Source organism: Falco peregrinus, chromosome 8 (genome assembly GCF_023634155.1).
Source record: "Falco peregrinus isolate bFalPer1 chromosome 8, bFalPer1.pri, whole genome shotgun sequence".
Taxonomy (NCBI): Eukaryota; Metazoa; Chordata; class Aves; order Falconiformes; family Falconidae; genus Falco; species Falco peregrinus.
In genome coordinates this window covers 5,085,588-5,189,566 of record NC_073728.1, presented here as the reverse complement: position 1 = coordinate 5,189,566, position 103,979 = coordinate 5,085,588, and the positions used below count along the sequence as shown (strand labels likewise).

General features: G+C 39.6%; 5 protein-coding genes across 20 annotated transcripts; 3 read left to right on the top strand and 2 right to left on the bottom strand.

Annotated features, from left to right (window-relative positions):
* The first annotated feature begins 27,730 nt into the window (after positions 1-27,730).
* ASDURF (ASNSD1 upstream open reading frame) lies at positions 27,731-31,156 on the top strand. Its single transcript, XM_055813155.1, has 4 exons — positions 27,731-27,906; positions 29,388-29,441; positions 29,976-30,051; positions 30,921-31,156. The coding sequence occupies exons 1-4, from the start codon at positions 27,832-27,834 to the stop codon at positions 30,989-30,991; spliced, it is 276 nt and encodes a 91-aa protein (XP_055669130.1). The 5' UTR covers positions 27,731-27,831; the 3' UTR covers positions 30,992-31,156.
* Positions 31,014-35,830, top strand: ASNSD1 (asparagine synthetase domain containing 1). Its single transcript, XM_027792235.2, has 3 exons — positions 31,014-32,495; positions 34,131-34,312; positions 35,427-35,830. Exons 1-3 carry the CDS (start codon positions 31,014-31,016, stop codon positions 35,686-35,688), a joined length of 1,926 nt encoding a protein of 641 aa, XP_027648036.2. The 3' UTR covers positions 35,689-35,830.
* Positions 35,831-39,998: 4,168 nt separating this feature from the next.
* On the bottom strand, positions 39,999-47,136 carry OSGEPL1 (O-sialoglycoprotein endopeptidase like 1). Of its 9 annotated transcripts, none has more exons than XM_055813148.1 (8): positions 46,970-47,136; positions 46,070-46,295; positions 45,025-45,412; positions 43,854-44,058; positions 43,622-43,770; positions 42,976-43,106; positions 42,757-42,828; positions 39,999-41,715 (listed from the first exon to the last, which is right to left on the bottom strand). In XM_055813148.1, exons 2-8 carry the CDS (start codon positions 46,279-46,281, stop codon positions 41,622-41,624), a joined length of 1,251 nt encoding a protein of 416 aa, XP_055669123.1. In that variant the 5' UTR covers positions 46,282-46,295; positions 46,970-47,136; the 3' UTR covers positions 39,999-41,621. The 9 variants fall into 9 exon arrangements, with proteins under 9 accessions (XP_055669123.1, XP_005241359.2, XP_027648037.2 ...); XM_005241302.4 differs by lacking the exon at positions 46,970-47,136 and adding an exon at positions 46,458-46,666 and having other exon boundaries at positions 46,070-46,306; XM_027792236.2 differs by lacking the exon at positions 46,970-47,136 and adding an exon at positions 46,458-46,666.
* Positions 47,137-47,188: 52 nt separating this feature from the next.
* ORMDL1 (ORMDL sphingolipid biosynthesis regulator 1) lies at positions 47,189-54,609 on the bottom strand. 5 transcript variants are annotated; one of them, XM_055813152.1, is made up of 5 exons: positions 54,475-54,596; positions 53,577-53,702; positions 52,756-52,936; positions 50,237-50,388; positions 47,189-48,752 (listed from the first exon to the last, which is right to left on the bottom strand). In XM_055813152.1, exons 3-5 carry the CDS (start codon positions 52,927-52,929, stop codon positions 48,617-48,619), a joined length of 462 nt encoding a protein of 153 aa, XP_055669127.1. In that variant the 5' UTR covers positions 52,930-52,936; positions 53,577-53,702; positions 54,475-54,596; the 3' UTR covers positions 47,189-48,616. The 5 variants fall into 5 exon arrangements, with proteins under 5 accessions (XP_055669127.1, XP_055669129.1, XP_055669128.1 ...); XM_055813154.1 differs by lacking the exon at positions 53,577-53,702 and having other exon boundaries at positions 54,475-54,609; XM_055813153.1 differs by lacking the exon at positions 54,475-54,596 and having other exon boundaries at positions 47,189-48,796; positions 53,577-54,432.
* Positions 54,548-102,065, top strand: PMS1 (PMS1 homolog 1, mismatch repair system component). 4 transcript variants are annotated; one of them, XM_055813144.1, is made up of 13 exons: positions 54,548-54,665; positions 57,442-57,595; positions 62,416-62,598; positions 64,687-64,789; positions 66,338-66,501; positions 76,295-76,411; positions 80,184-80,306; positions 82,265-82,408; positions 83,749-84,644; positions 89,959-90,414; positions 90,954-91,084; positions 98,833-98,993; positions 101,640-102,065. In XM_055813144.1, exons 2-13 carry the CDS (start codon positions 57,464-57,466, stop codon positions 101,829-101,831), a joined length of 2,802 nt encoding a protein of 933 aa, XP_055669119.1. In that variant the 5' UTR covers positions 54,548-54,665; positions 57,442-57,463; the 3' UTR covers positions 101,832-102,065. The 4 variants fall into 4 exon arrangements, with proteins under 4 accessions (XP_055669119.1, XP_055669118.1, XP_027648033.2 ...); XM_055813143.1 differs by lacking the exon at positions 54,548-54,665 and adding an exon at positions 54,735-54,863; XM_005241304.4 differs by lacking the exon at positions 54,548-54,665 and adding an exon at positions 55,754-55,963.
* The last annotated feature ends 1,914 nt before the right edge of the window (positions 102,066-103,979 follow it).

The window sequence follows — 103,979 nt, the reverse complement described above, 5'->3', positions numbered from 1 at the left end:
GTCCGCTTCAAATCGAGTATGCCACATCCTACCGCCAATGTTTTGTCTGTACCCTACGTGACCCACCTCTGGCAATGACCACCAGCAGGAACTGTATTTTTATAGAACATAAAAAGCCAATCAAAATGTACAATTGGTTAGCTTTTTCAGGATGCTATGAAAATAATTAAGAAGCACCTGCCCTGCTTCAGAAAACACAATGGTACCTGATGATGAGATAATTTTGCCATGGTGTAATATTGCAGAGTTCCCTCTTATATGTATAAAATTGCTCTGGTCCGGTTGCCCCCCCCTCCCCCCCAGTATATAGGCCATCCCAGAAGCAAATGCCTGACGTAACAGAACAATAACCTGTTCTGGTTCTGCCGCTCCTGTGATCTTGTTCAAAGTATTCGTAGTATTAATTAGATGGCTTTCTATGCATGAATCACAGTTTATCCTTTGCATAAAAGGAACTACACCTTGGGAAAAAAAAATACAGAAATAAAAATTCATATAAACATAGGAAGCCTAAAAGTACTATTTTGATGGGATGGGTTATCCTGGGTGAGTGAAGTGTTTCTTCTTGGGGTACGTCCCTCAGAAAACGCGCAAAATCTTTTCTCAGATTGGCATCAACAGTAGAGCACATTTTCTTGATGGCTTGTCTTCTAAAGCCTTACTGCTTAAACTGTATTATTCTTTACTAACAGATAAAGAGAATGATTTTTCCTAAAACTTAACATTTTTAATACTATTAGCCCACATTAAATAAATAACCTGCAGTATGTCAGAATCAACAGATGCTTAGTTGCTTTTAAGTCTATTAACTGTCGGCACTTGCACCTTTCCTAACAACTTTGGTGTATTCCACACGTGGACGCACTAATTAACCGGGGTTTCGGCTGCAGTAAGGCTGCGACTGGTGTCTAAATTCCTCGGGTCGGGCAGCACGGTCTCGAGGAGCACCGCAAGGTGCCTGTCATGGCTGGACAGGCCAACATGTTTGATACGAGTCTTTTCCACCCTGTCCCCGGTGGCACTCCTGGCCACTGTCCCAGTTTGGGTGCTGGGCTCGGTGGCTCTGGGGTCTGCCCTAGGCTGGCAGGTACCAGGCATGCCACAGCAGCAGCAGAACTGCATCCTAGAGGTTCACTCTCCGTACCGCAACGCTAGGAACGCTCCCCAGGAAAGCGCTGCTGGTTAGACCTGGTTTTGTCACTAGAGAACAATTTGGAAGAATTAGAGTTTAAATTATTATTCCTGATTGAATGCTCGCTGTACTTTGTACATTTTTTATATAGGATATATAGGTGAAATCCCTTATACAGGATTAGATGGGTGAATTCATCATCTTTGTTACTTTTTTTCCTACAAGGTAATGCACTTTTTTGTGATCTTTAAGGCATGAAAAAAGGCCAAGAAGGCATACCTACCATCCTTTGAAATTTAAAAAGCAATGGTTCCTAGCGCTCTCTGGGATTTCTCGTGCAGAAGTATGTACAGTCTGCCCACGACGGACGCAGGGAATGGAACGTGTCTGTGAAATACTGAATGTATTGGACGTCAGTGCAAGATTGATCTGCACGCAAAAGTCACCCTGGCCGTAGCACACGATGTATGATGCACACGACTTGCACACCACAAATAAACCATGCAGTTCATATGCTGTAGGTCACACATGTCCCAGGCGTACCAGAGTCACCGCACATGCGATACAGGGTCCCCACTACCTATAGAAACAGTAAGTACCATCCAGAATTCCTGTATCTGAAGGCAGTGACAGCACCTTTTCTAGTAATTTCCCTGCCCAATGTCCAGAGGGCCTAGGCACACAGCTAAAAGGCCATAGCTGGTTTATGAAGTGTTTGTCTACTTCCAAAAGCAGCGGAGTTGGCAGGTGGAGGAAATCCGTAGCTTTTCTCCTGAATTTGCCACCACTTTGCTCCATGAGCTTTCCCCAGATTCTTATTAAAGTCTGTGCTCAGGTTTCTTCCCCCGTCGAACAGGGAATATCAGAACATTCCTTACAAGACCAGTGTTAAACCTAATACAGCAGCTCGAGCACTCCAATTCTTACATCTAAGATGCTGCTGAAAAAGCCCCAAACATTCATGTTAATACTCCACTAAATCCAAATTTTATTAGATTGCCTTGTGAAGCCCTTGTGATTATTTTTAAAGATGCAGTTCTTGTTTCAGGTCGGCTGTCTCACCGGAGTCTTTTCACCACAATATTTACAGATTTCTGATGCATTTAGGGAGGTGTTTAATAGCCAGAAGCCGTGTGAGAGGAGTTACCAGTTTTACTTGGTGTAGACCCGGCTCAGCAGTCTTGCAGCAGGGATTTACATCATGGGACAGCACACCAGTGTGGATCCGAGCCCAGGTCTGACTAATTGTCACTGGCAGAATGGAAATGGAGGCAAAAAAGTTAGATTTTGGAGACGCCGGATGCTTTTTTTGTCTGAACACAGGTGCCAAAAGATGCCTGTAGATTCAGAAAACATGTTTAGGTTTACAAATAAGAGCTGCTGAGTTTGCAGAGGTAATAGTTTCACTAGGATTTCCATCTTCCTTTCCAGCAAGGGCAACCAGTATGTGCGGAAGCCCCGGGTTATGACCAAAACACTAAGACAACCTTGCTACGCATATAACCCTGGCTTGCCACCACTCTTTGGAATATATATGTTGGTGGGAAGCCCTATAGCCTCTTCTATCACAAGGCCAGCCCTAGCCTCCCACTTAGCAACTTGATGGTGCCTCTTCTTACCTACAATCTCTGCTTTTTCTGTGGGAAGGTTTAATCATTTCTTTTGTCACTACTTTTCCAGATTATGAGACAGCACAGTTTATCGTCGTTTCGCTTCTTTTTTCATGTAAAGAAAACCCTTTCAGAATTTATATTTTCTGCCGTTGTGACTGTCACGAAAGAATTTTATTCTTAACAGAAATCTCTGAATTCTTTATAGCCCATCACTGGAGATACACAGCAATTAACAAACCGTGTATTTATGTTACAGTCTTCCTAGCCAAAGTTTTTCAGCGCATAAATTCCTTATGCTTTAGTAAAAATATATGACTAATGTCATCTCTCTAGTTATTATTTCAGTGAAGAAATGTAACCACTGGATTAGTTTTTAGAATGTTTAAGTTTGAGTTTAAAATATAAAAATAATTTCATTCAAAAGGCAGAAACATTCTTCAAAATGTTTCTAACAAGACAGCTGTCTAGAAATGAAAGAGGTTATAGTGTATTTAACTTGTCTGGCAACAAGGGCAACAATTCAACAACAAGATGTAAACAACTGAAAAATTTTTAATTATTGGTAAGCACATAATTATGATGCCAAGAATATTCAAAGATACACTTCCAGGAAAGACATGTCTTGAAAAATAAGAGAGGATATATTTTGACTTTAAACAACTGCCCACATCAGTGGCAGCTTCTTTAAGCGCTGTACTTGTAATAGAGCTGCTGAATCTGGAGCAATAGCAATTTTACAAAATAATATCCCACAAATGTCATCATGGTTTAACCAAAGAGGCGTGAATAATAGCGAGAGACCTCATGTACGCTCAGATCTTACCCTCAGCTGAGAGGTTTCAGGAAGTTTAATTATCATGATGTTACCATTCTTCATTAAGACACCTCTTTTGGTGTGCGAAGTGGTTTTGGTTTTTTTTTAACTCTAACTTACACAAGGCCTAGCAAAACTGGAAAGAATATATACATATATATATATACACACACACATTGATGGACACATAATCTGTCTTTTGAAGGGTGAAGCACAGAAAACCTTTACTGAACTGACACTGCTATGACTTGGGCATGGAAAGCTGTGGCTCTGTTGCTCAGAACCCCACACATTCGACTGCCAGAACTACTGTCTCCGTACCAGCTGACACCCAAGAGTGCTGAGTTTGCAATGCACTTGCGCAGGGAAACGGGCAGAGATGGGGTGGAGAAATCCCAGGATTCCTGCTTCCTTTCCAAAGAGATGCTTTTTACTCCAAAACTGTTCATTTCACTTTACATGTAAGTAATCAGAATATCTATACCTATTAATCCTTATTAAGTAAATATCTACTTTCTCCCACTTTCTCTAAGATCCATAGTGTGATGCTCCCATTGGATCTGTTTCTCTCAGACTTCAAAGTCACAGCTCCTGCTTCTCAGGGCTAGGTGACAGAACTGCAGTCATTTCAGCCTAAAACAATCATCATTTTCATGACCGGAGCTAGACTCCTATGACAAACTTGTGGGAAAACCATGCAGCAGCTCTAACAGATTCAGAGGTTTATTTGCAGAAAAATTCTCTAGTTTATACAAAACCCCAGTTCAGGGGGCTGATCCAGCTCTGTGCTCACATGCCAAAACGAAGGTGTCTGTAATTGAAAAGTAATAGCTTAACTAATGAGTGGAACAACTGGCTTGAGATCCTACGTTATAGGTGACAACTTTGTTTCAATAAAAGTCTCCTTTTGTCCAATCTTTCTCAGTCATAAGAAAATACTGTACCCAAAACACAAATAAGGAAAGCATCTTGTACCAAATGAGAGAAAAGTCATTCAAAGAAAAGACCACATCTAGCAGGAACAAGTGGGTGTTTTTACACCCAAATGTCAACAGCAGCATTTCTGCAAACTCCCTATATCATACTGAACATTGATTTGTCTCAAGAGTGTGAATTATTGACCTGAAGTGGAACACTGTGTATAGAAAGAGCCTGAAATGAGTCTGGAGGGTAAGATAACAGCCTATTTGCAATTTGAGCTCATTTTGTTTGTTTTCTTCATTAGAACTTACTGCAGTTTGCCTCCTACAGGGTGTCATTGTTCTGTTACTACACAATATAACAATGCTTAATAAACAGTATTTTGTTTCCTGTCTGTATTTTATAATGCGATATGAAAACATTGGGGTTTGTTATTTTTCCCACAGCCATCTGATACTTAGGTATTTTGCCTTTATTTCTTAATTCAGTGCTCAGAACTTTTGATACACAAAGTAAAATCAAATGTGAAAAAAGTCAGACTGTATTTGTATTCCTTAAAAAAGAAATCCTATTATAAGTAGTAGGCATTCTTCTCTTGAACACCTCCTGTTGAAGGTTATGGTGAACCTCTTTCAAGACAGATTTGGACATCCCTGTTCACCTTTCTGCAATTTTTTATTCTGATCCCATGCCAAGAAAATTATTAAAAACACATTTTTAACTTCAGGCATATGTTTAGTTTCCACTGATTTCAATGAAATAATAATAATAATAAAAAAAATTCCTAGACTTCAGACAATGTTGAAAGACTTTTTGGAATAGAAGTGAGCCAGGGAATAAGAGCTTCTTTTGACCTGCCATTTCAGTTTGCACTGAACAATCTGTAGTATCAGTGGTCCCACAGCAGGAAAACAGAAATCCCTTAGAAGAGCTTCAGTTGCGCTATCAGTTTCTGTTTCTGGGTATCTCTCAGAACAGTCGTTATAAAAACATGTTTGTCTCTGGAGACCAGTATTCACTTGTGTTCAAATTAGCCATAACCTGAAAGTAATTTTTTGGAAGGCAAAGTATGAAGTACAAGAAGTACTTAGAATTACATGATGAAATGAGTATATGTCAGCGAATCACATCACATAATTAATTTGAACTGTTCTGCAGTTATACAAATAACATCCACCTCAACAGCCATCAATTTTGCAGGCATCAGTTTTACAGGGGAATGAACACGGGTGAAGCCCTTTGCCCGTATACAGGACCCTATGTGAACAGGGCTCTGCCCTGGGGCATGAGACTTACCCAAATAAATCTTGAGCAAAATCTGCATAGGTGATTCTGGCGTGCATTTATGGCTACGCGAAAAACCTTGTACTACCATCTGACCGTACTCGATGGTAGACAGTGATTAACTAAGCTTCCATATCTTATTAACAATTAATAAGCCAGTCTTTTCTCCTTTTGCAATATCATTAATATAATCCTTTGGTGTTAGTGCTGTATTGATTATTCATAATAAAACATGTAGTAATTAGGATCAATCTACAATTACTTAGCTTTCAATTCTCATAAATTCCAGCCTCGGCTTTTACCCACCAGACTCAACCTGATACTTTCTTGTCACTGATGGTATATGACTTCACTAACACTAGTAAACATCAACTAACTATTGTTTCAGTCTGGTAAAGCTGTTTCCATAGAAAGCTTTGTCCATCTTCAGGCTTTTTCCTTAAAAGGTCTTTAGCATTAATAAGCAACTGAAAAATTAAAAAGAAAACCTGAAAATGTGAGTTTGCTCTAAAACTTCTTTTAGAGTGGCTCTAACAAGAACACTCGTATTAATATTGTTATGTCAGTTTTCTGATTTATCTGAAGGGCAAATTAAAGCAACACCAAGGGAAGCACTCCACTGTCATTCCATTAAGGACACCTGCCAGGAAGACCCCCCACCTTCAATATCCAAAGTGGCATGTGGAATCTGTTGGCAGCAGTAAATTTATGTAGCTGTACTCCAAGACAAGATACAAAATCCTGAGGATGCTTTTCAAGAAGAGTCTTTGGCCACAACGGAGGTCTTAGCACTGTTTTAGCTTTGTGCATGCACTGCTCTATTAGAGCTGAAAATATGGCTTACACTATTTGCAGAGCTCTTTTTTTTTTCAGTATCTTAAGCACAAATCTACTCATTAGCTTAAATCAAGCTAACAAGAAAACACAAATATGACTGATAGCTTTCTGTTATCTTGCTATAATACTTCTCCACCCTATTATTATGGCTAGCACTCCCAAATGGATGGAATGACCTGTTATCCTAACCCAGACAGCTGGCTAAAGTACAATTTTTCATGGAACAATTATGCTTAATGACCCAAATTGTGATACATTTCAATACTTATGGAAATCAAGTCTCAATATAAGTGCCCACTGAAAATCTGAAAAACACGTGTGGTCAACATTTCAACAAACAGTTCTTCAGAAGCAAATGCAAAGTCTTATATCTGAGATGGAATAACTCTACTCAACAGTACGGGCTGGAGGACAACTGCATAAGAAGCAGCTTTGAAGAAATGGGTCAGCAAGGCCTGGTGGACAAGTTGAACATGAATCAGTTGAACATGAAGCAGCGTGTCTCTGCAGCAAAGGCGGCCAACTGCATCCTGAGCTGTTTTAGAAAGAACATAGTCAGTAGGCCCAGGGAATGGATCCGTTGCCGCTTTCGGCACCTGTGAGACTGTATCTGGAGCAATGTGACCAGTTTTTGATTCCTCTGGACAAGGAAGACACTGACATATTGGAGTGAGTTCAGCAAAGGGCCCCCAAGGTGGTCAGGGGGCTGAAGCACACCGCGTAAGAGGAGAGGCTGAGACAGCAGGGCCTGTTCATGCCAGGGGAGAAAAGGCTCAGAGCACATTTTTATACTTTCAGAGGATACAGAGAAGATGGAGCCAGACTGTTCTTGGAGGTGCACAGTAACAGGACAAGAAGCAACAGACACAAGTTGGAACACAAGGAATTCCAATAGTTACAAGAATATTATTTATTTATTTTGCCACAAAGGTGGTAAGATGCTGGAAGAGATTACCCAGAAAGGTGGGTGAATTCCCGTCCCAGGGGTGTCCAGTACACAACGGCATAAGCCACTGAGTAACATGCTCTGGGACCTACTCTGAGCAGGGCATTGGAGTAGACCCCCAGGGGTCACTTCCAACCTAAATGATTCTGTGATCATGGAAACCTTGTCACCTTCAGCACTCAATTTCTCAAACTGCAGGCTGCGAACCTCTCTTTTGGGGGAACTGCAAATAAATACCATTACAGATCCACCAAGGAGAGTCCGTGTATGTAAAGAAGAAATGATCAAAACCTGATCCTGTTTGTTTGAAAAGGCAACATTGATGAGAATTTGGGAAAAGTTCATTTATAACTAGATATTACAGAAGAGCTGTTCATGAAAAATAAGTCTGTATTCAGTGCTCATGAGTCAATTCAATTTAAATCCAGGTTAAATTAATATAATAAACACAATCAGATCTTTAAGATTTCACATTAGGAGATCAAGCATTAATAAATTAAGAGAACTGATATGGAAAGTTAGCAACATCATAGGGGTCCTGGTCGTATGAAGCCTGGCATGCAAGTCAACTGTGAGTTAGCAAAAATCCTTTTCTGCCATATCAGTGTCAGGAAAAAAGAGCAAATATTTTCAAACAACTTCAAACAACTATGAGAAGAAAAAAACCCCACCCATCTAACAAAGCCTGTATATTACTGATACTGCAAAGAACAACTGTATAGATATATATATATATAGCTATGTTCTTAAACTGTGCTGCATGGGTTCAGACACTGAAAAAGTAAAACAGCAGCAAGATCAATGGATTTCAAATTCTCTGTTAATACAGTATATTGATTTTTTTTCCCCTGACCTCAATTGGGGCTGAGGCAGAGCTGTTGCTTCACTGCAAAAGAGATTGACTTAAGTTGCTTTTCAAGGTAAATTTCAAGTAAGTAGTCTTTTAAATCTACGGGCTGCTCACTAATTATGCCCTCAGTCCTATAAAAACACATAATTGCCCATTACTGTATCCAGTAGAAATAGTCAAGTATTTATTATGCACGTGCTTCCAAGTGTTTTCAGGATGAGAATCTATGCCAAAGTCAATTAAGTATAGGGCTTCAGAGTGGTTGGGAAATTATGTAGGATAAGCGGGCAGAGGATGTTTCTTAAGTGAAGGTGCAATTCTGGATGTCAGACATGGTCAGAAGTATTGTTGTGATGTATTTAACCTTGCGAACAAACAGAAGAGTTGTTGTAACATATAATTATTAAAGAAAACATTGACACAATTAAACCTCTAACTAATGTCTATTTACACAATGTTCCCATCCATACTGAGGAGCACAGGTTTTTCATTTGTGAATTCCTTTCTTCTGTAGTCTTTGTGTTTTGACCACATTCTTACTGCCAGAAATCGATTTCATACCTCCCATTGCAAAACAAGTATTTTGTTTACACTGTTGTGCATAACAAGTTTCAAAATGGTGATTAATTTAGCTGAAAAACTGCAGAGTGACTACACACTACGTAGGGCCAAAATGAGTTGACTGAAGACAGGCACCTAGTTTGAGAGACATCCCCCTGAGTATCTGAAACACTCGAAGAGCAAATACAACAGGCTCTGTAAGAGAGCTGTGCCCTTCTGGTGTGTTAACTGAGCGGCAGACAGGATACCCTCTGTCATCTCAGATGGTAATGTGAGAGAACCGAGGCTCAGGGAGACTGAGTGCCACATTCAGTTTTCCCAAATGTTCCTTCAGTGTTTGTGTCCAGTGCTTTCCACTGGAAAAGCCTACAGCCAGCCGATCGAAACACTACCACTTAGTTGCAACTGGGCTGGCGTGAGTTTGGCCTTACATAACTTCCTCCAGGATGGTCGCTTGGAGCTATCAGAACCCTTTGGTGGGGGTTCCTTAACAGGGAACTTGTCCTCACTGATTTTTAGAAGGCAGTTGGAAAGGCAAAAATGAGGGCTCTGCAGCACATGAACTGCTGTTGTAGTGAACAGCAGGTTGCGGTAGTAACCAAAGGAGGTACTCGCTAGGAAGGTGAGAATCATTCCAAATTGTCTGGGGGAACATGCCTGTCTTCACTATTATTATTCCTTAGACAATTAAATACATGGAAACTGGCTGTGGGAATCACTGTTTGGAATAAAATGGTTCGGTTCCTTAACATTGTGTATAGGTGCCTAAATTTGGAGATTTACAGGAAGCCATCAAAAGAAGTATCTCATTAACTAATTCAAGACATGAGATTCAGTCTTGTGATTCAGCTTTGTTAGGTACAGTCATTTAATTAGTAAAACTACCTAATTATGCTCTGATATATAAAATTAACAAATGCAAGGTACGTTCAATTCAAGGTTCATTACTTTCTCTAAAATGCAAAGACAGGACCTAAGAGAAAAAGAAGACTGGGCATTTACTTAAGAAGGAAAGGATGAGGAGAGAAAGAAAATTTAGGACTGTACTTGCCAATCTGGACATGATCTGAGCCCCAGTGGGGCCTGCGGGAAGTAGAAAGCGAATGGGGGAAGAGAGCAAGGAAAAACAAAACAATGAGATACAGGAAGACAGGACTGAGAAAGGGACTAAATCCAGTGACTGACCAGCAGGCTGGGTGCCAGGCACTGCTGGATTCTGATCTTGGATTCACAGCTGACTCACCACGGGGCTGCGAACAAATGACTCCACCTTTATGTTTCAATTTCTCATAAGCAGGGTGATATTTATCTACTAGTCTCACAGAACCTTGTAAAGATAATTAATAAATGTTTGGAAAGTACTTTGAAGATGAAAGGGCAAATTCACAGTAAAGGCTAGGAGGGCATCAAACTGAGCTGCTCATTCCTTTTCAGCAAGAGCAGTCTATACTTAGAGAAAGCAAGCAAAAAAATTGCCAGCATAGATTTGTTACTGCTGTCTACTCTCTCCTCTACCTATTTTCACCTATGATTACACTCTGTATTTAGCTGATGTTTGATTCAATCATACCATCTGTGTATAACTCTTTATCAGCTAATGTTAATCATGTGCCCAACTGATTGTCAGATTAGATTCCAAGACTAAATGGTGTGTAGAGGGCTGTCTTTTATCATGTATCTGCAGAAACATCTGATAAACAATTTTTCAAATACATATAATAATAGCTGGTAAGTTATAAAAAAGTGTCAGATACATTTAGCATTGATCATCAGCTCTCTGAAGTTGAGGCCATTTTTAAGGTCTATTTTTGTGCCTTAGCAAAGCACGCTAAGTGCATTAGAATATATTATCAAAATAAATTTTAAAAAATCATCACATACGATGGAGTATGTTGATTATTTCATCTAGTGTCAAAAGCTTACTACATCTTATGCAGCTTTGTGTCTATTTGGTCACGATCGGACCAGAAGCAGACTGGTATTCTGGGCTGGTAACATTCTGGTTACTTACTCTCCCTAAGGATTTCTCTACTCAAGGCTGAGGTCTTTCAGGAAGCCAAACAGTCACAGCTGTTAGGCCATTAGTGTCTTACGGGTGTCATAAGTCAATTGTAATTCCTATCCAATTTAATATGCCTGTCCTTTCTACGAGTCTATTTAAAGCGTTGCGTGTCAGGCTTTATATATGCAACTATCTATGAAATCACAACAACTTGGCCTGATTTGGTAATGTTGAACAGCAGAAGAAAGCTCAATGGAGAAAGTTCACTAGCTATTGCTCAATAAAGTTTGTTCATAAATTAGTCAAACAAATTCTTTAATAACTATTTTTGAACTATATGTTCAGTTTGTAGCGAATTAAGATATGCTGTGTTCGGGTCAGGCACTGCTGCTGACAAATTATCATGATCTAACACAGAAATAGAAAAGATGGCTCTTTTCTGAAGTAGTACGTGCAATGCCAGACATGCCTTACTAACCAAGTGATGAGTCCACTTCTGCTTCTCCTGTACCTAATCAGTGAGGAAATCATTTTTTCAATCTAAGGAGAACAAGAAAACCTGCTGAAAGACCAGTATATTATTAAATGATGGGACAAAATCTGCTTTTATGGCCTAATACATTACTAGTTTTGGGCAACCCAGTGAAAAATACTTTATCATCTCTGCAAGGTAGGAAGCAGGAGCATGTGCTTTATTTGCCACACCAAAACTGGGTTGTCCAGCCCATTTTCAAATGGGAACACAACCAAGCACACATGTATGTTTGGGGAAAAAAGACAGCAAGTTGTGATTATTTAGCAAACGTAATAACAGCTAGTTGAAAAACACAGGCTGTAGCACACAATCGCTAGTTTTCAAGAATACCACGCATAACATCACTTGAGAAGCTGCGAAAAGCAACGTTCCATCTAAATACTCATATCTGAAAATGGAAGAAAAACACTGTATTTTTGTGGCTTGAGTGGCTTAACTGAAAATTGGATGGAACCACTGATAACTTACTGCTTGCTTTCTCCCTACTGATACCAAAATGCAATGACATAGCAGCTTGTTAATCAGTAATATTGGATTCATCCTGTCTCGGTCTTTGTCACGGATACGGGGTGCACCCATACTGCAGTCTCTAACAGCGGGCTGGTTACGGCAGCACTGAGATGAGCAGAAGCTGCGCAGTCTGTCTAGGAAAGGGGGTACGTGCTCAGACAGTTAGTCCATATCGAGCGTTATGCTGCATACCTACTGGTACTGGTACTGAACTAATACCGCACGTGCTGCTAAATCCAGGAAAAACCTAGCAATAGTGTGTCACGTTTTTCTTTATGCCTTATCAGCAGCTTGATAGCTGTAGAGTGATAATTCACTGGTCAGAGCTTATTTTTGGTTCTATCACAGGTCTTTTGTGAATTCCTAAACGTATTTTGTCTTGGTTTCCGGTGCTATAAAAAGAGATGTTCTAAAGTCTTTTAAAATTTGTGGATGAATAGTGTCCTGCAGAGTAAATTCAGAGTGCTGTCATATGCAGTCATGTCTAGTTTTATATCCTCCAATTTCCTCATCTATAGAATGAGGATTAATTTATGTGTTATAATTAACGGGTCACTAAGAGGTTAAATCCATGAATGTCGAGCAAGTATTCTGAAAACCTGAAAGCGGATGCAGCATTCAAAGAATATTATTATTAGTTTCATCACATGCATATTACATAAAGCTTAACTCTACAGAGAGGCCAGGGAGCAGGAGACAGGGAACAGTGATGTTATTGTGCCCGGAGTGATATTAGAACAATGACCGTTATAAGCTGATGATACTTTATCAACTGAACGGCACAATGGCCGAGGCTTAGCACCCAGTGCTCTATTAGTTGTGACATTATAAATCAGAGAGATCATAAAAATTAGGTCAGTTCTTTGGGCTAGTTGTGTTTGGCTATTTTTTGAGAATTGTTTGTATAGGAAAAAAATGTGTAATCCAGTTTACAGACCTAATGTATTAAAAAATGAGAAATTCAAAAGAGCTAAAACTCAGCTGAGCTCCTTCCCCAGTCGTACCAGTCAGTTTTCTTTGTGGCAGGATGCTGAGCACTTCTAAAAATCCCAAGTGTGCAGTTTGCAGGATTCACGTGTCATTTGTTCTTTGGGAGGAAAAGTCACACTGTTAACACCTAAAACATGTTTACATACTGTCCGCAGTGCTGGGTGCTCCTCAGGGAACAAAGCTGTTGGACAAAGCTTTTTTTGGGGGGGTCTACCGCTATATTTTTCCTCACCTACTTGTTTTATAAACATACATACATATATATATATATATATATAAAATCTACCTAACAGTACTGGGCTTGTCACACTGAAAACTACAGAGCTAATGCGTCTAACCTTACTATAGTTCTCCCAAGGGAAGAAGATTCTTATGTAGTCAGTGAAGAGGTGCTGAAGTTCAGACAGACATCACCTTCCCTGAAGGTCTTCAGAGCCCTCTCACCACTGCGTGCCCTCCCAATGCGTTTGCCATGTGCAACCTGCACAAGAATTGCGGGTTGAAGCACAGCCGTTGAAGCAGTGACTGCGCAGCAGTACAGCAGAAAATGTAGCTGCAGGAGCAAAGAATGCTTGTCTGTTGAGTGGAGGGGTCAAGAGGGGAAGCAGAATTAGTAAAAGTAAAATCTGAAATGCAAGATGTGATCCATTTATTTTATGTGTTAGAAAAAACATGGGAATTAAAGAATGACTGGAATAAAAGGATGAAAGTGGCTTGACTAGCCAGGTCAAAATCTTTATTCTGTTGCAAACAGTGTGATGAGAGCATGGAAGGTAGGAAAACAGGTTAATCGATCACATACAGTACTATTATCAGCATGAAAGAGGTAAGAAATTAACTTCAGTAGTTGAGGATGGAAAAGAAAATTAGACTTCCTGCAAATATAACGAATATGGTGCACGATGTCCTTGTCCTCTCCTCTCTCCAGTATAACTTCAGGGCAGTTAAACAGAAATGCTGTTGCAGCCCTGGGGATAACTGATCAGTACAACCTTTGTACCGGAGTCTCAGGCAGACCAGTAGACATGGCAAATGGGTTTTTGGTAGCATTCCACAGAGATGCAGGTCGTCTAACAGAAGCAGATGTGAGCAGGCTCACTGGAAAGAAGGGGAATGAGTTAAAGAAAGATGTCACAGGTAAACATCAGGCCAGACTGTGAGAGGTTTGATGGGCCTCAAGAGATGCTAGACACCTGCAAGCTTTTCTTGATCTCAAAGGTTTGAATAATAGGACAATTCAGGTTGGAAAGGACCTCAGAAGGTCTCTTGTCTAATCTCCTGCTCCAAGCAAGGTCAGCTATGAGATCAGGTTACTCAAAGCTTTATCCAATCTGGTCTTGAAAACCTCCAAGGTGGGAAACTGCAAAACCTCCCTGGACAACCTGTTCCACTCCTTCACTGTCCTCATCAGCATCTTCTTTTATCTCATCTAAGAAATTAATTAATGCTTCCAGTTGCCAAAGATCTCCTATATCTGTTCCTGCTTCATCCTCATTGATATTGGCACTCTGGAATTGCTTTTATTCTGCTAAGGAGGCATAACTAGCTGAAATTTTTGTGGATTTTTTTTTTTTTTAGAGTTCATCTATTATAAGCTGTGGCAATGTGATGAAAATAAAATACAAGGAGGATGCTGCTTTGCTATAAACTTAAAAAACCTCACCCTTGTTCAGGGGATTGTAAAGCATTAGCAAACAACACTGCCATGTTACGAACAACCTTACGGTGTATTTAAATTCTGTAGGCTAAAAGGCTGTAGCACAGTGATATTAGGAGCTCCCACCTGACTTGAGTACAAGCTGAAAACATTCTATCATAGAACAAGGTTTTCAGTCCCCAGGGATGTTTTATGAAAGAAATGAAGCAGCTGTGCAAGCATTCCTGCCAAAATAATCAACAAAACAGTAACTAACAGTAACTGGAGTAAGTGGCTGTATATTTTGCACCCTGAGAACTGCAGGGAGCCAAAGTGAGAGCAACAGCTGCGAAAGAAGTAGTTAGGGAAATAGAAAAGAACAGCAAGATACTTCATGATACAGATTTTTATTCATTCTGAAGTGTGCATATGTGCCTGCTGAGACAGGGGCCAGGATGCTCATCACCTCTGAGAACTAAAAATCAGCAACATCGTTTGTGTCCCAGACAAAGCAATGATGAATGTTCTTCCCACACCTATGCAGAGAGGTGTGGCACTCTTGTCTTTCATCAGATCTCTATTTGCAGGAAAACAGCTTGCTGGATAAAGCTACTGCATAGCAAGAGCCTTTCATAATGCACACACTAAACCTGGCTGGGTTACCCAGGAAATTTCCTCCAATTAATAATCCTTCCTATCTGAAGACGGCTTTTTTGGATAAATCTGTACAAACTGCAGCATGCCTAAGGGCAGGATATTGGCCCAATTACAGCACACTCCCTCCTTCCGACAAAATGCAAACTTTTCAGTCAGGATGTTGCAGCTGTTTGCAATAAGTTAGGCCAGGAAATGGAGATTGCTTCATACTACTGCAGAGCTGGTGATGATTTTTAAAAATTCGCAGAGGTAAAGTTGTATTTCACAATAAAACATAAACTAAAAACATGAAGCAAAGGCACCAACATCAAGCTGGAAGCCTGCTTAATAACTTTCAAATATGAAAGAGTAGAAGTACAGTCTTACATAAAATGACAGTAACATGGAACAAATAAAAAATCCTCGACCTGTTCACCTCAACTGCCAAGTTTACCAAAAATATTTAGCCTGCTATTGGATCATACAGAAGCTGCTCCAAAGGCAGTGAGAACCACTTGATCCAAGCACACACTACATGCTGTTTGATGAGAAACAAACTATGAAGAATTAAAAAATGAAATGCTGCTGAATCATTTTTCTATGCATGAGGTCAGTGCTACTTGAAAACAACGGCCATCTATTCTGCTAATCAGAAATTGACAGACATATAATAAATCCTTGCAAAAAGACCTATTTACTATCTACAGCTGTATTATAAAGTCTTACTTTTAAGCACAAACTAGATAGAAAATCATTAAAAATTAATCATATTCATGCCTAAGCAGAATTCCCTTTTGTTGTATCTCAGTAAAAACCCTAGCAAATGCTTGAATGGAAAAAAACCAAACAAACAATAAAAAATCTAATGCTAAAATGCAAATGCAAAGAACTTCAATGAATCCAGCTATTTTTAATTAATCATGCTAATTAGCATAGTAAAAGCCTCAAAAGTGAACATGATACCCAAAGGCTACCATTGCCAACTGCCTTTCTTCCCATACAAGAAGACAACTCAAACTACACTGGCATTTGTGAGATTGCTTTATTACTGAACAGCTAGCAGTAGTTAGGTCTAGCAGAAGATACTGTGCCATTCTGCTGTTGACTTCTTAAAAGAACATTTGATACTGGGGCATCAGATCTATCACATTCATCTAAGTGTCTGACATTCTGGCCTTGCTCTGACCAACAGTCAGTACTACAGAGCAGGTGTCAGTAGATGTGCAATTCACTGTTGCATTGGCACATGCTAGTGCAGAACGAGGCTGAAGGGCTTAACCGATTGCTTTCTGACACCTGCTTATATGCTGAAGCATGAGATTTGGTTCTTCTTGTCCTACCGTAGCCTATGAAAAAAGATATTAGTGATCATAAAACTAGTTATTAAAAAAAAATATCAGCATTTTAAACAAGGAGTTTCTGTGGCATTACAATTTACCCACCAACTGTGCACAACATCAGTATTTTCCATTCTAAATATATTACAACCCCACTAGCCATCAGTGCTTTTTCTGTTATAAAATTAAATTAAAAAGAGGTAACAATCCCTTCTATTTGATGTCTCCATTCCACCATTCTTCTAGTTCTAACTAATACAATTGTAAATATATTCTCCCACACATCAGGCACATAGTACCAGTGAAGTGTTAGATCAGAAAGATAATTTATGTCAACACTGTTAGCAATCATCTAGCAAGTATTTCCTCATTGTTGTGCTGTGTAGGGCCAGATACGTAGGCAGAATAGGTGGCGCAACTGTCATTAGAAGCTTTGCTGGGAAGAGGCTGAATACTACAAACCTTCTCCTCCTCCCCCACTCCCCCAAATCACTTCCCTATCTACATATTAGAACAGAAAATCTTTACCATCAATATCCTCTGATCATCCTCAGCATCAGGATATGAGACACACTCACAATTTAGCAATGCCTAGGGACTGAACTGTCCAGTAACTCGACTCAGACCTTCAGCTTTCTCCATCAGCAGTGTGCCTGAGGCAGCCCCATCAAACAAAAACACCTTCGTTTTTTAAAATCTAAAAGCAGCTTGAATAAGACTGAACATTTTATCAAGATAATATGTTGACGTATATATTGAATACATGTATCAAGATAAATACTAAGGCATTCTGCATGGCTTTGGAATGGAGTAGGGCCTGAAAGAAAATAGTAAACTGATCTTAGATGTATATTTAGGTTTGATTCATTACATCTGATTTGGAAACTGCCCCACTTTGCTGTTCCGTTTCTACTAGTGTCTTAATTCACCTGAGTTTAGGTATTAATGGCTTCTGTAAACGTGAAAAAATATATTGGTTGTCCAAAATGATTTTAAAATTCTTTTCAAAACAAGCTCTGGCATACTCAGAAGTCATTAAATCTAGGAGCAAATTTTTAATCAGTAGGCAAGGCAGATCAAAAGTGATCTAAGAACAGCACCTATTAAGGTGTAAGACTATTTAAAATTCTTCCCATACTCCTTAAGTGTTTTTTGGTTGGGTTGGGGTTTTTTTGGTTGGTTGGTTTTTTTGGTTGGTTGGTTGGGTTTTTTTAAAGCATTTAGTATCACCTAACTTCCTTCTTTTAACTTCTAATTATATTTCAAACAATGTTGGTCCACTAAAAAGACAGGCTCTTCTCATAAGAAATTTCTAAAGTCTTCACTCTGGGAACAGCTATTCTTGTCACTTAGGGCTTCATCCTGGAAGGAGTTTATGGTCTCGTATAAGCTGGACCTTGTCACCTACGCAGAGCACCAATTATTCCCGTATGTTCCACTCCCCATACAATATTTTCCAAATAGTTTACAGTAGTTTTGCTTTTTATACATAATGTATCAACAGAATCTGATCAAGTCCGAATTCAATTCCGAAACCAGTATGGTTTTCAACACAAGAGCTTGCTGAAAGCTTTTGTGCGCTTTTTGACAAATTCCTGGTGATTTATACATGGACCTAACCAAAAATTCAAAAAATCCAGAACTATTTAAGTAGGGAAGCTGTTTTGCAAAACCAATCAGCATCTGTATTGCATCAGCATCTCTGATTTGCTATTTAGAGTCTCTCAATCTCTTCTTAGCATATAATTCTCATACACTGTCCTCAGCTTCCAAACCTGTCTTCTAAGATGATTCAGCTCTTGCCAATTTTTCAATGTTATTCTTGGGTTTTTTTCACTAACAATTTCATAAGCTTTTCTGTCTACAATTCCAGTATTATATCTCTGCTTCACTCTTTCCTAAGAACAACATGAACTTGGAAATCTGTGGGTTTTCACAGTTTAACTACAAGTTCCTTATTTGACATCATAAATACATATGAAACATAGAATTCTACAATATAAAGAAATCCTACTAACAAGAATAGGAATATCTAGGATGATTATTATCTAATACAGTATGCTTATGTGCATATAAAAAAATAAAGGTAGAACACTAAATGAGAAAGCATACAGTCTGCTGGAGTCTGGTTTAGTGCATGATTGAAAACAAGTATGACAAGGTCTCCTGGCAACACTCTGTGTGAAGATACAGTAAATAAATAGGTGTAAGTTACATGCACTGAGTGCTAGAGCCTTCATTTCTTATCCAAAAATATTTAAATGGTTCTATGTGCTGTTAAGGAGCTGTAAGACTGTATTTAATGGACTTATTTAACAGAGGATTACAAGTCAATTAAATACTTGAGATAAAAAGTACAACAAAAGGAGAGTAATAATCATCTTCCTCTGATTTTTACAGAGATCATGACCTCTATCTAGTTAATACAATTTTTAATCAGATATCTTAATGCAATTTCTGCAGTAGCTTTGAACTAATAGAGTAAATCGGATAGTTCCAAGAGCTGGCTACGAGACCTCTTCAGCAGGTATTTGCCAAACCTGCCTGTTCTGCTTTAATTGTGCTGAATACTGTATAAATCCTTTAAAGTTGTGACCGACTTATCACTTAGACTCTGCTCATCAGTAAGCCAGGCACAGCCTGTGACACTGCTGTTCAGGGGGTTTGAAATTTTGAATTGCCTTTTGAGTTTGAACACTGTTCACAAGAGGATTTTGACCACAATTCCAAACTACAAAACGTGAAGCCCTAACACTGCCCCAAGGGGAAGCAGCACAGCCTTGTGCATTCCACACAGCAATAAACCAGCGACGAAATTGTCATCCCAACATCGACATCAACAGCGAGAATGAGGCAGATCAATTTACCACAGCCCCCTATTTAACCTATGTTACACACGACGTTTTGAGGGTTAACAGCCATTTTGGGGGTTAATTAATTACCACTTATTACTTTCTGCATACTATAAATGCTCATTATTACTGCAATATAACTTCTGTATATTGTTACTGAAAGAAAAAATGGCTTGCTTTTCCTTTTTACCATGCAGTTGTGCTAGAAAACTGTAGTACTCCTAGTCTAATGAGTTAAAAGAAGCAAAGAAATGTTTATTCCTTAAAAATCCCTCCCAAATGCTCAGCTGTCCGCCTGCAACAACTAAGAAACAAGTTCCCAAGAGATTTTGTTAAGCACTGTGCTTTCTTTCTCTACTCGGAGAGAGTACACACCCAGCTCCTCTGTGATCAGCAAACAGGAGACAAATTCATCTCATCTTGTTAAAGAAGGCAGTATAATTTCATAAAACAAAAGAACTTCTGCCACATAGATCACCGTTTTTAATGTAATCAGCATTTGAAGCAATCTGGGTTTTCCTGTGTATACTTCTTTGCATGTTCTCTCCTGGGCTTCATTTATCAAACAGGGATGGAGACAGCCTACATTGCCAGACGGACCTTTGATCTGACGCCCTGCAGCCACTTGTGTGTTATCTCATGTTCTAACCTACTTACGGTTTTTTCCCCACAGAGTGCTATGTATCAGAAGTAGCAGAATTTTCATTGTACCAGTTTGGTCCTGTAATTCAGATATAAGTGTACTGACATAGTTTTATGACTGAGATAATGTTATTGACTATTCTTGGTGCATTACACATAGTCCACACTAGAAAAATCTACCGCACTCCTCAAGTACCTATTTTCAGTTTCCATATCAAGGACTGAAATTCATTATCTCCCTGATAATCATTTTTCAACATTTCATTGAGGATGGAAACCAGCTGAGAATTGGTTCACAGAGAATGAAGAACGGTTGCCAGTTTCCCCTTCTTTTGAGAGAACTTTTACTTATTTCAACTGGAATAATTTTAGAAATTTATGTTCCTTGATTACAATTATTTGTTATGCCTCTTTTTTTTTTGTTCTGGTCTGGAGAGAATCAAATGTAGTCACATCTTGCTTGTGTTGCTTGCAATTCTACCACAAAAGTGTAGCTCCATAGTTTAGTTTCATACGCTACTACTGCTAAGCCACTCTAAATTTTCCTCCTTCATGCCCATATAAATTGATACTGACAGAACCGTCACCTTCAATCTGTTGAGACTGAAAGCAAAATTTTGCAAAGGTTGTTCACTCTAAATTCAGTATTCTTATTTCTGACTTCCGCTGCTTACCAAGGTCACTACTTCTGAATATGTCTGTCAAGTTACGCTGATACTCTCATATTCTTTTTAAAAGGTTTTAAAAGTTTGCTCTAACAGCACTAGCTGAACTTAAAATGTGTGTAGGCTGAGATTTTTAACTTACAGATATGTAATGTTAGTTTTGGATTGTTTTTTTCCCAGTCAGCTGCCTTACTGTCTTGATTTCAGAAGTGCTAAATAACCAGTGTCTTTCATTAAGGAAATGCTGGAATATTTATAAAAATTATGTTACTCAAATGTTCAATGTTGCAAACTTGTAAGATTTATCTAGGCTATTTCTCTTACATATGCTAATGTGTGTCACTGTCAGAAAGACCTTTTTTAAGCTTTCCTAAACTACTGTCAAATTCTGAGCCATGGTCAATGTTTTGCTAAATACCCACCAGTTAAAATACATGCCAGGAATTATGTAACGTTGCTTCTCCCTCCCTTGTGCTTACTCTTGCTCCAAACGGTGGACTGTTGTATTAAAAGATCAGCATTACGAACACTAGGAACTCTGTCAAGATTACTGCAGTTTCAAAGAACTGCATCAGCTACAGACAAAACTATTAACATGCAAAGCCTACCAACATTTACATTGCTGGTTTCTTAGCTTCTAGTGGTTCTGCCTTGGAACAGAAGGAGACCTCTTGAGAGCTATTATACTCCCTAAAAAATGAGATTCTTACAACTCACAGTAGTTACAGCCCTTTTGTACTACTATACATCCTTCTTCCTTAATCATAACAGCTGTAATTACTCCAAAACTGGTGGGAAAAGTGGGAAGAGTATAGGGTTAGCAATGGTGTTTCACAGGAAGGTAGTCGAGGAGAACAGTTAAATCTCAGTGATGTTTAAACTCTAAATAAGTTGACAATCATAGTAATACATAGGACACATCAACTTGCTACTATTGAGTTTTGCCTTCAGATTTTATGTCAGCATGACAAATGGAAGATGCTTTTGTGCTGTGGTATTCCAAAATAAGTGTTTCATGAGGTCTATTCTGTGAGCTTTTCTGCCAGAGTTCTGCTAGCTGTGTAATCCTTGGTCTGCTGCCCCATGAGAACTTCATCAGAATATTTTCCTTCCAGCTACTGAGATGAAGTGTCTAGGCTGCCAAGCAAGCATGGTAGTTTAAAACAGTCCACATAAAAACTGCAATAAAATTAAAATAGATGCAAATTCACCATTCAGTGCAGTGATTTTTTGTGCACTGGGTAGTTTTCTGATTGTGGCTTCATAAAGCAAAAATAGCCTCATTCTAAATACAGAAATAGTAATAGGCAGAACATGTGAAGAAAAGCCAAGACTTCAAAGTTCTGTTCCTCACTCTTCCAACTCACACAACTTTGGTTTAGATTTCTTCTCTGTATTTAACTATCTCAGTCAGGCATTTTGAGTTCTATGGACACTTAAAGCGGACCACCAAGTATCATATTCATCATAAAATGATGGTGAACAAGTACAACCCTCAAGACTGAATGCTCTAGTAAGATATAAGTTATTTGGGTCCCAGGTTGTTTTGCTCTGTGTGCAGGTTGGTTTGTACCAAAGCTAGAAGTAGAGGTAAAAAAAAAAAAAGCAAAAAAAAAAAAAAGCTAGAGAGGAATCAGGACAAGGAGTAAACAGGAAGCCCTCAGCATAGTGTAAGACACACAAAGAATGAAGTATAAAAATAAGTGAAGTCCAACAAAGTCTGACAACATGGCCTCTGCAACAGTAGAACTTGAAAACCTAAGAGTTTCCTTCCAAATAACTTCCCTCTCCAAAGCTGGGAAAACTACATTATCTCTCCTTGGTGTCCAAGTGGCTATATTTGCTCACTAGCAAGCACTAAGTCCAACTGTCTGTAAAAATGAGAACAAAGGGAGAAAAAGCACTTCAGCGCACCACACTTAATAAAACAATCTCCGTAAGATCCTAATCCAACTGGGCGTCTTAGAACAAACAGCCTTACCATCACTCTTGCCTCAGAGCGCTTGCAAAGGCATGTCCCCCTTTCTCCAGCCTACTCAGACATGTGCTGGGCTGCCCAAGCTCATGCTCAGGTTACAGTCCCACAATTTCAGCCAAGGTGACCAAGTCCCTGGTTCTAGGAGACCCGTATTACAGTAACACAAGCAAGCTGCTACTTCTGTACCTGCAGCCCATCCTGCTCAGGCCTGCCTACTCCTTCAAAGCAATCTGTATTTTATCTTCAAGAAAATATCAGTGTACATAGCATTAAACACAGTACTTATTGTCAGGGAGGCACTCCCAACAGGAAATAGAAGCAAGCACATTAACTATCCTTCTAGTTGTCTTCAGGCTTCCTCGCCCAGCTTGCAAAAAGCATACTTACTGGGCAGGCTGGCCCTGTACTCGGAGTGTATTGGGTGCAGTTCTCTTTTCCTTTTCTTGCCAGGCAGAAATATTAGCACCAATCTCATTTTGCATCAAGATACCCCAGTCCAAAGTAATTTAAATGAGGCGTAGGTCCGTGTGGTGTTCACAAGCAGTTCCAAGCCACTCATACCCCTGCTTCTTAGCAGCATCAACAGAAGGATTTCAGGCCACCAGGCTTCCAGCTTCATACTTCAAACAAAATGTTTGTTGTAAGACAGAGCACTTGATTTTTTAAAGATCCCTGAACATTCAGTGCTCAAAATGTGTGTCTGGAAATCTGATCCTATACTCAAACTAGACTGTTACTATAGTAAACCTGCGTGTCGGTTATTCAAAGCACGTAAGGGATTGCCATCCCAGCTTATGATCTCTCTGTAACAAAAGAGAGTTCATAAACAAGAGACAAAACCAAATCTTTTAGTTCTACCTTTCTAAGTCAAACTACCACTCACATGAACTTCCCAACCCTCTTTTAAACTCTAGCAAAGTCCACAATAAGGTGTTCTGCACTAAGGAAGGAAAGATTATGAGAACTAAAGGTCAAACTGTATTCTCAGCCACAGCAACAGAAGACCTGGAGAAAGGCCCTCGTGTTCATCAGAGTTACTTCAGTTTCACACTGAAGAACCCAGAGTAGACTTGGAAAAGCCTGGGTTTAAACCCCCTTCTATTTAAATCATCAAACAAAGAACTATGCTGGGAGTATTTTATAAACAAACTGCTTGGTCCAGCACTTTTGGAGCGCAATCAGATGGTCAAGACTAACGATAAAGTGATGCTACACAAGTTGTCAGCTATTTTCACAACAGCCTTAAAATCTTTCATGTGAAAGTGATGAAATGCTGTTTTTAATTAGAAAATTAAGAATTTTATACATCCAACCTGTGGAAGTTTTGTGCAAAGGAGTTCTCAGATTGCTTTAATAGTGTATCAGAAGTAAATAATGGAAAAAACTGACTGTACAAGTTCATAAAAGTGCTCAGACTTCTTGTTTTGTTTGCAGTAACAGGACTTTTAAAGTAGAATGCTTAGAGGGTTTGCAAGGTTTCTTTTGCAACGGATAATCTAGACACTTAGCCTAAGGAAACAAACCATGACTTTATATAGATTCTGGTACACAGATCACGATCCCTGGTTGTGTAAAGTAACCTAACTCCTTTCAAATCCTAATGTCTCAACCAAAGGATTACTGTAAAGCAAACCCAACTAATTTCAACAATTCGAATTTTCTTAGACTGGTATGAGTTAGTAAGTAATTAAAATATAGGTTCAACTGAGAAGTTAATGTTGACAGCAGTGTTACCTCCCAGAATTTACTCACATGGATTCTGATGTTACAATGTCCGACTGCAAAATAACCCAGGATGAGAACTGAAAATGTTCCAAAAAAGACAATGAAATTAATAAATGCAAATTCTCTCTGACCACGCTGTCACCCTTCTAGGAGCCTCATCTACCTGCCTTGTATCCCAGGCTCAATTCTTTCTTTGACTATCTCTGGATTCCTGAACACCCAGCACAGTTTCAGCTTGCTCTCTTGTGGCCAACGTTAGAGCTACAATCGTCCTGGTCCTGTTTAGTTCCAAGGACCTCCACACATGGTTTTTCTAGAGCATGATGTTTCCACAGATTACTGTCATGTACAGCTGAACCTCGTCAATGACTCAAGTTTGAACCCACAATCAAGTTATTGTGGCTTAACATATTACCAAGCATCAGCTTAGATACACAACTGAGCACATGCAGACATCTAGCCCACAGCAAAGCACAGAAATGTAGCACTTTAAGCCCTAAAGGCATTATCAACACGACCCTGTACCTCTCACATCTGTAAAGTTATCTGACACAAATGTACTGCCAACATCTTGAAAAGAGGTGTTCAGGAGTGATAGAGGTTTTCAGAAGGACAGCCTAACATTTTCAGCATGCTTTTAGCAACAGTCTGTCAGAGCTTAAGCTTGGTTATTTGAGAATGTCTTGGTCACCTGTTTGCTAATGCTTGTATTTTCTGACATCAGTAATTACTGCCTGGTTTGTAACTATTTACATTGATTGTGGGGTAATTTGTGTCATTTTGTATACTCTTAATGATGCCAGATGCTGAAAAGGTGAAGACATTAAAAGACTCTGAAATATTCCTTGATACTTTGTAAACATTGCATCAGGCATTATTAACGTCCTAAAAACAGCTTCATGCTAGAAATGGTTCAGAGCACCAGAGCTGGCACAAGAGAAATGCACAGACACAAGTAGATTGACCAGAGATGAATCACTGAACGACATTGCCCACCTCATTGCCAGAGCAGCTCCTGAGTCATCTCACCACCTCTCATGACGAGCAGTGCAAGCACATCGCGAAAAATTGAACTACAGCATCCCTGAAATAAGGTTGAATTAAGATGTCACAGCCCTGCAAGGACAGATAAAAGGTACCGACGTTTTCCTTTGTTGAGTTTTAAACAGCTGCTCTTATTGTGGATATGAATGTAAGTTCAGAAGTAACCATGTTGCAGGAATCCATTAATTTTACAAAGGACTTATCAAAAGCACATTCCATATCAGTAGAAGAATCAACAATTCATAGTAAGACCAGAAGTTGAGATATAATAGTAAATGGGGAATGTTTTCAAGACCATTATCATCTCTCTTATAAGCCAAGCAGTGAAACATTCCCAGAAGCAGTGTGATGAGTTTTTGATTAATAAACATTAACTATATTTATTACTGAACATGAAAAGGATCATCAGTACAGAAATTACACTTTGACTACCGGGTTACTTGATCATCAACCTTTGTAACGTATCAACAGCAAATAACATACTCAGGCAGCAGAGGGTTAGGAGGCGCTCAGATTAAAGAACAAGAGTGACAAACTACAAAGCACACTGGATATGTGACCCAGACGTGTTTATTGTAGAATTTGAAGGACAAGCCCCAGAACCTCTCCAGCTCCTAGGCAACGGTCCCCCAGCACCTTTAGTTAATCTGCTTTGGAACTGGCAGAAAGAGATAAGCGCTGGCACACTGCGGAGAAAGGCGGATCAGCTATCTAACCTGCCTCCCCGCACAGTCCCGCAAGCAGCCATGTTGATGCGAGGGTGGAGGCAGCAGCATGTGGCTGAAGGTGGAGGGAAGAGCAAGACTGACATTTTATGAAGCTGTAACCTCAGTTTCTCTTTCTGTTAAAGGCAAGTAAGTGTAACATTTGCAAGTCACTGTGTTGTCAAACATTCTTATAGCCAAATTCTTTCTTCATGCTTCTGCTAGGAGCCAAAATCCTTATTCTCCCTAGACCACTGCCAAAAATTCCAACCAACATCACAGACATTCCAACCAAGCTCACGGGTACCACCAAAACAAGGTGGCATCTTACTCACAAGCTCTAAGTATTATCAAAATACATAATACATATGATTGTGTGAGCCACAAATCACAAAGCAACAAAAATCAACACTCCTACCATCCTTAAAGGAGCAAATATTTCAAGTAATTCATGAAGATTTGCACAACGTTTGCAGCACAGTCAGCAGCACAAGGGCTTGTAGGATTTTATGAGATTTCTATCCCAACTGAGCTATCAGTAGCAGTCTGTATATCTGGAATGACTCTTGAGTCTTTAGAATAATTACACAATATTTAAAAAGAGCAAAAGGGATAACATGAGACAAAACAAGAACTGTAATGTTCCTACATTAACCACCTTGGCAAACTCCCCACCGATATCCACTAATACTTTATTAATAAATAAATAAATATATAAAGCATTTTCCATGAAAATCAGCAGACTTATTTCCCGAGATATGTTTCATTCACCAACTAACTCAGTGATCAGAGCATGTAACTCCTTTCATAATTAAATCAACCTCTGTCTTAATTTTTTTGTTCCTCGGGTGTGATTGAAAGACATTTTCAAAACCTTCTGGTCACACTAGTTGGCTCCTTTCACTATTTCTCAACCTAAATTTATTTATGATAGCAAATCACAATAATATTATTTGTCCTCACACTATTATCACCCTGCCATTTAACTTCCTTAAACATATTTATAAAGACAGGTGCATCACTGCTATGTATCTATAGTAGAATGGAAGAAACAGAGAATTGTTAAGGCTATCGTCTACCCAAGAGGAAAACATATAATTTTATTATCTGTAAATGTTATATAATTCATCTCTCCCCTGGAACACCTTTAAGCAAACTGCACAAAGGTATTTCAGCGCAAGCTGCCCGACTCCAGCCCAGGGTCACCACCACACCAAACAGTTTCAAGGCAAAGCACTTCCTCTTATTTTTCGTTTTATCTGGTTTTTTTTCAAGCTCCACAAGGCCCACAGGCCAAACACCTGAGCCTTGCCAGCGCCTCAGGGACAAGGTGAGAACTCACCCAGGCCCGAGAGCTCTACCTGCGCGGCAGGACGCGGCCGGCCCCGGGAGGAGCGAGTCGCCTCACGCATTCCCGCCACTCACACCCCCATCGGCTGCCGCGCCGCCCCGCCCCGCCCGCTCCGCGCGTGCTCAGTGCTGACTGGTGCGCCGCGGCTCCGGGCTGCGGGTGCATGCGCAGACGCCCCGCCGCGCTGCTTGCGCATGCTCCGCCGCGGCGGAGGGGGCCGGCTGCCGGTGGCGTTGTGCGGCCGGCGGGGCCCGCTTTGAGGGGCCATGTCGTGTCGGGCGTCGCGACAGGAAGAGGGGGAGAGCGCGAAGCTGCGGCACAAGGAGGAGCTGAGTCGGAGGGTGAGCTGAGGCGGCCTGCTGCCGGCGGGGGAGGGGGAGCGCCACGGGGCGGCCTGAGGCTGCGGCCCTGCCTCCCCGCCGCGTACCCCGGGGTGCTCTGGGCTGCGCAGCCCGGGGCCGTGCTGCTGAGGGGGCCCTGCGGCCTCGGGTGTGATCAGCGCGCTGATGCGGCGGGCGAGTCCTGTCAGGAAGCCGGGGCTCCTGGTAGGGGGTTCTCGGCGGGGAGCGTATGTCGTGTAGCGAGTGCTTGTCGGCGATGCTGTTGGCTCTCTTGTCAAGATGGGTTTTTTTGGTTCTTACTGCTCTAAATTGAGCTTGAAAAGTCAGGTGAGTCACCGTGAAGTTTTTCTGTAGCATCTACTTCAGCTGTATCTGCTCAAAAAGTGCCAAGGGATTTCAGTCACACTCTGGCACTCCTAAATCTGCTCTGTTTTCCATGGTGCCGATAACTTTGTTTAGTCTGAAACCTGTCAAGTCCTATGGAGCTGCTTTCCCTCAAAAAATGCCTTCTTTTCCATGTGGCCATACTGTGTAAAGTCAGTAGTATTTTTGATTGCCTGGGAAGCTGTAAAGCTAAGATGTAATAGTATGGCAGGTTGTAACTTCAGTTATCCTTAAGTGGCTGGTGTAGTCCTTAGCAAAAGATGACACTGCTCTTTTGTCTGTTGGAATTGTACATATAAGACGTTAATATAGCTGATGGGAAAGCTGTCTTTTCTGTATGCCACATTCAGATTGGCTAACTGAATTCTGTGGCAGCTTTCTACTGTAGCACCAATTCCAGGAGACAGAGGAAGAATAAAGAAAACGGTTTTGTTTTTTCAAACAAAAGGCACTAAGTGCCCTCTGACCAGATTTGGGGGTTTTGGGGTTTTTTTTGGCTTTTATGATGGTCCTCCTGATGGCTTTTTAGCATTCACAGCTGTCGCTGCAAAAGAATATGGGAATACCTGCCACCTCTGCCGGTGCAGTTGAACAGGGTGGCACATCCCCCTAAGGAAGTTTGTGCAAAACTCCAGAGCAATGGAAAAACTTCTGTTGCTCTTAATACAGACTTAGGGCGTTTGGGTATTTATTGGTTTCATTTTGAATCTGGAGAAATATCTGTGATTATGAAGTGTGTTGTAGATATTATGCTAGATTTTGTTTTCTGAAGTTATTTAATGTTTTATTAGTTCTGTACAGGTTTTTCTTCTGAGGGAAAAAATGTGGTCTCAGACTGTAAATAGCTAGACGTACTGTGACTTGCCAGTAATGATTGCTTTTAAGGATAGGAGAAATATCAATCCATGCAAGATAACCTGTTTCTAGAGCAGTTATTTTAAGTATTTCTTTTTTCAAATGTGTTTATATCTACTTCCACAATGGTCTGTTTAGAGAAAACAGCTATATATGCGTGTAGTTGTCATAAAATATCAGTAAGCCTGTTCACCACCAGGATTATAAAATAATTAAATTGAAGTGTATCTTTTGCCTTTCAGATTAAAGAGCAGAAGGTTGTAGTTGATGAGCTTTCTAATTTGAAGAAGAACCGGGTAAGTATCTACAAGTTTGCTTTTGACAATTTCATTTTAGCATCAGAGAAACAAGCATAGAGACAAGAGGGGAAACAGAATCGGAGCACACTGTCTCTGATTTGTTGTAATACAGATATGGTCTGCTGTTCTCAGATTTGTCCTACAAATTATTTGATTATGTACACTTGTACAGTGTAACACAGTGTGTTGTTGGGGTTTTGGGTCTTTTTATGTTTTATCTGAGTTGTTTTGTTAAGACGTTTGAATTGATCAGAAGCCTTCATCAAGTATTCTTAATTTTCGTGTGTATGCATTTTTAAATAGAAAGTGATCCCTCACATATGAGGAAGAGAGAAATGCAGAATAGTCATGGATTGATCATAAAATGTTTTTGATGGTATGACAGTAGAATGTTGGTGTTGTCAGGGCAGAACTTACCCTGTTTGTGTAAAAGTGAAGGGCTGTCTCAGTGGACCTACCTCAGCTTGTGCTGCAGTGTGGTTGCCCAAGTTTGTTGCTTTGACTTAATGCAATATTGTTTCTCTTTCACAGAAAGTTTACAGGCAGCAACCCAATAGCAACATATTCTTCCTTGTAGACCGAACAGAAACACTGTCTCAATGCAAAAGTAAGTTTGCAGCCTTAGCTGTTAATGATTTCAAAGTTATATTAAAATAAAAAACTGGCAACTGTGTATCAAATGCGAAGTAGACTTCAGACGGGTGTTTGTCTTCCTGGATTGGATTAATTTGAAAGTGTTTCCACTTGATATATGTATGTGGTAAAAGAGCAAGTGCTAAAGATGTAGGAAGAGGGAGAGCATCTGCCCAGGAGAGGTGTCACTGTGCTCAGTGCCCTTTGGGAAGCTGTATAGTGCTTTGTTTTTTGGTTTGTTGTTTTTTTGTTGTTTTTTTTAATGGGACAAACACACCTAAAAATATCATGGGACGATTGGGAAGAAAATAAAGAGAAGTTAAACTGGGTGTTAAGCTAGTAATCTTTAGGTAGCTGAGGGAATGGATCTGTAGGATTATGAAGATAGGAGAATGGATGATAAAGAGAGTTGACAATTGAACAAACCTTAGAAATGTATAAATGTATTTTCTGGAACGAACAATTGCTACTTTGATTCTCTTTCCTTTGATTTGAGTTAATAGTGTTGACATTTCACTTTTCTTGTTATTTCAAATGTGTAAATCGTACAGGCAATATAGGCAATAGTTGGCCATTCCCCTAATACTTAACCTTGTAGTGTGGCTGTCTTTAGGAGAAAAAAAAAATATTGTAATCTTTGTATAATGAAAGAAGAATAAGCTACAGTGAGCTATAGTATTAATATAACACAAACATAGGACTTCTGTTACTTAACGTTTCATGCTTACCTCATTAGTTGAATAAGTGGCTGGAGTTACTCTTTTCATTGATACACACAAACTTATCTACTCATAAACTTATCAGTTTATGAAACTGATTATTCATGTTTTTTCTCTTATACAGATACATTAGATGAATTAAAGAAGGCACATCAGGAGATGGAAAATTCAGAAAAGACCAAAATCAAGAAATAGTCCATCTGAATTCAGAGTCACAATGTGTGGTATTTGTTGTGTTGTTACCTTGTGTAGCCAGCATGCTATTCATGATTTCTTTAACGAAGGCATACTCTGCCGACTTAGAAGAAGAGGACCAGACAGTAGCCAACAGTTGATAAAAGCTGCTTCTGATCTCTCTTATCAGTGTCTGTTTTCTGGTCATGTACTTCACTTGAGGGGACTGGTGACTCCTCAGCCTCTGCAAGATGCCAATAACAATATTTTTCTTTGGAATGGAGAAATTTTCAATGGTGTGCATGTAGGAGATCTAGAGAATGACACTGAAGTAATGTTTCGTCATCTTGCATTATGCAGTAGTGAAGTGGACATTTTGTCACTCTTTTCATCAGTTCGGGGTCCATGGTCTTTTATTTATTATCAAGCATCTAGACACAGTTTGTGGTTTGGTAGAGATTATTTTGGTCGTCGTAGTTTGCTTTGGCAGTTTGGTAATGAGGTTGACAGTACTTTCTGTCTCACATCAGTAAGTGTTTATTCCAAATCAGGTAACCAATGGCAAGAAGTCCCAGCATCTGGAATTTTCAAAATTGATCTCAAAGCTTGTGCAGCAGCTAAATCTTTGTCTTTATCGTTGTTTCCATGGAAGTATAGCTGCACAGAGAAAACAGTAGAAGAAATATTCATTAGTGTTCTGGACCAAGTTTCAAAAGATTTACCGAACCACATACATCTTGTGATGAATGAATCAAAACTATGCCTCAGAGCACCAGTTATGCCCTTAAATAAAACAATTCCTGAAGCTTCGGGTGAATGTCCAGGCACTGATATTAGCAATATTATCCATATGGTTTCTGTAAAAACCCTTCAAGGATTTCTTGCAGAGGAACACAAGAAGAAATTAGTCCATCAGTTTCTTGATGTTTTAAATGAAGCAGTGAAGAGACGGGTTTTATTTCTCTTTAGAGGTGAAGATCAGAAAACAAGAGAAGTTCCAAGCATATCTAACAGGAAAGCACATGTTGCGGTACTCTTCTCTGGTGGCATTGATTCTATGGTTATTGCAGCCCTTGCTGATAAACACGTGCCTGTAGAGGAACCGATTGATCTTCTCAATGTAGCTTTCATGATAAAAGAAAAAGCTAAGCTAAAGGGTACCACTAAAAATGATACCAACTGGGAAGCACAGCTTGATTTGCTTTGTCCTCAAGAAAGTTGTCAACATCTTGGTGCTAAAACTGGTGCTCATCTATCTTGTTTTGATGTTCCAGACAGAATCACTGGTAGGGCAGGACTGAAAGAATTAGAAGCCATTAACCCTTCAAGAACCTGGAACTTTGTGGAAATTAATGTTACACTAGAGGAATTGAAAAAATTGAGGCAACAATGCATTAACCACTTAATTTATCCACTGGATTCAGTATTGGATGACAGCATTGGCTGTGCAATTTGGTTTGCTTCCAGAGGGGAGGGTTTTGTCAGTAACCAAGGAGAACTGAAGCCATATAAAAGTGTGGCAAAGGTACTGATATTTTTCTTGTTTTCTGCCTTATGCTTGACCTGTGAATGTAAAAACAGTTCTGTTGTTTCAGAAATCAGCAGAGGTCTGTAATATTCATAAGGCTTCTGAAATTCAGTGGCAGAAGGTGGAATAGCTTTGTAATTATCATCTTTGTGTAATTGTGGAGTTAAAATCTGCATTAGGTTCTTTCAGCATGTAATGCGTATGGCTTTTCATTGAGCTTGGGTAAGGAACAGTATGACTTGGGGAAAAAAATAATAACCATCATCTATCATTTTGGGTGTTTCAACTCCAGTAGTGGGTAAGAGCTATTCAGTCCAAATTGAGTAAGTTAACAAATATAGAGATAAAAGTTAATGAATTATTAAGTAATATTGTTTGTGCCAGCATCCCAGCTCTTGTAAAGTTACCGGTCTTTGTTTAGGCATGCTATTTATGTAACAAAATAGCAAATTATAATGGCAGAAAAGATGACTACTTGGATTTTTTTTTTGTAATTAGAGTCTAATTGAATGGCAGAACTACAAAAAGTAGCTCTTTCCTTTTTGTAACTTAATTTCATATAGGTAATATTAAGTAAAGGCTTTTTAGTGTCGAGATTATTTTCTTGGGAATTTGATTCTTATTTCTTGCTTCCCAATTCCCTGATGGTTTGTGTAGGGAAGAATGAACTGTTTAATTTCAGCAATTTGCAGTCCACTTCTACCTTTTACTTTTTGAGGTTCATGTTACTTTTTTTCCTAATTGCTAGATCCTAAACCCACAAAAATAAACCCAACAAATGCGATAGTTTGTTTAAAAACTACTATTGTAGAACACAGTTGGTTTAGTTGACTGATCTACTTCGGGATGTGCATCTCAGATTTGCAAAACATACAAATTCATCTTAGGTCTGGAATATGTTGAAATGGGTCATGAGTTAGTAACACTTGCTCTTTACGTTTTATTTTCCCATCAATTACTGCTGTGCACAGGTAAAAAATCAGTTGGCCACTAGCTGGTGTCAGATTAGTAAAATATGCTTGACTGTTTAAGTTAAGAGACTTCCACTTTCATAGTGAATTGCTGTTGAAGGCACAGTAATGGACCAGCTGTAGTAGTGTTTTTTCCTCTTGATAACATTTTATGTATTTACTGAACAGACAGAACAATATGGGACACTTACACTTTGCATAATGCGCCTGGTAAATTAATGGTAATCTGGGTGTACGTTCAGATAACTAGAACACATGGCATACCACGTAATCTTCAGCAACAACTTTTTTAATAAAGGCTGGTGTTTAACAAATGCTGTTTATTGTAATAGAAACTAACAAAGACATACTTCAGATATGCTGTGTTTGTGACACATACGGCGTTATTTTGGTGGTTTTTTCCTTGCACCAGTAGAAATGTTTGTGTGTACTTTTAGGTCTGATGGTGAACCTATTTCAAGTTTTCAGTGGCTTTATTGGAAGCTGTTTCAGGCTCTGTAAATACATAAGGCACATCCCATCATGAGAGGTGATATATTTAGATGATATGTATTAAAGTTATTCTCCACAAGATGTAGTTAAACATTTAAGATCCATTACATATCATTACATATTGTTAGCTTGCATAGATACTAAGATTTCTTTTATTCTGTTTTCTTAGGTTGTGCTTACAGGAATTGGAGCAGATGAACAGCTTGCTGGGTATTCTCGACATCGTGTTTGCTTCAAAAAATATGGCTTAGAGGGTCTGAATAAAGAACTTGAAATGGAGTTAAATCGCATTTCTTCTAGAAATCTTGGTAGAGATGACAGGATTATTGGTGATCACGGAAAAGAAGCCAGGTATTAATGTTTTAACATGAAGCAAAGCTGGTTCTTCTGGTTAGATTGTGCTTGTAACACTCCAACAGAAAGCTTAATTGAAACTTCTATGCATTTTGTTGTCTCAAGTTCTGTTGCAGTTTTGTTACTGTACTGTATTTTGCGTTGGTTTGGTTTTTAAAAAGTGGTCTGTAGTACTGTGGAAATGTTACTTAAGGAAATGTGGCAGACTGAATATTGGACTTCTATCTAGAAGTTTTAAGAAGCAGCAACAGATGTTGAAATAGGCAAAACCAAGTTGGTTTTATCACTTTAAGTGGTTCTGGTGTGGTCATTTGGGGAGTGACTTTGGAGAATGACTACATAACATAGAAACCATGTATTCCTGTCCATGCAGTAAAGGCATGATCATTATCCACTACATTTCCTGGTTGTTAAGTCAGAATAGTTAAAGACCTATTTTATTTGTGTTTACTTCCTCCATGCTACTACCAACTTGCAAAAGATTCCTTGGGTGTTGTCCGGTAGCAGAGACCACTCAGGTGCATGAAAAGTCTTTTCATGTGACCTTTGTGCTAGTGTGTTTCCAAATCTGTTCTTAGCTGCACATGGTCAGTTTAGCAATAAGCAAGTTGCAGTGGTGGATGGGCAATGCTGCCATTCGTGCATGCAGTTAGGTATGAACGCCTGGAATTTGGAATGTTGTCAGTATTTGTTCTGTAAATGTTTGGTTTTGTTTCAAAGCTACAGCGTAGCTTCCTATAGTGTTTTTAAATACTTAGAAGTTACCTTGAGAAGTGTTATTTTGTCTTGCTCTTCCATTGTATTTTCTGATTTTCTTCATAATTGTTTTGTATAAACCCAACGTTTCTGATGCTTGTTCTTACTCTTTTTCTTAGCTTGACTTTTGAAAACTTCTAGGCCTCTGTATTTAGACATGATATATTATGTTTTCTTTCTCCAAGACAGTAATTGCTTTGGAGAGTTGTCATAGTACTATGACACTAACATTTAAGTTACATCTATAGTTAGGAATTGGCACAGACTCAAGTCTTTGCATGGGGCAAAGGGGATAACTGAGACTATTTGTATGAAGTTTTTAAAGGGTCTTTGCCCATTTGTATCTTTCCTTCAGGTTTCCTTTTCTTGACGAAGATGTTGTTTCATTCCTCAATTCTCTGCCCATCTCAGAAAAAGCTGACTTGACTTTACCTCGAGGAATTGGTGAGAAATTGATTCTGCGCCTTGCAGCCAAGGAGTTGGGCCTTGCAGCCTCCACCATTTTGCCAAAAAGGGCTGTACAGTTTGGATCTCGGATTGCAAAACTAGAGAGCAACAGTGAAAAAGCATCTGACACATGCAGCAGGCTGAAGTTACTTTCAATAGATGAACTATAAAGCTACATCTTGAGATGCTGCATTTATTCTATATGTAAATTCAGTAAATCTTCGGAGTTTTCTTAGAATGTTCGGTCTGTTTTTTTACATACTTGGACAATATTATTAATCATCAAAATAATACATGTAGATGTGTACTAGACTCGCTGTGAATGCATCCTCGGGAGGGGAGGGGATACTGGGCTCTGGGGAAGAGAGGATAGCCACAAGTTGGCTTTCTCACCATTCTCTGCTGCTGTTGGTGTCGCAGAAAGCCTATTTGAATCTGTCCGTTCTGTTGTGTGCATTGAATTCAGTGCAGCACATTTTCCTCTGTTGTGGAACAGGGCTGGTCTGCAGCTGTGGTTTAGGAGAGGGTTCAGGTTAACGGTTTTAGGAGGGAGAGCGCAGTCAGGAGCTGGCCTGGGTTGCCAGAGCCAAAACCATCTGAGGGCCTTGGGCCTTGTCGCCTCTTGGAGATCTGCCTTCCAAGCATCGTTGCTTTCCTTTCCGTTACTTGAGAAACAGACAACCCACACATACCCGGGGTGTTTTGGGGCCATCCTGTGCAGCCTCCCAGTCCTCAGCCTGCTCTGCAGGGCTGTGTTGGTTGGTGGTCCCCAGTCTGGGGCTCCCTCTGCTTCTGGAGAAACTGGGAAGCTCCCTCCAGGCTGCTCTTTGCCCCTTTTTGGCTCCCTGGCTCGCTACCTCTCCTTTTAGCTTTAGTTCTGCTATTTTTACTTCTAAAGCTGCAAAGTAATTCTATCAAGGAGTATCTCTTTTAGGCAAAACAAAAAAGTGGCTCAAAAAACCCCACCAATCCCCCCAAAAAAACCCTCCACCAACCAAAACCAAACACTGTGGGTGAGTGCATGGATGCAATCACGGGGTTGAAGCAGAAATGTGAATGGACTTCCTCTGAAGAAAAGCTTGAGTTAACTTGTCTTTCTAATTGTGTATGGAAAGACTGCAAAGTTAATGTAGGAAAAAACAGATACATGCTCTCCAGTGCCTTACAGTTCTAGTTTTTATGTTTGTCCAATTAAGTAGAGAAAGGAAAAATCGTGCAGACCTCCCCCCCCCCCCCCCCCATTTTCATACAAAGCATAATATTCCTACAAAGTTATCTCTGAGGGGGTAAGTAGATTTTCAAAATAATTTATCAAGTCTGTAAAGAAGTATTTATTTAAAAATCTTAAGTTCCAGACTGCTTCAAGGCACTGGCAGATTTCTTACTGGTGCTCTGAGGAAAGCTGACTCCCTAGTACCTTACCCTGGGATTGGGTTCTCACATCGCGCCCTAATGCAGGTGGAGATTGGACCAAGAGGAATATTAGGCTGATGAAAGGCAACTATTGTTTATTATTTGTTATTTCTGTAGTAGGTTTCTAGTGTTGGAGCATTCCTAGAAGTTACGTGTCACCTAGGACCCTAAGAAAAAAATTTGTACTTTTTGTACCCAGGCAAATAGTTTCTTTTTCCAAACTAAGAGGCCTCCGATACGTAGAGAGACATAAGAAATAATTTTGGAAGGCTTCTAAATAGTTTTAAGTAGTAGTTTTAAAAAGAAACCATTTAATTTAATGTTGGCAAAATTGTTCATTTAACCAGTTATTCACAAGAAAGTAATTTATTATTTATAGTACACTTACCATAATTTGTAGAGTTATTTGACCAAATGTTTGGTTTGGAGGCGGGGCAGTGGGGCAGGGCAGAATTTTAAAGTACTTAATGTATTGAAATTACATTATATAAAATTTTAAAGCAACCTGCAGGAATGTTACTGTCCTTTAATCTTGACCTTAAGAAAGTAATTGTTTTCTTGCAAATACTAGTTTAGCTTTAGATTAAATAATATTCTTTCTCTTTTTTTGTTAGCCTCTCTTAAGTATTGTATTTTAGAAACTGGAGAATATTCTTGAAGAATGCTAAGCCCTGACAGAAGTGTTCCCTAGAGCTGAATAAGCTGATGAGGCAACCCGCTGGTCAAACTTGGTAGCTCAGGGAACTGCTAGTGCCTCGTTGGTGAAGTCTGACAAAATAAGTAGCAAGAATGAATTAGTACCCTGTCCTTGCTGGCTGGTTTCAAAAGATGACCTACAGTGCTTAGGATAGATTCTCAGAGAGACTGCTGGGCCCGCGATCTGGATGGCACAGTAATGATCAAAACATCCACCTGAGAAGGCCTAAACTATTCCCTGAGGGATGTTTCTCATGAGATACAGGTTTGATTTGCTGTGATGTGCAAATGAGCTGTATAGAGGCAAAGCACTTTCAAACATGACATGAAATCAGAATTGTACTTTGGCTTCCATGTTTGCTCATCATTGGCAAGGCTCGTGAAGCTGCAATTCTGTCGGTGATTTTATTGATGTAAGTAGCTGGGTGTTGATGTAAATGATCCTTACAGCCGATTAGTAACTGCTTCCTTGTAGGCTGCCTGTCGTGCATCTGGCTATAAGGCTCGGTGTTTGACGTGGATATGCCAAGCAGAGAACAGTACCCTGTTCCAGCGATGGGATTTGATGGGAAGGAGTAAGGAATGTGCACGGTAATATAGATACTATAGTCTAGTCTTAAAAATAATATAAGTTCTTTCAGATTTCAGATTGACTTTTACTTAAATTGCTGAGTACACTATGAAGGTTTGAAAGGAGTAAGATTTTTGTAGCTTAATAAAATGTATTTTGATTCCAGTTTGATATTTATTTTTTAACAGATTAAATGACACTATCAAAGACTAGTTAAAGTTCTATGCATATGGTACAGTTACTGGCAAACATACAGGGTTGCTGGCTACATGTCATGCAACCATTTATTTTGTATAATGTTGTTACTTTTTCTGGAAATAATGAAAAAAAATTGTAGAAACAAATTAAAAACATCATTGTTCATCAAAATAAGAACTTGGGGTTTTTTGATGCTTTAAATTCAAGCATGTGAAAATATTCTTATAAAAGCACTATAAACCCAAGGTTTATGTTGTAAACGAGCAGAGAAGGTGGTTGCAGGTTTTTTTCCTTCCCGTATTTGAGCACTGTAAAACTTTAAAATGTCCTATAGGAGGCGGTGGTGGTATTATTTCAGGTAAGAAAACTGCTTGTCTTGCTATAGATACATTACATTCCAAGTAAATGTTTTCAATTGTACCAACTACTCTAAAACTTATTCAGACATATTTCATGAAGGTAGAGTTTCAAGATTAAATTATTTTTAGGTTTAAAATCTTACCAATTGTTTGACTGCTACAGTTATTGAATATGCTTTAAAAACAATGACTCCTTAACTGATATGAAATTATGACATTCTATGGATTTTAGTAATGTCCGGAAGGTTAACAAGCCATGAGGACACGGTGTATATATTGTATACATTATAACATGTAGGGGGCTGCAAGGGATCTCCAGAGGACAACTAGTTTATAGCCTTGTTCTGAGTGAATTGTTTGCAAAGCATATTAACAGTTACTTTAACACTTAACACGCAGTGATTGAGGAATCTGTTTCAATAGGTAATGTGTTCCATTACTCCCCTCCCTTAAAGTAGAAAGCTTTTCCTAACAGTTTTTTAAGCTTTTTCTGCAAATTAAGCTAAATACTTTAATCCTTCCTGCAGTGAACACTACCATTGGTTTTATACACATTTTAATAGACTGAGAGTTCTTCAGTGTATCATCTTCATTGTTGTAGCTTCTTAACTGCAGGAAAAAAAACCCAAACCAACCCTGTATGATAATACGTAAGAGACAAGAAATAAAGACCAAATGTCTCTCAGCACTATGTTGTTGATCGATACTAGATTTGATTCCATTAGAGTCCTACAGATCTATTTCATTATTCGTAGTTAGTATTTTGTATAGTCTTTAAGTGTACTAGTCTACTGAATTTTGTTGATTTTTTTAAAAAAACAAGATTATCCCATGCCTACCATAGAAGTAGGCTTTCAGAAGTGTTAGCAGCTGCTCTCAAAATGGCATAAGCTGCAGTTTCACCACTTCTCTTTGTGCTTTCAATTACAGCCACAAATCAAAAAACCACGTACAGAATGAGACATTGGGGCAAACCTTTCAAGACCTTGTATGCTTTATAATCACAGTTCATCAAAAGACCATCAATAGCTACTCACCAAGCACAGATTTTCAACTGTGTAATCTAGTTGATTTGATTTAATGAGATAGGCCAGGAAACTGTCATGACAGCACTTCCAATTCCTTGCTACAAGACATCCCCACTTAAATATTTCAAAAAGTCTTTAATATAATTACCTGGGGCATTGTTTCCATGTACTTGTTCTGGAAGAGCTTTAAGGATTTTTTTTTTTAATTAAAAAAAAAAAAATCATCTTTGCTGTGCGAACTCTCAAACACAACTGAGATTAAACATGATAGTGATCTGTTAACTGTATTTATAGTATCATGCAAAAATGTTTTTGTGGTATTAGAATGAAGCTCTCTGGGCCAACCAACAGTAGTTTTGGGAGGCCTGGGATGTGATTGAACCACTGCACCTCCAGTTCATAAGGCTGCATCCCTAATGGGAATTCTGTGTTGGATTTTATCAGCATTTCTTCTATCGCAAAACACAGCTATGTAGGGATTTCTTCCTCCTCAGTGTTCAGAACGTTTGGACGCAGGGAGAGACTCTTGAGGAGCAAGACTGACTGGCTTGTTGATCCCAAGGAAGGTACGACCAGCACTAAAAACTGGGATAACTGAGAGATTGCGTAATATGGATGTTTTGCTCACTGTTAGTTTGCCAGTCTTTCAATCTATGTTGAAACCAGTGAGCCAGGTGTATAAATGTACTGCTGGTTAGGGCCTATAAAATGTGATACTTAAAATTTATTAAATTATAGATTACCAAGAAGATAAACTACTTAATGATACAGATAAATTACCAAAAGGTAAATTACTTGTAATTGAAATCCCATGAAAAGGAGAATCCAGAGGCTACGTTACAAAAAGCAAATACTATGTACTCTTCCAATGCTTTCTGTTCAATGAGGGATATTAACCTTCTTCTGAAAATTAAATACTGGACTAAAAAATAATGCATGTACCTTGTTAATTTGTTCCATCTTGCCCTCAGGTTAAAAGAAAAAAACCCTCCACATTTAAAACAACAGGCAATTTGTTCATTTATAACTGTGCCACAAACCGCAGTTATTTGTATTTAAATGGAGGCAATTTTAAACATGCATTATGAATGAGAAAACTTACTGAAGAGGTGCTTAATACTTGAAGTATTTATTCCAGTAAACACCACTGCAATGAATAATAATGTAAAAGTGTATTATACTGATTATCAAAAGCAAGGTCAAAGAACCCATTATTCACATCAAACCTCAGAACTTGCATCCTAACATAGTTCACTTACACTGTGATTAGTTTTACTGAGCTGTTTATGAAAAAAGGAGAAAAATTAAGTCACTAGCCCTATAACCCAACATTGTGATTTTGTATAAGTAAGAATAGGCTTCTCACACCAGCAGCAGAAATATTGGTAGTGGTAAAATTAATTTGTACTGGCACAGCTAAGACAGATCTCCTTGAAAATCTGTGCGCTCTCATGTTCACTTTCTGTACCTTTTCAGTCATGAAAGGTATGAAATTTTTTTAACATGTAGTGTAAATTATAAACCTTATGAATTATATATTATATTGTTAAATTATATTTAAATATATGAGTCTTATCAGTTATAAAATATAAATAATGTAGATGTTAATTTCTGTAAATTTATGAGAAAGTGCACTTTTAATTTTTTTTTTAATTGTTTTAGTATCTGCAACTTCTAGATATTGGTGGAACAGTTAACTGGACTCATTTTGGTGATACCACACAGCATTTATCTCTCTGGCAGGTGATTTTCAGCAGTTGTAAACCATGTACTGCCCGTAAATGCAACAACGTTGAAACCGCAACTTAATAGTTGCATTTACTTTACTAAGTTACTTTTTAAGACGCCAGCCACCCTATCTTCTTTTTTAGTTTTGGCACCTTGATGGAATCTTCTTCAACTCTTTTTGAAATATCAATTCCAAGGGGAGCTCTAGAAAACAATAAAATTATGTATTTGTTAAAAATAAACAACGTTACTGCCATATCACATAATGTGCAGATTCACAGACCTTTTTTTTTACAAGGAGCGTGGGAATCTCAGTATTTTTGCAGATTCCTTGCACTGTAAGGCCATATGACCATAAGATGGTCCATCTGAAGCCACATCTAGACACATCTTTACACTGAGGAAATGTTCATGTTTGTAGCCATTCTAAACTTAGGAAAGACAGCTGTGATTTCAGAGCCATCGTTTGGGGACATTAGATTCTGATTTTAGCTGATAATTCATTTTGCATTTCTGAGGAATGCACTAGAGACTCACAGGTATCTCTCTCTGTGTTCATCTTCAGGAATGTATAGTCTACAGCAAATAAAACTTAGTATTTTATTCACTGACATGCAAGTTATTCTTGAAGAAGAGTATTTTATCATTTTTCATGTGCAAATTGTAAAACTATTTTTTTTTCCCCAAAGACCTTCCAAGTCTCTTTTCCTGGAAATGGAAAGGGGAAAAGAATTTCAATTTGAAGACCAGCTGGTACTTCTGAAATACTGGAATTTTGTTTGGCCTTAAGCATAAGATTACTTAGATACATAGAACAAGTCTTACTTAACAAACAAGTCATGAAAAAAAATCAGTATTATCAGATGTTGTGTGTTACATTATTTTAAGTATTACGAATACACAGTCTGACTTGGAGCATTTTGATCCATATCTGGGGTGACGGGGGGATGTGTGGGGGAGTGTATTACAGCTTAGCTTGCTACATTGTAACAGTGTGTTTTGACCTGTTACAGCGTAGGGTAAGTTCAGTTTCTGAGCCAAAACAAACATCCATGCCAGGCACAGTCATTTGCATTTCACAACTCCATTGAAAAGGAAGCGCTGGTAACTTTCAAAGCTTACATGCACCACAAAGACACTCCTCGTCAGCTTCCACTCTTTTTAGTCTACCCCTCCTTCACTTCCATTGACCCTAGTGCCTAGGTGAACAGAAAAAAAAGACTGATAAAGAATTCAGTCACTTACTTTGGCTCATAGCGGATGCCATCAGTACAACGGAGAACACCAAGTCCTGCACGTAACCTTTCAATGCCATTCCTAAGCAAGACAGCGATTATGTAAAAACATGTCACAGCTCTCTGAATATGTGTGCATGGGTCAGTCACTGTAAATGGAAGTTCTTGACTCTGATGTCAACTTTTAAAGCACATTCTAGAAACACATGCAAAGAGAAACAACTCTTACCACGCAATCATCACACCGTTATCGGTGCACAGTCTTGGAGGAGGACACAGGAAAGCAAAATCATTTGTATCTGCCAAAGTCTGTAGACCTTTTCGGATGTACTGATTACTTGCAACGCCTCCTGATACAACCTGACAGCAGTTTTAAAAAGAAGAAAAGGCATTAACTCAAAAGTACCGATGCATCACACTCCACTAATATCCTATTTAAAAAAAGGTTACCAGATGAAGTTCTGAAGACAGCAATAAATAACACATTTGAAGATTAATACATATCTTTGAAGATGAAAACATAGTAGAAAACAATACAAGTGAGCTTATTATGCTAAAAGGGATTCCTGAATAAAAGCATGTTATAACTAGAACAGCTGCCAAGTATTGGGGAGCACTAGGTCAAATTATGTGGCCTAAATTCTTACAGAAGGCCAAATTAAATGGTAAGAAAATATGTTTCTAGCTTAAAACCAAACTATGAAAGACTTCATTGTAAATATTTATATGACTATTACTTTAATCCTGGCGTTTTAACGATGTTATACATACTGGCACCTTCCTTGCCCATCAAGGGAGAAAGTACAATGCACCTGCATCTTCAAATGATTTTATACAGTCAAATATAAAAAAAGAGGGAAAAAAAGTATACCTACCAAAGTTGCATTGTTTGATGATAATATGCTATTTTTTATGCAGAACAGCATGGCTCGGTACGTCCGCTGGATAATATGAACTGCCACTGCATGCTGTACGGCAGCAGCAATATCCTTAACACAGGACAGGATCTCACCTTCTTGAATACCTATAAAAATGTAAGATCAAATGGGTTTTCCTGACTATAGGTCAGCAAAACCATGGTTTATATCCTACTTCATTTAAAAATACCTTCTTCTTTTTCTTTTTGTATAATGGCTTTATTGACAAGGCTCTGAAGTCCAGAGAAAGAAAAGTCACAGTTACGGTAATGTTGCAGGGGAGGTCTGAACTTGTGCTGTTGCTGGTTCCCAGTTTGAGCTAAGTGCTCTATCGCCTTCCCCCCAGCCATGCCGTGGCACTCTGGGTGCTTTCTTAAAGACAGTCTTCGTGCTACCTACAGAGGGAATAAACAACAGACTCAGAGCAGAGAGCTAAATGAATTCCTCCTGTAACTGCACCACTGCGCTGCAGGCCATGCAGTAAAACTACACACCACAACATCCAATCCAAAGTGAAATGATGAACAAGGCACAATAAAGGCAAGACATACACCAGCTGGGCCTTTTTTTTTCCTGGAGCAATTAGAAATGCAATTCTAGAATTGCATATACATTTGGGTAAACATGTAATTGTATATATATATATATATATAACTGAATATGAATAAGATTTGGGGAAACATGAGGATCAATGAATTTTGCAGGAAACTAATTCCCCAATTTTTAATGCTATAGGAAACACACACGGACTGCCATACTGTATTACTAGATAAACAGGAACAAAATCGGTTTCCTCTTTCAACGATCCCCTTTCTGACTCCACTCGCTCCCCCACTTTTCTTAATTCATACACACAAATACTGTTTACAAACTCTGCTCGTGTTTGAGAACGAAGCTGTAAGTGACTGATTTTACAGATTGCACTCAGTGACCTAGAAAGCTGAGTGCCTCTGAAAACTAAACCAGGCCTTTCAAACTGTACAAGAAAACTAGTATGGAATGGTTTAATATGTATTGTTTTAAACCTGACAGCATCCTTTAAAATATCACTATTAATCTTCTCAGATTCATACAGCTCATTTGTATAACAGGTGTCGATTACACTTCCAGTTTTGGTGATGTTGTCCATTTGCTAAAAATGTAATTAGTTTACATATGTTACAACTGATGCTATGCCTAGATTTTTAACAGCCTCCTGTGAAATACCATAGATTTAAGACAAAATAGGAAAAAGAAAGTTAAATAAAGCTCACATTGCCCTGTACTACCATCCCTGCCCTGACGAGAGCACTACCCTCATGTAGTGTAACTCCAATAAACCCAAGAAAAAACTAGATTGACTTAATGTAAGGAAATACCACCTTATCCAGCATGTCACCCGGGGCTATATCTATGGACTGTCCAAGCAGAAGGAAATCGGAAACTCCTTGTGCTACTGCCAAGATACAGTGGCCTCCAGAGAGTAAAAGAACCAAGAAGGGAAATTCCACGTGGTGTGTCAGTCTGACGGTCAGTGCGTGAGCCTCCATGTGATGAATGGGTATGAACGGCTTCTGGTACTTGTTCACCAGGTTCAGGCTGTACTGCAGCCCCACTTCCAGGCTTAGCGCAAGTCCCGGCTTTACTGTAGTTGCAATAGCTGCGAGTTCAGGTACAGAAACTCCACTGACACCAAGCGCCTCTGTTATTACTCGCTCAATGTTTTCTCTGTGAAGCTGCTGGGCCACCACAGGAATTATTCCACCTGCTCTAGTGAAAACAAAGCATTACCATACATTTGTACTTTGTAACAGAGAGGACGGTGTAAAAACAGTTTTCAAACACCTCTTAACTTTGCCTTGTCCTGCCCGTTTCCTTAGTACATTCTCACATTGTTTAGTGTAAAGGGCATCAATGCACTGAAGAGAGCATAATCATCACTGGGAAGTCAGAAAAGGATGTAACTTGCCCTTTTTTGGCACACATACCTCTTAAATGTATCTCAACACTGTTCCAAAATGTCTGTAACTTAAAATACACAACGCCTCGTCAGCTCATATAGTGGGAGCAACAGTGAGATCACTATTCAGCCACCAATGCCTGTGTTTGATTACTTTTCCTTTAAAACCAGTCAAGACATTTGGTGGTTTTAACAGTAATAATGATTTAATCTATAATTCAAGCTAGATAAGTAATCTGGCCCTTTTTGAAAGAAAATACTGGAGGAAACCTGTTAAATGCACAGTATTTCTTTCCTCACCCTTGGTAATACCTCAAGCAGCATGTGTCGTAGCCTGAGGGGCAGCTCTTTACACCTACCCACTTCCCTAGTTTTCTGGAGAAGACTTTTATATGGATGACATTACAAGTAAGAATAAAAACAAAACCGTTACTAAGGCGAGAGCCCCTGGAGAAGTCCATTCTTACTGTACATGGACTTCCTTCTGACAGTGCAGCGCTTCTCCCAGCACGCTGCCGGCATCATCCACCACAGCAGCGCCGGTGTCATCGCAGCTCGTCTCTATTCCCAGAACTAGTCTCCGAAAACGCTGTTTTCCAGAGAGAACAGAGCTGCTTCTCAGCCATGCCGCCCGGCCGTCTCGAACTGATTTCAAAAGGCTTTTGGCAACGCTGTTCATGGTTAAAAATCTCTCTGGAAAAGAACTGTACAGTTTGCTATTACTGGAGGGGAATCAAGCCTGATTTTCTGAAGGGGTGGCATTACTTTTACAGTTATCAATGACCAGGCGTCATATTTAAGGCCCCAAGGAGAGAAAAATAATGTAGGAGTTTGGAGCTGATGTCTTTCTTTTACCTTAGTCATGCTTCAAGATCGTTCTTCACCTAGCCGGAGCTGCTCGCAGTCGTGAGAGGGGGCCACAAGCCACAGAAGCGCGGTGCAGGCCAGACCCTCGCTCCTACCCCCGGCTGCCGGAGGATCACCCCCTCTGCTGCTCCTGCCACCCCCCCAAAGCCTCCCAGCACCTGTTAAAGCCCCCTGGAATCCCTCCAAGGCCCCCTGGCACCCCCCCCAAACCTCCTGCCACCCCCCAAGTAAGGCCTCTCAGCACCTCCTAAAGCCCCCTGGCACCCCCCAAAGCCCCCTGCCTGCCCCCTAAAGCCTCCTGCTACCCCCCCCCCCCAAGACTCCTGCCACCCCCCAAGGCCCCCTGCCACCCGCTAAAGCCACCTGCCACCCCCGAGGCCCCGGCCGCCCCCGGCCCCCCGGCCCGGCCCGCCGGCATTGGGCTCAGGCGGAAGGCCCGCCCCGGCCCCGCCTCCGCGTCCCGGCGGCCCCACCGGGCGCAGCCGCTATCGGCACCGCACCTTCGTGTCGCGATTTGTCGCCGGCAGCCGCCCCTCGCCCTCCCCGGCGCCGTGCCCTACGGCCCTGCCCGCTCGGACACACCGCTGGGGTCGCACAGGGCCGCCACGGCCTGGCGGGGGTCACCACTGTGCAATTAATTAGCACTTCCTGTATAAATAACAGCAGGAATTAATTACTTCCTGTCGCCAAAAAAAAAATAAAATAAATTCATAACTCAATACCTTTTTTTAACAGCATCTTTATCGATAAAGTAAATAGCCACAACATCAACTTAGCAAGAAAAGAAGTATGTCACCGTGGGCTTTTATTTTGGTTTTTTTTTTATTATTATTATTATTATTATTTTTATTATTAATTTTTTCCTGCTCACTGGCTGTCACTGCAACCAAAATGCAAACCAAGTCTTAAACGGTGGCTTCTGTTAAATCTGAACCGGTTTTGGCTGGCAGACATATGGTAAACCTCAAAATTAATCTTTTTTTCCAAGAACTCAGTGCTCAGAGCTATAGATGTACCTCCCTCTAGTTCCAGAGTCGATCATATACAAGATTACTCTGTATTACACAGCACCCCTAAACCACAGCATTCCTCCACATTTCCAAGACATGCAAATTATCTATACCTTTTTTCTGCAAAAGCATACAGTTAGTCCATGTGATGTGCCTACTCACCTATGTCTAGTTCATCTTCTATTCTAATTTACGACCTACACAGAGTTTCTCTTACGTGTTCTGACAGTGTTGCTCTATAACAGAGCTGCTTCTACGACAGCAGCAACCCTTTCCCCCACCATTACAAGACTCTTAACTACTGAAAAACAACCCATCGGTCAAGTATCAGAGGAAACAGTCAAAAATCCACACCTTAAAAGAAATCTCAGTTCTTCAGAATGTCACATCTACATACAGAAAAGTCAGTATCCTGGTAAGCAAAATGAAATAAACACAACAGCAGCGACTTGTAAAAGCGTACATAAACTGAGCTATCAAGTTGATGTAGAAATCCCCTGAGCTGGCAGTTAAGGACTTTCTTCGGTCTTTGTGACAAAATAAAAAAAAAAATAATAAATCACAAGAACAGGTAAGGCATGAAGCATACCTTCAGTTTATGCTACCTGTCACAGTATTTACCGTGAGACAAACTTTTACAATGCAATAACAAGCACAACCACCTACAATCCATACAGCAGAAACTAGCTACTTAATCTAAGACGGCGGCCTCGCCAGCCCTTGGCATCCAGGATCCTGGATTTATACGTAAAGTTATTGTTTGCGTTACTGTTGACTGGGTATTTGTGAAACGCTGCTCTCCATCTCAGCTGTTTGCACCTGCCTTGCAAGTCACTTGCGTCAGCCAGGCACAGACACAGTCTTTGTGGGGATTACACTTTAGAGCTGGGCCTGCCCAGTTGTTCATGGAAATCTTTCTTCTAGAGGTTTCCAATTCACATTTAAGTATTTGAAGGCATCTTCTTATAAACCCAGCTTCCATCCCAGACAATGCTGCAGGAAGCAGGAGCTGTATCTCAGGTGTAAAAGCATCTCTCATTGAATACGATTAGATACACGGCACAGCAGACTACTCTCTTCCTTCTCCTGGGGAGCAGCAGTAGCCACATCAGGGGTGCTCTGTGCCAGACCTTCTGCTCAATATTTATTGATGCCAAAGATTCGAACGCCATGCAACTGTGGCAGCTTGGGGATAAGCACGGTCAGAAGAGAGGTTGTGTTGAGGATAAAGTGTGTTGGATCATACTTTGTGTAGAAACTTGCCAGAAAGTACCTGCAAGGCAAAAAGGGAGCAAGCTGAGCTGATGACACCCTTGTCTAAAAAAGAAACAAAGAAAGCATAGCTGAAAAAAGTGCTTTAGTCATCAGTGATATTTTACTGGTTAACAACCCATCTATTCCTGTATTAAATATCTCACCTGAGGTTCTAGAACATCTACAGCAAAATCATGGACCAATTCTCTTCTTCCAGTACTTCTCAACGTGCTAAAAAGCAACTCACAGCTAGTATTCTCCTCCAGCACTCCTCCCCGCCCCTCAGGTTGGATTCTCTGACTTCTGCAGCTACAAGCCTGAATTATGATACAGGTTCTAAACAGTGTAAGATCTGTTACCAAAATACTTGCAGTTCTGCTATCCTAGCAAGCTCAGTGACTAAGCATTTGAATTTTTTTGTGCAAAAATCATTTATGCTGAGCACATCTGTGACTGGCGCGATTTTAAAGTGCTTCCCATCTGACAGATGTTTCCAGCCCATTTTTCTTTTAAGCTAGTCCACAACCTGTTCAGCTGCAAAATAAGGAAACGTGCCTCAGAAAATCCAATTCACTACAAACTTCTTTACACTTTGAGCCGATAATTTCATCCTGTTCTTTGCAAACACCAGTCACAGAAATGAGGCTATTGCATTGTTGGTTTGGGGTTTTTTCCCCAGCAAAACGGAGATGTTTTTTCAACTACTTATGCAATATTAGCGCACAAAGAGAACTGTAGCCAAATGTTACGAATCCAAAATTCTCACTGGAAAGCAGAAGGCATCTTTGAAGACAGAGGACTGTTTTTGAGCATTATATGTATTTTTTCAGTTTCTATCCTCTGCGCACCAACTTTCTGAACACGATGCAGGATCCTCCCTCCCCCCACCATGCAAGTGGACACTTCCTTAGGGAAGAACAGAAAGACTTTCCAGAGCTGGCTATTAAATGCATATCTGATTTCCTTTAGTTACACAACCATACTTTTGTCAACAGAGACAGGTGGTGTAGAATTTCTCATCTATTTGCATAACTAGTGTAAAGAGAAGGCAATCTGTGCAAAGCAAGTGACACGCAAAATCCTGGACCCCCTTCAGTAAGGACTGCCACGCCCCTCCTAACTCACAAGCCGCAATTGTTTAATAAATGCTGCCACGACCGCAAGGCAATTAGTGTAGCTTGTCAATATTTATGACTTCCCAGTCTCTTGAAGAACTTCAAGAGTTAACAGTTCACAACATTTCTAATCTTTAAAACCTGCCCCATTAATAACTGTTTACGAACTTTGACTTCAGCATGTGAACCAGTGTCAAAAGCTGCAGGAGGGAAGACTGTTGATTATATAGCCTGTAAATATGTACTCCCTACCTCTGTGATGTAAGACCAAACAAGCAAAAAAAAGAGACAAAATACTTTCAGAATGTAAATTACAACCCGTTTTGTTGCAGCTTTTGAAATAATGGGTTTATGACTCACTCAATCCAAAATACAGTTTCAAACTCACAGAATTATAGGAGAGATTGTGAAGAATTTTCTTGAAGACGTAAATTGTACTCCATAATCCAGTTGTTCCCAGTGTGTTAGTAGCCTAGCTTTCCCCTGATCAGGTGTTTCAAAAGGAGTTCCCTTTACTGCATGCAAAAACACATACATTCCCTGGGGAAAATAAAAAGTGAATACAGTGGTACTTTTAGCTGTATTTTTTTTTATAATTGTCACATTTTTCAATGCATTGTAAAGAGGGAGTAAATGAATTCTCACCCAGAATTGCTGCTAGCCTGTAATGACAAAGTATCGAAGAGGAAAGAAGAGACAAGAAGTGATTTGCCTGGGATTGTGCTGTCAGTGGCACAGTCAGAATTAAAGCCAAAGTCTATGTGACATCAGTCCACTGCCTTGTCTTCTACATTACGTGGCAAAAATGTGTGAAATCAACAGAATTTGATCAAGCGCTGTAACAAGTTTAGGGCTGCAGATTTGTATTACCACTTTCCTAACACAGTGTTAATTGAGTTATGAGATAGAGTCTGAGCAAAGCAAAAATCTGTCTACGGATCCTGGCAATATTACAAGAACTTCTGAAAGCTTTCTCAGCTCCCCACCAGCTTCATATACTCAGAAGCTGACGATCAGCAATCTGTTGAATACCATCAGTCCATCTCTTCACTGCTCCTCCTTAACCACACTGGACTTTATCTGTGATTTTTTCTGTTTGATGGGAGCATGCCATGTCTGGTCTGTTCCAAAAGATAAATTTGGACCCACTGATTTCACATAGGGCAGTCTGCCCTCTTCCAGTTTTAATAAACATTTGTTTTCTATCAAAGAGCACGCCAACACCAAGCGTCTCTATCATAAAATATCAAAGACATCCTTTTCTTTCTTTCAGGCTCTCTCTCATGCACATACAGAAATCGTTATAGAAAGCTTTAAATAGAAAAATCACATTTCTTCCGAATTCTTGTAAAAGAGGTGAAATTTCTGCAAGTCCCTTTATCTCTTCTTCCACTTCTTCTTGGAATATCCCCCTAACCAGAGGCCTATTAACCTAAGAGAATGAATTTGCTTGCCTAGTTCTTTGATTTGTGATGTTTGCATCATTTCAGTTTTAATAACTTAACCAAAAAGGCACTTTTGGGACAGATCCAATGTTTCCTACATATTCTATTTCACACTGTGATCTGCAGAAAGGACCACCAAAAATGCTTTCAAGGTCAGCTAAGAGTTTTCCATTAGTGGAAATCCAAGACTTTTTTTGTTTGTCTAACCATTCAAGCATTTGTTTCCAAAAAAGTACCATTTAAATGCTAAAATACCCAAAAGAGCAGTTTATACTCATCTTCTAGTGTTTGAGTAGAAAACTAGTTGCCAGTGCATGCTCTCATCCCTGTTGTCATTATAGCTGCTTGCAATGAATTTGGTAAGGCATTTGGGAAATATTTAGTAATACTTGTCTCTGCCAACATCTTCTGAAGTCAGGCATGTCTGATGCTGTCAAAGATAACCTACAAAATGCTCTAATGACGCTTATAATCCCCCTATTAGTTTTAAATCTATCTACAAAATTAAAAAGCTTAAACAAAACAAAAATTTTTACAGGATTCAAGACAACACTATCCAACCTCAGCCTTTAAAGTGAACTATCATTTTCCTAAATAAGGAAGAAGCTATCTTTTTGTTACGACTCCTTTGCTCTTAGTCTTAGAAAGCTGAGGTAGCAAACCTCAAGTATGAGGTAAACTGCTGGATTACGGCCCTCTCGTCTTTAAGCTTGGCAGGACCAATATACATACTTGCATTACTTTAAATGATTACACCAAAATTATAGTATCCTGGGGAGTGGAGGAAGAAAGATTGTAAAGGTCTTCAGCTTCCAAATCCTTTTGCATACAGAAGTTACCGTGCAAATCGCGACCCACTCAGTGACAAATGGTTTCAGGGCTTGGGTCAAGGTAGTCCAGTCGTTCTCACTGCTTTCAAGTAAGATCTTTCGTATGTCATGTCTAGTGACAAAGTTGTATGCTGAAGTAATTCTGAGCTAAAATCTATCTAGCTTGACCAGAAATCAAAGTGAGAAGAAAAAGAACACAAATGTCTCTGTCCAAATACACAGGCAAAGTGCTGAAATTAAACATTTTGGGATACTAACAGATCTATGTAGAAACATTAGCAGATAATATCCGAGAACTAAAAATGTAAGGTATTTTATGGATTCAACGCAGCTCTCTAATAATATACAAAGCATTGTAAAAGCCTGTTTGCATCATGATTTTACTTTTGCTTAATTAAGTGCCTTTTAGAAGAATAGATAAACTATGTAAGGAGTATTTCACATCTCTTGTATTTAAACCCATAGTGATCATGTAAACAGCAAACTCATTTGTGGATAGGCCAAGCAGAGATGGTATTTTTACTAGCTGGATTTCATTATCCATACAGCCTGGCTATTTTTCTTTTCTCCTGCTACTAAAATTAACAAGTATGAAAAACTTCTAAAATTTTGTTACGAGAGAGGGTACTTACCAGGTTGTGAATGACATTTGTTAAAGTCCAGGCAACAGAGACACTAAAGAAAGGAATGCTGAGCAAGACAATGTGCAGCATGCCGACTCCCAGCGCATAGGTCAGCCACATTCCACGACTGTTCATCACCCGCGTGTTTGGATTTACCTCGCTGTGGGCAACTCCTACGTTCATTTTTACCCTATAAAACAGATCTGTTTGAAGACTGAGAGTACTGTTACAGGGAACTACTTAACACATTCAATTTTTTAATTTGGGAAAAGCCTGTTGTAAGTAAGCAGGTCTGGAAGGAACACACTGCATTAGCCAAGACATACCTCAAGATCGTCAAAGCATGGCTTACGGAGAAGTCAGTACAAGGTGGCTGTGGGGAACTGTTTGTTTAAAAAAAGCCCAAATAATTGAAACCTACAAGCTTGCTACGGAAGGGACATTTGAAAACACAAACCATCAAGCTATGCTGTTAGAAGCTGAAGTTGCAAACTTGTAAGAAACCAAGCTTTGTAACTTTTGTCCTCTAAATCCTTCTCTCCAACCATAACAGTATCCACAGTTCTTTACCACTTCCCATATCAGACAATTTTCCTCCTGTTTCTGGCTCACGTAATGGCTAGTAAAGAATTCTGCATATACCAACTGCCCAGCCACCTACCACTAGAAAGAACGAACAAGGACTAAATTATAGAATCACAGAACAGAATCATTGAATCATTTAGGTCGGAAAAGACCTTTACAATCGAGTCTGACCGTTAACCTAACACTACCAGGTCCACCACTAAACCTTGTCCCTAAGTGCCACATCCACACCATCTTTTAAATACCTCCAGGGATGGTGAGTCAACCACTTCCCTATGCCTGCTTTGCTTGCGGCAGGGCGCAGATTTCGGGCTTCCCTCCTGTCCCCGTCTGTCAGTTTTCAGACAGAAATTTCCATCTTTCAAACCTGGCTGAAATTAGCGAATAGGTTGAAAAGCGTTAAGTGACAGACATACACGGAGAGACACGGAAGGATTTCACATCCCTGCGTTCCTCAGGAGATAGACGGAACTTACTGGAGGTGACACTCTCGTCCTGTTGTACTAGAATTTGTAACGATGGTTATAAAAGAACATATCTTTGCATACTTCATACTCACATGATCTCTGAGAATATTTACGTTCATTATGGGACTGGGATGGAGACTTTTTAACTCCAGCCTGCCAAAGCACTGTTTAACCAAGCAAAACCAGCTTGCTCCTGGTAGGAAGTTTGTTTCTTATACTTGCTCAGCGCTGCAAGGCACTCTAACACCCAAATATTTTGCAATATGAACAGTAGGCTGCCGACTAGAAATAGATGCCACAAAGCTGAAACCAAACCCGCCGGTTTTAATCCATACTCGTGGCAAAGTGTTTCAAAAGGTGCGTGTGCAGGGCACACCTTACCTGGGGAGGGCGAGGCCAGCCTGCTCTGCCCCTGGGACGCAGCCCCGCTGGCGGGCGAGCACCTAGGTAGGCACACACCCCGGCATCGCCCACCGCCCCCTCCCCGGTTCCCCCCACGTTACTGCCTGGCCCGGCGGGCAGCCCCCTCGTCGCCAGGACACCGCCCGCCGCCCCCCGCAGAACCCGGCCAGCCGGGCCCCGCCGCTCGCCTCAGCGCCGTGCCCGGCGCCCCGCGGCCTGCTCCCCTGCGCCGGCCCCCGGCCCCCCGCCCTCCGCCTGCCGGGCGCGGCCCCACCTTCCCGGAGCCGCAGCGGCCGCCGAGCAGCAGCAGCGCAGCGCGGGCCGCGGGTAGAGCCCGCCGGCCGCCCGGTGGGCAGGGCTGCGGCGGCGGGGAGCGGAGCGGCGGGGAGGGGCCGGGCGGCCCGCACCGCCCACGGCAGCGGCGGTGGTGGTGGCGGCGGGAGCGGGGGCGGCGCGGAGGCGCAGGTAGCGCAGCCCGGGGCCCTGCGGCTGGCGGGAGGCGGAGCGGGGCGGCTCCCCGGCGGCTGCCCACCCGCCCCGGCAAAGCGCCGCCGCGGTGGGAACTGCTGCCGCCGCGGGGCCGGGGCCGGGGCCTAGGCCCGAGCCGGGGCCTGGCGCGGCGCGGCGCCCCGGGCTTTTCTTCGTGAAAAGCGGAACAGGGAGGTGCGGACGGTTGGTGCGGTTTGGGCGAGCCCCAGGGTGACCGCCTGCGGGTTCCGCCAGCGGCTCCTCTCCCCGTGTTACCGCAGCGGCTGCGGGTGGGCCGGGGGCTCCTGGGGTGGGTGTTTGCCGGAGCGCGGCCGGGGGCTGCGCCAGGGATCCCTGAGGGGCCGGCGGGGGGGCTGGGGCGGCGGTGTTCGCAGTTTACCTGATGGCAGGGGGTTACAGCCGTCCAGAGAGCCCCCCTCGCTGAGGCGCCCGGCTCTGCAGAGGGGGTGAAGAGATTGCATCAGTGATGGTGCTCAAACACAGGGAACACTGTGCCTTCCCTCTGAGCACGGGTTATAATACATCTGGTCGGTGACCAGTTGTAGTAGTAACGTGGCTTGAGCTGGAATATGTTTTTTTTTAGCTGAAAGTGTCAGGGTTTGGGTGTGTTTCCATCGGTATGAAGCACCAGTGCGGCTGGCCTGGCCATGCTTGGGTCCGGGCAGGCCCTGCCAGGAGCCGGGGCCCTTCCAGACCGCCTGTGGCCCTCACCCCTCATGGGGAACTGGTGTTTGGGACCTGCAGCGCATCTGTTGTAAGACCCTCCCATGCCTTAGTATCCTCTGATAAAAATATCCCACTCCCATATGGCGCTTGTGAGTAAATCACGAAGCACTTGACACGGGAGTCCGGTAGGATGTGTGAGGAGGCCCGCCTCACCGAGAGCGCGTACACCATTGGCATGGGTCTGGCTTCAACAACACGCCTCTTCCCTTGCTCCTCTTGTTTGTCAGTTTTGTTTGAAACTCATTTGTCAGGGCTTTTTACCAAAACATCTGAATGCCCAGTTCCCGTTGGAATGGAAATAACAAGGGGCAACCTCTGTTCTTAGGAAAGTTTTAATGCTGCTGCTTCTTCAAAACACTGTACCTCCCCCTCCAAGTAACCATGTTTTTGCTTCATCTTTAAATAGTGGCAGTCTTTAGAAGGATATCAAGGCAGAGAAGTGTCCTGTAATTGTTGTACCAGCCTCAAATACCTTGGAGGGTAGTTGTGCTCTGGTGTGTTGGCTGCAGTCCTGCACCGTGTCCCGACTGCGTCAGGAGGAAATCTGGGTTTGTTCCATTCCTCTGCACGTGCTCATATCCCTGGGATGGGTGCTGGGCGTGTGATCTGTGTGTGCTCCAGCGGGTAGCTCGCACTGAACCGATGGGGAAACCAGGATTGCTGGGACTGTCTGCCTTTAAATGTAAATAACATTACATAACAACCTAGTAAAAGAGTGCTGCTGTGGAGAGAAGAAACCGAGTCTGAACCGTTCTTGAGGTGTAAAGAGCTGTCTAGCAATGCTCTCTCTCCCCCCATTCTCATATGCGTGAAAAACTAGGGTTGAGTTCTTTGTGTCAGGCTACAAGGATGGACAGAGATTTTTTCTGGAGCTTGGTTAGTTGTGTGTACTTGGGTACTTAAATGGGAATGCATGCAAAAATTTGCAGATCCACTTACATTCTCTTCATGGTACAGTGTGTCTATAATGCCGCAGGAACTTTATAACTCTTTGTAAGTGTTTTCAGTGATAAAAAAAAAGAAATCCATTGGCGTATAATAATGAGGCTTCTTTGTTTTCTCGTGGAAGATACAGAGACGCAGAAACAAACTAACGTGCCTGAGGGGCACACAGTAAGTCAGATCAGAAAGGCAATAATTCAAAAGTTTCTTGGTTTTCTTTTGGTTTTAATTATTGCCAGTAGATTGCATTGCCATTGAACATGACTTCTGCCTCAGCACCACTGTGCTTCCTCCTCACTTCCTTCCCAACTCCAAAACAGTTACCCTCAGGTTGTACTTCTTCCGTGAATTTGTGTGTACTCAGAATTATACATGCAACACAGCAGTGCTGAGCTGATAAATTTTAAATGTAGGGGGAAAAATTATGTGAGGAATTTGGAAAAAAACCCCAAACCACCACCACCAAACAACCCCCCCCCCCAAAAAAAACCCCACAAAAATACCCCAACAACAGCAAACCAACCAATCAAAGAAACCAAAACAAAAAGTCCCACACAAAAAGCAAGTTAAGAAAAGAATAAAAACTAATGGGGGCTTTTTTGTAGTTTTTTTTTTTTTTTGTTTGGTCAATGCTGGAATTAGACCTGATGCTGGGTAAATACTCTAGCTTGAAGATGTTTCTGAGTAGCACTCTGCATTACCAGCCTGTCCTCTGTTGTAATTGCACGATCAGATCCACATGTTGTAATAGTTTAGAGGAGATAACTACGTAAATGTGAAATGATACATTGTTTTGCTCAGTATATCCCTGAATTCTTAGATTACACTTCTAAGGAAAAACTTTATTTAAAATAAATGTTTTCTAGTCTAGACCTGTGTTCTGTTTCTTCCATATGTCAAACTCCCATTGACTGCAGAGGAAGCTGGGTCCTATTTTATCTTGAAATTTTGACTCTTCAGCTGTAATGTCCTTTTTTGCCTACATTTGAAAATTGCTGTGAAACACTTACTTAGAAATTTGTAATGTATTTAGTGTATTTGTAATGTGCCTTTTATGTTCTTTTTCTGTTACCTCTCTATGCAGCTTCTCTGAATCTTGTTCCACTATGAAACAGCTGTCGGCAGAGACTATTTGTCTCCTTTCAAGTTCTCAGGTGATTACATCTGTTGTCAGCGTGGTGAAGGAGCTGATAGAAAATTCCTTGGATGCCAGTGCCACAAATATTGATATTAAACTGGTAAGTCCTCTTTCTTTCTCTTACAAAGAACTGGATGTAAAATAAGGTGCAAGGAAAGTTGTTCCACTGCAAAGGTATTTTTTAGTCTATTGTTTGGAGAACAGAAGGATATTAATAATATTTATACATACATATTTTAACCTCTAATAAAAAGGATCCAAAGTCAGTTTCCATTGATGATTTTGAGGCCCCACTGAAACAGTAAGGCATATTTGTGCTTCTCTGCTATCTTGGGGAAAGAACTGCCAACTACTTCAATTCTCCTTTTCCTACTTATAAATCACTTTTTCTGACTAAGAGCTTGTTTTAAAAGATATTGGACTTAAGTTTCACTGCTAGACTGGCATATTTAATGCTTATCACAATATATGGTCAGGAAGGTGAAAATGGAAACAATGGAAAAGGTTGATGGCCATGCTAGATATTGTTGTAATACAAATTACCACATGGTCCCTAATTAGCATGGTGAACTCTGGCTACTTTTAAAATTTTTTTTTTATAAGATGTTAAAAAAAAGTTGGCATATCACTCAAGGACAGTTTCTGAAAAAAGAAAATACTGCTTACATAAAGAACTTGTGCTTTTTTCCCCACAAATTGGTAAAACAGCTAATTGATCGGCTTTTCTTGCTGCCATGAGTATTTCTGGTTTTGCAGTATTTTTGTCAACAGCTGTGTAGTAGCACTATCTCCTACTAGTAAGAAAGAGTTGTTACAGTCTGTGTAAGTGGCTGTATCCAGAAGTGCATCCAGTTTCCTTTCTTGCCAATAACGGTGAATGTATAAGCTATTCTTAAACTGATAGACAAACATTCTTAATTAGGAGGGCAATTCAATTTTTGCTTGTTTCGCTGTCCATGTCACTTGTCTTTTCTGAACGAGTCTCAAATGTTTTCCATCTGAGTATGGTTTCCTGCAGATGTCGAGGAACATGCTTATTTGTTATTTGCCTTAGGTGAGCTGAAGATACTCTGTCTTCACTATGGTCTGTGATGACCTCTGTCTTCTCAATATTTAGACTGTGTAGTATCTTTCTTCATAAGTAACTGCAAAGTGAGTAGTGTGTGCACAGTTCTGAGGCTAAGGGTATCAGAATCAGATGCTATGAACCAATCGATAACTGCAAGAAGTCAACAGAAAGTTTTAGAGCCTTCAAAAATTGTTAGAATAAACCTTGTCTCTTCTACTGGATTACAATACAGAGCCATGCAGATGGCCAGAGGAGAAAGCCCTCTAATCAGCGTGGGTTTCACAGTGCAGTAACCAGCTGTTTCCATAGTGAGAGGTCCCAAATCAATTAAAAAGAGAATTTTCAACCATTTCCAGTGCATGAGTCATAGGCACTGGTCTTACATCCTCTGTCAGTTCAGACCAATCGAAATGACAGTATGGCTAAAACAAGCAAACCCAGCTTTACACAGGTTGTCAGTGAGTAAACGAGTTTTGCTGATCTTCTGTGGGTACTAGGGAAGAAGAGAAAACCTGCACTTTGCACAACTATACACAGTAATACTGTTAAACAGTGGATTTTTTTCTGGGATTTTTTTATAAGAATATTTTTTATCAAAATACTATTTTTATTGCGTGAAATTTAAATAAGGTCAACCACATAATAGACCTCAGCAACCACATTGACTCCAGAAGAGCTCAAAAGCATAACAGAGAGTGGAAAGTTTGACATTTCGTTTTACAGTTGATGTTTTTGCCTGAAACTTGCAGCATTTTCATTGTTTTATTTTATTCCAGGTGGATTAGGAAAACTAGCTGATTCATTCAGACCCAGTTTACCTAAACAAAGGCAGAAATGGCTTTTTTGGAGACAGACAGGAGTTAACCTGCAGGTGGAATGATGCTCAGGTAGAAACTGTGGCAGTAATCAGTTGCAGTGGGAAGCTTTGGCTGGTGTTTTTATTTATGTTAGCTGCAGTAGCTGATGTAAGTGAGCGGATTGCACTTTGTATGAACTAGCTTTTACACCACACCGGAAAAAACATCAGCCTGTATTTAGTTTTAGATAATGTGATACTACCTTAATTACAGCTGGAAGCCAGTCATCTGATTAAAAACTGACTGTGGCCTTTCTGTAAGGTGTTGAGTGCTATCTGTTTATTATTTGAACTTCAGCTTTGTTGCTTTTAGAAATACGAACGTGGTGCAGCTTGCCTTGTTGTCAGCAGCAGGGTCAGCTGCCTCTGTGGCATGTCTGTGCATTAAACATATATAGAATGATGGTTCTATTCTTGACATGGTGTCCTGGCTTCAGGTTAAAGTATGCTAAAGACCACTGATGCAGCAGTATAATTGCTTATATATAGATTAAGGAACTCCACAGGCATCAGTCTGTCAGTCTCCTTGATTTACCTCTAACAACAGGAATTTATGAGAATAATCTGCACAGTCTGACCCAGACCTGCATATTTTAATTCATGGAGAAGACGAGCAAAAGCCTGTGTTAGTAGCTGGAGCAAAGTTGGGATTTGGAAATGATGAATCTTAGCTACAGGTTTGCTACTGTTACACAGAACAGCTGTTGTAAAAGGCAGACACTCATTTCTGCACCTTTTTTTTTCCAGTGCGTGAAGTGGGAGCTTTAATCCTTAGAACCTTCTCAGAGGAAGCTTAGCTTGGGGTGAGATTTCACTGGACACCTAATCTATCTGGCTGCCTGAAAAGCAAAGTCCTACATCCATCTGTATGACATTGCTAGGCATTTCTGCCTGTCGTGACCCATTCATCTTGCTAAGCAAAAGAAGAGTAACCCAGCAAGAGAAGTGGATTATTTGTGCCAATTTAATAAGCTGGATTGCCCTTGGAGTCCTCCTGAGTAACAGTAGCTGAAGCAAAGAGGGGACTGTGCAGTCACGAGTGAAAGAGGAGGAAGTTGAACCATATGGTTTGGCATTAGTGATCTGGTAAAGCAACTTAAACATTACATGGGATCACGAACTCAGTAGTATTTAGGTCATATAGCATGGTGGAAGGTGTTACAGAATACCAAGTTTACGCACTGTAAAATTTTAAGTAAAATGTGTGGAAGGAAAAATGAGTAATAGCAGAAAAGAAATAGAGAATCATTCATGTAACATTTTGATTCCAGTTGAAGAAGATAAATGTCGCTTTTTCTAAGCAGTTAAGTGGTCTGGAAGTAAAAATTGGAATGGAAAATAGGGGTTCCTTGCAAAGTGCTTAATCCTTCCATTACTACAGACAGAAGTGGGGTAGGTGGCTTCCCGTTTATATCTCCTTATGTGTTTTTTCTGTTCGGTTATGGTGTATTGCTTAGGTTCTGTTTTGCTTTCCAGTACGAGGTTGACTTGTATATTAGCAAAAGCATTGTTTTTCACCTGAAGATAACTTTAGCACCGTTCATTAATGCAGAAAGTGAAAGGTACCCACATTTCTATTGTGTATCAGTTAATTAAATATCTATATAGTTCTGTGCCTACCTCAAAGGCTTTTGATGGTTCCTAATACAGATGATATGTGAATACAGACAGTATCTGTAGGTACCTTCCTTTTGTTTTTAATTGCGTTATTTTTTTACTTCAAGAAATAACCCTGAAAATACCTTGTCATAACTGTTTTCAGTACATGCCCAGGTGGGACAACAAAGTTAGTTCAGTTTGATCATCAGCTCTCTGTGAGCAACCATCACGTGCTCTGTACAGCATCAGTGGTGGGAGCCACTGATTCAAGATACTCTTTCTAAGCAAAAACAGTTTTAAGGTCTCCTAGATGCATTATACACTACAGCACATTCTTCTGTATGTTCCGTCATAATCTCGTCAAAGAGCCAGACATGCTTCTGTAAAAGAAGTTTAGTTTAGTGATCCTGCAGCTCTGATTACTTTCTTCTCATGGCTTGTGATTCTTTTGGGTGCAAGTTACGTGTGCAGATTATAATGTACCTTGAAGGAAGCATTTGTTTGCTGTACCTATTTGAGATGTTATAGAACCTGAATTCCATCTTTCATTTTGCTGTCCTAATTATCTGGATTTTCAGAATTTTACCCTCTTTATGCTCATGCTTGTTGAAATGATGTATTCACATTAGAATTCAGTAAAATACGGGTCGCATATATGTAAAGGTAAATCTCAAAGTTTGAAGTTTGCTTCTTTGAAAGCTGTTTTTTGAAAGAGCCTCTAGGACCTCTATTTCTTTCTGTAAAGCATTGTACCTCTTTATAAGCTTCCTTATTTCTGCCCCATTTGTGCCTTGCTGCCATTAGAATTTCAGCTTCTGTGTATTGAGACACAACATGGGAACTGAAAAACTACTGAAGTAGTGAAATCACTTAAATTGAGAGAGTTGAAAACAGTACTAAGTGAGGGCCCGCTGACTGTAATGGAATGGATACAGAGCTGCATTTGTGGTGATTTCAAAAAAAGTGATACCAAATAGGTAAGAAAAGTGAAAAGAGGTAAAAAAGTCTTTAGCTTTCCAGCTGTGTAGATCCCTTTCTGAGCTTAGGTTTTGCAAATTTCATCACAGTTCAAAATAAATTCACTTAATTCCTGTTTTAATTTCACTGTATTTATATTAACATGCTGTTTCCAGTCCATTGGGTATGAATTATATTATTTAATCAGAGAAGCCGTCACTACTATCTTTAACATTCTTGGGTTTTTTGCTGTTGGGTTTTGTTTGTTTGTTTGTTGTTGTTGTTTTTTTTTAACAGAGGCATTTAATGGTTGCTCAGTTTCTTCAAATAAGCAAACCTCCTGCTTTTATCTGGATGGCTGGAAGCTGTAACCTTAGTTGCTTTAAACTTGTGTCTTATTCATTGGTTTAGTGGTCCATTGTGTTTTGTTCTTTTTTAGGAGGATTATGGGTTTAACAAAATAGAAGTAAGAGACAATGGCAATGGAATCAAGGTTGCTGATGTTCCAGTTATGGCAATTAAACACTATACCTCAAAAATAAGCTCTTCTGAGGACCTGGAAAGCTTGACAACATACGGTTTCCGTGGGGAAGCTTTGGGATCAATTTGCTGCATATCAGAGGTGAGCACTTGCTATAAATGTATCTAGTCTTTTGTTGTGATTGTTTATTTTTTATTAAAATATGTATTTGTGAAAGTGTTATTAAAAGATCAGTGCAAAGACACAAATTGTTCTAGCAGCCTGCCAGGGATATTTTTTGCAAAGTTTGGCTTGTGTATGTGATGCCTTTCCCATCCCTTCCCCAGAAGTCATGTTGTAGGGTCAGGAAGCAGTATGGATTCCTTGTTAGTACCAGTCCTGCCTTTCTGTCATGCTGGTCACAGCAGTGCTCTATTTTCCTCGGGCAGAATAGGTCAGAGACAGATTGCTTAGCGTTTCCTTCTCTTTTATATCAGGGTATAGACACATGATTCCTTATACATACGTGTATAGATACATGATTCCTTAGAACACCGGCTTACTCTGTTTAGTGTTCTCGGCAAGTACAATGTCAAAGAGTATGGCTGAGTTTGCTACTTGAATTAGAGCAAATCAAAATGAAGCAGGAGATGGTGGCCAGGAGAAATAATTTCAGGGAACCGATGGCCCACATAGCTACTGTTCTAGTAACAATTTCTGCCTTGATGTTATCTAGGTGATCAGCAGTCATGGGATCTTGCTGGGCTCCATATTGCTCCTTGACATGTTTATGACTGCAATTGCACAAACTTTGTTGTCTGTATGAGTAAACAGGAACCTGCTCCCTGGCCTAGCTGAGTCTGATCCATATGTTTGTGTTAAGAGGACTGGTACTTAGGGTTTGACTTGTTGACTGAAAGTAATTTTGTTCAAAATGATCTGGAAATTGTTCAGGCTGTGAAGGGCACAGCATCTACCTGTTACGTTGTGCTCTGCGTTTCTGTATTCATGCTGCACCAAGGTTAAGTTTTGGATTCTTCTTTCAAAGTATGTCAAGGATTAGATCCTGCAAGATGACACTGATTGGATGTGTCTGATTGGAACCGTCAACTGTCAAGGTCAGAGGAGGTGTTAGAGCTTGACTCCTTGCTACTTTGGGCTACATTCGCGTTGCACTAATCAGGAGCAGGTTGCATGTTTGGATGGAGATTTCCAAAGATGCTTTTAAAAGTGTTGGTGTTTTGGCAGGTGATGACAGACCTCAATCATTGGTTTCTTCTAATGAGTTATCAGAGCAGAATGCCATCTGTTCTGAGCTTTTAATCAGCTCTACAGTATATTTCCTAAGAGATGGGAGGTGACCTGAGTGTGTTAAGTACTTTAATAGGTATTATTTTAATCTTTGGATCAGTAATTATGCTAATTAAACATTCCTGGCATTAATGGCCTTATGCCTACCCAAACTGCCCCCTGTAGTTTCATTTAAGGGGAACTTTACTATTGGCCCTTAAGTAGGTCTGTAATATTGTCGTTTCTGATTAATCAGTTACTGGGGTTTTTTTCTCTCCAGAGGCATGGCTGAACTCTGAATGATTCACATGAGATACTAAAATAAACCCGAATATCCTAAAGCTCTGTTATGTGTGATAACCTCTGTGTGTTTCAGGTGGTGCAGTGGTCCTATTGTTTAAAATGTTGATACCTGAACTCTGGGAATCATAGTTTTGTTGACCTTCTAGTTTATGACTGGTCTTGCTAAAGCCGGTCTGTGTATTACCTTAGTAGCTTACAAAACATGCTACTACTGATTGCTGGATGTGTTTGGGTATGGAAAGATAATACACTGTTTCTTTGATAGTAGTAGTAATGTTTGTGGAATCTCACATGAATTTAAGAAGTTGTCATAGTATGCCTTCTCTCATCGAGGATGAAAATGCAAAATTACCAGTTGATTTAGTAGTTCATTTAAGCTGTGTTAGAATAGAAGACACAGGACTGTGTGTTGTAGGTAGCAGGAATTGGTGTGCTTTGTGTATTAGTGTGATAGAAATGCATAGCTTTTAGTTAAATGGATGAAAACCTGAGTAATAACAGAACGTTTCTGTGACTATAAGAAACATTTTATAAAAAAATGTAATTGTGGTGACTAAAATAGAGCAGTGGTAAGAGTGGTAGCAAAGCTTATCTAAGCTCATTCTGAACTTTGTGAATCCTTGATTAACATAATATTTTTAAAATCACTCGTTTCAGGTTTTGATCACAACAAAGACAGCTGATGATGATTTCAGCACTCAGTACGCTTTGGATAGCAATGGGCATGTAACTTCTAAAAAGCCTTCCCATCTTGGGCAAGGTAGGATATCACTGTTCGGTGCTGCACTGTGACAGAAGTATTTTATGTTTCTCTGAAGCTCAATTTGATGTTGAAATACCCGTTCGGTTCTTGAAGGTTGAGTGTTAAATCTTTGCAGCTGTAAACATTTCTTGCCTTATGTCTGTCAACTGAGAGTGTTGTTATTGTAAGATATAATAGGTCTTGGAAATTGCTTTAGATAGTAATTACAGACTAGTTTCTCCTTCTCTGACTCACTTCTTCAACCTGACAGCAGAAATAAAAGCTCTAAAAATTCAGTGCCCCAGGTCCAGGCAGACCTACTATATAAGTATATGAAAGATTTGTTCAGGACCAAAACAATGTTTCTCTGCGTAGCGAAACCCTGGCTCAAAGGAGGAGGAGTTGCCCTGCTGCTATACAAAGAATTTGCTGGAAGCAGCATGGCTATAGGAAGAAGCAAAGTCACACTTCTTTCTAACCTGCAGGAAGGGTGTGTCGCTAGAAATCCTTCTGAGTGTTTGTGTGAAGGTTAAAGGTTGCCCTCACCTCAGAGGCAGCCTTGGTGGTTCAGGCGTGGTGTGGGTTTGGGGTAGCATCTGCTTAGCTAGCTGTTGCTCAGCAAGGTCCGTTACGACCACACTGTGTCCTGGCATTCACTAGTCAGCCGGTGTGTATTCCCAGAAGGAGTGCGCTCCTTTCTTGTCACAAGGCTGTGCTCCTGAGAAAGCAGTGGCAGCTTTTCCCGGTTGAGACAGCGGCTGCCCAGTATTGTGCCCACAAGCTGCCCCCCAGCTGGCTGCAGTGCTCATCCAGCAGCAGGGAGCTGAGCTGACTGCTGACCCAGCTCCCTTCCTCCTCCGCTGAGTGGCTGCAGGGAGTTATTAAGCCAGCAGAAGCTGCTGAGGGCTAGTCAATAGGCAAATACTGAAAAAACAGCTGAAGCTGAGAGCTCTCATTTTAGCTGATATTAACCAGGGACTCTTTAAGATTTAGACTCTTCCATTTTCCACAGCTGGAAAGCCTGTGGGTTGCATTGCCCTGTCTTTTGTCAAAATTGTTGAATGATTGACTGAATTCTGCCACATGTATTTAATACTTTGCAATATCCTTGCGGGCTATGGATTTATGTGATTGTGTTGGTAGGTGAATATTCCCCCGCTTACTATACACTGTGTCTTGAACAGAGCTAACTGGCTCTTCAGGTGCTACCCTAAAGCAAATGCTTGTGAAGGGCCTTTGCCTCTAGGTATGTCTGATTAGTTTCTAGTTTGTTAATCATTTTACTGATTAAAGTTAATATGTACTGAAAGAGTCTTCAGCTTTATTTGGTGCTGATTCTTACTATTGTCCATGTGTACAAAAGAAGGCTTAATGCTGCAATCACATCCCTAAATAAAGGAGGGGAACTGCAACTCTTGAGGTCTATAGGTACTTGTTTGGGGGAGGATGAGTGCTCATATGGTGTGTTTTTTCTCATGGGTTTATTTTGTATGCAGCAGTGTACAATATCCAGTCAGTGGTATGCTTTCAGTGTAATGTCTACTTATTTTTGTCACCTGTTTGCAGGTACTACAGTAACAGTCCTAAAGTTGTTTAAGAATCTTCCTGTAAGAAAGCAGTTTTATTCAACAAATAAAAAATGTAAGGAGGAACTGAAAAAAATCCAAGATCTACTCACAGCATATGGTATCATAAAACCAGACCTGAGGATCACCTTAACACATAATAAGGTAACAACGGGTTTTTCTCTATCAGCTGTCTTAAGGATCAATTTCTGATGAACTTAGGCAGTTAATGTAATAATTCCATAAACTCTTTTGTTCCTAGTTTTCTTTCCTCATAGGTTTGTTTTGGACTTCCACTGCTTTCTTCCCTTCATAGATACGTATTTGTGATTGGTTACAGATTTTGATCTAAACCTGTAAAACTCAGGCTCAGATCTTCTTGGTCTGTTCCAACACATGCCTGGGTACATACCTGGAGCATAAAAATTATTTTACATGCTAGTAGTATAAGAATGATTTTACATGCCGGTCATTAGTAAAGATGATGTTGGTGGTCTGCAGAATAAGGAAGTGAGACCTTACTAGGCCATGGGGCCTGGTCAAGCATTAAACTAAGCCTACTGAGAAAACTCAAAACTTACTTGGTTAGGCTGTCTGTCTGACTTGGTTTGGCTGGCTGGCTGGATAGATGCTCCACGCATACAGATAGTTTGCTGTATGCAGAGTCTTAAGAGCTCAATACATAATGATGGTTTTATTTAAAAAAGCTAAAAAATTCAATTTGCTACACTGGTATAAGAGTAACATACGACAGGCTTTGGTTGAGCTAGTTTTCTTTTCTTGGACTTGGGGAACAGGTTCAGAGGCTGCTTGGAGGCTGTTTTAACTTCCCACTGTACCGAACAGTAATTTGACAACACAGCTCCAGAAATGGCACGCTGAGCAGTTCTCCTTTACCTGACCCCAGTTTAACGTAGCAGATTTTATTGGCTGTACTCCTTTTGGCTCTTCTGAGAGGAAGGCTATGCCACCGAATTTCCAAATTGCCACAACGTAGAGAGTGACATCTTGTGGCCAGATGCCTTAGCAATTCTTTTTCTGGATTAAAGATGTTTGCTGATCTTGCTATTTGGCCTGTTCATTGAGCAAGCAAATCAGTTACTCGGTCAACCGAACATTCACTCTTCAGTTCCCTTTCAGTGGGAACGATGAATGACACTGTACGCTTTCTTGAAGTTACAACGGATTGTCTATCTGTTTCTGGAATTGTATAACTTGCTTTGATGATATTTATGTACATATTTCTAAATATTGAAATATAGATACTGTGACAAACAAAAGCCAGCTTTGTGCCTACAGAATTAGTGTTGTGAAGCTGAGAAAGTGTAACTGCTTTCAGTCTTATTTCATTGGGACTACAAAAAGCTTGAAACCACAAATCTCAAGGCTGTGCACTTCTTAGACTGTGTTAAGCTCCTTGACATATCTAGCAGTGATTCACAGTATCAGCCTTAAATATTGGTTAATAAAACTAATTTTGTCTTTTATTGGTGATTTGGTTTTGCCCTCTGACAATTTGCAAATTTTATTTTTTTCTTTGTGTGTGGTATTTTTATTTCATCCTCTTGGATTAGACTATTATGTATCTTGCTTTTTTTTTCTCTGCTAATCTTAATGCAATGGCAATAACGTGCAAGAAGTCGATCAATTCTTTTTTGCAATACCTACTGCAAAAATGGTGCAGAGAGCGATAGTAATTATTGCATGATGTTTTTGACTACCTGTCCTATTAGTTTCAGAGGTAAATTCTTCAATACACAATTTGAGTGGGTAGAATAAATCAGTACAAACGCCATCAGCAGGAAGTACCATTCATTGTAATGACAGACATGGTGCTGACTTTTTGGGCTCTTCATTTTGCCCTGCTGGCGTTACGTTCATTTAATTTATTTGGAAAGAAAACAGGTAAGAAGCTGATCAAACATTTCAACACAAGAGGTCGCTCAGTAGCTATTGGTGAGCAGGGGAAAGGCAATTGTACAGATAAGTCTGCCTCTGTGCACGTGTAAATGCTTTAAAATAGTCTGAAAATGTTAAAAAAAGCTTTGAATGCGGATTCTTGTGTTTCTACTGCTGTTGCCATTACTTTCAAAATAAAAAATTACCTATTGCATCATACCTTTTAAATAAATGTCACATTCTCAAATTCCAATATATAACAACTTTCAGCAGGTCTGTGTGCATCTGTTTTACCATAATATCACAGAACATGAATATCCATTCGTTATTTTTCCATCAGATGCTAAGTGTTATTCTCATTACAATTATTAATTCAGATCAGAAGGTGTTCTTCCTGTAGTCATACTACAGTATATCTGTGCTAGAATAATACTCCACTGAATAGGCTTGTCTGTGATTTATTTGTGTGTGTGGTGAGTGTTATATTTCTGTTTGAAATTACTAGGATAAAGAATCAACTTCTTAGAGTGGCTTTATTTTTCATGTAGCTCATTGATTATATATTAGTTAAAAAAATATATATGTGCAGTTATTCAGAGGAGTTCCTAGAATCCTGAATTCTTGAGGCTGAGCCAATACTTTCTGTTGCAATGGAAGAAGAGACATGTTGAGAGTAAGATCAGGTTCCGAGGCTTAAAAGAGCAAGAAGGTAGCAGAGATGAGGTATTGCAGAAGGAGACGAGGAAGGATGGGTCAAAAGAGTAGAAAAGGTAGTAAGTGAAAAAAGTGTAAGTGAAAGTGTATGTCAAAGAAATCTTCAAAATAAATGACAAAACCAGTACTTCTAAAAAAACCTCAACAACAACCAGACAGTCTTTAAAGTCCTGTATTTTAGTAGAAATTAAAGGAGAATGGAAGAAAGCATAGCTCTAGCTTTCCCAAGGAAGAATGTAATGAAGCACTTTCATAGAAGTGTCTGAGGGTAGGCATCTGAAAATGTTGCATAATGGATTCTAGCAGAAGGTTACTTGGGCAAGTCAGACCTCTTACTGAGCTGTCAAGTGTGTGTGTGTGTGTATATATATATTTTAGGATGCACAATACATTGCATGTTTTATTTCTACCATGTTTTTTAAAAAAGCTGTATGTCTTATGCTTCTTGAGATCTCAGCAATTTTTCTTGTTGTTGTGCTGCATTTCATATCTGTGTTGGTTTGGAAAATATTACCATTAAGTGTCTGATTTCTTGTCTGCGAAGAACCACAATGCTGTTCCTGCCTTTGGGTTGTTTTTTACTAAGAAAATAGATATCCTTTTATCATTCATCCTAGGGCTCGTTCATTGCGGATTTCCGAGATAGGAAATACTGAATTGCTCTTTCTGCTCAGAATGTTTTGTTTGCATTAGCAATAAATAATGAATCACTTTGCAGATCAACCCTTGAAGTACTATTGCTATTTTGACAACTTGGATTAGCTAGTGCTCCTTCTTTTTATGAAGGTTTATCCTGCCAAGACATTCTTTGAATACTGATAATGTTGATCCTCTTGCCAGTATGGTTATGTTAGAAAGAGGTATTTTTCTTCTTTCATCACCATGTTCCTTGAAAGCATATTGAATAATGAGACAGCCAAATGGAAATAATTCACATGAGTATTCAGCAAGTTTATTTAAAGTTAATGTTATCTGAAGGCATGCTAAGAACATTCCAAAGTTAGCTACCGCTTAAACCGCGTCAAACTCTTCAGCCCAAAATGCCATGTTCTAGCCACCTGTGAGCTCTGGCTGTATTTTACCTGAGGTGGTGTAGGGCTCTTACCTGGAACAACAGTTTTCACACTCCTCACTGTTCAGCACCACTAGCCCTTGGCTCAGTCTTAAAGCCACTGCTGTTCAAGAAATGCCATTGTGTGTTGAAAGACTGATGATACGGAATACTTGAACTCTGTTCTGGTTGGTTTTGTTCCACAGACTCTGAAATGAGAGAGACATCCAATAACTATACCTGTTTCAACAATTTCAGGTGTAATAGAGCTGAACAAACTATGGCGGCAGGTGGCTTAGATGGCGCCTATCAGCAGGTCGTACCATATACCATACACAGCAGCTGGTCCCACGTCTTGTGCAAAACACAGGTGGGCCATAAGTAAACTCAATAAATTTTCCAGTTCCAGTTGAGGAAAAACCTGCATATGGGAATATTTTTTTCCAGTATTTTTCATGCACAGTATTTTGAAGCCTTAGTCACACACAGTTCTGCCTAGAAGTATGTCTTGTTTGTTTCTTGAGGGTCATCGGTCAGAACTTCTGGAAGCAAGAGGTCCACTTTAAAGCTGTTATTGTAACTCTGGGTGGTATTCTTCCCCAAACCCTCTTTGTGGGTGGTGTTGTCCCAAAAGGTGCCACCTTTTTTTTTTTTTTTTTTTCCTTTCTTTACAGTAAGTCTTCTCTTCTTTCCAAAGTTGGATAATTTCAACCTACAGTCCGTATCCGATAGTGCAAAACCAGTTTGTTTTCTGTCTCTGAGTCCTCTGTAATAGGTGTGGGGTTTTTGAGATGGAGTAAGTGCATTAGGGTAAATTTACCATTCTTAATACTGGGATTATACTTTGCATTCATTTCATTTATTGTGCTTCCAAACTGAGCAGAAACAGCAGCACGTAAGCTCTTTCTTGAGTTGGAAAGGCTACTCTGTTTTAATGTAATGATGGTAAATTAAGTCCCTCCCTAATCTGTGTGTCTTAAAATATAAAGAGGAATTACGATTAAGAATCTGCTGTGCTCTGCAGCCAACATGCTTTCATGCTGACCTGGAATATAGCTCAGTCTTTACTTCCATTCGTTGTTCAGTGGCTTTGCTGAGAAAGCCAAACAGAGAGTTGATTATGGTGTTTTTTGTGCTGAGGACACCTGTCCACTAGGAAATGCGCTGAGACCCTCAACTCAATTTACATCAGCCAGAGAACAGCTGCCAGATGGTAACTACTTTTGGTCACTACCAACCTGGTTGAATTTGAACTGGTGACCTAGAGGTGAAATGCTTTATATCCTATTACTAATTCCTTGAGGTTTCCAGTTTCTCATCCATCACTTTTTTCAAATGACAGCACAGTATATGTCTGAAATCTCAAAACAATTACTGTTTCACATATGCAGTGTGTGTTGCAGAATCTGAGATGTGCCTTTAGCTATTGCAAGTCTTTCACACTCACTTGTACACTTAAAAAAGGTTAGCAGAAAAAAAAAGATGTTTCCAGAGCTGCCTGGGAGTTTCCCCTCTTCCAGACCAGTGTAGTTTTTCAGTTGGGTATGTTACTTTTGTTAACCACTATTTTCCAAAAAGCTTGTAAACCTCCCTTTATTTAAATAGAATTCACTGTGATGATGTACATCCTCTGAATGACAGTTTAGGATTAGAAACTGTGGTTTTTTGACAGTAGTTTAATTGTTTGGGAGGTTTTATTACTTTTTTTTTTCTTTTTTCCTTCTGCTATGGAAGTGGAATTTGTCTAAATGCCCACAGCTGAACGCGAGTGGTTAAAGCAGCCAAAAACCTTAAAGCTCTCTCTCGCCTTTGTAATTCTTGAAAGGCTCTGAAGATGTATCTTACCAGGTGAAGGTCCTTGGCGCGTTGTAATACCTGTTAGCTAGTCTTCTAACGTACTTCCCAGCTCCCAAATACAAGCATTTCTCCACTGCGTGATGCTCCAGAAAGCCTTTTCGTTGAGAGGGTGCTCTCGTGTCACAGAAGGGATATCTGAGCAGAAAATACATCAGAGTTTGTGGGATGAGCAGTGCCGTGGAACATCACGGTCTTTCAACATATTCCCTTGGTAGCTGTAATGTCTGATGCCCATGGGATAGACAGATAGGTCGACTGCATCTGATGAGCAGAAAACTGGTGCCTTGCATTTCTCTGTTGCGTACCTCCACTGGTAGCTGTCCCACCATCACTTAAGAAATGAATGGGACAACCAGTTCCTCAGGGGCAAATATAAAATATATGGGGGAAATAATTATGATTATGTAGAGCGGTGCATTACTGGTTTTTTAAGCCAAATTGAAAGACTGCTGTGATTGCTGTTTTCAGGTGAGGATTATGCAAGAGCACTCTCCTAGTAGTATAATTTACCATTGGTTTTAAAACAAGACATTGGTTATGGTGTGGAGCTGATAAAGAACACCAACATTTTTCAAGGCTGGGATTTTAAAGAATGTGGTTAAGACTTTATCTTGATCTCTTAGTTGATAGGCTTTCTTCCACTGCAGAGAACATGGCAGCCCTTGCAGTTAGGCATCTGTGCATCATAAACTAAAGACATTATTTATACTCATTGTACAAGGTGATGTCCTGTTGTTTCCCTTGGTCTCAGTTCAAACTTTGGATACTGCTGCCTGGCTTTGTTCCTGTTTTTGTACTCTCTTAGCACATAGGCAACAGTGTTTTCACTTGTGCTGGAGCCTAATAAACTACTAGGTTTTAGTCAGGAAAGCGAAGGAACACACTGGCCCAAAGAGTTAACAGTCTGCAGGCGAGATCTGGGATGCCAAGGTGACAGGATTTTTGAAGCATGTAAAACAAAATTAGAGGCTGTGAAATGTCGATGGTTTACTGAGCTAAGTCATGTTACATTACCAGCCTGCAGTTCCTGTACAGTGCTTACTCTGCTAGGCTTTTACACCCTCAAACTTTATTACAGGATAAATAACACAATGATTGTCACAAAACAAAGAAACTAAATGGTTTCTGAGTGGTAAAAGTGCACTTCGTGAAGTTACTGCCATTATATAGTAATAAGGTAAATGGGATGAATCTGCTTAACTTGTAGCATCATAGTTGCGCTGAAGTAGCTACAGTCAGCAACAGCATCCAGTCCCCAGCTCTAATTAAAGACTTCTTTCATCTGTGATTTGCAAATCATTGTGGCTTCTGGTAGAAGTTCTGAAATATGAAGGATAGTTAGGGATGAGGAGTGGCTGTATTTTTTTCTCTGTCTTTCCTTGGTGGCTTTGAGGAGACAAATAATGAGCAGCTCTTCCTCTCCTCAGTGTCAGACACTATGGAACCCAGTGGGAAGAGGTTGCATACTCTTTCTCCACTGTACGCATTTTTCAAGGAATCCTTCTGGGCTATGTGTATGCATCCTGAAGTAACAGAGATGCCTGCTCCGTGTGTGCATGTACGCTGTCATCCTCCACAAAAGTATGCATATGTCCTAGGGCTGGATGGGGCTGAAGAAATACATGCGCACAGGCACACACACACACACGTACTTATCTTCTCTATATGTGCCATAGATTTTATATATGTTATGACATTTTATAAGATCTAGATCATGTAATCCCCTTCAATGAAATAAGGAGGGAGGTGGGATATATTTGGCTAGCTCTAGCAAAACCTAAGATGGGCCATATGTAATAATATATCTTTGAGTAGGCTGTTTCTGCAGTGTCATCATACTGACTAGAGTCAGATTCTTCCTTGGCTCATCCTGGACACCCGCTTTATATGACCTAGAAAAAAACATATGGGGGGTGTGTGTGGGGTGTATTTTTAGCTAAACTAAAGGGTATAAGCAAGGTTAAAAAAATAGGGTATTGCAGGAACCTCATGGAAACAGGTTTCTAAAATAAATGAAATGGAACGGGCATTGTTTCTTTGGAATTTTTAATGCCTGTTGATACATCTGGAGAGTCTAGGAAAGTAATTTTCATTAAATTACCAGTTATTCCTATGTTGTTGCTTCATAATGTACAGCCAGGGCTAAAAATGAACACACAATCTATTTTGTGTTTATATAGTATAAAAATTTAGGACGTGCCAGGCCTCTAGTATGTAGGCTTTAATTTAACCTACAGTGGTAACTAGTTCCTAAAATTTTGTCTGTAGTTCTGAGTATTAATATCTGATAAATATATGACTAGTTAAAAAAATACCCCCTGAACTTACTAACGGTATCTACTTCTAGCAAGTTTGCATTTAATAAGCTCTCATTTTCCACAGCTTTCTTGAAAGCCACCTTACTGAAGTGATCTTTTCACAGTCCGCAGTATGACCCATTCAGCATACTCAGTATGTATATATATATACATATAGTATAACCTTGCATTAATCAGCAGCTAAGATTTATATCTGTACCTGCGGCATCACACTAGTATACCTAAAATAAACAGCACGATGTTTATATTAGTCATGTAACATGTGTCTTTCTCAGTTTGGTCACATGCATTTAATTTAAAATATATCCAGTAAAGAAAAAATTGCTTGGCACTTCGTGTTTCCATTTTAAGTAATCAATTTTAAAATAGAAACAGTACAGGATATGTTTTATAAGGGGAGCTCTAAAGAAGAGGACAAATTCTTTCATCACTCCAAAATGTCTTTGAGGAGATTTACAGCAGGTGTAGAGGAGAGAGGCTGCGGCAGCATGCTTTGTGCAGCCCTGGGCTGTCCTTTGCTGCTGCCGAAGCACGGTGGGGACTCCCTGCCAGAGCTGTGGACACCCGGCCTGTGGCTCTGCTTGCTCGTTTCTCCTCCTGCCCTTTTTGTATTCGCTGCCCTCCCTGGTATAAATTGTCCTTTATGTTTGAGGGAGTCATGCTCGCTGTAGGATGTCTGAGCTGTGATCCAGCGAAGGGCTGTCGGGGCTGGTGTCTAGGAGGTGAGTCAGGTTCAGGGAGGACTGAAAAGCCCCACTTCACAAATGCTGCATAGTGTACATGGAAATGGAAAATTAAAGGTTTGGGGAATAGTTTTAGGCTCTTAAAGCTTTACAATTCCACCTGTCCTGTAGGAAGGGAATATCGTTTTACGGGAGCACTGTGTTCTTCCGTGGAATTCACCCCTCAAGGCCAGCACATATCCTACTGGACAGGTGGAATTTTAAGGCTATGTATTGCATTTCTTGAGATGGGTGGATGTGTATTCTTCTCTTGCTCACCATGCTTTCACATAACATCCCGTACCACAATACTGTGAACTCATTTTGAATTTATTGGACACCTAGCACCTATTTAGAACATCAATTTTAAAGACCACTGTAACTTTAAAGTGCAACTTGCTGCATATTTTTTCCTTTTGTGTTTTTATGTTGCACATTGCAGTGCACTTAGCTAACAGTGACATAAATAATGTGGATCTGAATCTAGCAGTCTCAATTGCATGGAAGCAGAAAGCCAACCAAGCAAAATTTTGTTATTGTTGATACACAGCATTAAAAGTCAGCAGATTCAGAGTTAAATTTGTGGCTGTTTAGCATAGGACTTCTCATTTGTGGGAGACAAAATTGCACCTCCCAAAGCAGCTAATACTTTCTGTACATGTAAGTGGACTTGACAAGTAACTTCTGATGCAAGTTGTAGTTCGTACTGCCTTACTGTATTAAATCTTTGCAATTGTATTACAAGATATGTAGCTAACAGAACAGATATCCTTTTATCCTTCTCACTTTTACAAAGTTTTCATTTGACAAACAACTGCTTTCCTTATAAATACTTCCTTGTATAGTCCTTTCCTTTCTAAATAGCAGGCTTATCATAAAACCAGGGTATCCAGGTGAGAGCTGTGAGTGGACATCTAATAGCCTGATTTCTACCAAAATGACCTGTCTCTTGAGTAAAAGTACCACAGGCATTGCAATGCCCACCTTCTGATGTTGACCACTGTGCCAGGGACATGTCATGAACCCTCAATTTATCTGCTGAGTAAAACCACAAATCCTACTGCTGCATATCTAAGAGGAGAAGTAGTATTTTTATTGATTTGTTTTTAACAGTTGTTTCGGGTGCACAAGTCCAGATTAGCCATGTAACATCCATAAATACAAGCTATGCTTAATTTTCCAATCGCTGCGAGTCTAAATAAGTAATACAATATGAGAAGACATGCCAAAAAGTGCCATATCGTGTGTGTTAACACTGAAAGTTGTGAATGTAAGAGGGTCAAAGTACAGAATGTTACATATACAGTATGTGTGCAGTTGCATATGCATGTTCGTAGACATGACTTGAGTTCAACAAATATAATGTCAAAAATTTGACTCTGTGCCATTTGTTTCAGGCAGTTATTTGGCAGAAGACCAGGGTGTCAGATCACAAAATGGCCTGTATGTCAGTTCTGGGAACAGCCGTTATGGGCAGTATGGTACCTTTTCAACACTGCTGTGAAGATCCTGAGGTGAGTTTAAACTTCCTACTCCCATATCCACTTAAAGCCTGTCAATGAAGAGAGCTAAGTCAATATTCCAAAAGAAGGGAGACTGAAAAAGAGAGTATTATTTCCAGACTGACATCTGATTATGCGTTTCATTCTGTTACTGTCCTCTCTGTAAAATTAATTGGTTTGGCAATTGAAAATCCACTCCAAGAACCGTCTAGTCAGGACTCATGTGGCACTGATCAAATGGCAGTAAAAACAGTTGTGATGACAAATGCAGAATTGCTGATTGCTCAGAGCTGTCTAAGTTGGGATTCCTGGCCCACAGGCAGGTTATGCTCTGATTAATATCTAAGCATTTATATCATTCTCATCTTGGTGGACTCTTAGCCTTACCCTCTAAAGAATATCCCCTCAATTTCAGTGAGCAGCACCTGAGCAGCAAAAGAAACACAATTTAGAAGGTAAGCTATGCAAAATTTCCACTAAACATATATTTCAGGGAAGTACTAGTTAGTTTTCAAAAAGTTCAGTGCACTTGGCTTTCTTTGCCCCTGTTGAAACTGAGGCAATTCCCCATGATATTCTCCATTGTCTAATATTTTCAAAACTCTTTTTTACTCTGCTTCTATTTATGTTGGAGACATTCTTAAAAAGGGGAGTCTTGCTACTGATGACCCTTCAAAGTTGCATTTTCCTGTATCTTGTAGTAATAAATCTTGACCAGTCACATCGATGAGATCAATCACCATCTGGAAAGTCACAGGGGCTGTTAAACACAGCTTACCATGCTGCATTCAGCATAAATTGTGTTTAATAATGTTATTCAGATTTCAGTAAAGTCTGAATATATGTATTAAAGTTCAATAGCGTTACTGAGCTTGTCAGAATGCTTCATATGCAGGGAATTGAGGGCGGAAAAAGCAAAGTTGCTTCTTGTAGTTTGTGAAGTTTTAGTTGCTTATGTCTGAACAGAGCCATCCAGAGTCATTCCTACCTGAGTGCAGGTTGGAAGTGCCCCACAGGACAAGTGCAGGGGGCTCCGAAGGGAAGACATGGGGGTATTTAGAAGGGACTAGCTTGAAGGAGGCACTAAGGTTCTCACATTACTTCTCTACTATATCATGAGGCATCCATATTCCTTGAATAGAAGTTGGAGAACATTCCATCTCTCTCTCTGTCTCTAAATAGTGTGTAAAATACCACGTGCATCATTTATAGGTGCATAAGTGATCCATGCATATTGCTCACGCACAAATCTCTGTTCAGAAACCATGGACATTTCTAAATTAAGCAGCCAAACACTATGAAATGGCAGAATCAAGGGTGCCTGTGTAACCCTTTCTTTCTCCCTTGTGTGCAGGTGTTGAGCTAGGTATTTAATGACAGGGCATATGCTGCTTTTTTTCTTCCCATTAGGTCCATGCCTCATTCAGTACACAGACCAGGGGGCAGCTCTTTAATTCTTTTCTTTTCCTACTTGGTCATTGTGCATACTCCTTTGCTGCAGAGTCTACTCTGAAGACAAAACTAATCCTGCTATGAACAGCTTTCTGTAAGCTGTACCTTACTAACCACAGAGTTAAAACTTCTGTAACAAGTGATCCAGGTGTTTTAAAGACTGGCCTTCTTCAAAACATCTCCGTTATGAGCACGGAATGAAACAAGAACATAAAGGTGTCTCCAGAGCGTGCAAACTCAGGAGCTACTTGTAAAATAAAAAGAAAATTAAGAAAATAAAGAATTGACACAACTTTTTACATGTATAAAACAACATCTATGCTTTTCGCATCCCCGGTCTTGTAAATGGGTGGATCTGTTTTGGCTGAAAACTTTCACACAGGGAATTTTCTTGGTCTCTTCTGTTTCTGTGGAGGATAGGTTTAGCAGATAACATGTGCCACTGGAGAAAAAGATAAGTACTAAAGAAAGAAATTCTACTGTCCACTTCAACACAGATATAATTTAATACATATGTAAGTTGTCTTTTAGTAAAGTATTAATTCTGAAAACAGTTAATCTAAAAGCAAAAATTCAGTAATATTTTCCAGTCTCTGTAACTTTGTCTTTATACTTCATATAATTTCCTATATGAAAATTTGTAATAATTAAGACTAGTTTTAGAAATTGTTACTAACTTTTAATGACCATACTGATATGCTACGTGGCTTTAAATATAGCTGCAGTCAGCCATTTCTAAATCTGGCGGCTTCTTAAATGAGTTATTTAGAGACTTTCAGTTTTGCTTTAATGTTTTCTGTAAATAAAAAATATTGTTTGAAGTGAAAGTGCAAATATTTGGGAATTAGAAAAGGAGCTTGAAGGGTAGAGGAGGAACGTTGAGGGAGGATGTGCTAAAGTTGCAGAATAAAATCTAGAAGCGCTGCATGTTGTTTTCTGATAATCATCCAACAGATATTTGACACCTCTTTAACTTGACCAGTGGTGTTTGGTTATGTGCAACGTTGCTGACCAGAACACTCCAGCTTTAGCACAGAATGCTTGTTACAAGGTCAAGAGGGAATAAGGGAGCACATGAGCAGATAGCTGGCGTGACGTAGATGAATGGGAAGGATAGGCCAAATCCCAGGGATTTTAAACTCCGTTTCAAATGCATGATAATTTGGATTTTAGTAAATACAAGTGGTTCTGCCAAAAGCAAAGCTAACAAGGTCCAATTTCTGCATTCAGTGATCTACTCTGCTACCAGAACATTCTCCAGACTTTCCCGTATCTCCAAAATCTCCATCCTCACAGTGCCCCAGTGCTCCTTCACCTGTTAGTTTGGGCACGTGGCAGTGGGGCAATGTGTGGGGCAGGACGTAGGCTGGTCAGCATGTGGGTTCTTACATGCTGATGGATTCTGGCTTTTGAAAAGTTACTATTGCCTTTTCCTCAGTAAGGTCATTATCTTGAGGCTGTCCTCTCCAAACAGCTGTCAGTTATCACAGAAATTGTGGAAATATAATATCTTTGGGATTTCTGCTTCTTCATCAGATTGAATTGAAATTGATCCAACAGTTTCAAAGTTGCTTGGTGGGGGAGAGGGGGAGGTGATGGAACAGGCAGCACAAGTTATTGGCATCATTTTGACCTTAAAAAAACCCTAAGCTAAAGAACCTCAAAAGAAAAATCTTAAAACTGCGAGTTAATGCTACGTACTCAAATCGTGTGATTTTTTTTTCCAAGGCTCCTTGGCAGTGCTGTGTGCTCGCAGGTTCTGCTGCGGTCTGTGAGTCGTGGGTGCTCAGCACTCTTGAGAGTCAGCTGATTTGGATACAGGTGGCGTAGGTAAATTTAGGTGCCCTGAATAAATAGCCTAGGACAGGCTATTTAAGGTGCCCTGCATGTAGAAAGGGGGGGATTATGTGCTTTGGGCTTTCCCCACAGGGGTAATTCACTACTGCCTGCACCAGGCTGGGCAGCAGTGCGTGCCTTTAGCTTGGACAGGGGTTAAGCTGGGCAATCCTACAGTCAGCAAGGCAAAAGCTGGCTGGCGTTGTTCTCCACAGCCCTCAGCTGCAGACAGCAACCTGGTGCAACTGGCAGCCCAAATGGGAAATTTCTCAAAAAATTGATCCAGGAGAACAGATACAAACCCATCCTTCTCAAACACCCCCCCCCCCCCTTTTTTTTTTTTTAATCTTTTGTATCATAACTTTCAAGAAGCAGTGCATGCATTTAAACATCTTGGACTCACGTACAATCTAATTTTAATATCTCACCTCTGAAAAAAAACTTTTTGGGGTCCCTTTTTAAAAACTTTTGCACTGTATTTGTTTTATCATTGCAGATAAATCTTTCTGGATTTCTCCCAAAAGCTGAGTCAGACAGTTCTTTGACAAGCCTTTCAAGTTCAGAAAGGAGTTTCATTTTTATAAATAATCGTCCAGTTCACCAGAAGGAAATACTGAAGGTAACACCTACTCGCTTTTTATTCAAGGTATACAAATGTGACAACTTTGAGGAAAGAAACACCTATACAATCTATAGCCTTTTTTACCCAAATAAAATAAATAGAGTATTACAGTTGAAGATACCAGCATTCACAACAAAAACCTCTTCTGCAGATCTGATACTCCTGGTGCCTCAGTTCTTTTCCATGTGCTGCAGTCACTTACAACCACAAAGCTGGATGTTATGTTTATGGCTGTTTAAAAAAAAAAAACCCCGTGGTTTCAGATAGTCTGTGTGAGAGACCAGAATTGTTGATTCTTTCTTTGTATTAGGCTGCAGAAATACATCTGTGTGGTTTTTCATGAGGGACCTTTATGTAGTTTCTTGTAAGAGAATTCTTCTGAAAACACAGCTTTGATTTTGTCCACTTCTTACTGTGGACAAGCAAATCAAGCAAATACACATAGTTTCCCTTTAAATTTGTGTATGCATTGGATAAAAATGAAAGTGATAGTGCAGCAGCATTGGCTACAGCTAGGCATCGTGTAGGCAGAATTTGATACTCTTGGGTTTCTCACACTACTGAACCTTGCAGCACCTCACTTGGAGCAGCCTTGCTCTCCTAATCCTTGCCCTCCCCAGAAAAGAAATTCACATTCATGCCAAAGTGTACATGTAGGTTTTAAAGTGAGGACAATGAAGTAGCTTTCAGCTGGCCAGCAGAGCTTTGTCAATGTAAACCCTGGACTTGTATTGGTACCTTAAGTGCTCAGCTTGGATCCCCTGGCAGAGACAGCTTTTTAACCAGAGCACGGAGGGCTAGGTGCAAGGTGGGATTCAGAGTACTATCGTTCAAAGTAAAATATATTGCCCTTCGGTTAGGGCTGTTCTTGTGGAAGTTTATCACTTGCACTGCTCCTACCTTTTTTTGTGTCCAGTCGGTAGGGTTTTTTTGGCCAGATGAGGATAACAGTACATCTGTAAGAATACATTTTGATGGGTTTGGAAAACAAGCTATAGCTCACTTTTATCTCCATGCTATGTATGGGAAAGAAGTGCTGGTGGACCTCTTATTGCTATAGTTCTGTGCCAGATGAGGATAGACTGAGAATATTAAGGTTAGAGTAACTTGAAAATATTTAAATGAGTTTACTATTATTTAAACAATATTTAAGAATTTAAAAATAAAATTTAATCTGCAGTGGCTCTTCATTTTTTTTTATGCTTTCCATTTTTTCGGTCAGGTTAACTTATTCTTTTTTCCAGTATGTATGTCTGTTGAAGGATCCCTGATACTAGAGGGAAATGCAAGGATTTTTATTTGATGCTTCTAGTTAATAAGATCAAAATTCTGAAACAACTAAATAATTTTGTAGTCTTTTGGAGGAGTTTTTGGGAGGATTATAGAGAAAATGGTAAGGGCAAGCAGAGCTTGAGAAAAGCTGTATATTTATAGTTGTGTTAATAAAAGGAACAAATTAATCCCATTCTGGGAGAAGGGCAAGTCTGAGGTGGAAGTACTACTTTTTCAAACAGACTTTAGTTTGGCTTAAAGAGACAAGCAGTGTAGTTGCATGCTATGTAAGTAGATATTCTTTTAAAAACAAACAAATAATAGTATTTGTGTTTATTGAAAAAGTGAGTATTGGATTTGCAGCCCAATTTGGGCATATCATATCTTTTCTTCCAAGTGTGATCAATACATTCATCTTCATTCAGATCAAATTAGCTACCATTAGTGTCTTGGAATTGCTTCCTTTTTTTATTTAGCTGTGAAGATGAGGAAGCCAACAGCTGCCCTCTTGGTGATTACTCTGGCATACATGTATACCCACAAGGACATTTTTTGGCATTCCTTTAACTTCAGAAAAAAACCCCAACAAACCAGTTATGCTTTTATAATGTCAAATTTTGTTTCTGTGCTTTGTGTCTATTTTATTGCCTTTACTGACATCTGTTTATTAAATCAATCTGTAGTTAATTCGACAGTACTACAGCCTAGTGACACACAAGGACTGTACTCGTTTATATCCTGTTTTCTTTTTGAATATTACTGTACCTGCCTCTGCTGTGGATGTGAATTTAACACCTGATAAAACTCAAGTTTTGCTGCATTATAAGGTAACTAAGGTTTTAATCTGGTTTTGAGTTGTGAACTTTTTACTTGTGTAAGCATAATAAGGGCTTCTGGGACTTCTGAAATGTTCGGAGATAAACAGTACCACTGTTTTTAATTTTTTGTTCTGTTCTGTTACATTATAGCTTGCCTTTATCACAGGAGTGTGTTGTTTGAAATGTATTGAAAAGGCTAGATGGAGGATTATTCAAAATTAATTTCCCAGTTGATTTCAAAGATCATTTTTACGCTGTCAGAGATATGTATGTATCACTTCATTTTCAGATGGCTTTATAGTGAGAGAAGCTAAATGGAGTTATGATGCGTGTCCTCACATAAATCTCGTGTTTAACTTCATAATTACACTAAGTAGTCACTTTTTAAATGTCACGTACGTTAAGGTGGGGGCGGCGGGGTCGAGGGAGTTGATTTCTGTTCAAAGCAGTATTTTGCTATTATGTGTATAGATTATTGTTGACATCACTTAAGTTTCAGGCTATCCTGTTCATACTATCAGGACCATATATGCACATGTTTTTGAGGCTGTGTAGTGATAAATTTCCATAAAGTCACTTTTGCTTTGTAGCACTAGATATGAAAAACAGTGCCACAGAAGTTAAGGCAGCTACATAGGTAAGGCGGTTATTCAAAGTGAGTGTAGGTAGTCACACCGGTATGTTAATCCTCTTCTTCACTGAAAGTTTTTGCCTATGTTAATCCTGTAAATGTACTGCCTGTTGAGTGTCACTTGTGTGAAAATTAACACAGTATTCTCACATTTCGTCTGGTTTAAACCTTGCCTTTGGCATTAGAAAAAAGGGTTGTTGGTCGTTTTTTTCCTTCTTTTTTTTTTTTGTTTGTTTTGTTTGTTTTATTTTGTGCGTGTTTTTTCTTTTTACTTTTTTTTTTCTGTCATTTGATGCAAAGCTGCCTTGGAAGCATACACCGTGAAAGCACCTACACAAAGGTGCTTACATGAAATGGGATGTTGTTGGTGCATCTGTCTTGACTGTAAGCTTTTAACTCAATATTATCTGAGAATAGCTTTGCCCGATACTGGTTTAAGCAGTTAGTACCTACTTAATCAGTTTTGTGACATCAAACTAAACCGGTGGAGCAGAATCACAAAATATTTGAGGCTGTTCAGCATGAGTCTTTTTGAGCATGTGTGAACAACTTAAATGCAATAATATGTCCAGATTTGTTTGGAAAATATTCTGAAAAAGATGACTTTGCTTATTGTTCTGTATTCTCAGTATCTGTCAGTTACATTTTCAGGTGTGCTTGTGTGTGTGACTTTTCTGTTTGTTTTTTGTTTGTTTGGTTTTTTTTTTCTTTCCCCCAGGAATCTGTCTTACTTGCTGTTGAAAATGTGTTGAAATCACTGTATGGGCCACTACCTGCTACAGTCCCTGGTGAAAGTAAAAAAACAGATGTTACCTCAGAAGACATGTTTGTTCATAGAACAGAACAAACAGATGTGGTTGTTAATGAAATGGGACCATCTGGAAACGATGATCTACATGCTCATACTTCATTCCTTTCATTCAGCAGTGATGTGCAAAACTGTCAAGTAGCAAAAAACACAGAGATCTGCTTAAATCATCAGACGTTTTCTGGTGATAATGTACATAGTCGCCTGGACAAAAAAGAGGTTTCTAAGAGTGATGCCTTTCCAGACAGTTCCTTAAATTTATTGTGTGTGGAGGAACAGAAGGGACAGAATATAACTGATATTCAGAGTAACGGTGTTCCCATGGACCCCAAGTCTAAAAAAGCTGATGAACATCTTTTGAGTTCTGATAATATTGATGAAACAGAAAAGAATGAGGAAACCTTAGGCCCTAAAGACTTACCTGAAGTCTCTGCTGATGATTGGAGTATGGGAATTGGATTTAAAAACTCTTTAGGGGACAACCTGGAACCTGTTAAGATTTTGATACCTGAGGTTGGAGGAACAATTAATAAGCAAAATGAACGTACCGGTGAAGAAAGCAATGATCCACAAATCTCAAATCAAAGCATAAAGACAAGAAATGTGATAAGTGACAAATTCGGACATGTGACGGCTTATGACTTAATTAGTAGTAGAATAATAAGGAAACCAAAGTCTGCAATTGGATTTTTCACTCAAGAATGTCGTCCAAAATTGATAACTGATAATCCAAAGACCAGCATGGATGACATCCTGCTGAAAATTGAAGAGCAGTGGAAGAACTTGAATGAAGAGGAAAAAAAGAAGTAAGTTTTCAGGCTGTGACTTCTAAATCTGGTAGTTACCAATGAGTCACCTGTAGTGAAGTTAAAAAAAAAATGTAACTTTCCAGTTATTTGTGAAAAATGGAACAGAAAATGATTTCTGACTTTTCAAGATAAGCATCAGTATTGTGAGTTGTTGTCTTTTACTGTGCACAGATGTGCACTGCTGATTTGAGCTACTCATTTTGCCACTGTGCCGTGGAGCAGTTAGGGACAGTTTTGCTGAATTGTTATTTAGTGATAACAGACAAGAAAATGTACTGCTTGAATCCTGTGAACTTCTGTTTTCTAAGGGCTGCCCGTGTGTTGTCACTCCTGATGCACTGTCAATGAAAACTATCATGCTGATGGATGAGGCACCGTATAGTTCTTCCAGAGCTTTTCCAGCGAACACTTCTTTTTTATTGCTACAAAGTGAGAATTCTTTTTCAGGATTGGAACATTTGGTAAACTCCTTTCCTCTAAAGTTAGTACATATCCTAACCTAGGCTACCTCAGAATTGTATTTGTAAAACCCAATCAAATGACACAAGGAATTTCTTTTTCCCCTAAACAGCTATTCCAGTGCTGGTTCAGAGAGTATAGTACAGTTTGAATTTTAATCTGTTTCAGTCAAGACCAAATATCTTTTTAGATTACAATCAGAATAGCTAAATTCCATATTTTTTCTAAAATGAATTGTCACTGAGTCTTATATCACAGGTAGGGATAAGTCTATCTGCAAGCAAGCAAAATATTTTAGCCTAACTTGGGGCAGGGGTTGGATATTAGATGTATGTTGTTCTTTATATGGAACTTCTATTATGGTAAAAGATTAATTAGAATAATGGATTTTGAGACATTCTAAGATAATTAAGAAGAAAAACCACCCAAAAGCCAAACCTTCCACAGCTTGTTTGTGATTTTATAAAATGTAAAACTCCACGGCATCACACAAATGAGGAAAATAGAAGTAGTTCTTCAATAGGTTTACATGCAATGATTTGAATGCAAATTGTGATTTGTAGCAGAAAGTTTGAAAAATGCAATTTTGGTTCTAAAGAACAAACTCATTGGAAGTGGTGTAAAAATGTGTTTTCTTCATGCTAAGGAAGCAGGAGAGGGAATTAAGAAAGACCACTGAAAAGGAAATTATACTAGCCAAAGCAGCGTAATTTTAGCACTAATGAGAGATTCACCTAGGAGATTGGTAAGACAGAGAAGCTATACCTGTTGAATTACTGCTAACATATCTGGTTTTTCTTTGACTTCTTGACTTTGAAAACATCTGCATTGTTCTGAATACCAGCTACATCAGAGTAAAATAAAACATTTTTATCTAGCTTTTGATTTACCTAATTTAAAGCTTACTAAGCAAGCAACATGCTGCGATCATAAAACCATATATATTTTTTTGTTTTGTCCATCTCTGCATTAGCAGAAATATTAATGTAATAGTAGAAATCTATTCCAATTATATTCATGCTTTTAATGAATTGAAACAAAAGGTTCTGCCAGCTGTTTCAGAAAATTTTAATTTGCTCTGGTTTAGCTTTTGAGATTTCATGGTTGCTTTCCTGGTACAACTGTTATGTTTAAGAGTGTGCCTACAGATTAACTTTTTATTAGTTCAGGAAGGAGACCTTTCTGGTAATGAAGTTTTCCTTATATGTAGTATTGAGTACGGTATATTATATATATTTTCCTTATATGTAGGACTGAGTCCAGAGGATGTTGAAGTGAATGAAAGATTTACCACTAGTTGTATCGCTACATTTCAGCTTTGGTGTGGCTCTTTTCCACTTTTAATCTTTTAAAACTGCCTCAGAAAATAACAAATAGGAAGAGTACGCAGATATCTGTTCCTCCAAGGCAACAATCCAGAAGACCTGTTGTACGTCTGGCAGAGAACATTAAGTCTTGCCTACCAGATACTCTGGATAAATTGGGCCACCTAGAGGTAACAGCAAATGTATATACGACTGGGCAGCCAAAGTGCTGCAGTTCTACTGAGTGTGCTATACCTCCAACTTCATGCAACCCTGCTTGCAAGACACCACTTTTCCTGGGCTCTAGTCCTCCACCCTTCTGTGATAAAGTCAGGCGTTTGTTACAATGGGTGTGCTTGGCTCCAGCATCTCTTTTTCATTCTGTGGCTCCTCCAGCAGGTTTGAGTGAGTTCAAATCCCTTTTGGGAGCAGTACAACCAACAGATGTCTCATAGTGACATAGGATGGCCTTTTCAAAACAAGCCAGCATTTATTACTCAACCGGAATGTAAAATGTTATGGTCTTTAGGTTATAATAGAAGAGGAAAGCTTCCATGCATGTCCATGTTGGCAGCATCGCATATCCCCCTGGTTTGCAAAGCCAGGGTTTAATTTCTTGCACTCACTCTGCTCTTACTTAACACAGCTTGCCTGTGTTTCTGGCCTTGATATTTCTTGCATATCAGGCTGAGGTAGGAGTAGGAGAAGCCCCTCCAAGTGCCCTGACAGTGGCAGCAGTGGTTATCCTGAAAGTGTAGGAAAGGTTCAGAGCTAGACGCATGTTATCATGAGGCTAACAAATCGCCTTGTCAGCACTCTACAGTAATTCTTCATGTGTGTATTTGTACCTTGGGAGAAACATCATTTCAGGTAGCGTGCGTGGCCTTGGCTGGCTGTTGACAGGGAAGAGTATGCACATAGACAGTCATTAGTGGTAATGAACTTGCCTGTGGTAGCTTTTTATTGCCCGATAAACTTTCCATTCATCGCATGGCTCGTGTGTGTATGTACATTATTTGCAACTCTTTCACGGTGGGGTAAATATACTTCCTTAGCAATTCCAGAAAAAAATCTTTTTTTTTAACTATATTTTAACCTTTTAGTTAACATGTTCGGTTTCTTTGGTTTGGAGGTCATTCGGTGGTACCATCTGGTCATTGCCCTTCCATCGTATCTCTAGCCAGCTCCATTCATATACTGCCAGATATTAAGCGTGACTAATGGTATTAATATCTGGTATCAGCCCTTCCGTTCTGCTGCTTGTCCCCAGCATCTGAGCAGTCATGATGGCAGGTCCATATTGTCCACTCCTAGGAAATGGTGCTAGTCACCTGAAACCTATGCATTTCAGAAGCAAATTGAAAAGCTGATGTGGGCAATTAAAAGCTTTTTTAAATTTTCGCAAAGCAAGGAAACACAGAATGTAATACTCATGGTGACAGTTTGAGTTGATTTGATTTCATTATGTGAAGAGGCTGATGCTGAGATGCGTTACATTCAGAACGTGATGCCTGTCTATTCTGGTCACATCTACCCATGTGGCCATTTCCAGTCAGAGTTTACTCCAGATAGTCAAATTCAGATTATTTGTCTTACAAGGCCTGAGAGAGCTTATATTAAAAGGTTTTTGTTATATGCTAAATGTTTTACTTAGGTTTAAGATGCAAGGGGAAAAGAAGAAATCATGAATCCATTTTTCTAGTTAAGCCAAAGCTGCCTGTGAAACTAGACTTTGTTGTAGTCTTCCTCTCCCCCCTTGCACCCAGTTTTGCAAATTTCCTTGGCTTTAGGTTTTATAGCTTCAGGAAAGGATCCTGAATTTACAGTCTTAATTCACTAAGAGAAAAAACTGTTCATGTAGCACTTGTTGATTATACTTGCCTCTGTGAAAGGATTTTTGAAAAGGCAAAGTTGTTCCCTTGCAGTTTGTAAACCTGCTGTTTTCTTTGATTCTGAGCAAGTCACTGATAGTGATGTATATGAATTTGCAAAACCCTCATAATCAAAGCTTGTAAGGCTAGAATTTTGCTGGTGGTAGCCTAAAATGACAGGCAAGTGGGAGTTTCTTTGCAAGTGCTTTTGTTTTGCGTTATCAGTGTATCACTGAAAGCTCAGTTCTCTTACAGTTAAATATTTTCCCCTATTTGAATTGGGTCCATTCAAAACAAAGTATGTATTGATCTGGTCAAAACTATAAATGTATTTGGGATAAAAAAAAATCTGTTCAAGTGATTTCATCCATTCATTTTAAAAGGAGCAGATGTTTTTTATCTTAATGTTTACTCCATATTTTCTAGGACATGATTTATTGCAAGAAAGTATTTAAGCTGACTTTTTTAGTTAACTAAATATTGGTACCATATGTGAATGCTAGCACATCATAATTAATTGCAAATGGTGACCCTTTTGTTGACCTTAATTTTCTAGCATGCATACACATAATTGAATCAAACTGTTCCAGCAAGTAGCAATAAATAAATACGACCAGCTAAAATACTTATTTCCAATACTTATATATGATAGTACTACTTTTTTTTTTTTTTTTTAATTGAAGATAGGACTGGTTTAAATTACCTTCTAGAATTCAGAATATCAAATAAGGGCAGAAAGAAGGAGTTCAGCAAACCACTCCTTTGGCCTTCAAACAAGTAAGATTCATATGCAGTAGGCAAGTATAAGCCTGGCATCCATAAAGTTTTAGCTATCTTCCTGACATTTGTAAACTCATTAAGAATCCATTCAGGTTGTAGAGATTTAGTATGTAGTAATGTTTTAGCCATTTGGACAGCATTTAGGAGTAGTTTGTTACTGAGTACTTTCTGAAAAATCTATAGGTTTATTAGTTACAGAATTCTGTGAAAATGGTGTCTATTCTGTATTCTCATGCTTTTTATTTATGTGGCTAATTCTAGGCTGTTTGAAGTCAAATGTACTTCTTTATATTAAGTGAAGCCTGAGGCTTACTTGTTGAGGCTCCAGACTCTTACCTAACCGCATGGACTCTCCTTGATGTCTGTAGAGCTCTAGAAGCTTAAATGACTTCGTGAATTGGGCTGGATGTATCTGTGACAAAACTCCATCCAAAACTTATGTATCTGATTGTGAATTAGGGTTGAACACAGTCTTTGGGACTGAAGTCAAAAGCAACTTGCAGTAGCTCTTTGTATGATACAATTCACTCCTCCCCCTTCAGTAATTCAGGTTTTGCTGGCTGTCATGGAAATTTTGTCAATGAAATGAATTGATTGATTGACAACTTTGCCTTTTCAAAAATCCTTTCACAGAGGCAAGTATAATCAACAAATGAAAAAATGTCAAGGAAAATTTCCAACTCATCATTTTCAAAGGGTAATGTAATACAGGCACAGTCCCTGATGTCCTTCTACCTCTGTCATATTGGAAAGCAGATTGACGTGGCTACTTGAATGAACCATGGGCATTGGTCTTGTCTGTTGAAATGGTTCATTTGCCTTTTGTTTTAGTATGTTGGGGGCTGAAATTTGGTGGTTTTTATCTGATTATGCTACTGGTTTGTTTTCTCCTTTAAGTTATGAAATAAAAGCTGCTAAAGACCTGGAACGATACAACAGAGAGGTCAGGAAAGCTATGGGACGGGCAGCACACCGACCAACGAAGGAGGCAGAAAAACAGAAACCCAAGCTGAAGACTTCTCCATCCAACCAGCAGAAGCTTGACAAGATATTTCATGCTCAGACCGAAAAGAAGCAGAAACCTGAACAGCCTAGAAAAATTGTCACAGTGCCTTTTTCTCTAAGTTCCTGTAGACGTCAGCTTCAGAGACATCAGAAAAATGACTCAGATGAACACGAGCTTTTCCTGATCCGTCGTCCAAGTTTTCCTGATGTCTGGATATTTGCTACTGAGAAGAAGCTAATGTTGCTGAATCCATATAGGTTGGAAGAAGCCCTGCTATGTAAGAGATTAATGATGAATCATAAGCTTCCAGTAGAGAAACTGGACAAGCCAATTGTGTTAGCAGACAGGTATAGTACAATTGAGCAAAAATTTATGTTATTTCAGTGTCATTTGATAATTATTTACAATACACTTTAGTAAGACCCTGTTTGCTAATTCTGTCATTATTTGTACATTAATTTATCTATAAGAACAGGTTTTTGTTTTGTGTACTTTTACCTTCTAGTAATAAGCAGGCCTGGTCATATTCCAGTTGAAGTAAGTATGACTTTTGACTGGTTTCTTTGGTAATGCAGTGAACACAAATTTCTTTCCCCAGAGGAGAATTAAATGCTCTACATTTTCACAACTTCACTCTAGCTAACTGACCCCCATGGGTTAGAGAATGGCTGAGCTAATTATTGTTATATGCCTAAACTCGACCACTCTTTAAGAAATGTGAGTACTTGTGATTTTGTTTCTTTAAACAAATCGCTTTTTCAGAATACTTTAAAAAAATCTTGATCGCTCCCCATCACTTACTACTATTTTCTGTATTGTTCTCACAGTTTTAGTTTTCACATTAAGGATTTTGCTTTTTAACGCTTTGGGGATTTTTTTTTCCCAGTCTTATTGGTGGATCTCAGTATATGGCTGCTCTTTATAAAATGCAGAAGGATTACCAGAGTTTCAATGGATCAGGTTATTTGTCAGATCGAAGGCTTGTAGCAAATGGATTCCAGATAAAAGTGATAGAAGGTAAGATAACTTTAAAATCTTTCAGTCGTACTGGGGTTTGTTTCTTCTGATGTAACAGTTTAAATGATTGTTAATGTAGATCATCTTATGCCTAACCATTTAAAGCCCTAACATCCCGATTTCCTTAAGCAGGAGATCTTATTACTTGGCAAAGAATGTAATTTACCTAGAACACTGAGTAATGGAAACTGATAACTCAACAGAAAACTTTAATAGTAGTTCAAAGAATTCGCTGAAATCCACATTTTCCTGACCTATTTTTTCTTCTTTTTTTAAAATGCTGGATGTCAATATCATTAAATGCCATTCTGACATAATTTAGATTAAACTAATGAGAATTCTTTAATCCTGGCAGCTTCTTCCAAGGTGATACTTAGTTGCCGAAGCTTCTGCGAGTGCATGCTTTAGCTGACTGCTTTTCAGCTGTTGAGCAGTGGAGGAGGTCCAGTAAGGAGCTGGATCTGGTTAGTGACTTAATTTATATCAGAGTTGTAACAGAGAGCCCAAAGGGGCCAGTAAAGAGAGAGAGACAGGATCACTACACCTTTTGGTAAGAGTTTGGCCTGACATTTTTTTTTTGAGACAGCCTGCTTTTCAATGCCTCTACACTGATCACAGAATAAATCTGTTTCATATGAGATCCTTTTATCTTAGCAAGAGAGACCAAATGTTTATACATTTTTCTGAAGAAAGTTTCCCATTTATAAGGGATGCTGTTGGAAACCCAGAGGCAACCTACCCAGGGTTGGTTCTGTGGATAAGGATTTCTCTAGCAGAATTCCAAGAAAAGCAGACGTCTTTGGGGGTAGTACCTAGCTGACAGCTCAGAGAAAAGATTCTCTATAAGAGCTGTTAGAAATGCTATAGCTTCATGTGTTACAGATCCCCACATATGTACAGTGATGACAGATCTACTGTAACATATGGGATCTTTTAAGGGTAGGTACAAAAAAGGGATGTAGAGCAACTCCTTCACTCAGAGGCTGCCTCTTGGGAAGAACAGAGCTAAGCTGTTTTCTTTACTGAATCATGCACAGCAAAACCAGGGAAACTTCTTTCTGATTGGTAAAATCTCTACAGAAATAGCAAAAACTTTGTAGAAGAGGTGTTCATGGTAATAATATTAGATTGAATGAATAAAACGCATACTGTAAGAGGCAGCTCTTAATAGGTTTATTCAGTCTAGCAAATCAAAGGCTGAGGAGGTCTATGATATATCTCTAGACAAATAAGGGAGAAAGACATTCTTGCTTAGCCTTTTTGCTCACATACCTTTATTATTTTTCACCTCCTGATGTTGTAACTTTGCTCAAAATCTGATTAATGTAAACTAGATGTGAATAAAAGGAATGTGAAAATTTGACCACAGTTTCTAGGCAACAGCAGAGGAGAGTTGTTGACTGATCTTGTGGTACTGGAGATGGGAAACTAGTTTTAAGATAGCTTGATTAGTTAGAGACTGGAATTGTACAATGCAACAGCAAGGGGCTCGACACAGTAACTGGGAAGTAGTAACCACATCTTCCAGTCCTGTCTTCCTAAGTATTTGAAATTAAGGAAATGAAATCTTGTGAGGAAACTGTTCTCATTTGGTTTACAGCTAGTGAAGGTAAAAGTGCTCTATGTGCACTGTAGGTCATCGAACCATGGTAGTGAGCTGTATCAGTACCATACAGTTAGCCCATATGAAGAATGGGAATCTAATTCAGTTCTTTCTCCCAGTCTTATATTTTAACTACTCAAATGAAACTTTAATAACATCTGAGGCTTGTCAGTCATGTTTATAAGCCTCTGCTGATGCCATTATAGCAGTTACAGCCTCTGTTATTAAAAGAGCATACCATTGCAGATGAAGGTAGAAATACCAGCAAACAAATGGAATTTCTCCCAGCCTTTTTCCAACTGACCCAAGGATTTTTACTTAATAGTTCATCAGTCCCTCCTTTTCCTTTTTTCTTTTCTTAAACTCATCCCTGAAATATGATACCTTCTACAAATATGCTACTGTCTTCTACAAATACTTATTTAAAGTTGATTTTTAGAAACACAGGTATTAATTATGAACAGTCCTTACTTGTCCTTCTCTGGGAATTTCACTATGCAGTTTGAGGTTCTTTTAATTTACAGATTCTTGTTGTATAACCTTTATGGAAGGTGACCTGTTAGACCAGGAGGGATTTGTCTCACTTACACATGAGTATTCTCTAGGATTTCTCAACTTTGAGAGAACAAGTTGATCTCCTAAAACATTCTTTGCTGTCCTTATAGAAGCATTTTTTTGTTCGCTGTCTGAATTCGGTGTCTATTTTTGTGGGTTTTTGAAACGTCAGACACAGCCTTGAAAGGGGGGCATTCAGATGTTGCTGAACTAGAAGTTGCCTCAGAAGAGTTTTGTTTCTTCAGGATATATTGTTAATGTTTTGGGACCGGGGTTGCCACTTTGCATGGTGGGTGACAAAGTCACAGCTTGCAGTGGAGAGATGTCCATCCATAATGCAATGTGTACTTAACCCACAGTAGCTGGGAGTTTCACCTTAGCAGCATCCAGAGGAGCACACCTGTGCATGTACCTTTTATAATGCATTTTTTCCCAGATTTTTTGGTTAATTGGATCAGTCCTGGTATTTTCTGTTTCTCAACTGAGCTGTCAACTCTTTCTTGTTCTCAGGGTCCACTGTAGTATATTTGAAAGTCTCTACTTCCCTTTGGGACTTCAAATCTGACATAGTCACATGTCCCTTTCTGACCAATTTCTAATTAATAGCCACTAGTGCATGGCTTCTTTCTTCATCCAGGGTTAAGAGTTTTATTTTCTGTAGCAGAAAATTTCATTTTTCTGACAAAGACAACCTCTTCTATGGCACAGGCAAAGGTTCCATTTCTTTGGCTTTTGAATGTGAAAGTGGTATTTCTGTTAATTTCTTTTGGCAAAATAACAAACCTTTCTGTTGATCCAAGTGGATAAGTCTGTGATGCCGTTGGTGGCTCAAAGCTACCTTCCAAAACCAGGAACAAAGGAAACGTAGCTGTTCAAATTCAACATTTAGCAGTTTTGGCCACAGAAGAAGAGGCTTTCCTTTACCCATGGTGATCTCTGAAGAGGACTGTCAGTCTAGTAGGTTGCACTGATTATTTGTTTAAATCTCCACATGTATGTTGTTGAAGGAGAAGAGAAGGACCATGAGTATTGCTGCCCATTATCATATGTTAAGTCTACTCATAATATTCAGGTATGAGTTTGGAACACAGACCTCTTGCTTTGGTACTGAGCACCTCTCTAGGACTGTTTGCTAGATGAGTGTGATGACTCAAATATAGATTCATTCCTTATTTCCTTGCGTGAGGCGGGGGGGAAGGGTACTGAGGGGCAAGCGGTGTTTTACAGGACTGACTGTTTATTTGAAAACAAGAGAATTGGAACAGCTGCCTTAATTGGGAGGGTGACTTTGGTAATTCCCTTATTGCATTGTGCTTGCATCTCAACTGGTCTTTGCTAAAGATGGTTTTTTGCAGTTTAAATTCCTACCTTTTGACAACTTATGGTACAGAGGAACTTTTATAAAGACTTTGATTCTGATAGTTTCTTGAAAAAAATCCAGAAACCATGGAGCGCTGGGTTTTCCTTATTTTGGATGACTTGTCTGTAAGGGACAACTTCTCTTATAGGACGAAAAAAAAATAAATTATTAGTTGTGCACTAAATTTGGCAGGTCTTGGGATTAATACTCAGAAATTGAATCTTACTCACTCAGAGTGCATGGAATTTGTAGAAATACAACTATACTCTTAAGTGGCCAAGACCTTTTAGCTAGTGGGTGGTTCTAAACTACAATTACTCTATTAACATACTGGCAGCCTTTTTTGTAGATACAGCGTGGACATGCCTCACCCTAAAGCCCATGGCACCCTGTGACACCAAATGCTGCTCATAGTAGGTTTCTGAAAGGTCTAATTAAGCTTTTTCTTCCTAATGAGGACTCTGTTCCACGTGGAGTTTTATTCTTGTTTTGTCTTTTTGGTGGAAAAACTGGAGTTCTGGCAATGTTTTCCTTTTTCACCAATGCAGCTTTTGAATATTTATTTTTACAAGAGCGTAAGAGTTTCAGGCCTTACTTGCCTGTTGTTTCATTTGAGGATAAGTCTGTCTTTTGAATGGTCTCTTGTAAGGCAGGAATGTAATTTACCTTTGCTCCATATTGTTCAAGGACTCTGTATGATTGCAGCCAGAGTTGTTCCCAGGTATCGTAGATCTTGGACATGCCCTATTGTCTTCTTTTGGTAGACTAAGAACTTTTGTAATATCTTCTTGTTTCTTTTTATATTGATTGCTCAGCAGTCTAAGGAGTTTTCAACTAGATTTTTCTCTGGATAGCTGACAGTGAAAAACATGTTGTGAAATACCTCAGAAAATGCTTCTTGCTGCAAGTACGTCAGTTAGGCAAAATCAATGGTTTCTTTGTGGAACGTGCCAGTTGTTGTGATTTGCAAAGCTGTGACGCTGAGCTCCAGTCTGTCTTCCACTGCCCTCCCACCCCCTCATGTTCTGGCTTTACTGAGGCTTCAAGTGATGCTACCTTTGGGAGAGCAGGCTGTTTGCTTTTGCTTAACTGAGTGTTCTGCGATCTGCCAGACATTTGTTTGCTGGGTATAGCTTGCAATGACCCCTATGTACAGAGAAGCATTTCAAGAAGTAAGATGGATTACTTTCCGTCCAGTTCTTCTTAAGAGGTGCTTGTTATATGTACCTTCACTGTGCTTCTGTCTGTTTGCCTTTGTGAAAGTCCTAAAGAGAGATGTGAGTTCTTGGCTGGAAAGGAGCTGGGAGCAAGGAACGCGTCTTACTTGGTTTTGTAACAACGGTGGGCCTTGGGCCATGCTCCAAGGCAGGCTTTTGGGGTAGAATTGTCTGCCTGATAGAATATGTGTCCCAACATATATAACACAAAGAATGTGCTTACAAGGCCTCGAAGAGCAGTAATATATAAATAACCTATCTTCCTCGGTAATATAAGATGCCTCAGCTCTTGTAACCAACCAGTGGAAAATCATGCTGCTACATAATTTCAGTTTGATTTTGACCACAGACTGGAAGATAGACAGTCTTATAGTGTCACCTAATCTAGGTGGCAGCTGGAAGAGAACAGTTTTTCCTGGCCATCAAGAAGGAATTATGCAAAGATGATTGTGTATGCTTTGTTTGGAAAGAGAAAGGGGAAATTTGCAGCAATGAGAAAGCCACATTTTTAGTCAATTGAAAGCTAGTTTATTTGTTCACGGAAATATTTTCCTTGGAAGTTGCAAAGCATTTCAGAGAAACTACCATGGAAACTGCTTGAAGACTGCTGTTTGAATACTCAAAAATCTTAACATGTATTTTATCAAAAATTTACAAGTACACTGAGGCTCGGACATCTGCTTATATCATCAGTTGTTGCCAGTACTGGAATCCCTGCAAAGATTTGCAGATAAACGCATGTTAATCAGTATGCAGTGGGCTACTTTTCTGCTTACAGTCTTTAGGCTGCAAAGGAGAATGACACACACACAGAAATACCAAAGAAGAAAACTTAACCAAGATTTGTGTTGTTCTTATGTTAGACTTTTCTAAAGCCCCCTTTGGTGTTCAAATTAATTCAATGAGCAGTATGGTGAAGTCAAATCTGGCTGTCAAAATTTGCAGACAGGAAAATTGCTATTAGTAAAACTGAGAAACACTGAGCATTAGCGTTCTTGGTAGCAAGCATGTAGGATTGGTTCACTGGATTTGGAGAATAAAAAGAAGAAAAAGAAAAAAATGTTTTGCAAATCGGGACCCTCACTGTCATTCCTCATGAAAAAGAGGAAGCACTGGAAATACAAGATTTTCAATTGAAAATCTTAACAATTGAAACTTAACAAAATGTTGTATCCTGCCTCTGGTTACGTATAGACAGGTAATTATTGAAAAGTCAAACAGACTAAGCTCTGATTTTAGAGACAAAGCAGCATAATTAAATGGTCTGGAACAGTTACTCAAATCTAGTCTTTCATTAAAGCAAAGTTGGGATAAAAATGAAAAGACCTGGAGAAGGTTAAATCCAGACTTTCTTTTTTGCTCCCATCTCTTACTTGCAGTTTTTCCCATGGGGAAATATTGACATAGTACATCATCTTATCTCCACTTTAGTAACTGGTAAACTTTCAGATAGTTTAGCATTTTGCTTTAAGCTGAATCTGATCACAGGCTTACAGCAGTACATAAAAAATGCGTCTGCTTTTGCTGGCTATGATTAGGGAAAGACAGCTTGACAAAGAGGAGGAGGACAATGCTGGGTGACAAAGGAAATAAAGTTTTAAATGTAAAGCAGTGTTGAATATGTAGCTGGAAAGTGGTTATGTGATTTTTTTAATTATAATTTATTTTTTATTTTGGGTGGGGGACTTGTTTCCTATATCAAATTCCCAGTCTGGTCAAAGTGTCTTTTGCCATGAAGCTTTAAAAGTCACAACAGCATTATTTACCTGGTGACACACCCCTATTTAGAAAAATTTTCAACCAGCATAGTCCTCCTATTCATCTATGCTCTTATTTAATGACTGACAAATAAACAGTGCTTGGTCATGGGTAACAGTCTCATCCTATTAGCTAGTGAATGTACCTTGTGGTGACTTTTATTGCATATATATTTTCTCTCACTTCTGAAATCTTTCACATTGTTGTTTGGATTAGGAACATGAATGATCACTCCCTTATCAGTTTGTTAGTTTAATCCACTTTGTAGCAGTCTATTTGTCTCCAGCTGTTTTGACTTTGCAAAAACCATTTGTGGCTGAGGCTGAATATAATTTATCCTACCTGGGGCCATTACACAACAGTGGATTTATTTTCATTACCCATTGTATTCTTCCGTGCTCTGCTTGTGAAGCTCTCTACTTCTTTGACTTGCAGTGGAGGAAAAAGGAAGGTAGGCATGTGGGTTGGCTTGAGATTTCTGTGCACCCAACATGAGTGAGAGGAGGAGCTCGGAAGGACTGCAGGGGAATATGTGAGCGTGACCACTGAAGAGCTTGCTCCTGACTGGGAGTGGAAGTGAGCTGTACAGTAGCAACTTCAAAATCAAGCAGATTTTTTGCAAGTGGTGTGAATAAGAAGTGAAATCTCTTACACCTCAAAGATTGAATAGATGTTTTGTTGGGAAGGCTGTTTAAATGTTGTATTCATCATTCCCATTCAGAATGGTACCTGCTACAGCAGTGATATATGAATGGTAGTATGGAGTCTTGAGTTCTTTCCTTGCTGCGGTAGGAGGAAAAAATGCTATTTATTTCAGCAGAAGCTGAATTTGTTACGATAAAATTTGGACTCCTGCAGATGTTTAAACCAATTGCACAGGACATAATGCCAACACTCAGGTTTTATTTTTTTCCAACTAAATTGTATTTTTTTACTAACTTCTACTTTAATTAAAACTATGCTCAAGACTGGGAATGCTGCAAAACGTTCTAAGTATATAAACAGTGCCAGCTAGGATTTGAATAAAAATAAGCAGAGGTGTTTGTGATGTGAATAGGCATACATCATCATAACAAAATATTGGGCAAATAAATGCTTTTCAGTCCAAGGGAGGAGCAAAAAACTTTTCCTAATTGTATTGAATTTGAGAGACTAATGTACTAAGTGATTTTGTATCAGTTGCATTTTCTCTGAATTGCTCCAGAATAGAGATCAAAGCAGTGTCTAAATTACTATTTTGTTTCTGTATTTTCAGGTACTTCAGCTACAGAAAGTCATATGGAAATAGAAGGGATGGCAAATTGTCTGTCATATTATGGTATTTCTGATTTGAGAGAAATTCTGAATGCAGTAGTTAATGGAAATGCAAAGGAAGTATATGAATGTAGGCCTCTCAAAGTGATAAATTACTTGGAGGTAAGACAGAAGTTTGCTTTTAAGTATTGGCCAGCTAAGCTTATAATAAATCCTTAAACAGCTTGAAAATCTTTTTTCAGCTTTCTGTTTTGATTAATGTAGTTCAGTTCTAAACAGAAGTTACTTTTGAAAAGAAGAATGTCATATCCTCTCTGAGGTGTATGAGTTCTGCATTGCTTATCAAAATACTTCCATCAAACATATCCAAAAGCAGTCGTCCCATGTGATATTATATGTGCTGAAAGCTCATGTTCACAAAACATTTCTCTATAGACAGTTTTCAGACTAGAAAGGCATTTCTCCATGTTAAAATACAGAACTGCCATAAAATTACTTTACGAAGTCTAGAAGGCACTTGAATCAAGAACAGTTATTGACATAAATCTATGAAGAAGTTCTAAGATGGTTTAAGTAGATGTTAATTGAAGCTTAATTCTCATGTAAACGTCAATGAGATGTACATCATGAAAATCAGAAAGTGCACCCTTTCCACTCGAAGAAAAATTCCTACGATTCATTCCAAAAAAAGGGCAGAGAGGGACAAATGGAAAGTTATTTTTTTTCCCAGAAAAGCAAGCTGTCACATTAAGACATTAAAAAAAAAAAAAAAAAAAAGTCTCACATACAGTGAACTCCATATGCCTCTGCATACAAATACTGGTATTTAGTTCACATCAGTAGCTTCTGCAATTAAAGGAAGCACATACTGATAACTAGCAGTCTTGTAAGTCCACTTGATTCGATGCAATAGTGACTGAGTTCTGCAGTGCACTGACAGAGAGGAAAACCCTGTGTTCTTCATAGGCAGCCAGCGTTGTTGGTTGACAGAAATACGGTACCTGAGTAAAAGAATCTTTAATCTGTTTTCTTACAGAAGTTATTGTGCAACAGTTGGAATTGGAATGACTTGGTAATATTTGATATGCAGATAGATAAAATCATCCATCCAGGGACAGCAATGGGCATGAAGTTTCAGGGACAACTAATACATGTGCTGCTAGTTAAAGCTGGGGTAACTAGCAATAGCAGTTTTCTATCTCTTCTCATCTAGATGTTTCATTAGCACTTAAGATCTGTATTCAAAAAGGTTACCAAAATACATGTTAAGTCTTTTCTTAAGCATTTGCTAACGTGCTTTCCTGGGTCAGGCTACTTCAAAAGGGGACCTAAGTATTTACACAGAAACACTTATTGTACAAATATTTCCCTGTCTTTTGGAGGCAGTAAGTTTACAGCTGCCTTTGGAGCAAGTGATTCTGTTGTGTTCTGCTGAAACATTCTCGTGCAGTCATGAAAGAAGCTTAAGGAAGGATCATTCCTTGTTTGTTGAGACAGGAATGGTGTGTAATTTGGTCTGGAGGTGGAAACTTTATTTCCTGTACTTGCAAATACCCATCAGTCAGTCAGATTGTGTGGAATGGAGTTGGTTTAGGTATAGGGATAGATATACTATACACACATATAAACATGTGTGTAGTATATCTATATACAATTATACATATAGATATACACATACCTATAAAGGTATGTATCAAGAGATAATCAAAGGAAGGCTTATTAAGAGCAATGTTTATCCTGTGAGGAACTGTTTAGAAAGAAGGTGCATGTACAGCAGTAACAGTAGCTGGAAAATACATATTAACTAGGAAGTATACGTCTTGTTGGCATGGGGAAAACTATTAAGATAAGCACCGAGTTTTTTGACTGTTCTGGGGGTTAAACACTGGCAATGCCATTCACTGTCATGTTCAGAATTGCAACTTTTATCATAAGTTTCATGTTTGAGCAGGCAGCATGTCTGCAGTTTTTGCTGTCTTTTGGTAGACCCAGAAAAAACAATAGGGCAATGGTTAAAGAAGCAGCCTTCCTAGGTAGAGAATGGTCCACAGTGATTGTTTTTCCACTTGGAAAATCCCAGGCAAACAAAATGAAAAGGTTCAGATTAAAATGTTATGAACGCTGCTTCGGGTTTGTATGATGTGAAGGGAGATTGTATGCCACATCCATTTCTGTCCAGGCAACATTACTAAAGTACAGAAGAGAAGGCAATGGCAGGAAGGCCCACCTTGGAGAAGGAAACAAAAAACCTGGCAACTTCTTTTTGAAGTTGTTTGATTCTTGGAGAGGGGTGCTTCAGTAGTTGTGTTTAGCACTCACTTCTGCTTTCTGGTATTGTGGGATAACTGGATGCAATAGGCAATCGTTCATACAATCTAAAATTTCACTATAGCATTTGAAAAACTTTGTTTAGCTGAGTGTGCGACTTCATTTATGTTAGTTCTAAAGTCTGTGGTGTAGAATGTGTCTTGTGAACTGGTAAACATCTTCAGCTGATACTGGTGCCAACAGGAAATAAGATACTCAGAAACACAAAGCATCTTGCAGAAGTGGACCCCAAAAGAAAACGAATGCAGACATGACCAGGAGACTGTGTGTGACTCCACTGTAGAAGTGTCACAAAATGACCAATAAGATATGTTTAGAGTTACATTTGGGTTTCTGGGATGCAGAATATTTATCAGCAGAAAAGAGCGACCTTTAAACAGTGCATGCTTAATTTCTGCTTTCTGGTAGCCCCAGGTTAATGTGTTAAAAAGCAGTACTTCAAAACTATGGGGGTTTTGTTCTTGTTTTTCCTTTCCACAGGGAGAAGCAGTACGTTTAACTCGGCAGCTGCCCTTACATTTGTCAAAAGAAGATGTACAAAACACAATTTACAGGATGAAGCAACAGCTTGGAAAGGAAAATAAAGGCTGTGTTCATGGTCGTCCTTTTTTTCATCACTTAGCAGATATTCCAGAAGTTGACAAGCACAACTCCATGGAAATTATTCAGTAAATGGAACATTTTGTTTGGGATCATATTTCTCTTGCTTCATTTTGATCGTTACTCTGTAATTTCAGTATGTTTTGTGCAAAGCTTTTGTATAATGACTTTTCATTATCGTATGTTTTCCTCCCAGAGACTGTTTTTATTTAAATCCAAATGCTACTTGAAAACTGAAAATAAATATTATAGAAAAAAAAACTCATCGATATTTTTTAAAAGAATTTACTAAACAAATGATCTCAACTACTTTGATGCTTTTCTTATTTCCTGCAGGTTTAGAAAATACCAGTAAGTCAAAATTTTTTACATGTCATTAGAGGTTGCTTTCAACAAAGCCTGGCAGAGTTTATTGTACTAAGGAGATGAGGTGTTAATTTTCCAAGGAATGCCAGATAGCTGTAGGTATTTAAATGGGGCATTGCCATATGCAGTTGTTGTATTTACACTTTTATGGTGGTGTATTTCAATTTGGAAATTGTTAGCTCGCATAAGTGAGTCTTGAAGTTGCTAGTGTCTAATCTCCCAAAACATTTTTTTACACACTTAGAGGTGTGATTCTTAAAAGTATAGCACACTTAAATCTTTAGATCAACAAAACCCGGCCAATGACTTGAAAGATGAAAGGATCAGAGTCACAGGAGCACGGGTTAGCACTGAAAGTAGCTGCCAATAGATGTATGTTGGTGCAGTGCTGTACACAAACGCTTTGGGGGTGGGAAACATAAACTGTCCTCGCTCAAGGGCAATGTGGCATAACTGGGGCAAAGTCTGCTGTACAGAGCGCTACTGATTCTGCTAAACTTGTTCATTCTCCCTCTACCAGAACGTAGTATTTACTCCTCTATTTCCAGTAGTAGCCTTCTGTAAAGCTATCTGATCATGCCTTCTGCGTATAGCAGTGCAATGTCTTTGGGAGAGTATGTTTTAAAAGTTTCAGGAAAGATCACCTGACAATTGCTGTCCATCCCAGTTGTTCTGTTGTTAGCAGACCTTGGTGCTGTGAAACGCAGTGGTACGACCTAGCTTTGTGGGGTTGCTGTGGCTGCTAGGTAAATGGTTGAAGGTTGCTGGAAGACCTGAGCACAAGCTGTTTTGTGGGCGGGAGTATCGGACCAGACAGGCAAATGTGCAATCTGAAAATGTAAATTACTGATCTGTTGCTCTGGATCAAACAATGCTGAACTGGTGAGCTAAGTTAAGAAATCACAGCACAGCACTACCTGACAACATCTAAATTCTAAACCGAGAGGTAATGATTATGGGTTTATGCCATTTGAAGTAAGTTTATCCCTTTCATAAAGAGCAGGGATAATTGGAGGGCACAAGCAGGATATCTTTCCAAACTTAAGCGGTGAGCAGGGTACAAGATGAGAATGTCACTGGAAAACTGGACGCTTGTTGGCTGTAAATGTCACTCGGTGCAGAAGATGTGAATTTTTAGAATGGAAGTGAGAACGTGGATGGAGACACAGGAAGATGTGACTCTTGGCTCCGAGGGGGAAACAGGATCCCAGCCTTGCGGTGGATGCAGAAGGTTATATTTGTTTATTTTTATTCTTGTTTGGATACAAACTGTGGGAGTTTAGAGAGTAGCCATTGCAGTGAGAAAAGCCAAAGGCAAGCTGGAGAATGGAAATTTATCTCCAAACTTAAGTTTGTTTGAAATTCAGTGGATATGTTCACTGATTTTAGACCGTTGGGAGTATAATGTGTTGTATTTCATGAGATTGTTAATTGCCAATTCTTTTCCAAATGGTAAAATAGCTGTATCCTAATGATACTGGAGCAAATGCTAGTGTCTTTGATAAAACTAGAGTCAACATCCAGTGCTTTCATGTAACCGTACCATTGCAGAGGGAAAGTTGTTTTAAGTATTCAGGCCCTAGGCTGAGGATAAAATGTGATTGGTAAGTCGGTACTCACAGGTGCCAAGGTGGACTTAGTTGCTATGGGAGCAAACCAGGGTCAGGCATTGCGGTCAGGTGCACCCAGTTAGGCAACTGGGAGCTGGGTCTTTCCTACGCCCTTCCTTCCCCCTATCCTGGCTACGTGGCGGGCTGCTGTGGAGGTCTTCCTTAGGTAGGTGTACTCCTAGTTTGGTTCTGTCTTGGGGGGATATTGGTGGGTTGTCGTGTGGCTGGGTGCCAGCAGCGAGTG

Excerpts from the sequence above, each read along its gene's own strand:
- ORMDL1 (XM_055813154.1), bottom strand. The coding sequence starts at position 52,929 with ATGAACGTAGGAGTTGCCCACAGCGAGGTAAATCCAAACACGCGGGTG. Across the intron at positions 50,389-52,755 it reads CAAATGTCATTCACAACCTG|GGAATGTATGTGTTTTTGCA; the intron begins GTAAGTACCCTC and ends TATTTTCCCCAG. Across the intron at positions 48,753-50,236 it reads ACAATCTCTCCTATAATTCT|GTACTTTCTGGCAAGTTTCT; the intron begins GTGAGTTTGAAA and ends TTTGCCTTGCAG.
- ASNSD1 (XM_027792235.2), top strand. The coding sequence starts at position 31,014 with ATGTGTGGTATTTGTTGTGTTGTTACCTTGTGTAGCCAGCATGCTATT. Across the intron at positions 32,496-34,130 it reads CATATAAAAGTGTGGCAAAG|GTTGTGCTTACAGGAATTGG; the intron begins GTACTGATATTT and ends CTGTTTTCTTAG. Across the intron at positions 34,313-35,426 it reads GATCACGGAAAAGAAGCCAG|GTTTCCTTTTCTTGACGAAG; the intron begins GTATTAATGTTT and ends TCTTTCCTTCAG.
- OSGEPL1 (XM_055813148.1), bottom strand. The coding sequence starts at position 46,281 with ATGAACAGCGTTGCCAAAAGCCTTTTGAAATCAGTTCGAGACGGCCGG. Across the intron at positions 42,829-42,975 it reads AACGGTGTGATGATTGCGTG|GAATGGCATTGAAAGGTTAC; the intron begins GTAAGAGTTGTT and ends TGTCTTGCTTAG. Across the intron at positions 41,716-42,756 it reads GGCATCCGCTATGAGCCAAA|AGCTCCCCTTGGAATTGATA; the intron begins GTAAGTGACTGA and ends ATTGTTTTCTAG.
- ASDURF (XM_055813155.1), top strand. The coding sequence starts at position 27,832 with ATGTCGTGTCGGGCGTCGCGACAGGAAGAGGGGGAGAGCGCGAAGCTG. Across the intron at positions 27,907-29,387 it reads AGGAGGAGCTGAGTCGGAGG|ATTAAAGAGCAGAAGGTTGT; the intron begins GTGAGCTGAGGC and ends TTTGCCTTTCAG. Across the intron at positions 29,442-29,975 it reads CTAATTTGAAGAAGAACCGG|AAAGTTTACAGGCAGCAACC; the intron begins GTAAGTATCTAC and ends TCTCTTTCACAG.
- PMS1 (XM_055813144.1), top strand. The coding sequence starts at position 57,464 with ATGAAACAGCTGTCGGCAGAGACTATTTGTCTCCTTTCAAGTTCTCAG. Across the intron at positions 76,412-80,183 it reads ACTGCTGTGAAGATCCTGAG|ATAAATCTTTCTGGATTTCT; the intron begins GTGAGTTTAAAC and ends TTATCATTGCAG. Across the intron at positions 80,307-82,264 it reads ACCAGAAGGAAATACTGAAG|TTAATTCGACAGTACTACAG; the intron begins GTAACACCTACT and ends ATCAATCTGTAG.